The following is a 144,179-nucleotide window of genomic DNA, read 5'->3' on the forward strand; positions in this document are numbered from 1 at the left end:
CTCAACAATCGACCACATTGATACTATCAGTCAGGTAATATAGAAATACTGAGAATACAGCCAACCACTATACAAAGCCTTCATAGATTACGAGAAGGCATTTGATTCAGTGGAAATATCAGAAATCACGTGGACACCACGGAATAAGGGTGTCGACGAAGGGTATATAATTATCCTGGAAGAAATGTACAGGGGATCAACTGCCACCTTAGCACTCCATTAAAGAAAGCGACAAATTAACAATAAAGAAGGGTGTAAGGCAGGGGGATACAATCTCCCAAGATAATGACCGCGTGCATACAGAAGGTTTTCTGATGTCTAGAATGGAAAGAGTTCTAAAAAGAAGTCAATAAAGAGTACCTTAGTAACCTACACTCTTAGTCAAATCCTCGCTACACTACACGCCTGCAGGCAGGAAATCAAGTCAAATTATCACCGCTTCTACGTGACTCCATTGCTGTGTCCCAGAGAAACCGGCCCGATTTGAAGTGACCTTCAGAATAACCGGGATTCTAGGTCAAATTTTTCCTGGCAAGATAAGGCCTGCGGTCAAGTGTGACATTTCCCTAGGCAGTCCGGTCCTAACGTGGTGGCGGGAAAAAAACATTATTTTACGCTTTAGAGCGGTTTCTCACTCATAGTGCGGCGGATAATGTGACTACCCATAATTAGGAAATCATAAATTATCACAATCACCTACATTTGCGATTTTAACGTGCAAAGCACACACAGCCCTGGAATCGAAATTAGGACTACATGCACGCGAAGCAGATGTCTTACCCATTGCACTGCAGCGCCACTGCGTGAAGGCGAGTCTTTTTACGGGTATATACCTACCAAGGGGCTTTTTGTTAACCGTCAGCGGAACCTTGAACTGTTTTTGTGTCATATGCATGCATTTGATCAGCGAAGAGTTTGTAGGACTTCATGAACTCGAGACAACCACGGTGAGCGCTTTAGGCTCTAACTGCGGTTTGTGGTGCGCCGTTCCGCAAGAATGATTAACGTACGTTTGTGCGTCGTTTTAGTGCTGCCCCGTGAGCCACAGGTGTTACGCTCACCGAAATTCGCGGACGAGGCTGTGTTCGGCTGTCGCCTCTTCGCTTTTTTTTTTCTTTTGAAGCGTGAGGTACACTGGCTTTGCTGAGCCAATTTCGCGTGGCACTGGTCTGCGCATGCGCAACGATACTCCGCCACCGCGCGCGGCTCGCCGCCGGTGTGCGCGCAATTCGATGCGCTGCGCAGACTATCAGTGGTGCCACGCACCGGAGCCGGCACTTCCCTCGCACTCGGCCGCGGTCGCGTACGACTCGCCGCCGCCGGTGTGCGCTTTCCAGAGGAGTGCCGTCATAGCCTTGGTAGACATATGAACGCCGACGCGCGCGCCTTCCCTGTGCAGTCGCCATCTGACACTGCGCTGAAGCCGCTTGATAGCGCCTCTGACTGGCGTTCGCCACTGTAGTACAGCCACGGAGAAGCAGAGTGCAAATGCTGCTCAACGGTGCACTAGAGCGGATAAGCTTAACTCATCGGATCCCGAAGTAGTTGCCCGGCAAAATAAATATACATGTGCCACATAATATGTATACCGGTATACGTTACTGTCCTAACATAGTCACATAATTATATACGTATAAAATCAAATTATTGCTCTATTCTAAGAATAAATTCGTTTATGTAAATATTTGTATGCATTACATTAAGCACCACGCTTTCATAGGCTATCGGAAATCTTTCTGTTATACCTCCATTATTCCGAATTTGAACAGTAATTTCTAAAACCACTCGATTCTTGGCCAATTCCCCATAGTGGGTATGCGCCATTATCAATAGGTGAACAACAAGAACAACAACGACGACGAAACCAAGCTGCTCCAGGAGCTTACAGTTGCGATTTCATCCTTTCGAAGAAGACGGTAGCGAGAGTGCTTCAAGCAAGATGAAGCGCCGAATGACGAGTACGCGGTGACGAAGCAGACCTAAGACGCAGCGAGAGGACGACTTCGACAGGCGCAGCAAGGCTTGGCAAGCTGTGGCGACGCGGTTTCCGATACGGCGGCCCCCAAATAGGCAACCATGCGCAACAACATCCAGGGCAACATCGGAGGAGCCAATGCGATGTGGAAATCTCGCGCAAGATGCCCCTGTGAAGCAGGTTAGCCGCGTTATTGATCTTATTAACGTGAATCACTCACATATGATGCCATTGTGCCAACTTTTGAATCAGTGAGCCTGAAGAAACCAGACATGCAACGATTCGATGTTTGAGCCACGCAAAAGTAACGTTCATTCAAGCTTCGCTTCTGCTTTGGACCGCCGCGCGCAATATTGCATGTCATATCTTCTTTTCCCGAAACTTTGTCTCCATCACTTTTGCATGTATGCATTCTGGTGGCGTTGGTGATATACAAATATACCTTCTTAACACCATGCAGAAACTCGTGAAAAGGGTGTCCTACCAAGTGTTCGCTTGCGTGTACATCGAGCCTACACGATCCACAGCAGCTGCAATCACCGAAGGAAAACTTGGAAGGAGGAAGTGGTTCCAGTGAACACACTTTCACCGCTTCAGCAGGGCCGTTCTCAAGACAAGAATTCACTCGCCTGACAGGAAATCCTATGCTGCGCCGAACGGGCTATCAAATACGCCTTCTGTAGCCTGTTCGCCAGCGATCTCATGTTCCGAACCATTTCTATGGCCAGTACACAGAAATTGCCAGGCTCTAATGTTTTTGAATATTGTTAATAAAGTCCTATTGAATCGTCATTTTTGTCCTACAATATTGAAGCACCAATGAAACTTCGTTTGTGTTTTGTTGGTGCGTAGCTTTAAAGGTGAAGAGTTAGGGGCTAATTGGGGTGGACCACAGAAAGATGACACAGTGCCAGTGCTTTTACAATAAAGAATCGATATAATGATTGATTGATTGATTGCCCCTATTATCCGAGCGCAATCTGTCATGGGGGATCGGCCATGAATTGTTGTTGTTGTTGTTGTTTTCTTCTGGATATGGCACATACCCAATTAAGGAAATCCACCAAGTAGAAAGTTAATTTCCCCGATACTTTCAGCATTGTTTTCATTCCTAGGAGAGCTAGTTAATTAATGAATGATTTGAAGTACCAATTGCCAGTTTTAAAGTATGTATTACACGCACACTCTAGCAGGATAATCGTTTAGTCACAGTGATATATCGCTGAACGGCAAATAAAACATCCCCATGGCTGTACCACATTATAGAAGCCCCAAAAGAAAGAATTAAGAACAGGTTCTGATATGAAACCGACAAAGCGCAGCATGTACATGCAGATGTTGGTTTGCCACACCAACCAACCACACCAACCATGACACACCAACCCTGGGAGATTGGGCGCGGCACGGTCGGTCGGTCGGTTGGTCTGTTGCTCGACATCTTGGCGCAATCCGCTCTGGTGAATATAGGCCACGAATCGGACGTTGCTTTGCTTATTGGTTGGTTGGCCTCAATAGGAATGGCTCAACCCACCATGGGTGATTAGCCATAAATCACGCGGCAGAGGGATATTGGGGGGAAAAGGGGGGTGGCAAAAAGTATTTTTAGGTAAACGAAAAGATCAGTTGTGCTAACACTCTATTATGAATTGTTTTAAAAGAAATTATGAAAAATAAAAATAATAAATATATACTAAGATGCATGAAGTAGACTAATGACGAAAATAAGTAATAGGTATGTACTTGTGATATTAGCATAGTAGCCCTTTTGATTCTTTTGTATAGTTATATACCGCTCTATATATGTCCCTATTGCAATGACCTAGTGCCCATGTTCCTAGGGAGAGTGATACTGTTTAAGACAGCTCGTGCCTATGTTTTCGGAAAGATGGTGTCAGAAATATTTGCCTTAAATTTCGATACCTGCGGCATTCTGAGAAAACGTGCTGTATAGTTTCTGCTTGTGTACAATAGTAGCATTGAGGGGGGGGGGAACAAAGGCAAGTATCTAAAAATAAAAGTTTTGAGATGGAATTCTGCATCACAACTTGGTAAACGTCACTTCAAATTGTCTTATTGCACACTATGCGCTCTACCACTACAACTAAAGGTGCTGAAAATCTGCGCCATTTAGAACAGAATAGTTGGTGTGTTCCTGCGTACACAGTAATTTCGAAATCTCGCGTTTGTATAAAGACAGCAGGGTCTTCAAATATTCAGGATGGGGCCCTAAATCGACGCTGCCGCCAGTGTGTCCGCTGCTTCATTTAGTATTAGTCCAGTGTGACCTGGCACCCAAACCAAACGGACAACGCGAACATGATTTGGCATATATGTGTAAAATTATGATGATGATTTTGTGATGATGATGATGGTAATGACCTCATATGTATGGCACTCACCCACAAATGGGGATGGACCGAGAACCAGGTGGCAGGATACTTAAAGTGACGAATCTAAAACGTCTTTGTTCAGTTCCTTATGCACGAACGTCACCTTCGTCTTTCACATTCCTCAATCGCAATATGTGCGGCGCTCTAAAGTTTGAAAATTAGTTCCTTTCTTATTTTTGTATCAGTTTCGTTATTTCATTACCTTAATTACTCATATTATTCGACATTTCTTCATATTCATTTTTTATTGCTTTACATGCGTTTCGACCCCAATATACGTTGAATATCCTGCCCCCTATCACGACAAAAGGCAAAATAACGCAAACCCTTTATCGCTCGGTAACCCATATAGTCTTTAGGATAGGGCACTAGGCAAGATGAAACATGTATTCACCGGCTCTGTCACGACGCTCTCTTTTTTCAATCAGACTCTCGGGAAGTAGTAGTAAGTCGTACTGTCGGGCAACAGTAACACTCGGGAACCGAACAGTCAACTACTCTAAAGTATATCTTAACGCAGCACTTTATTGACAGCGTAGCTTGAGCTTAGAGATGCGGCACCTGCTCGGCCTGTGACGAAGCCGGGCCTGTGCAATGCGCAATATAAAATCGCTGTCCGTCTTTTTGAGAGCCATAAAACTTAACGGAGCTTTATGAATAACCCGTTTGTGTGTATGTGTGTGCGTGACTGTATATGTAATATGTGTGCATATGCGATCATTGTATATACCGTAATCAACACCCTACACATGATGTCGCCCCGCCGCGGTGGTCTAGTGGCTAAGGTACTCGGCTGCTGACCCGCAGGGCGCGGGTTCGAATCCCGGCTGCGGCGGCTGCATTTCCGATGGAGGCGGAAATGTTGTAGGCCCGTGTGCTCAGATTTGGGTGCACGTTAAAGAACTTCAGGTGGTCAAAATTTCCGGAGTCCTCCACTACGGCGTCTCTCATAATCATATGGTGATTTTGGGACGTTAGCCCCACAAATCAATCAATACACATGAAGTAGCAAGCCAGGCAATGAACCAGATTGCGATATGCGGGTCAATCGTTAAAAACATTTTTTATCTATCTACTATCTTGCCAAGCGAGTAATGCAGTGGGATCGTGAACTACAGGTAGAGCGCTGACATTGCTACAAGTTAGTGTTGCTTAGAACCCCCCCCCCCCCCCCCATTAAAATGAACATCTTATTGGCATTGCCAGGAGCTCGATCCTGAAGATCTTATATTATGTTGCAGAAACTACTGTATCCTCTCAAGATTACTAGTGCACTACAGCGAAAGTGACTATGCAGCGCATCTTTAGCGAATCTCTAATTATCGTATGCGGATACCCAGTGTCATGTACCAGTTACTATCCTAAGACAGAGAGAGAAAAGAAAGGTCGGGAGATTAACCAGATATTGGCATCCGGTTCGCAACCCAGCACTGGGGATGGGGAAATATGGCCAAGAAAGAGGGTGTAAAGAGAGGAAAAAAAACGCATGTGCACTCAGAAGAAAACAAAAACGCACAAGGGAAGGGCGTTCTGGCTACAAACATCCAGAAAATCCGTCACAACGTCACAAAAGAAGGCTCTGCAAGCGCTACTGCGCTTTTCGCGAACTGTCTTAAGGGAACCACAAGTAAGATACTATCTGGACTGTCCAAAAGCGTAGCCACAATTTTTTTTTTCAGGGGGCTTTAACCATACTTTGTGATTGATTGGTATGATTGATATGAAAGGTTTAACGTTCTAAAACCACCATATGATTATGAGAGGCGCCATAGTGGAGGACTCCGAAAATTTGGACCCTCTGGGGTTCTTTAACGTGCACCTAAATCTGAGCACACGGGCCTACAACATTTCCGCCTCCATCGAAAACGCAGCCGCCGCAGCCGGGATTCGATCCCGCGACCTGCGGGTCAGCAGCCGAGTACCTTAGCCACTAGATCACCGCGGCGGGGCACCATACTTGGTGTATGTTCGTGTACGTTAACAAATTTAAGGAGAGAGGGTTCAGTCCCCTCCTCCTCCAGCTACTCCAGTGGGGCTGTCCTACTGCAGCTGCAGAAGTCGTGTAAATGCATGCATAAGTAAAGGTCAGTGGACTGATTGTAACTCACTGAGATTGATTATGTAACAATAACATTACTTATTGTACTACGACAGTTAACCTATTTTATCCGTTTCTTTTTTTCAGCGTTTTTTTTTTTGAAAATTTCGAGTTGTTAAAAAGCACAATATCTGAATGAAAATAATTATAAACATGCGGCCAGATTTTATGCAGGTATTTCCAGAGTTATTTATGAAACCCGTTTGCAACTCATTATTGATAGCAATTAGGCTCTAACATCACAATTTAACGCTTTCAACAACAATTACACAGACAGTCTTCGTCAGGAAGAACGTCCGTTTAGGATTGGAATAACATTTACAACTGTCACCACTTTTGCGGTTCTTTGGTTTAACGGAGTTTAACGCAATTAACGTCCTAAAACGACTCAGGCTAGAAATATGCCATATTGGAGGACTCATGATGATTGCAATCACCTGGGGTTCTTAAACGTGCTCTGATAGCGCAGAGTACACAGTCTTCTACAGCATTCCGCTACCGTCACGGCCAAAGTATAAACTACGTCTTTCGTACCAGTATTCGGATACTTTAACCAAAAGGCCCCCGCGGTGGCTCTGCCATCATGTTTGCTTGGGATCACCCATATAACGACCGATGTCTGAAGTCACTGGTTCCTGCGTCTACAGAACGAATGACTGCAATATTGCAGAATAGCATCCAGGAATGCCGACGCGCAGCGAAGAAATGCACAAATATCCCCGCGTAGTGTTGCGTGACTTCGCATTTTCTCTCACGCACAATACAGCACGCTGTGCTTAGAAAAGTGTGAACTCCTGAACTTCCTCACCGGTCCCTGAAAAACGTATTGCTCCCCGGAAGTCTATATTCGGCATGTTGGCCAAAGAAGTAAGAAGAGACGGCAACTTGATGCGCGCTTTTTTACGAGCGGGCCGCGCGAGATGGTGAACTAACTGGAAATTGTGTCGGGGTTGCTGAGTACGCCCCTTATTCGGGGCCTGCTTGAAAAAACGAATGGCACTCGAACCCATCATTCAGACATTGCTCATCCGACAACTTGCAGAGCTTTACTGCTAAACTAGTTAGCTTCACCGAAGCAAATCGATCATGTAAACATCTCTCCTCACGCAAGGCGCACAAGAAGATGCAGATGGGCGCCATATGTGTGGAGAAAATGGGGCGCCGCCAACAAATGACGTTTTCCTAAATATTTTTTAACAGCCGTAGTGCAATCAGTGGTCAGATAATCAATTACTCTGTGTATTTGTTTTGATAGAGGGCGCGTGCACGCTATCGCACTCAATAATTACCGAAGAAGCAACAAATTACAAAACTATTTGGAATGAATGTCAGAGCCGAAATCGCGCAAGTTTCTTTAATGTTCCCTGGAAAAAGAAAGCGTGTTTGGTTCTCGGTATATAGTGGTTTTTGACAGATCGCTTTGCTGGTATTTGTGATGTATGCTGCATTTTTTTTACATTTCTCATATTGTGCAATGTTGGACTACTTATACACATATTGACTACGAAGATCAGTTTCTGGTAGCACACTGTGATCGTAAAAAGCTTCGCCTTCGCGAATGGAACGCGACAGCGTGATCGGATCCCGTGTGCATCGCCCCCTCATTAGCTCGCCCCGTTTCGCTCTTCGGCAGACGCCGTGCCGTGAGTCTGTGCACGCAAGATTGACCACTTTAAGCTCGCTTAGAAAGCATATTGCAAGTACAGTGGTGAAATGTCCTTTGCGTCCATAGCTAGTGCCGTCAGCTGGCAAGATAGCCTGCGGCCATGCGCATCTTTTTAGGGTGAACGCCTTAGACGCCTCACCAAACAAGAAAATTTACCACCGGCATCCAACAGGAGCGATGCAAAAAAGAGAGAAAAACATCATAGGAACATGGGGTGACAGATCTACAAGTTCTGTGACGCCACCATGACGTAACGTGATGACGTTATTACATGGCAGTCGTTGGGTGAATAGATGTGGGTTGACCACGGAGGCCGTGCAAAAGCCGGTGAGGTACATAAAGCTTCAAGGGGGATCAATAAATCACCTGAAAGAAAGAAAGAAAATGAAAAGGATGGCCTTCCTTCTTTAGTCGTCTATGCAAAAGAAACCGTACGAGTTTTTACACTCTCGTTCTCAAAAGAAACGCGCAGAAGAGGGTGCGCTTTTCCGCAAGCAAGGAAGCTCGACGAGAAGCAAGCTTACCGTTGTCAGGAAGCGCCAAGCCATTTGCAGCACGACACTTGGGTCATTATAACGTAAAAAACGCTTAAACTAGAGTCTGTTAATCTATTATCATAGATAGTTCGCATTCTAACGGTACTGGTGATTATGAAGGAAAGCGGCTCGGATCATTGATGAAGAGTGAAAAGTAACAGCATCAGAATAAAACCATTACACCATCACGACCTTATGTATGCATAGCGGCAGCTATTCAGGATTTAATGGCGAAAAGTGTGCCGCAACACTTTCAATATTTAAATTCTCTCATTTACAGCATCTTAAAGCGGCTAAACACAGAGATGTGCTGCGTTAAATAGACAGCAATAAGTAATAAAAGCCGTTCAAATAAAATGCAAGTTAACTAGAAGTGTTGGTTAACCGTTATCATATGTGCATGCGCACTCTTGATAGTGTCATTTAATCATATGTCAATCTTTGTGTTTGCTATGTGTTGAGTCAGAGTTCTGTCGCAAATTAGAAATGCCTTCGAAGCCAAAATCATTAAGCTCACGACGGAAGCATGGATGACGAGTCATCACCAGCACTTCAATGACACCACATTCGCGAGCAGAGATAACTTGGGGTAAATGGCGTAGGAATCTGGTTTCGAGCATGACTCTGGCATGCAGGCACACTACGATGGTCCCTGTGTGAGTGCATTCCCTTTTCCAAGAATGTCCATTTACGCGTTCATCTCCAGCTCGAAAAGCCGTCTGGAGAAAAACGAGCAAAGATCCCATAGAAAGAAAGACCAGACTGTTTTTTTTTCTAGCGCGCACGGTATCGGCTTTATTGGATGCTATATGATTCACATACCAGATCTTTTTCTTTGTACCAACAGCAATTAAATTATTGTCAGAAATACAGTTTGTAAAAATACTATAGTGAATATATATTAAAATAGAGTCGTAAAAAGAGGGAGATCACAGAAGGAACAAAGGGTTTTCGAGGGTACACGTTTCTTGTCTACTCTGATACAACGATATGGCACAGTGAGAAACAATTATTGCCCACAGCGAACCACCTTCTCCCCACAAAGAAGGGAAGGGGATCAGCTTGTCGATGCTGGCCGAGCCAATTGAGCACCGTCGCCCTATGTAGCCGATCCGCAAATTCGTGGTTCTCCATCACCTTGCGCGTGTGTGTTTTTTTTTCTTTGTGAAACAAAACGGGGGAAAATGATCAAATCTTTCGTTGCCTCAGCCCAAGTGAACATCCGGAACCGCGTTGCATTTAGCTCAGCCATGTAGCACGACGTCTCAACCAACGAATGCAGTTGTTCTTTGGCGTTATTTACTATAGTATTTTTTTTTCTGCAGGTCTCGAGTATTCGACTACTGTTACACTCCAAACACCGTCGGTGTGCGTGAACCCGCTGCTCTTTCGGCACTAACCTTTAATGCTCAACAACTAGCCGCGCGCGAAAAGAAAAGAAAATTAAATAAACGGTGACCAAAAGAGGACCCGCAAGGCGACCACAGTCCTTGGGTGCATAATTGCATCGTGCGAGCGAACTAGTGCGATCTCACACCGGAATTTAATGCTCGAGTGAATCTGTTCACGCAGCGACATGCACAGACGTGAAACGAAATACACAGTCATGCGGGCCGCCGGCAACGCGCACAGGCGGCGACACTGGTGCGCCGCTTCGTGTCGGCTTCTCCACGGCGCGCCTAGGCTTCGAATCTTGGAGGCGAAGCACGCTGAGAGACTGTCGTCTACACCGCCCTATATTTCTTCTTCGGTTGTTTCGGTGGCTCATCAGTGCGCCCGGCGCGCTGCATAGGCCGCGTGAACAAAAAAAAAAGTAAATAAAACGCTCATGCGTCTAACAAAGTGGACGCACACACACACACATATAGATAAGACTCTACAGCGGAAGCCCTGGATGTTCCGTCGGAACTGCCCGACACACACGGTCGTGGTTTCGGTGCACAGACTCGGAGACAGGAGCAGCGACGGGTCTGAGACCGCCGTGCCCTCCCCGAAACAGCAAAAATACGCGTACTCTTAATGTGTGACATCTAAAGTTACCCAAAAAGTTTACAGACACCGAGAAGGCATGCGGATACCTCTGCGAAATGGAAGACATGGTTAATCAGGAGTTTCCAGCCCTGACTTGATCACAAGAGCGAGAGGAGGGCGGCAGCCCCTCGCGCGTGGCTTGCTTGCTTGCTGAGCGACCGCGCTCGCCGCCAGCCGTGCGTCATCGCCGGGAGAACCCAGGCGGCGGCGCCCACGTCAACGGAACGCGGCTGCCGTCGCGCTGCGCTCCGTTGTTTGTTTGAGCGCGTCCATTCCAGCCGCACAGCAGTCACCGGGTTGCGCACTCCACGCACTTAAAAAAGCTACTTGCTCTCCCGGAGGTGCAACGTCGTCCCAAAAACCAGGCTCGTTGGGCCGCCGCGAATGTGGGCCAGGTTTGCAGTTAGCACTGCCGATACTCGTTCGTGCCGGAGCAACGCTTCACTAAATGCGCTGGTCAGTCGCCCGGTGACGTGAACAGTTCGTCTTTCAGGTGACACTTTTTTCGTTGTTGTCACCCAGTGAACACTTGTAAGGGAGTGTTAGAGCAGCGTTGTTATTGGCTCTACTGCTTTCATTCTATTGGGGCAGTTCGGCATGGGACGATGTTACACACTTAGGGGGCGTTAACACATCAAGCATGCGAGGAGCGGGTTAACTTTGGAGTGCATGCTTTCTCTCCTCTCGTACATTGGCGCGTGGAGAAAACAACAACTGACGAGGAACGCCTGGGGAATGACGTTCTGAGTGGAGCCGCGGCATAAGTCGACAGCTACGGTCAACAGCAAAAAAATTAAATATCTACGGATATTCGTTTAGGAAGCGTGCACACTGCACATTAAGGGAAGCAACAAGTGGTGTCTACAGAGCCCGGGGTGCTCACAACAGCTTAAGACGATATGTTGTCACATCCTAACGCAAACTGATTTGCCTGCTACTACAACGACAGGCCTGTACAAAAAAAAAAGAGTGTTGCTTGAAAGCGGTTTTGAACGCTGGAACCAAAATGCTGCGTACAACGAAACAAGCACCATATGTAGAATCTGTGCAATTCAGGCGTTCGAACCAATGACTACGGGCTCGTAGAAACTGTACACATCGTGTGCCTTGCATGTACGCAAACAAATAACGTGCGGCTCCGAAGCGTCGCTAAAAAAGCGGGGCGCAACAACACAGGATTCTAATGACAATAGTGGCGCTCCGGTGGTGGCTGAAAGGCGGCCCTACGCCTTGAGAACGGACTGCAGCAGCATCTCCCTGTGAGAAGTGCGCATGTGCCGGATCAGCGTGGCCTCCTTGGCGAATTTCTTGTGGCAGTGGCCGCACATGAGAGGCTTCACTTGCAGGTGAATGGAGCGCAGGTGCCGGTTGAGGTCCCCTGCACAGCGCCAGCCACGTCTTCAGCACGTCTCGATAATGAGCTACCGAGGACGGCAGGTGAGCGACAAATGGTTCGGAAAGAACTTCGAGCAACGCCTTCTTTGGCGTGCGAAAAAGCAGCACAAATTTATTCGCACTATGATGACGCCACGGCTACGTAGATAATGAAAGCTCTTACCCCTCCGAACTTTCACTGTGTCTTGCCAATTATAGAATACGCGAGCTATACACTGAATGTTCATTCGAAAGATTCCTTCTTAACTTCTCTTACACTGATCTATAACGGGGACAATGTGAGGCAGTAGCATATCCTCTTATTAGCCTGTCTTCTGAATGGGTCCAGTTTCTAGAGCTGTATTCTAGACATAAAGTATCAACAAGTTTACTTTGACGCCATCATTCAGAAAAACTCGAGAATCAGCTTGCTTTGTGAGGGCACTCTTGTCTGGCATGAAGGCTAGGCGAAAGATGACAAAGATGCTCGATTTGCTCATAGTCGAACTGCAAGGATAAGTTGGTCAGCCATCCCCCCTCCCCTTTTTTTCTGTCTTGTATTCAGCAACGCCAAACAGGGGAAATTACACGAGCCTCAAAAAGAACATTCATCATTCCCATCCTCACTAGCGACATCCTCTGTTTGCTATAGCCCTTTGCGTTGACCTTGACACGCTGCAGAGAACTGCCCTTCGCTACGCACCTTTTAGTGCTTTGTCCAGCCCCTTTCGCGAATATTTCTGTGACGCTGTCCCCTGTTTAACGAATGGTCATTGCACATGATTTCCTATGGCAACAGCTAGCACCTCAGTATTTGCGCTCACCAGAATTTCAAAATGACCTAGTACGTAGCTTTGTTGTCAGGTCATCTTCCTCTTTACGATGTTCACATGATCAGCGGAGTTTATCTTAATTATCCTCTAATGTGTGCTTTAAAATTTCTTAGCCTTACGTCAGTCGGTCATTTCATCCCTTTAGTCACGCTTCCAGACCCTCCCTTTTAGGGGCGAAGCTCCTTAGGGCGTGGGCTGTGCGTCCCCTGTAGCCTGTATGTAGCCACCTCTAGTTTAGTTCTTGCAGTGTTCACTAGATGGCGGTACCGTCCCCTGTATGTAGCCACCTCTAGTTTAGTTCTTGCAGTGTTCACTAGATGGCGGTACCGTCTCCTGTATGTAGACACCTCTCGTTTAGTTCTTGTAGTGTTTACTAGATGGTGGTACTTGTAGCTGATGATGAAAAGATGCAAGATGTTATAAACTAGAAAGCGGTACTTGTAGTTGATGAAAGACGCGAGATCTTATAAAATAAGAATGATGTCACATATGGCGCGTGTCATTGGTTGAAGGCAATCGTTCGATTTAGTGCGGCGACGTACGCTAGGGGGAGCGTTGCAATAAAATCTGTTCGCTGTTGGCGCGCGCTCGGAGTCGCCGGATGGATAAGGGTGCACAGCGGAGAGAGCGCAAGGCGGCAGCAGCGCGCGCTCGCAGACAGAATCCCGATGTGCGAGCGCGCGAGGCAAGGGACATCGCAAGCCATCCATCGTCTAAGAACAAATAAAAGTTGATTTGTGTATATACACACACAGCGTTTCTCACGTCTTTACATGATGATCGACTGGGCGAATTACACGGAAGATTCACAGTTTACCGATGAATCTATCCGGAGCTTCGCCCATTCATCATCATTCACCCCGTGAATATGCCGTATTTTTTTCCTTTAAATTTATAGCCTAAAACTCCTCTTCATGTACCTTCCTCTTGCCTAGTTACATAACAGTACAATCTTCGTCAGCTAAAGCACCCTGATTGATATGTGGGGTTTAACGTCCGAAAACCACCGTATGATTTGAGCGACGCCGTAGCGGAGGACTCCGGAAATTTCGACCACCTGGGGTGTTTTAACGTGCACCCAAATCTGAGCACACGGCACTTACAGCATTTTCACCTCCATCGAAAATGCAGCCGCCGCAGCCGGGAATCTATTTCGTGAACTGTGGGTCAGCAGCCGAGTACCTTAGCCACTAGACCACGGCGGCGGCCGCTAGGAGCACCCTAAATACCAGTAAGCTTTAATTCACGGCTTCTTAAAAATACGCTTTCTTAATTACCTCGGTCCGCATCACAGAAAAGCCGTACGTTAAAAACATTTGTACGAGAATATTTCAGTCACTCACGATGCATGATATATCATTAGCGAAGACGCGTGACCAATGGAAAACGCCCTTACGAAGGAGAAGTTTTGTGAATTGGGCCTCTCATCTACAAACCTGCGCCACAGAAACATCCCATCTTTATTATACTGGTGAGACAGTTTCTCCAGGTGCGTCCTATTTAAACCGCTAAGACGCTGTGTTTTTCTTAAGTTCTTGCGTAGTATAATATATTTATTGTTGTTTCAATTTGAAGCTGACTATTACGCCAGAACGTGCTGATATAACCTCACTTGTCACCTTATCTCACGTACCACACCACTCAGTTATTTTGTTGGTGAAATTTTTATGTTACTATGTACTATCAAACGTGTCCGTCAGTAAATGAAATTGTGTAAATGCGTTATAGCTACACACGAGGAATACGTCAGGAAAGAAGAATATGCATGAAATTAAACTTTCTGTCCCCTGTAGTGATTGCTGAATTACTTTAATTGTGCCCCAAACAATGCACGCGCGCGAAACACACACACGCACCGAGAGAGAGAGAGAAATGCCAAGACTTGCAATAGCCCCAGCCTCACACTTTCATGCATGAGTGCCCTCTTGCATTATTTTTTGTTAGATCAAATCATTGGTGGGTTGAATTGTGCATAGGCTGCTAAGCGAAATTGCCAGGTTGTTCCCCTGAAAGGCGTATTCTGCGAGTTGTCCGGTAGATGATAAATGTAACACGTGTACCTGAACATTTTATCACATTTTCTTCTTTGGGCTTGCTTATATTGCTGCATGCTCTTTTGAACATTTTAACTCAGCAATACAACATTTATTTGCCTGTTTCTCTCATGAATTTGTCTTCACTCGTGGGATTTACAAGTCTCTACATAAGCACACTCTACCTTAAGCCTCCTCTTACTAATGATCATCATCCTAGTATATTTTATGTCCACTGCAAGACGAGAAGCTGCCTAAACTATCTCAAGTTTACTGTATCTGGTGCGTGCTGATTGTTTTCTTTCTTCGTATTGTCGCCAACCCACCTGGCTTTGCCTGCTGCGTTTCTTTTCTCTTCATTGCCATTTTGTCGCTCTAACTACCCGCAGCTTGTCTTTAAAACGCATGATAATGTGGCCTACATAGGCCCACTTTATTTTCCTTGTGTCAATGAGGTCATATTACTTGCCTCCAGTTGCCTTTGAATGGCCCTCAAAGGTTCATAACGGCTTTCTAATTAGATTTTCTTTTTAAATTACACTGCTTTCTCGTTTATATTTCATCTTGCTTATATTTATGTGACTGTTCAGTTCTGTTGAATTAATCAAATAAATAAACAAATAAATAAATAAATAAATAAATAAATTCTTGCACAGTACCGACAAGTCTGCATATCAAATGCGTAAAGCTGTAGTTTTCCCCTGTCTACACCCCTGCATAGTCGATTGCACAGCGAAGGGGAGAAGAGGGGAGACTAAGGCGGCCACGCCACCACCCCACCTCGCCCTTTAAGTGTCGGGGTGGCACTAATCGCAAATTCCTTGTTGTAAAACTTATTACACTGCAAACGCAGATAGAATTTCACACTCTCGGTGCCCCCTTTTCTGAAAAAAAAAATCTACAATCATCATGTCTGAGTTCAAATGAAAACCAAGAGGCCTCAAAACGTTCTAACGAAAATGTCTGAATACAGCATGAATACGTGCCGTATACCGAAATGTACGAAATGGCAAAGGCGGCACGAATACGTGTTTTCGTGAGCAATATGAGCTGGAACATCAAATTTATGTTAATTTAATAATCTATAATTAACTGTAATGTACTGCTATGAATGTGACGTATTGAACTTTCCGCTCCAACATTTAGTGTCGTGAACACATTAGTGCTTGCAAACTGATTTTACGCGCTATGGCCTTTAAAAGGTAATTTGAGTATCCCCCCTCGCATTATTCACTTGTGGATGCTGCTTGCTTGTCGTGAAGCTGTTGACAGAGAACAGCTGCGTTAGATATGAGATTATGAGAGTCTTAGTGTATTACCTGTGTATAGCATCGTGATTGAAGTAAAATATGTAAGTTGAAATCTGGTTTTAGTGAAAATAAATAATGCACTTTGTGCAAGTTAGTTTCTTTGTTTCTATTACGTGTTGGGCGCCAAAGGGAAGGCAGTGTTAGGGAGATAATGAGTTCCCCCCTCCTTCATCCGGTTTTTTTATGGGAGGAGTTTCCCTATTATGAGTTACAGTAATATTAGTACTTCTTATCACAAAGCTACGAAAGCCACATTGACCTTTCCATAGCACATTAGAGTATTAGACATGTTAGCATTGCGTAGCCACACAGAACACAGCACTTTAGTTCAGAGGTCATGCTAAAGGGCTGTGTCCTAGAGAGGTGCGCCAACGCCACCCACCTCTTTGGGAGAAACCCTTGGAGCAGTGAGGACAGCCGAAGGGCTTCTCCTTGTTGTGGAATCGCTGGTGGGTGACCAGGTCACTGTGCCGGATGTAACCCTTGCCGCAGAGCGAGCACCGATGTGGTTCCGTCCCCGTGTGCACGTGGAGGTGTCGAGTCAGATCACAGCGCTGAATGAAGCTCTTTCCGCACTCCTTGCAGTGGAACCGCTCATCCTCCTGCGAAGACTGCTGGGATGTGGTGCAGCTCTGGATAACCAGCAGCATTACTCACCTTTGTGCGCACCGTGTGGATCTTCTGATGGCGGGTGTAGTTTCCCAAGCGATTGAAGGTAGCGCTGCACATTTCGCACTGGAAGGGCCTTGAGTTTTTAGGTGGGCTCTCCGGGGTTTTCTTTAGGGATCCTGGGCTTTCGCCGGCACCTGAACTGTCTTTGTTGATGGGGTTAGTACCTTCCAGCTTGCAGATGGCATTAATGCTCACTTCCTTGATGGTGGTTCCGTCTTCGTGCAAAATCTGCAAGAACCCACCCCGGAGAAGAAAACTCGGATGAGTTACCCTCTTGCATTTCATGCCATGACTTACCTGAAACTTGACCGGTGACATCGCGTCAGGCACCAAAAGAAAGTTCCCAAGGATCACCGAGTCCACTGGCAGCACATCCAGGTTGAGACTGTGAGCCAACTGGTTACTGGCGGTGATCTTCAGCTTGCCTTCAAGCACGGCCTGCGTTGCAGGCTCGGGCTTGTCGCGAGCGGGGTCCGGCTCGTTTGGCCCCGAGCAGCACTTGTCCTCCTTGGCCGGCGGCGACGGAGGCCGTCTCGTTTTCAGCTTCTTGTTCTCCTTGCCATCCGGGTGCACGACCAGGTTATTGGACGCGTTCTGGTCACCCAGAGGTGTCACAAACAAGTCGGTCATGTCGGCGGCCTCTTCGAAGGCCGTGCTGTGTTTGGTGATGTCTTCAAGCAGCATCGACGGGTCCTGGTTGATGGTGCTCAGGGCCACGTCCTTGCTGTTTTCGTGCAGCAATGGCGACTCGCTCGCGAACCCATCCAGGTTGAGGCTGTGGTCTTCGTACGCCTCCACCTTGATGAACTGCACCCCTGATGGGCAGAGCGCGGCGCTCAGCGCACGGGCGCCACGCCGAGGCGAGGGCCACTCACCGCTGTCCTCCTGCGTGCTGAGGAAGTCCAGGCCGGACACCTTGACGGCGTCGCCAGCGACCAGCAGCTGCTGCGGGTCGGCCTTGGCGTCGCGGCGGCCCTCAAGCGCCTCGTCGTCCTCCCTGGATGACCGCCGGACGTCGTCGGCCGCCAGCACGTAGTGCACGTCTTGCTTGAACTGGCTCACCAGCTCGCCCAGGCTGGGCACGAGCAGCAGCGAGGGCAGCGTGAGGCCCCCGTCGCGATGCTGCGCGCCCATCACCAGGCTGTTGATGTAGTCCATAGCTGGAGGGCTCTGCATAGCCCCGCCAGGCGCTAGGGCCCGGCTCGCTGTGGCTCGCCGCTTGCCCAGCGCCGTCGCATGGCGTCTCGGCTGCGCCCTGCAGTCGCGGCCCTGGGGCCCTCGGCCCGGCTTCGTGCCACTCCGAGCGGCTCGGGCGCGCGCCTTTGGTGACGATCGAAGGGGTCGCCAGTGCGCACGCTCGTCGCCCTGCGCACTGGGGCCGCCGCTTACGCCGCCACTGGCGCCGCATTGATCGCACAGCGCGCCTCCTGTTTACATGCCCCAATTATCCCGATGCTTTCCCGCTGATGGCTTGAGGCCACCTTCCCAGTCGCTTCTAGTCTGTCGCCTGCTCAAGGCGCGCCTTCTTTGCGGTCGGGCGCAGGCGTACAGTCGTGGCCCGGCAATCCTGCAAAGCCACGGCCGACCGTTTGGCGACGGTGCCATCTGGGCCGCCAAACCGGTTCGATAATCTTTCGGAGCGCGCACTCAGCGCGCATGTGCTGCGATCGATGTCCTGAAGATGGAGCCCACATTGCAACCCATGGCCGAGCATAGCTTGGAAGCGCTCTGCAGAAACACCAAATTCACCAGACGCCAGATTCAGCTCATGTACAGAAGCTTCAAGCAGGTGAGTACTTAACTACAATGCTTGGGCTGGCGACAGCCTCTCGTTGCTGCCGGCAACCGGAATGCGGCGGCGTGCGCTGTCAGCTTCTCTAAGCGGGCTCTGACAGTCAGTTTTCGCGACTGCCAGCTATATTAGCTTTACCGCGCCGTGAAATGACAGTTAGATAAAAAAAAGGTACGTTTGCATGAAGTGCCATTGGTTCATTGTGGGAGCATCCACATTCAGAGCAATGTTAGCATGCACCCAATGGATGCTCGATAAGAGATGACAGTCCGCATACAGGAACTAGACTGAACTTGTTCGTGGGCTAGCGACTCTCAGTAAGGCTGTTAAGCGATTGTTTTGACAAATGCAATGTTACCACAATTTAACACCTACTGCGCCTCGACTAGCCGTCTCTATCACATCCGCGCGCGCTGGTTAGCACTCCTCTGGTGCTATTCTATATCCCGAACAAGGTACAGTATCATCGCTCGTCCCAAAGTTATTCCCAGCCATTCAGTAATCTCAGTCAATACATTTTAGTGTTGGTAATACGGCTCGGTGCACACGTCGTGAAGCAGCCCGGAAGCAACCGGCTTAATGTAGCGCGCGCGCAACAAGCGCAGTACCGACAAAGCAAATATGTTAATGACTTGGTGAAAACATTTGAAAATAATTCGCTCGACTGTTGCAGGAGTGCCCCACGGGTTTTGTGGAAGAGGACAACTTCAAACACATCTTTGCACAGTTCTTTCCATATGGAAGTAAGTATATAAGTCGCATGGCACCATAACACACTCATTTAATAGGAGAAATTGCGAAGAAACTGCGTCTAAAAAGCATGATTGCATTAACATGTAACGTCGACAGCTTATCAGTTGACCGGCACGAGTTCTATTCGCTGACTTTCGAATACAGACTTCAATGAATCCAATGTCAGTTAAATATAGTTCAGTTCATTTCCTTGAATGTTGAGTGTAACTACCTTGAAACCCAGTTCATTCCCTTTAAACGAGTGTGATTATCACGTCAACATATGTATAAATCTGTATACGAAGCTCCTCGCTAGAAACTCTATACTTCTTCTCTTAATAGCACAATTGTGTGCGCGTGCGTTTCCATCAGTTTGGGTGTTCGTGTGTGTTTGCTAAGTTTATTGTACCAGGATAAAAAAAAACGAGCAGAGCTAATACGCAAATATTTTTTCACAGCCCCCCTCACGGTGCATATGAATTTCGGAAGGAACGCAGGAATACAAATTAAAATTGTGAGGGAGGCGCAGTGTTCAAAATGGAGCTGCATAAAGAAGAAATAAAGAAATCTTCTAGAAAAATCAAATAGGGTCACTGAAAATATGCGCAAGCAAAACTTAAAGTCGAGAAACACAGAAAAACGGGTCATTTTCATAAGCTATGCTGCTTCTAGGCCACAGATATGCTGTTTTTATATGTAGTTGCGAGTTTCTTCCACCACGAAATTCCCGGCAAAAATAATGTTGCAAGACTGACAAAAAAAATGAGAGGCCGCGCGATTCTGGGAGAAAAGAGAGAGATAGTGAGAAAAGGCAAGAACCAGCTTATGGTAGAACAACCAGACGAACAAGACATAACACAAGTCTAGCGTCTGAGTTTGTCCTATATTGTAGGCCTGGTTCTGAACGAAAATCTACTTCGGTTCACTTCCAGTTAACGCCATCTGTGCAGAACTTGTGGGTCACAGACACGCCTGAAGGACGTCAATAAATTTCGTGACACCTATCACGAGATGGGTATTAGGGCTGGGTCCAATCCAATCACCAACATATATCCAACACAAGGATATCTCCAGTAGTGGGAAAAAAATGAAAAAGAAAACGGGTTCCAAAGATTAGAGAGAACAAAAGCGACTGCTTTTGCGTTTTGTTGTCACTGCACATATTCTCAAACATTCTGGACGGCCTTTACACAGGGTTTGTTTATGAGCATTGGCGAATGAAGCTCGTGCTCTAACGATCACAAAGAAAGAAAAGTTATACATTTCTATGCACCGTCCGACATCATCACACACTAATGAGGCTTGTACTGGTTGAAGAAGCAATGTTATCTTGGGCCAGTTTATGCCTTATTTCAGCAGTCGGGCGCAACAATATAGACTGGCGAACGTTGGCTATAGGAATTGTATTTTTATTTTCAAAAATTAAGAGCACAGGAAATAGCCAGACGGCAAACTTTTAGCCTATAATTAATGTGTGGCGATATGATGTCTATAAGCATGAGTTTAATACTCGTGTTCCAGCAGCTTGAATTTGACGCTCACTATGCACATAATTAACTGGAGGCAAATTAATTCTGCGGTGGTCATTGTTTCTTGTACCACGGAGTCAACAAAGGATTGATACATCACTAAGAAATGAGACCTGGCAACTATAATATCTGTCATGCTAATTTTGGATGGCGGAAATGATCAGTGAGGTTGACTTTACAGATCACGACATAAAGGTTTGAAATTCATCGTAGTGAACAGCACAGCAAAAACAAAACGACGTACACAAAAAAATAATTACAAAATCACAGCCAGCTAAGCGCGTTTCTACAGTGGTTTGCTCGGCTTGGTCCTTTGCAGGGTCACTGGGTTGTCTCGTTTTACTTAACTGCCCGTATTCTGTATAAATATATCTGTCGCATAGCGCCTCAATACAGAATGTCAAAGTAGAGTAGGTGGAAACGAACTGTAAGAAGCACTGTGAAATCAGGATAATTCGGGCCCTTTTAAGAGTGCGTAATATCCTTCAGAAGCTTTAAATCAGACAGATATCAGGCTTTGATTAAGCCAATTACAGTCATCATTATTAATCACGCCAATCTTTTATCGAGCGACAAGCTTTCTTCCATGCGTTTAGTTTTTGCCGGATACATAAGGTGAAAAACTTTCCCGCCTCTACACTACCGCATGTCAGTTTACATCAGTGCTGCGCTAACTACCATCATCATAATCATCATCATCAACTCACTAAAATAAATGTACTTTCTTAGTGCGCAGAACTAAAGAAAAATTCTTAGAATACAATACCAACCAGCCCAAGCAGCCACTCTTTATCAACTTAACTCATGTCATCCACGGGACGAAGCCATTTCCCAAATATATCTAACCTGCCCTCTTTAGAGCGCGCTCATTGTATTTCATGCTGAAACTTTCTTAATTCAATCACCCCACCAAACCCACTGTCGTCCACGGCGGCGTTTCCCATCACTCGGTTTTCTTTTCTTTCCGCTGCTCTCCACCATTTGTCTGTACTGCGCGTATGCATGGCCTACCCAGGTCTGCTCTATGACCCATTCTGGTGCCTTCCTATCTCATAATGCTGCACCTTATCATTTTCAGTCCCATTACGCACCACGTAGTCAGTAACATCTCGAGTTTATTTGTCACCCTCCCATTTCTGCCACACACAGGCAAAATGCAATGATTGCACGTTCCGTCTTAGGGGCAGTCGGCATACATCGTTTGAAAAGAGGCACGCCGGCATACTGGCACAGGATGAAGTTCCGAGAGAGGCACATATATTTGCAATGATGTGTAGAGACGTCAACTAACCCGTCCAAAGTATTTGAATGCTGTACCATTCATCAGTACATTTTTATTTCTCTTGAATTGGGATTGCCCTATCGCTATAGTAACACGCATAGCCAGGTATTATTAACGGACTCATCTGTCCAGTCGCTTCGAGAGAAAGATGGGCGAATTTCTTCCGCAACCAAATAAGGGTCACATCAAAGTTATCTCAAACGACGCCGTCCAGTGCATGCAAGCGCGGTTAGGGCCTGCAGTACGGGCAACATCTCTCCGGCGCGGCCCGTAAATAAATAATTTGATCCTTGGCCCACAGCCGACATGCGGCTCCACGCGCATATTTTACTCAGCGCCGCTCGGGAACAGCGGGAGCGAAAAAGGGACCTCGCTCTGTTTGTTGTCGGCGCGCACTAAGAGCGGAGCCCGGCGGCCAGGGTCGCGTGGATCAATGGCGAGCCGGGAGCAGGCTGCCCCTTTCCACGTTCGTTTGGGGATTCCTCCTCTCTGCCCGGGATGCAGGCCGTGGCCTTGGCCGCATGCCTGGGTCAGTTAGGCTTCTCGCAGATTTGCATACGTATGGCTTCTGCCCCTTTCCGCGACTGGCGGCAACCCTAGACACGGAAACGCTGCAAAACAAGCGGCCACTAAAGGGTATAAACACCGAGCCCCTTCACAGCTCATCAACAAAACGAGCAGAAAATAAGTTTCGTGACGCATGCGATCATATACTTTGTTCTTTCATGATTTAAATGTGACATTATTATTAATAATAATAAATAACAATAATAATATTATAACTTCTTTAATTAAACAAAAAAACAAAAGATGTGTAACTAAACACAGTTTCCTTTTTCCCTTGCTTCAAATGCGTTTTAGTGTACAGCGCGCCCAGTTGTCCACATATCATGCACAAATTTAGATAAATAATTAATCTGGACGCTGGTGGAAGTTCGAGGCACAAATAATAAGATTTTTAATGACAATATGTGAGGAGAGGTTGGCCTGGAATGCGGGTTTCTAGCCTGCTACGCTCCTCGCGGGAAAACAGTGAAAAGGGAGCTAAAGACGGGGCACGATGATGACTATTGTAAGGCACACAATTTTACTTGTGAGCTGTAGTTTGGAACACGACACTCATTAGCAACTCTGTCAACACCTATCCTAACAAAATTCGCGTTTTCGCATTCAAGGGGGTCAGTTCGAGCTGGCAGTTAAAATGGCACCACGAATCTCAGCATAGCATTTTTTTATCACCGTTTTCGGAGTACTTTCTTCATTGAACCGTTTCCACGCGAGAAAATAAACCCAAATTTTGCTGTACCGAGTCTACAGCTCCTTTAAGTGACACGTATGTCCTTTTTATAGTCCTATAGCGAGATAAGCCATAACGTAATATGACAAGCTTTAATGCGGCTTCACAACTGGTCTTTACTTCCTGCCCCTTCTGTGGCCTACCAAGCGTTCTCTCGTATAAGCGGACGCTGAACCGTAGTGGATTCCATACAAGACACTGGCTTAGCCAGGGAGTGGTGTGTTGGGGGGTTCAGACCTCTTACATCCAAATTTTCTCATTTAGCAGGTGTAAATACGCATTTATTGCAACAGTGTTGTTTTAAGGTGTATTATTACAAGCACACATACAAATGCGCGCACTAATATAAAGTATGGTTCAACCCCCTTCCCCCCACACCCCGAACGAAATTTTTGGTTGTGCCCCGGAATCAAGTACAGGTTGAGCGGTTACATAACACGAGTACAGGAGCCTTTTTACGTGGTTTCGAACAGCAGTGGCTGGAGTGGAAGCTTTTCTTGAGAATTGACGTCTACCTCCTCTAAAAGGGCCCAGCAACACTTTTCCAAGTAATCGTCCAATGGTTTCATTGGACGATGGCTTCAACGAGCGGAGCTACAGAGATTAGCAGCACGTTTTAAGCCCTTTCTCCCTCCTTTCATACCAGCAAGCGCGCTGAAATATACGCAGGGAGGGGGATGACCAGGGGTCAGGGTCATGTGTTTCTTCGTCAGCGCGCGTCTCGACCTAGAGCAACTTCTCGTCTTCGAAGGCGCGGCGTATACTTTCAGTGTGATCGCGTGTACGCGCACGAACACGTGGCGACATCCCACGAATGCCACAGTAACTATGCATATCACGATGCAAAAACCAGCCAAAGGGCGCAGACTTTCGGCATATGTCAGCCACGGTGGTCTAGTCATTATCGTGCTCGACTGCTACCGCGCAGGTTCGCGGGATTGAATCTCGGCCGCGGCGACAGCACTGCTTGCGAGAGTAAGCATTACTTGTGCTCTGAAAGTTTTGTATTCAAGCACCGGTCAGTTTGGCCGATGTACAGCGGTGAGCGGGTGAACGCGGCTCAGCGTGGCAGTGCTCTGCGGAGCACCAGAGCAGCCGGCGCGGCAGCGCATCGAATCCAAGCGGCACAGGCGCAAATGAGCGTGCCGATCAGACAGGCGAGACCGGCGCTCGGCTACTACAGAAAGGCACGCTCAAGCGATGTAACCGACGACATAAAGCAGCTCCGTGTGTCCGTGTGCGCATGCATCACGGCGCGGAGAGCGGCCACGCGCTCGCGTGTTCACCCTAACAGTGCTCACCACTGTACATCTTTCTACGTGACAAGGGCAAACAACATACCACCGCATGCAGTTCTACACTCTACAAATGTAGAACCATGCTTAACGGAGCACCGAAATCTATCTTTTTTTTTTTCGATAGCTTTCGATCCAGCCTAGCAGAAGGGACTCATGGCAACTGAATGTTTCCACTTTTCTTCAAGAACCGCTTGTTAGCTTGGAGGTATCGGATACTTTCTGCGTATCAAACTCCGATGTTTTGGTTACCTTTTTGACAAGCTCAAATCCTGGTAATTGCATTTTTTTAGCATTGATGTTCATGACTTGTACATTCCACATGGTCCCTTATTGACAGTTGTAAGATGGTGCATTACTGATGATAATGATGAAATGGAATTTGTCAACAAATTTGGTATACCGGTAGGAGCTTGTGCTGTACTTTTATCAAATGGAATGAAGAGTTTACTTACAGAGATCTAGAATATACAGAGGTGGCCCCGACACTTAGTGCCATTTTTGGGGGTACGTGAACGAAATAATCGAAGCCAACTTAAATGGCCTTGCAAAAAACATATTTAGATATGCTGATGATTACTTAGTTTTCGTGGGACACAGTGTGTTTGACAGGGCTATAGTGGATATCTTGAAGTGTTCAAGGAATACAGCGGGCGCCTAGAGTTTACGTAGGAATTGCCAAGGCTCGGTGAACTTCAGTTCTTAGACTTGTCGTTATCACGTAAGCCAGACTATATTTGCTGGCTATATAGTCCGCCATCAGAGAAGCCCCTGCTTAGCTACTCTTCCGGGCATTCAAAGACCGTAAAAAACTGCATAGTGTACTCATGCCTCCGTGTTGCCTTGGCGAAATGTTGTCCCGAACAAAATTATTGCTAATTTCAATAGACAGGCTGCTTGACAAGCACTGGTTACGAAGAACATGTTCTGCGCAGATCTGCATAAAAGTTGGCCCGGCATGTGCGCAGGGGTTTATTTATGAAGCAGCCTCAAAAAGACAGAATTTTTTAAGAACAAGAAATGTGTCTCGACACCGTATGCACACAAAAGATATATATGTCACATAATCTAAAGAACGCGGCCTACACGCTGTTTTTTCTGCGCCAAACAAACTCGGAAAAGTTTGTGTCAGGCTGGATCGGAAGCTGTCGGCAGAAAAGGATAGATATCGGTAATCAATTAAGCAGGTTTCCCCGTTAATAGAGCGTAGAACTGCGGTGGATATTGTTTGCCCTTCTCATGTGGAAAGATGTACATCGGCCAAACTAGCCGGTGCGTGAATACAAGGCTTTCAGAGCACGAGTAAGCATTAGCAAGTAATGCTTACTCTCACATTTTGGCGGCATTGCTTATTAAAGTGTGACTGCGCTCCGCTGTTTTCTGAGACTAGAATACTTTCCAGTCACATGGATCAGGTGACCAGGGAAGTTATCGAGGCCTTTCACACCACAGAAAGAAAATATAACTGTATTAGCCAAGCATTAGTTTAAGCGATTGCGAATCTATCTATCTATCTATCTATCTATCTATCTATCTATCTATCTATCTATCTATCTATCTATCTATCTATCTATCTATCTATCTATCTATCTATCTATCTATCTATCTATCTATCTATCTATCTATCTATCTATCTATCTATCTATCTATCTATCTAGCCGCCTACGACTTTTAGCTCTCCTCGCAATTTGATAATGACAGCTTGGCGAAGACACGACGAGTAAGTGGCAGGCCCTAACGCGGAAATCATGACATGCATGTCATATTATGATTACAAGCCACGCTCATGGTGCGCTCGTGGTCGTTTCGCTAGCTTCACATATAACGAATTCGGTATTACGTGACGTGAATGGATGAAGAGGGAATATGAGGCTGGTAAAAACATGATAATCATTACATGCGTGTCTTGTAAAACATGACTACATGCCACGCTCACGATGCGCTCGCAACTATTTTGCTAGCTTCTCATGTTACGCGAACGGACGAAGAAGGTAAATGACACGTACAAACATGATAACCATGACATGTGTGTCACATATACCGGATTTTGTATGAAGTGACATGAATGGATGACAAAGGTACATGTCCTGGGCAAACATGATAATCATGACATGCGTGCCATGTAAGAACATGGCTACAAGCCACGCTTCTGATGCGCTCCCGGCCGTTTCGCTGGCTTCACGTATACCGAATTTGGTATTACGTAACGCGAACGGACGACGGAGGTAAATAACAAGTCCAAAGATGATAATCATGAAATGTGTATCATGTAAAACATGACTACGTGGTACGCCCGTGGTGCGCTCACGGCCGTTTCGCTCGCTTTAAATATACCAAATTTGATGTAGGTTGACGTGAACGGATGACGAAGGTATATGACTAATGCAAACATGACAATCACGACATGCGTGTAAGAACTGACTATCATACCTCGCTCATGATGCGCTCGCGGCCGTTTCGCTAGCTTCTTGTATACCAAATTTGGCATTAGGTGACGTGAATGGCTGACGAAGGTAAATAACACATTCATACATGATAATCATGACATTCATGTCTGTAAAACTTGACTACATGCTACGCTCATAGCACGCTCGCGGCGGTTTCGCTCACTTCACATATACCAAATTTGGTATTACATGACGGGAATGAATGACGAACAGAAATTCCAGGCGCAAACGTGGTAATCATGACATAGAAGCCATAGATGTACGGCATAATTTACAAGTCACACTCATGGTGCGCTCGCGGCCACTAATACAAGAACAACATATCAGTCTACCACTGCTAGTGCTACCATTGCTTGCAAACGTTAGTGGTGCCGTCAATACGCGATTATAAACAACATACTTGCATCTCATTTAGATAATTGAGTGCGCATAACATTTCTACTTGCGCTTACTGTATACTACGTCCGTCCACCTCGTATCGTTGTCCTGACCTTTAAGTGACGTATCAGCCCTTCCTCATTCGTGCTTCGCATATCATCGATTCCCACTGTACGTGGGATCTGACAATTTTCATCTCCGCCATTTCTTAGTATATATTTTTTTCAACGCCACTTCCGTGACGGAAGTACGTCAGTAGAGCCGCGGTGGACCCCTGCATAAAACGTTTTTGTGTTTTCAAAAAAAAAACAAAGAAAAAGAGAAGTTGGATATTTTTAGAGCAGCACGCTTTCGTGTAAAGAAATCGTCATCTATATACCGCCATGGGAGGTTAATATTGATTTTAAAAACTATTCTTTTTTCTTCTATTTAGTGAAATATCTCGAACATGAACCCTATATGATCAATTCACGGGTAAACGAAGAGCAACCAATAATGCCACAGCGACATGCTGGAGTTGCTCACGGCACATTAGGGCGCGTTCCGCAGGACCTTCTTTAAGTTTTTTTCGAACATTCAATCAATTGTGACACCTACGAACAGCCGCTGTGGTATCGCCATTTGTGAAACATATTGGATTTACGGAAGAAACTTACAGACTGCTCGAAATATGTGAGGCATTTTAGCGCGGGTTGACATATCGCGTCATTGATAGTTAAATAAGATATTAGAAAATAATACGAGCCATTTTTTTTTCGTTTTAAAAAGGGTGTGAAGAGAACAAACAACGAATGTTTCAAAAATGTGCTGCCGGGTAAATTAACGGATATGTGATCATCCAACCGAAATGTTGGATTACGAAGGAGAGTAGCAATGTAATTCATTATTATTTATTCATTGTCATTGCATGCACAAAAAACGGGTTACATAATACATACAGAATCAGGAGGTCCCAAAGTATACACGGGACTGTCAGGGGGACCTCCTATAATTAGTGGCGTATATAAAAGCTAACGGCGAAAAGACATGTTGCCGGAAGCTATTAGGGCCGAATCCACGCCCTCCGGTAAACAGCGTAAGCGATCATACTTGTACGACAAAACCCTCAAAGCTCTGACGGGTGACGATGACTTCCTTCCACATACTCGTCAGCTCACCCCCACCACTTCTCGCAAGGCATTCCGAGCGCCGACACCCGAGTTTCCCGATTTTCGAGCCTCGGGCAACAGTGACGCCTCACTTGACAGTCAGTCTTTAATTGTAGCTTAATGCATTATTGCCGAGACGTGAGGGTACGCTCCAAGCGCATCAAAGTTGCATATGTAAACATTGTAAACATCACTTCCCAGCACGCCCATTTATGAACTTCGTGATGGAACCAAGGACTAATGTTTGTTACAGACGCCTGCTCATACGCCCGCTACGTCTTCAAGAGCTTCGACCGGAACAGGAACGGTGCCATCAGCTTCAAGGTAAAGGGTAAACTTTTTCTTTCTTCAAAGGTCAGAAATGTGCCATGTCTGATATGTTTACCCGGAGACGGATTTCAGTCCGCCCATTGCACGCCGGTCTATTTATCTCTATGCAAACCACGCGGAGACTGTTTTGTAGTACCCGTCACCCAGCGAGCTATAGGTCACTAGCAACGAGGACCTAGCTCACTTGGTGACCGTATTCGTTTGTTTGTTTTTCGTTTTTCAGTGGTGCAAGACGTCATCGTATATCTCACCGCATTTGATTCTGCCTAGATCATAGCCACTTATTCCTCGTCGCAAGCGGTTATGAATGAGGATGCGTAAATCGGCGGGTTTGTGCAAGACAGACCTGCAGGTAACTGGCAGTTTTATGCAGCCCAGGCTCAAACTTTTCCTTTTGAAGTTTGTGCGGCAGCTGATATGCATGTAACGTCGTCAAGCTGGAAATAATCTTTAGGTGAGATCCGTGCGGGAGGGACCATGCATGTGTGTTGATACCTTTCTGGCAAATGCACGAGTTTCTTCCTTATACGAGCGATGCTTACAGGACCTGCTCTACTGCCTGTCGCTGCTGTGCTTCGGGAGCGTACAGGAGAAACTGCGTTGGGCCTTTTCGCTATACGATGTCAACGGCGATGGCTTCATCACGCGACAGGAGCTCAGGGACGTCGTCTGTTCGGTGTACGCGCTCCTGGGCCGCCGCTCGAGTACGGACGAGAGGGCATTGCGCGAACACGTGGACCGCGTTTTCCAGGTAAGCGCGCACAGCGAAAGCCGTTGCCGCAGAGACGCACGTTGTCGTTATCGGTGCTTGCAAACGAGAAACATGCAAGCAAGCTCCATGGACAAATAACTGCAAATCCCTTAAGCTAGAAAAAAAAAAAGAAAACGGCACAGGCCTCATGGTCCCACGAGACTCGTATTGCTGTAGCGCAGCGCAGCTTCAGCGACCAAATGAAAGAAGTAAATTAATTGCAGGCAACGAAATAAGAGCGTATCCGGCTGTCTTACCTTTTTCTTCTTGATTTTGACGATTTCCTTCCTTGCTTTTTGTCTTTCTCCTTCGGGCTCACACTGAACTGGGCTACGCGGTTTTGATGCGCCAACTTGCCCAATCTGCAGCCTTTCTAAAGAGACACTCATTAAATTACTCGGACGTTTACAATCGGCTGCATTGTCCATCCCCACATAACCCGCTGCTGCACTGCCCACGGCATTCTTTGACCAAGTGTCGACATCATTCCAAGTGTCGACATCATTCCATGACCAAGTGTCGACATCAAAAAACAGAAGCCCAATAAATGAAATGCTCCTTTTTGCCGGAGTTACCCAATCGTGTGCGACAGCATGCATGTTTTAGACAAGAAGGTGTCTTTTAAGCGTGCATTGCTTGGAAAAAGATGTTTCCGCCACTGCTCACTTCTAAGCGCCAGATGGATTGTAAAGCTCGTGAAGTTAATAAAGATGCAGCACAAACAAAAAAGAAGAAAAAAAGGGGGAGAAAAGAATAATAAAACTGCAATAATACAGAACAGTTGCAATACCAGTGATTATAATGTAAACAGACTTGTGGAAAACCTACCGTTAACAACATATATACATGAATTTTTTTTAGGAAAATGTTGCCCCCCCCCTCCGACTAGTCTGTGGCATCTACCACCATTTTTCAATCAGCGGTGACTACATTTTCATCAACGCGACTTTAATCTGGCCTAGGAAAAGAAAAAAGCACAGCTATTGCGCTAACGTACTCACTTGTAACCCAGTGTAATGAGGAAAAACATTCCCGTTAATCCGATCCACTTGCATATACATTCGCGCTTTAGCACTGCGAAAGTTGCGACTGAGATAAAAATATGACATCAGCAACTTTGCAAAAACATCCGAAACTTCCTGCTTCATGGCACCGTAATCAGAGCGTATGTTTCATTAAGCGCACAGGCTGAAGAGAGAATTGCGCCATTTGGCATTCTCTTGTTCAGAGCTGTGTAGTATAATGCTCATATTAGTCTATATACCTATTCCATGTTTGTAAACAAGGGTAGGGGATTTAGTACTGAGGCGTTTATAGTGAAGTCGCCGAGCGCAGACTCCGCCCAGACCAAATCTCGCTACCGCCCTCTATGATCACGTGAAACCTGGCACAGCAGCTGCAAAGCCACCTCTGAGCACAGCGCTGTGCGTAATAACCATATGTCGTGGTTTTGGCATGTAAAATCTCAGCAATTACCATTAAATTATTACTTGAAGTTGATGTCATCCGGTGGTCAATCAGGGGCCGAAGTGTCTTAGCGTAAGCCAAGCGTTACGATTGGCTAAAATTTTATTCAACGAATATATACTTGCGTCAGACATTTTTGCATATACGGGGTCAATTTATAATACATAATGTCGCGTTTTCCAGTGCTTGATAAAATTTTTGTAGTGGAAGTACATGGGAGAAAATGAAAAAGTATGATACAGAGTGCTCAGTCTCAACTATTTGTTCCCAATGTATTATGCTCTATATATGAACATCTCAGCAGCATACCAAGAAGCCCTGCTTGTCCCAACAGTTTCCTAGTATCTATCTTAGTGCATTTTCTCGGCATTTTGTTCTTTATGATATAGGACTTGTAACTACTGTCACATTTTGCTTATGCTACAGCACAAGTTGTAGGTTTTGTTGCTGATGATGACGATGGATGTAGGAAGGACATAGAGCGCATGCAAGGTCGTGAGTTAGTATAACGGCAATGCCATAAAAATAACTATAGTTGCCTAACCAGACCAAAATATTTCGTTAGGACAATGCATGGGGAAGCAGAACTCATGCAGCCACAATTTCAACATATTTTGCAGAAAATGGATCTTAATCAGGACGGTGTCGTTACCATGGACGAGTTCATGGAGATTTGCTCCCAGGTGCGTAGCCCAGGAGGTTTCATTTTTCCCATTAGAGTGGTGGGGTGGAGGTCTCTATGATAAGTGTAAAACGGAGCTCATCACATTGGACAAAAGAATTGGCACTTGTAGCTTTGTATCGTGTATCAAGGGCTTTTACATTTTACATTATCATTTTTACATTTATTGACAATTATCACATTAAGGGCTTTTACGTTTATCATTTATCACATTTCATGGAGAGTTTGACAGGAGTAATTTATGCATTCAATTGATGGTCATGTTTTGTAGAAAAATTCTCAAAAACGCTACGATTTGCTCAGTTTTGTGTACGCTCTAAAGAGTGAAAATTTTGAAGCTATCCTAAGGAACTGTCTTTTAATAAGAGTACGTTGCTCTAAACCAAAAAAAAGCAAGCATTGAAATAATGCATGAAATGGGTCATTTATAGGGAATTTTTTTCGTACCTGGTTTTCCACCACTTTGTGAATTTTTTTCACCACTTTGTGAATTTGGGCGCAAAAATTGCTTTGCTACTCAAAATATCCTGGGAAAATACTTTAGAACTAATGACTATATGTGTGTAATTTTCTCAAACTATTTGATAGAAATTGATTTTCAGCGAGCGCCCTGGTTGGGCCAGTATATCTATCTATCTATCTATCTATCTATCTATCTATCTATCTATCTATCTATCTATCTATCTATCTATCTATCTATCTATCTATCTATCTATCTATCTATCTATCTATCTATCTATCTATCTATCTATCTATCTATCTATCTATCTATCTATCTATCTATCTATCTATCTATCTATCTATCTATCTATCTATCTATCTATCTATCTATCTATCTATCTATCTATCTATCTATCTATCTATCTATCTATCTATCTATCTATCTATCTATCTATCTATCTATCTATCTATCTATCTATCTATCTATCTATCTATCTATCTATCTATCTATCTATCTATCTATCTATCTATCTATCTATCTATCTATCTATCTATCTATCTATCTATCTATATATATATATATATATATATATATATATATATATATATATATATATATATATATATATATATATATATATATATATATATATATACCTGGTTTAATACAAGGCCCCGCCGCAGGGGTCTAGCGGCTAAATAACTCGGCTGCTGACCCGCAGGTCGCGGGTTCGGATCCCGTCTGGGGCGGCGGCTGCATTTCCGGTGAAGGCGGAACTGTTGTAGACCCGTACGCTCAGATTTGGGTGCACGTTAAAGAACCCCAGGTCGTCGAAATTTCCGCAGCCCTCCACTACGGCGTCTCTCATAATCATATGGTGGTTTTGGGACGTTAAACCCCACATATCAATCAATCAATCTGGTTTTACAAGTCTATTTGCCCCGCTGCAGAGGTCTAGTGGCTAAGGTACTTGGCTGCTGACCCGCAGGTCGCGGGATCGAATCCCGGCTGCGACGACTGCATTTCCGATGGAGGCGAAAATGCTGTAGGCCCGTGTACTCAGATTTGGGATGCATGTTAAAGAATTCCAGGTGGTCAAAATTTCCGGAGCCCTCCACTACGGCGTCTCTCATATGATAATCATACGGTGGTTTTGGGACGTTGAACCCCACATATCAATCAATACAAGTCTACATAAAAAGTGCCCCACTGAATCAACAAAGGCTCGCCTTCGAAGGGTGTAAACGTAGCAAGTTTGGCCGAATTTAACTAAAGATTGTTACCAGGAGCCTGGTTATTTTTACCAAGGTACCAATCAAGATAATTATTGCGAACTGGCGGCAGAGAAATAAACCAGGCAAGCGCATAATGCAGACGTCTTCTGCGTCATTGCCGGTGCAAATTTTCGGCAGCTCCATTACTCTGAATACGTTGGTTTTAAAACGTTTGAACGAAGACTCTAGTTTGTTTGTTCTGTCCCTCAAATACCACTTCCATCATACTTTCGTTGCTGTGACCAAGTTGACATCACACACAGTGTGGTTAATCACAGGAAGCCGAGTGATCAGTTTGAGGCAATCTATAAAATAAACTTATAAGCCATGTGCGCATCTGTCAAGACTAATTTTGCATAAATTATGGAAGCATGCTAAAGAGTGCATCCAGCAAATTTCATTAAGATCCAATGACCTGAATTAACCAACTTTTTTCATTTCCTAGCAGTTGCCCTACAGCGAACTCATATCCGAAGCATCATTAAATGCCTTAAATCCCTTAACTGGTTTAGCCTTTCTCTTAGGTTAACTTAGAGGTAGCCTATACTCGTGAAATAACATTATTTAATAGTGAAGAAAATGAAGCATAAAGTTCCATTGATCAAATTAGCTTTCGAAATTGAACCCCATCTTCCCTTCACGTACTGGCTGAACATTGCAACCCCCCTGTTATTCGACAAGTTTACCAATTCAGGCTAACATTCCCATTTCTCTAAAGCCAAATTTCATCCTGCACTTCGATTTTGTGTTTGTTTGGCAGACGACTGCTGTGGGACATAACTTTTTCATGTAATAGCTTACTCATCAATTTTGTAAGAAATGACGAAGAGTACTTAATTTAGTAATAAGTATAGTAAATTACAGCAGCAATTGAATTTCATTTTTAAGTGTACCCTAAAATTTTATGACCAAGAAATTTTCGTAAATGGAACACACAAAAGCAGCTGAATGAGAGCGCATTTTGTCACATAACTTACTTCGGGGCAAAATTGACAACTATCAAATTTTGACTGACTCCTCAGCAAGATGCGGTAGCACTGCTGAAGACTTTTGCACTGGGTGAAAATAACACAAATTATGAAAAACTACTATAATCAGTTTCCTCAGCATAATATTCCTGCTGGAAATCATTGTTTGAAAGTGGAGCAGGAAGTCTATGCCTTCATCTACAGTTTCTACTTTCTCTGCACTACGTGTCTCCGAGTCTCATTGTTTATACACCTGCCAATTTAGGCTAATCTACAAAATGCTGTGTCCACCTGGTAGTGCCTGTCCTTATCCAGCTGCAATAAAAATTGAAATAGATGGCACATAACGATTTAAAAATCTATTCATGCACATTTATCTTTCCCAGGACGACACCATTGCAAGGTCATTGACTCTTCTGGACACAACACTGTAGCGCTGGGCGTCGAGGGTTTCTTGGTCCTTCTGAGAGCAGCGCCTGCAAACTACGATCAGTGAAGAGCCCCTACTCGTATACTCACTTTTTGCGTTAAACTTAGCCGTCCAGTGGCTCCATGGGCCCCTATGTTTCGAGCGTATGTCGCATGGTTTCCCTGGACAACCTATACACGTGCGACTACACGAACCAGAGTACAAGGCATTGCGCTTTCATCACAAGTATGCAAGTATAATGGGCTCAGTTGCATATTGCACACTTATGTTCTGTTATCTATTATAGTTTTACAATAGTATGCTAAGGAGTTGTGACAATGGGACTGAACAAGAAAAAAAAAGTCCAACATAAGCAGGACAAAGCTTTTTGGTTTGCTAGTTCAAACCTGCTCAAGTGCAGTCTTTTGATACAATCATTTTTCAGAGAAATACACTGAAAGCTGTTGTGCAATGTGCTGCATCGGAAAACGCACCACGTAATGTCGATACACCGCGGGTGTGCTTGTTTAGGCAGATGCTTGGCCAGAACTGCTGCCGCCGCTGCCAAATATGCAAGGTACAACATGGGCCATGCTAGCCAACTACGAATCTGCAGTGCACTTTTTCGACAAACGACATTGATGCGACCAAGTACAGCTTGAGCGCGTGAATACGAATATCGAGCGACCTGCTTTAGGAAGCCGTAGCTTTTCTTTTATTATTCTTATTCTTAGGGCAAGCTAAAGCAGAAGACCTTATATTACTAGTACATTAGCGACCCCGTTTTTTTTTTTTCTTTTATGGGAGTACCGACATAAAATGCTAAAATTGAAACCCGTCACACGCACAAAAATGGGGTATTTTAGCTAGATCTTCTTGCAGCCAGCTTCGAATTGCATGACGTAGGTGTGAAAACAATACAAAGGCAGCCCTTGAAAGTTTGTAAGACTCCAAAGAGCATGGCCACTCTGGTACATGCAGAAGCACAGGTCAGCAGACTAGCTGGCCATTATCTTCCTTCAACACTGCAACCATAGTACAAGGATTTCAGCATCCATAGCCTCAGAATTTAATAAATGTTCAACAGTGAATAATTGCAAACAAGCTCAATCCATCACACTTTGAACATGAACAGGTTAAGCCGCATCTCAACTCTGAAGTCTCTTGTCTTTCTGACACAGGCTTAAAGGCAAACCCTTGAATGGCATCACAACCAATACTTTTCGAAATTACGAGATGGTCTCCTTAAACTGTATTCGGTGTATGTAGAATGAGAACGAATTCCAAATTAGGCAAAAGGGGGAAGAAAAACTGGGCGGAATGACAATGAGTAAAATGCCCTCCACATATACAAAATTCAGAAATGCTCCTGCGTCACTCATGCCTCAGGGTTGCATATATCGCAGTGAACATACACCACATAAATCGCAGCAGTTTGCGACATTTTGTAACCGCTGCCTAAGCTACAAGCAGCTGAAAGAGAATAATTATTCCTTCCAAACTACACACTAAAGCAAATGATATTCCATCCCATGGTAAACTAATTATTACGGACCAAAACTAACCAAAAAAACTATGTCAGTACTCCTGTAATTTTGCAGTTGGCGCTCTGAGTTGTGCACTGCCCTTTCCTAGGAACCCATGAAACTAGCCTTGCTGATGTGGTCGGTCAAAAACAATGCATTGAAGAAAAAAAAACAAGATTTTGCTCATAGTGACGTCCACCCCATGCAAGGTCAAATCCTACAGCTGCCCAAGCAAAATGCCAGTCTGCTTCCAAACAAAACAACCGGGGCAGTCATTGAAGAATATAGTGCTCCAAGTAAGCAGTCAGCAATTGGCTTCCAGTTTGTACTTTCAGGCACAACCACAGTGACTCTGCAGAATGTTGTGTAGCCTTGTGCCATTGCCGATGCAGTTCATGACCCAACGGACAAATGAAAGTGAACTTTTGCCTCTTGTAGGAGCATTAAACTGACCAACTAACTCTCGGTCATAACAGCTGAACAACCGCTCTACCGCTGGGTGGATTATGAGTGAACCCACCTGTGTTGCACCTGTTCTGAGTGTTCACACAGTTCTCAAGTCGTGTAAATTTCATCCGCCCAAAGTCAAAACCCTCCCCATTAGCCAAAGCAAACATCTTCAGATCTGATGCATGCTCTACTCATTGATAAGTATACATTCATGTGGCTGTGGTCCACATTGTCCCCAAAATTATAAAGCGAATGCCGATCTGTGGCAACTGCCTGAAGCAGATTTTCACTACAAGAATGTAAGAGCAACAGTGGCACTTATGCATACATATTGTTTGTTGCAGCTACTAATGGGACTAAACCTCACCATAGCACACGGTGCATTTACAACAAAAATAGTGATCGATGCACTACACTGCTTGCGTCCTCATGTCCCGATACTCATTTTACTGGAAGAGTGGAGACAGCAAATAGGACTTGGCAGTTTGTGCCTGCACAAACCTACAGTGATCAGTGGGCGCATATCGCAAGACAAAAGCTCGAAATCAGGGGATTGTCTGAAGCATTTCCGCAATCTAGTGAAACAGAAGGCTTCCATAAAAAAAAAAAAAAAAGATGGCAAGTTATCTAGTTTTGGAAGTGTCACAATATAATAGTGAAGGCTTGGCGTAAGTAGTCTTCTCTGCACGTTGCCAGATATTCATATATGTATATTAAAGAAGAAAAAAATATACAAAGTCCTGCTATTTTTCTTTCACCCAGCCCTCTTGCTGCAAAGGGTTCCTGCTGTTAAAGTGTGTTCGTTTCACATCCCTTTTCCTTTCCTACTGAGCACATAACCAGACTGCTAACAGAACATCTCTTTGCCGCTGCATTTAATAGAGCAATGCCACCAATACAGTTTTGAAAAAGTGCAACTGGGACATTTAAAATCCATTTCAGCATGATCAGCACGAAGAATGCACAAATCCTCGAAGTGAGCTGCAAAGCGATGAGACTATTTCTGAAGTGGATATCAACTGGGTATCAAGAATCCTATTTCAAAATACAGTCAAGAGTTGTTCACCTGTTTTATAACAGTATTAGCACCCCTTGTGTCAAAGGATTCTGCACAATAGCTGGCTTTTTTGGTGGAACAGGGTTATTAATAAGACAAGAGTAACACTAATGCAAGCGATGTTCTGTCTTATAGGTGTGCTTGAAAGAAAAGAAAAGGAGATGTGAAGGCAAGGCCAATTATAAGGCCCCTCTGAATGTTTTCCAAGACATCTGTGTACAGAGTAGGGCCCTGCCAAAGTACACAAGTATTGACTGAGACTGTGTGCTGTACTAATAAAGTATAGCTTGCCATATAGCTCTAGTATTTATTAACGTTTCAGGTTGTTGTGCCTAGCCAGAAAAAAGCGTGACAAATTATGAGATAGCACGCATATTTTAGAGGTGTTGTTTGTCAAAGAAGTAATTCAATGCCAACAAATTCTACTATGTAGAGGAGACATGTGCTTTCAGAGACGACGTTCAGTTGCTGGGAAAGGAACTAAGGTGTGAGGGGCAGGAAAAAGGCAACTGAGTGCCAAGTTGAGGATTGATTTGAGCATAGTGCACATGCCCAGCATCTGCACAAGAGCAGGTAAGTTCCTGTAGGCAATCGGAGAGCTAGAGTGTCGCAGACAGAACTCGGGCACACAGCCTGCTGCAGCAGCCTGTTGCCTGCAGGAGACATGCTCCAGCAAGACCAGGCAACTGCATGCAGAGACAGTGCTTTTAATAGGAGTTTAAAGTTTCTAAAACCCTTGCACTGGAGGCAACAGCTCTACCTGGTTGCTGCCATATGCTGATACAAAGTCGCCTTACTGTGTTACAAGGGTGTGTTTGTATGCCAGTCAAGATTATGTCACCCGCTTCGTGTTTGTATAAAGATCGCTATTTTTATATGTGTACATGAGTAAGCCCCTGCAACATGCTAATGCCTATCTCTAATTCGGCAAGCCATGTGTTATTCCTTGCTGTGTTTCCAAAGAACTTGTACTTGGCCAATCTTTTACACCATTTACAATGATTTTCAGAATGGGCTCGGTTTGACCACTGTTCTCGAGTTGTGTGTCCCTTCCCAGGCCTTGTGTCTTCCATGTTAAATCAATGAGCCCTTGGGATTATTTATGTAGCCACGTAACCTGCAAGAGAAATGCGCCACTATGGGAGCTCCATTGGCCCAACTAATTTTCATGTAGGCATTTTTGGTGTACTTCAACCTGCTATTTTCCTTCTGGCATAAGTCTGCGTTTATCTTGAAGACATGTGTATAGTACTGTGTAAAAGCAGCCCCACAATTCTGCTGCAGGCCTGGTGCATAGAGAGCAAGGTGGCCCTCTTGCAACACAGAAGCATTTGTGTGCATGCCAGTTTAGGATGTGTGTTACAGATGTTTATGTCCTGGGTCACATCCCTCCATGTTTACAGTGTGTGACTGTTGTATGTGCAATGATCACGTCTTCTTCAGGTTTACTGCATGCCATCCTTGTAAAATACAAAAAACCTGGTTGGCGCTGGTGAGACGGCTCAATAAACTGGGTTTCTCAAAGTGGCTTTTGTATTGTGTAGCAAAATTCACACTGCTTCCAACTTTAGAAGACAATTGACAGATTTATTTAGCTGCTGAATGCACCCAGCGAACCAGATCACCTTCATGTTCAAAGTACCTTATGTTGGAGAGCACTTTGTCAAGCTTTGTCTGCATTTTTTCATCTGTAAGATTCCCGCCTTTGCTTTGACATTCCTCGAACACCTGCATAAATAAGAAAATCGCCATTATTTATGACTACTAAATAATATCATGCCTGCTTCCTGTGCAAAAGAAAATTAGTCAGGCACAAGGGTGAAGGTTGGATTATGTGCCTTAATTGTTCGTCTGAGTGAATGTATGATGAAACAATAATTTAAAACAACACAATAAAATCCAGGATGTGAGCCCCTGATAAATAAATAACCAATACCTTTCACTCAGTTATTACCAACTATTAAGAGAGCATTATGGAAAACTGTGAATCAGATCAAGTAGGTGCAGTATCTGGTACAGGGCCAGGCACACTGCCACTATGTAGTGAACACAAACAAGTTATGACTTTGGTTTTTATCTTTGTTACGAAAGATCTGTAAAACCGTTCCATAGTATATCTGTCTTGGACTCTTGGGGCAATTTGCTCAGACGTGAGAAACAAAACATGCGAAACTTAAAAGTGTGGAGCATTTTAGGGGCCTGGCTTGTCATCTATACATCTCATGCGGCATGATCACACTCACAGTAAAGCACTCAATACTGGCCATAACAAGGCTAGCAATGGGGCTCTTCGATTTTCCACTTCTGGCTACCTGTGGGCTGCCAGAGCCAGCCAGGGAGCCCTCGTTTTTCTCGGGCTGTTCCCCCCCCCCCCCCCCCCCCCCCCCGGCGCACTTCCGGTTGGCGTTCGTTTTTCTCGGGTTGGACGTTCTGGGGACCCGCGGGGAGCCGGCGGATCGCCAGACGCTTCCAGGACAATATAGTAGTGGTAGCTTTCTGGAAGGTTTTGGGCAGGTTTCGGGCTAGCAGACGCCGAAAAGGTACGATGCGCGCTCGGTGCCATCTTTGTGGATTGTAATGTGGGCGCTTGAGGACTGCTCCTTCGCTTGTCATTACGCGTGACGTTATCTTCTAAAGCCTGTTCTGCCTTGCGAGATGAGGCGATTACGAGTGGCGGCGAGTGTTTGAAGCTACTGTTCATCGCATTTGTTATGTTTCCCGTGAAGCTTCCTCCTGTGAACAACGCAGTAAACTGTTGCCTGTTGTCTGCGTCGTGCACATGCCTTAAAAGTTATGTACGTAGTACACGTTCGTACGCACGCATGGCGACAACTTTGAGTTAATCTTTTTTTCGTAGTAGTCGTTTGTGAAGCTGTGCCTGCTTTCTGTGCACTTAGCGAAGAGGATTGTAATCGAACTAGCTCGCTCCGTCGTATGTTTGCGTACGTGAACCTCTTAGAACCACTGTCCTGACTACTCGATTGATCTTCGATCGGGATAGAAGGCCCTAGATCGCGACTGCTGGTGATGCTCGCAGGTCGCGAACGGCGTGCTAACCCATTTCCATCTATGAGCCAGCATATGTGATATGATACTATACGATACAGCACGAGAAAAAAAAAACGGAGAATGGATTCAGAAATGTATACATCCTTTCGTCGCCCATTTCATCGTTGGTTTTGCCTTTTTGACATCGTAATAATGCCGTGCAGTACATACTATGACCTAGTAGGACATTCGTTAAGTGCCACTTAAGACTAGAAAACAAGCCAAGGCAAGTTCTAAAAATGGGTCGAGAACATGTCATGCAAATGTTTATTTTATAAATGACGCGCACTCGTGGTACCGATACCTGTGCATATCATAAACTTTAGACGAAAACGTAAGTTGGTCAACGTGTGCTTGCGACGCATGATACGGGATAGCTGAGCAGGTATATATCATCAAGCTCTTTTTGGGACACGATCACTTTCGTGTGACTTCGCGTCGTGTTGTGCAGTGACCGATACATGTACTAAAGAGACGTGAGCTTGTCAAGCCATCACCGTCGCGGCAGCTCACCTTGCATCGTTCTCAAGGCAGCATGCGCCAGCTGGCTGTTTCGTTCGCGGACGCGGCGAGTGATCGTGCGAGCGTACGAAGTCGTACCCCAAATGCGTACGCTCGAGGATATTATTTCAGCTTATTGGCGAGCTTAGCTACGTATTTCCAAGCAAACAATGCAGAAAAAACCAACATACACGCGGCGCATTGTTTTGTTCGCTGCCATGACAGTAGAGTTTGGTTACGTTTACGCTGGCTGTCCTGCATTCGATTTTGCGACCTTCGGGCTGTCGCCAGGCGTGCGCGTAGCCAGCCTACGTCATTCCCTATCAGAACCGGATGCAGCAGTAGCTTTCGGGGAGCCCGCGGGTCTCCAGAACCAACTCAGGAATCCGAAAATCGAAGAGATCAATGCTCATGTCCAGGTTATTAAAGTGAACAAACAAGGTCTAACATAATGTATTTACAGAAATAGGAAAGCAGCAATCACAGTGTAATTAACTTTAAATAGCTGAAAAGCTTTAGTAACATGGGGCTGATTCCAACAGGGCGCAAGAGAGGGCACCACCGCCTCCTTGAGCGAACGAATACTCTCGCCCCTGCGCCGCCTCTGCCTTGGCGCGTCACTACTTGGCTGTATCTGATGGGAGGGGGAAACATACTGACAGAACTTGCTGCAGGTGAGGCATTTCTCAACTGCCGCAACAAGCAGGAAGTCAATAAAACACAGCAAATAGTACCCCATAGCTCACACACCGAGTTTGTGAATCTGTCTAACAAGATTCTACTTGAACCTGGGAAACACTACATGGTAACCTCAAACATATGTGTCATTCATGCTTTGGTAAGAGAAGCAGTGGTAACTCTGTGAACAGGAATTGATGAAAGCCCATGCGACACACTTTCTCAGTTTTCACAGTACTGGAACTATCTTACGTTTATTGAATGCGCTGTAGTGAAGAGAGGGCGGGCGATGGACGAAACACACGAGCACATAAGCAAGCCACAGAGTCAATAGCAGCAGGACACACGAGCTCGCGCTTACCCGGATTCAGGCTGTTTGATGCCCGCCGCTCTTCGATGCTGTACATGTGACGTCTCTCAACTTTTGCTGAAGGCTACGCGTTAATAAATCACGACCCACGGATAGAGGTACGTGAATTTTCAGTACCAACTCAGACCTTCGCTCCCGGAAACTCCCCCTCTGGTTCTTGACTAGGTTACCAACATGGCCGAAGAGACCTTTCCAGTCTGGACCTTCGGCAGTCCATGTCAACTGAGGCGCCGTGTATCGCCGACAAGATCTGCCTATCCTCAGTGGCTCAAGTGACTCGGACATCGATGAGTCGCTGTCAAAATACGAACGTGTCAGTGCCAGCAACAAATGAGATGCCCAAACGAAGCTGTAGGTTACGTCAAGTTCTATCTTATGGACGTCGCTCAAGTGCAGTACCACAAGAGGAACATTCCCACCTGGTCGGTCTTTAAGACTGACCAGGTATCCTATGGACATCGCTCAAGTGTGGTACCATGAGATGAACATTCCCACCTCGTCAGTCTTTAAGACTTCCATCACGGATGTTTTCGGTCGGCCATTGGCTCACAAGCTTCTGGCAGAACAACGCTTGCGTCAACAGGTGCAGTACCCCGGCAAGAACTTCAAGGGGTACATTAAAGACGTGCTGAACGTTTGTTTGCAACCGTGCCAACCACACCATGACTGAAGAAGACAAAATCAAGCACATCCAGAAAGGCATCGAAGGCGATGCTTTTCAGATGTTGCTCGCAAGGAATCCCACCATAGCCGCCGCACTGGTGCCATTGTGTTAGAGCTTTGACAATCGCGTAGGCAGCGCGCAATTGTACACCAAGCCCTTATGCTGGGCGACTCACTATCGAGCTGGCATTGCACGTTGCTGCTCGTCCTGCTAATCAACAGCCTCTGCCATACACCATCACGGAATTTATTCGCAAGGAGGTAGCACGCCAAATTTTGCTACTATCTCTCACAAACAAGCTAGGACAAACTTTTGCTCCTGACCTTAAGCCCTTTATTCGAACCCAAATTACTTCCCTATTATCTATGCCTCAAAAACCACCTGTCACAGCACCGCTCATTTACGCTGCAGATCCCTCCATTGCCCCCAACCATGAATTTGTGCCTCTTCATGGCATGGGGCCTAAACCACTTTTTCCATAGCCAACATGCGTAGCGAATGCCTGACAACCAGTCCATCTACTCTGCTTATGGCATCGCAGGCCATGTGCTCGCCACTTTGGCGATGATCAACTTCTTATCTAACACCATGGTCACACCTGATTCCTCGTTGTCAGGCACACCACCCCAGGTAGCCGCTAATAACCATAGTATTATCACTGATCACCATCTTCCTTGACGACGCTCTCTGTCATGTATGCATTGCTACTCCACTACAGAAGAAAACTGATTATTGCAGTTCCGGAGGAAAGAGCTGCATGCAAGCCAACATTCCAAGGTCTCTATGTGTTGCGCCGCAAAATGTTATAGACGTCAATGTCACGGGAACCGTCCCCGTAGTGCTCATTGACACGGGGGCTGCCGTTTTCGTCATTTTTAGGACATAATGGCACAGGATCAAGAAGTTGAAGAAGTCGCTATCAGGACTAATGCACTGTACTGCGAGCTCAGAGTGATATTCCCCTTCAGCTGTTCGCACTGTACAAGTAATCATACAAGATGCACTTTACATGACTCGAGTTGTTCGTCCTGCTGTCCTGCTCTCACAACATTATTCACGGGTGGGACTTCCTATCAAGTCATAGCACCACCATAGACTGCTCTCGTGCAGAGGTAGCCCTTAAGCCGCTGCAGACCTTTCCTTCAATAGAGCTTCCACACAAACTTGTAGTCACTGAGGATACAGATATTCAGTTTAAGGTAAGGTTGGTCCTTCGAAAGGTCTAGGGGATGCAAGAGGTCAACATGTTGTACATGCCCCGAAGATTCTCTTTGAAGCAAGGTAACACCGGATGACGAGTTGGCAAAGAGTATTATCGTAGAGCCAGAAGTAATCGATAACGCGGCAAAAGGCAGTCGTAAGCTGCAACGACGAAGAAATACTTCCGACGGGACAATGAGTGCTGTTCTATCCAATGCAGTCCTACACATCAGTGCTACAAAGAATGGATCAGTAAGTTGCTGTGTTGACTATCACCATGTCAATAACATTAGTTGAAAGGATGTGTACCGTTGCCACACATTGATGATGCTGTCGATTGGTTACAAGGAGCAGAATATTTCTCGTCTCTCGATTAATGCATTGGATATTGGCAAGTACCTATGGCTGACACTGATCATGTGAAGACAGCTTTTGTCACTCCTGATGGACTCGTGAATTCAACAACATGCCGTTCAGATTGCGCAACGCCCCAGCTACTTTTGAACAAACGATGGACAACATCCTTCACGGCTACAAGTAAAACACCTGCCTTTGCTACCTTGACAACATCGCAGTTTTTTCTAGGAATTTTCATACTCACATTGTTCACCTTCGTGAGATTTTGACATGCCTCACTTCAGCTGGTCTTCAACTAAACATCAAAAAGTGTAATTTTACAACACACCACTTGACAATACTGGGGCACGTCAACTGTAAGGAAGGTGTTTTGCAGAACCTAGGTGAAACTCTGAGCCATTTACAAATACCCCAAGCCCACTTGCACGAACACACTTTGCAGTTTTATTGGGCTGTGTTTACATTTTAGCTGATTTCATCATTTCCCCTGTTACCAACCTTCTGACAGCCTCCAGCGGCCAAGCTGCTTGATCATTAGTGTGCAACACATCTTTCAACAATATTGCCTCCTATACTTCGTCACTTTGACCGTGATGGGCGAACGGAAGTCTATTAAGATGCCACTGGCACCGGCCTAGCAGTGTTGACTCAAAAAAGTCAAGAAGAGGATACGAAGAACACATAATGGAAAACATTCCCTCCAATATTTCATCACTCTTACCGTGATGGGCAAACAGAAGTCTATATTGATGCCACTGACGCTGGCCTTGCAGTGTTGAATCAAAAAAGTGAAGAAGAAGATATGAAGAATACGTCATGGCTTATGTTAGTCGAACTCCCAAAAAAGCTGAGAGTAACTATTTGCACAGTGAGAAGGAATGCCTTGCCATAATTTGGGCTTTGCTAACTTTTGTCTGTACCTTTATGGCCGCCCTTTCGTCATCGTCACGGATCACCATTGCTGTTGGATCTCATTGCTGAAAGATCAGTCGGGACACGGTCGTTGAACGCTTCAACTCCAAGAGTACATGTTCTTTTTGTGTACCGATCAGTTCGGAAGCAGTCTGATGCTGATGTGCTCTCCCACTCACCACTGGCATGCGACATGGCTTCTTCATCAACTTCCATGTCGTCGATCGACGTCACAGAAATTTCCTTAGAGCAACGAAAGTATGGGTGGGTTTGTCACTTGCTCGATTTCCTGGCTGATCCATCAACTTAACCCGCTTCAAGAACCCTGTATCACCGAGTGCCCCATTTCACTATACAAGAAGGTCTTCTGTACCGACGAAATTACGCGCCTTCGAGTCTGACGGCCGGAGTCAGCTGCTCATCATACCTGTGTGCTGCCTTCGACACCAACCCACAAAGCACTCATGCCGGCGTTCTCAAAACATACCTGTGTCAGCGCCTCCGTCTGCATCAGCGATACTATTGGCATGGCATGTATCCACTGATGTGCAAGTATATCCACACCTGTAGTGCCTCTCAGTGAAGAAACGCTCTACCTCAATGACTGGCCGGTACACTTCAGCCCCTTTCGTACTCGGCGCGTCCATTTGACTGCGTTTGGATCGATTTATTCCCAGACCACGTCTGGGAACAAATGGATCATCGTCAGTAAGACCACCTCGTGCGTTATGCAGAGACTGCAGTTTTGCCCACAGACAGCTAGAGAAGTTCGATTTTTAAATTCTTTTACGCAACTTCATCTTGCACCACGGGACTCACTCCCCACAATCTTTTGAGCAATAGAGTCAGTTTTCCTGTCCGAAGTTATTAAAGACTTCCTGGTGCAAAGCTATATCGTTCACGCTTGACAATCACATATCACCTGTAAACAATTGACCCAACCGAAAGTTTTAATCTCACTCTCAAAGATATGCTGACAATGAACACGGCATCAAACCAGGCTGGGACATGACCCTTCCTTTCAAGACATATGTATACAGCATTGCTATTCAAAGGACCATAATATTCTTCCTACTCTTTCTTTTATACAGATGCGAGCTGTCATGCTTGCTAGACACCATTCTTCCTTACACACCTGATGCAACTGAGTACAGTCCAATTTCCGACACTGTCAACAGTTGGCTCGTTCATTTACAACGGAAGGCCAAGGTCGCCAGAAGCTTAGTCGCGAAGGCAAACAACCTCTTGCTGCTTTCATGACAGGTGCCGTCGTCTGGCTTTGGGTCCCACTGAATACTTCTGGACTATCCTGCAAGTTACCAAACGGATATCACGGCCCCTACTGCTTTCTTGCTTGGACTTTCCTGCAAGTTGCGAGGTCGAGCACTTGACATAATCCGACGACTCGCACCGTCGTGGCCGAGAAATCGTGCACATGTCCCTCATCAAGCCATATTTTGACCCCTCTATATTGGCAAGGCCTCAAGTAGCCAGGATGGCTTCGCTATTGCCCGGGGCAAATATAGTGAAGAGAGAACGATGAAACATACGAGCAAGCCTCAGAGTAATACCAGCAGGGGAAATGAGCTCGCGCTTGTTTGGGCTCAGGCTGCCTGACGCGTGCCGCTCGACAACACTCTAGTCAGATGTGAATCGACTTTCATTGAAGGCTATGTGTCAATAAACCTTGTCACAATGCCTTTTATTTGCTATGAAAAACTACCAGTTATAATGAAGCTGAATCAGTGCACAGGCACAAATGCTTCAGATGCTCTTCTAACTGGATTCTTGACTTTTCATTGGCTAGAGCGCCCACATAACCAGCTTCAGAGCTTACAGTTAAGTTTTAAAGATGGCACTTTAAGCTCAATGACAGTAAGCAATTTATCTATAACACACTTCTAAAACATAACTCATAAAGAATTGATTGCATGCAAAAGCTGAATGGTGCACTCACTGATGCTGGCTGTAAGGGTACAGAACATAAACACCCTCTAGGTAGATGCATTATGATAGCATAGCCTATGCAATAATTCTTCTATGGACACCTGCCTCTTTGACTAACGAGTTAATTGCAACTGCAGATGAGTTATTTCCAGTCAGTATAGAAACCTGCCTCTCAACAATGCCTAATGTTGAGCTGCTCGCTGCAATCTCGTCGAACCGACAGGGCTATATCTATGTAGCAAGTCAGATACACAATAATTTTACCAGTTTTGTCATAGATTCAGCTTGAGCAAGAACAAAATGTAATCTGGAATTCCACCTCTGCACAGGTATTCATTACTCTGCAGTGCATTTGGCAGTTTGATCATCACTGGGCAATTAATCAGCCAAACCTAATGCTGAAGCAGTGTGTCATTTTACTAATACACCTCTCTGCTCTCATTTTTATCATCTGCTATATTGCTGTCACGCAATATTACCGTGACACTGCTCGTCATTTATGAGTGGCTCTTACAAAGGTGGCTCTTACAAAGGTAGCATGGTTATAGAGCACATGTCTGGTTTTTTCTAAAGACCCAGGGTGGGGTAAAATTTAATTTTTCATTTTTCATTTTTTTTGATGTTTGGAATGACAAGGCCTTCCTTGAACATATCCAGTACCCGAAATGTTTTTTTCTTTTTTCATGCTTTCATTGAGCGACCACATGTTTGAGACCAACTGATGAGCAGCCTAGCCCCCTTTTTTCACACTGTGCACAACCCGAAGTGTCTGACTTAAGCGAATTTTTCAAAAATCTAACCATGTAGTTTCTCTGAGCTCAACAGGCTTTAAAAAGTATTCCGGCTATTTAAAAGCACACGGTACAGTTCTCATTAACATGTGTGGAATTTACAGGGTCCACTTGTATGTGTGTGTGAGACATGGACGAAGACACGGTTCTCTGCATTTATTTTGAGTTTAGTTGCACCTTTGTTGATTTTGTTGCAGTGGCTTTCATATTGTCATGTTGAGAAACCAAAGAAATTGCTTAGTAAGCATAGTATAACTGTAAATCTACATGCTGTTGCTACTATCAGAAACGAGACCGGGAGCGCTCATGTGAGCACTTCAGCAAGTAAGCTTTTTCCTAATTTCGCATCAGGACAAGAGCAAAATGTTACCTGTAATGTCAATGCCATCACTTTGATTGATGTTGAGCTGCTACAAACCGTAATTATGAGTAACTGCGTCAGCACAGAATGCAGTGGAATCATGGTACTCGTAAAGAACACATTGAATCCTGTTCCTTGGAGTGAAAACCCTCGGAACTGCCACCTTTGCAACCGTTCCAACATTCAGAAAGGCCTCATGACCTGAGTAAATATGCTCAAGACCGTTTGGCATAACACCAATGTGGAACACTCCGATATGGTCAGGTGAGATTGACCACCATTTACAGTACACTATTTGGCCAATAAAGAGACAGAAGGTATGACAAAACGAGCCAGGAAACCAAGAAAAAAAAGAAAAGTGAAAAGTTTATTTATGGGGTGACTATATGGCAGGTAGCTATTAATTAATTTGTTCAGTACATCACCTTCTCGAACATGAAGTAAACTGGTTTTTCCTCTTTAACTCAATATTTCACAATCAATTTTTTGTTACTTTTGCTTGATTATCAAAATAACTTTAAGGTAGCAGAAGGCTCATTTTTTTATTAGAAACAATCAAACATCAGCACAAAGCTACTGACCTAACATAAAATCTCAAGCAAGCACTACCCACTCCCCTCCTGCCATTTTCACTATTTCATTCACTCTTGCCCCTCATCGGGCGAATAATGGTAGTGAATACATGTGTGTTCAGTATAACATTCAATAAACTCATGCACACCTCTTCTGCCTCCACCTTCACTTTAGACCCATGACCAAAAAGCCTCCCCCCACCCCCCCCCAAATCTTGTCACAATATCTTTCACCTCAGGGAGAAGGCTTGCTTGGGATTTTAGGTGAAATTGTGCACATATATGGAATAGTTTTTATTTTGGAGGGCAATTTTATTGAAAAAATAATGACAAAAATTAATTTGTTCAATAAAAAAATTTCAAACAAGACATGCAAAATACGATTGTAATTCTAGCTTCACTGCAAGAAGAGATGCTGAGGAATAAAAGTGTGCAAACCTAAACACATTAGATGAAGTTGTTCCAGAAAAATATAGGTCTTACAGAAGCCTCAAAATAGATGGGAGATATACAGCCTACTCGGTGCCCATAAAGCTGTGCAATTTAAACCATTCTTGCTATGGCATGCCAACACAGGCTGATGACATGCCTATACCATGCGTTACTACTGTTCAAAGGATTTAGCCACCTATCCATGGCAGAACTATCAAACAAAGAGCATTTATTTGTATGTCCAATGTCTGTAATGATTTAAGAAATAAAGATGCAAACTGAATCAAGCAATCAATCACAAGTGTAAGTAATGCTGTAGCTGTTTCTGCTTCATGCATTGATAGATTCTACTGAGACTTAAGAAAGAATCTAGAAATAAATGTAGATTTCTACTTTTCTTTTTAAAAATTTAGTTGCATAGCATTGATGAATCCAGCAATTAAACGTAGATAATACTCGATGGCTTCCTGTGCCATTTTCCAGTTTTTTTCGCTACACGCAGCAATGTGATAGGTTGAAGCAATTTCAGCGCAGCTCATAGAGTAGAATAACCTCGTTTTGGAGGAGCAAACGAGCCTTTTGGAGCACGCTACCAGGCCCACATTTGCAATCACAAATATTTGTCTCCAATATGAAGAAGTATCACATTTAACCAAGTGTACATATAAACACACGAATGCATGTTTATTGTAAAAACTCAAAAAGATTAAATTAACTTGCTGCTCTTCATTTGTTCGTGCCCAACCTTCAGTTCCTCCAGCCCTGTGACGTTGGTCACATCACATTTCCTTGCAATACAGTTTATATTTGTCATTAAATAAGGCATTCCCTGATGCATCAGTTATAGTAAAAAAGCATTTTTTTTCAGATACAAAGTCCAACTTGATGAGTTCGTGCTTTCTGTTAAACGAAGGCCTATGTTTATGGTAAAATAAGTAAATGATGTCGTGAGAGAAATGTTGCGCCGCTGTTTTGTGGGCAGTCAACAGAAAGAATTCAAAAATTAGTCGCTCTTTTGTGCACGAAATATTCACTGCGTTAAGTGAAACCAGGGGTAATGAAAGCTTCATATATCATTCGACAAGTTCTTTAACCTGAGCTTCTACCACAGCCGAGAAGCAGGACCAAGACACCCGAATACAGATGCTAGAAAAGGCTCCGTGTCCTCTCAGCAAAACTTTACAGGTCTCTTCTGCAATTGAAGTTGTAGATAAATTCTCACCACAGCGTCATATCTAGAAAATCGCTTTTCGTGTTCGCTTGTTGCAGCTAGTTAGAGCAAATAGTGCTACCAATTAGAAAAAAAAAAGACGCAGAGCTATGTTCAAGAACATAAACATACTGCTCCGTGTAATGAATGCCAGGTGTTACTTTTTCTAACTTGACAACAGCTACAACTATATTTACTCGATTTATTATTATGCCACAGAATTTACAGAAAATCTTATTAAGCAGTTGGGGTAGTTGGCAATGCTTGACAGGAGCAACTCAAGTCCCCAGACTTTTCCCTCTTCTTTCTTAAATACCAACAACCATTAAATTGCCATGGATGAATCTCATTAGCTAATGTTCCTTTTCGGTAGCCATTTTCATTCTAACGCTCTTCCAGCACCTCGTGGAATGCCTACCCAACCTACTAATGTTTGGGGGTTAGTGGAAGGAGAAAGGTGCATGGCTAATACACTTAGACAAACTTTGTTTAGTAAATCTTCCAGTTTAGGAGAAAATGGTGGCAGACACTGGCTGCACATGAGAGAGGACATGTATAGGTGGCTGCTGTCGCTACTTTTGAGTGAAAGGGAACAATCTAAGGACTTCGTGTATGACAATGCGTGTGTGCTCTACATTGACGTCGCAGGTCGGTCAGACACTGAGCCCGTCAGAAACCACTACTGACAATATGACCATAACTATTTCCTTAGGTGCGTAGTCAATTGGCTAGCATGCATAAATCAGAACGGCTGTGTCGCTCTCATTTCCTTAAGTTGTAACTGTGCGTAAACATGCAGTAGACTGCTAGAAAACATTGCGCACATACATGCAGTAGACTGCTAGAAAACATTGCGCACATAAACTAAAGATTCTGATCGATCAGATAGCTACGTCAAGTGCCTACCGCACCATTTTTCCCCCAAAGCCCATAAAAATTGCTTCTTGGTGCACGCTTGGCACAAATTATGAGAGTTTTGCTGCAGTGCAGCTGGATGTAACAGCTTTTAATTCTAGGCACAGTTTGGCACAATTGGCACAGCTATTCCATCACTGCATACGATGTATAATATAGCCTTAAAGATTTATACAATGATATTCTTACTGAAACAGTTACATGAACAGGTTTTTTTAATCCACTTTAGCATTCTTTCCCGTTAGTACTGCTAGATACATAACAGCAGGATGTGACCGATTCAAGCTAAATATATGCAAGATGATTTTAAAAAATTCTGTTAAATCAGAAGCAGCACTATTCCATGTGTCATAACACACAAGATGTGGAAAGGGCACCAAACTACAGCAGCAAGCTCAACACTTACACCGTATGGAGAAAACGCAGTTCCAATGTGAACCTCACAGATCCATTTTATTTAAAAACTGCATGAGAACAGTGACTCAGTGCACCATCTGCTATATGCAGCTACAGCACTAACTGACATCAGCATATTTTTGGAAAAAAAAACACTCACTCTTTTTTGCAACTGCTTCCGAGACAGTTGATGCTTATCAGCATTCAGTAGTGCTCTCTTGACTGCATTCTTCCACCTAAACCTCACCTTCTCCGCTGCTTCTGCAAAGGATGAGTGCATGTGTACACCTATTAAATGGAGCAAGAGTTCTCCAAGTAATACTTGGGCAAATTGACATTCATCGATAAAAAAAAGATTAAAGCACAGTTCATAAATACTATAAAAGCAATACACAACAGTTTATATAAACACAGAAAAAAATTAAATTGTAATTGCACAATAACAATTTGCAACACGAACAAACATAACTTGAAAAAGCATTAACTTTTGGCTTATGATGCTCACTCATAAGCGTGATGCTGATACGACGAAGGTTGAGTTTTGGATATGCTGCTTTTTCACGGGGTCATTACCTGGGCAGTTCAGCCTGCACATCACGCTGCATTAGCTGGTTTTCCCAGTAATAATTAGGAATGGTCTATTATTCTTTTTAACCAATCATTAATCATTTACCAGTTCAGCTACCAATGGCCACTGTTGTGAACTTTTTGTCAAGTAAGCAACACGTTTCATGGGCGCTACCGCAGACGCTAAAACGTAGTTGTCTCATCAGACACTACATGTAGTAGGAAGAACCAGAATTAGGATATCAAAGTATATACAGTTGATATTTTTGATAAAAAATAATATTGAATTCCATAAATACTAAATATTGAGTGAAACATTTTTATTCCACTTCAATGGTCCTTAGACGGTCTTGGAGCAGACATCTCCCATGAATCACCGCATGGCACCTGTACTCCGTTCAACAGACCATTGCTGCCGGGCAGCAGATAGTTCATGTATCCCACATGAAGCTTTTCCCAAGGCACCGTTCTTCACATTAAACTGCGGCCGGGATGACAGTTCTCACGTGGAGGGAAATGGGCGTTCATTAGATGCATCTATGTTCTTCATACATATTCATCACCATGGGTGTTTGTCTTTTATCGGCTGAGGGGACTCAGCTTGAATGTGATCAGTGCCTCATGTGTGGTTGCTTCACCATGCCTTCAGGGCCTAATAAAGGTCACATTAGCTGTTGCATCACAATAATATATTTGGCACTTATGACTAGCAAAAAGCTTAAGAACAGGCAATAGCGAGGCTTGAAACAACAGTAAATTGTCAAACAATAACTAGCATAATGTGGAACCTCTGAGACAGTTATTGAGACACTGCAGATCTAAAAAAAGTCACAGCTTTGCCGCAAAGATGAAGCAATGAACACGATAGCAACAAATTGGAAGGTCACGCGGAGAAAAGCAAGCAGATCGAAACGTTTCCCGTGTTTCTCACGCACAAAAGACGCTGAAACCTACACGCAGGTACAGATTAACGCGAATAAGCGTCTCAGTTATTACATCGCTGTGTCTGAAAAACGCACCCTTTTCACGAACAGAGGCTGTGCAATGATTTCAGTGATCTTTGTGCGCCCGGTAACTACAACAGAATCGTTCCGACGAAACTCAAAGGCTAGCCAAGACGTACGATTCTCCCCGCTGCAAGATAAGGGCACGCGATCGAGTATACACCCCCTTATTTATTAGGCAGGCAAAAGTACGCGTGAGAGGTGAGAGCCACCGCCTGCTCACTGCGCTATCTTGCTGATAATGCTGGAAACAGGATAGTTCCCCCGAGATGACTGCCAACAGCGGTAAGTGGTAGATATGAATAGCTTGCTGTTTAAACATTGAAGGAGGTACCCCTTGGTAGCTAAGTGGTTAACGCCTCGCATTCACGGCGTGGAGGTCCCACGTTCGTTTCTGAGCACCGGAGTCTTTTTTTATGGGATTTTTTTTTTTCTCGTGTTTTCATATATATAGATACGTATACATATATGGTGCGTGACATCGCCGGCGGCGGCGAAATCCAGCCAAGGGTGTCCATATAATTGCCATCGCAATAAAAGAAGAAAAATATAAATATGGCACAAGTGAAAGGTGAGGCTCAATTCAAATATGCAAAAAGTTGCAATATGTAAAGGCGAAAAGAAAATTACAGGTGTTTTTTATGTGTATTTTTTTTTTGTCTCCACATGTGTACACAACTAAAATTCGCTGCAGCCCCGCCGCGGTGGTCTAGTGGCTAAGGTACTCGGCTGCTGACCCGCAGGGCGCGGGTTCGAATCCCGGCTGCGGCGGCTGCATTTCCGATGGAGGCGGAGTTTTAGGCCTGTGTGCTCAGATTTGGGTGCACGTTAAAGAACCCCAGGTGGTCTAAATTTCCGGAGCCCTCCACTACGGCGTCTCTCATAATCATATAGTGGTTTTGGGACGTTAAACCCCACATATCAATCAATTAAAATTCGCTGAAAAAAAAAAAGCCTGTTTTTAAGACCAGTCATCTATATGGAAGTCGTAGGCTTAAAGGGGCACTGACACAAAAATTTGTGGCCGAGATAGCCTGTGGGGTCGATCCCCAAGAACATTCGTATATCATCTGCAAAGTATCAACAGCCAATATGGCTGGGAAAGTATTTTAAAAGAATTTTGAAGTTTGCATGAGCCCTTGACTTCATCGCGCCATTGACACCAACAAAGGGGACCCTAAGGTGACCCCCTACTTCCCCCACGTCACCGCGCTGCTGTCAACAAAACGAGTTATGATGACGCCATAGCCGCCATTTTTTTTTCTTGCCGCGTTTGTTCCCGTAGTCTATACTTTTTGGTGGCTGCTTGCGAGTGCGTGGCCATGGCGCACGCATAAAAACATGTGTTTGGCGACACTGCAGTACCATTTCCTATTCGAAAGTAATTCATGATGCGTACTGTGCAAAAGTGTGTCATAGTTCTGTGTGGTGACATGATCAAGATCTGCACACGCTAGGTGGCGACAGTTGCACCCAGTTTTTGGAGCTCTCTCAAATCAAAACTGATCGATAATGAGGGGCCTGTAGTTAATTACCTGTCACGTGCTACAGCAAACGATGTGTCGTGTCATGACTAACAGGCCCCCAGCAACACATTTCAGCAGAAAAACGCGAGGCCAATGTTTTTGTGTCAGTACCCCTTTAACCTAGTTGGTGACCCAAAGTTGAACTGTTTTGGCTGATGGCAGCAAGTAGTACAGACACAAAATTGGTGGTGATTAGCTGCAAATTCATTACCACCACCCCTTTAAAACAACAATTTCAAAGAACATGTGTACTGAAGTCATACTCCTGAGTCAGTTTTTAGTTATTTTGCATTGCCGCTTGCCTTTCTTGCCACTGTGGCGCTAAATGCACGAGACGCAAAATGTGAACGTAAGACCTTATTCGGAAACACATAACTCTTGTATGAGCCAAGGCCAGCCCGCGCAAAGCACTTTGAAAGCCCAAACTTTTGAGGTCCCTACTGAAGCACTCCCCAATTATGTGGGTTAAAAATAAAAACCACAAATGATACCGCAAGCGGGATAACGCAAATGTTTATAGCTTTTCATGGCGCTGTTTAATTGTATGTACAGCTGCATTGATACTAGCTTAGAGAAGCACTTGGATGTAGTAACAACTGGTAACACAATGTCTTATCCTGTGCCCACGCCTATGTCTCTACATGACATACATTTTTGAGCTGGGACTGGTGCAACGATCGCTCAACAACTTGGCTGTTATAGCACGCACGCCTGGCATTGCAATGGCTCTACAGCTGGGCTACTAGTGATTCATTATCAAGGCGTAACCCGAGAAGAGAGAACAATGGACGTTATGATTGAAGTAAAAAAAGTGGGCCCAACACGTGATCTCTGCATCAAATGATGCAATAGCTTTTAGCACACCTTCTCCGACACAAAGCAGCAGCCCAGCAAAACATGAGGTCATTAATTAAAATCTACCCCCCAAACCAAAAAGTTTTGGGGCTAATACCAGTTGAGCCAATACAACGCAAGAAATGTCTTTACAGAGAGTTGATTGACAGGCAGATTGACATAATACATGTATAGTGCAGAAGAAAAAGAGAGGAAATGCTAAACTTCGCAAGAGCATCACGTAGAACTTGAGAAAATATTGGATGCATGAGAATCTCTCTCCCTAACCTACAATTCCATTGGCAGACTCATAGTCGTTTCTCTGGCTAAACATTTTACAATGATTTTATGTCAACTCTGACATTATTTAAAAGATTTTAATATAAATAATGAATGAATGATGCACATCAGCAATGATAATCACTTTGGGTGACACTGTTTCCCAATACCATCTGTCGGTGTGGCTCTCACTTGTACTTTGCAAGTCACCAACTTTAACTGAACTGCAAAGCTCTGTTGTGTGTTCACTAGACAGCAGACAACTGAATAGTCCTATGCAATTCATGATGAATTATGGAAACTTTTCTCACTCAGTACAGCATAAAAACTATGTGACTTGTTCTATCTCGTAAGGACAGTGTGCCAGGTGGCAACAACTTATGGGGTCCTGGACAGAACTCCACTCATGTTGAGGGCCTGCTGAAGAATCCTACTACGGTTTCCTCTCTATGTCTAATAATGTTTTTTGTTGAAAGTAGTAGAGCACTATACTCACTATCAACTTTTTCAGTGTGATTGTCGCCCTCTTGGTCCTGCCGCTTGGATTTCTTTGTCGGCTTCTCCTCATCCTGCAAGTCGCTTTCAATGACATCTTCCTGATTCCGATTCTTTCGCTTTTTCTTTTTTGAATTCTCTGAAGCAACTTCATCACTCACAGTTTTGTCCAGCGGCTCTTTCTTTGGCTTCTTGGTCTTCTCACCTCTTACCTGAGCGTAGCCATTTTCTTGTTTCTTTTTGCCTAGTGCATTGTCCTTACTTGAAACGTCCTGCTTGTTTTCTTTGTTGTCCTGCAAGCCACCTTCAATGACATTTTCCTGTTGCGGCTGCTTTCGCTTTCTTTTCTTTTTCGGCTTATCTGAAATAACTTCAACACTCATGCTGTTTTTGAGCAGCTCTTCTTTTGACTTCTTGGTCTTCTCAACTTTTACCTGAGCGGAGCCGTTTTGCTGTTTCTTGTTGCCCAGTGCATTATCCTTACTTGAAATGTCCTGCCTATCTTCCTTGTCGTCCTGCAAGCCACCTTCAATGACATTTTCCTGTTGTGGCTGCTTTCGCTTTCTTTTCTTTTTCGGCTTATCTGAACTAACTTCAACACTCATGCTGTTTTTGAGCAGCTCTTCTTTTGACTTCTTGGTCTTCTCAACTTTTACCTGAGCGGAGCCATTTTCCTGTTTCTTGTTGCCTAGTGCATTATCCTTACTTGAAGTGTCCTGCCTGTCTTCCTTGTCGTCCTGCAAGCCACCTTCAATGACATTTTCCTGTTGCCGCTTCTTTCGCTTTTTCTTTTTCGACTTATCTGAGTTAACTTCATCACTCATGCTGTTCTTGAGCAGCTCTTCTTTTGACTTCTTGGTCTTCTCAACTTTTACCTGAGCGGAGCCATTTTCCTGTTTCTTCTTTCCTGGTGCATTATTCTCATTTGAAGTATCCTGCGTTTCTTCTTCTTCTTGTTGCTGGCCCCTTGCTTTGTCCTCTGAATGGTGCAATTTTTCGCCCTTCGAACCATTCTCGTCAGTGACATGTGGCTTTTGCAAGTGTTTGTTTCCTGGCTGAGTTTTCTGCAGAGTCTCCTGGGCTTTCTTCATCGTCTGCCAGACATCTTGAGCTAGAGTTTGGTTTCGCACTCCCATGCTGGAATGGAGGAAGTTCTGAAAAATTTTGATAAATTAGTTCAATCAGTAGCTTATCTGTAAAGAAAATAAAATATATAAAAATTATGAACAGCTTCTTCATATAATACACAGACACTTAGGGACATAAAATGTTTACTGATAAGCTAATCTGTGCACAACATGAATAGTGAACTCAATGGCGATAAAAAGCAGCATTGTCTGTTTTAGTAGCATGCAGGGTATAATGAATAAAACATACGCACTTCATCTGCTGAAGATGGCTACATTGAAATTTCTACAGAAGATTTGTGACAAAAAAATGCAGCTCAGAATAAATTATTAGTGTTTAACAGACTCTAATGAGCTCCTTGCGCTCAGAGAAAATTAGTTCAAGATTTTTGGCTAAATCATTTCATACACAACTAACATCAAAACTGTGTTCACAACAATATCATGGAGCCAGTAATTGCCATTGGCATCACAAGATCATGACCAGTTTGAGAAAGAATGAGTTCACTTACTGCACAATCATGACGCACAGCTTTTCGTGCAAGTATAAGCAATGAACAAAAGAAGAGCAATGCATTGGCGGTGTGGTCTCATAATGGCTGACAAACAAATCTCAATAATATGTGCAAATGTCACAAGGGATCGCAAATATTTTTATTGTCCCCCAAAACATTGTATAATAAAACAAAACTGGCAAAATCAGTTTCCAAACTACGATATACACAAAAAAAAACATTTTTTTCCCGTCACACAAACTCTCGTACATTTTTCTGGGACACACGTGAACGGACCAATGAGGGATGGAGTAGATAGCTGCTGCGAAAGCAAGCATCAAAGCTTCGCATGAGGCCACCTGAAAGCTAAGTGCTAAAGACTGCTCCATCGTAGTCATAAGCGAAGATTGACAAGACGACTGAATTGCCTCGTGCTTCTTTTTTATGCTTTTATCGCACTTATTCCACCACTCCATTAGCCGCGTACCTTCGTAGCTCGTAGTTGTTATCCATGATCACGTCACAGCGTCTGCAGTTTATGGCAGTTGCGGCAAACAGTAGTTCCGTTTTTATTCGGCTTGCAATGGCTGGGCATATGCCCGCACGCTTGTGGAAATAAGCGTCAATTTGGCTGAGTGAGCTTTGCACGCGCGTGCACAACAGTATGTTTTATCATCGAGTTCTGTCAGTTTATCGTAATAATAACCATTGATGGGGTTGAACGTCTCAAAACCGCCTTACGATTATGGGAGACTCCAACACCATAATGGAGGACTCTGAAAATTTGAACCACTTTCCTCATGACTATTAGGGTTCTTGTCACTGTCACCAGGCGCACTTTAAAATGCACCCAAATGTAACACAGGACTTGAGCATTTTCACCTCCATCGAAAATGTGGCCATCATAGCCGGGATGCGGCCCCATAACCTGCGGATCAGTACAGTCGAGTATCATAACCACTAGACCACTGCCGTGGCGGGTGCTATACACGATCGTGTCACCAGCAACCGTGGTTTCGTTGGCCACATGCATTCTTGCATGTTGTTTTCAGCCACTGCTCAATGATTTGGTAGTGAAATTTGTATCACCCGGAGCGACGCACCAGAGTGAAAGAACATCCTAATTTTGGCACATTGGATTCAGTGGAATTCGGCTGCAGAATTTCGCAAATTTGTATCACCGATTCTGCTGTATGTTTACATCAGCACATCCTAACTTTTTTAAATTTAATGCGATAGTAAGACATTTCCGCGAAAAGTCCAGATCGGAATGGGTTGGATTTTTGTCAATACGGCCAGATCTCACAGAGAAATTTTGATTTCCGGGAGATTCTCCAACAAACTGTATAAATGTAAGAAATGATCGAAATCCGAGAGTCTCCCAGAAAATTTGGGAGACTCTCGAAATTTTGATCACTTCTTACGTTTATACAGTTGGCTGGAAAATTTCCAGAAATCAAAATTTCTCTCAGAGATCTGGCTGTATTGACAAAAATCTAACCCAATCTGGTCCGAACTTTTCGACTAACTGTCTTACTATTACATTAAATTCAAACAAATTAGGAGGCACTGATGGGCAGGTATGGAGTGGCCCATTTCTTTGTTAGACCAGCCTTACCACGAACAGATCCTGAAGCCAATAAAAGATATAGGGGCACTATTTCCAGTTCATATTACAGTACACTCCCCTTAAGACGAACTCGAAGGGACCACAATCATTCTTTCGTCTTGTCAGCAGTATCCCCAAAAACGAAATGCAAACATGCTAAGTGTGCCCAAATGTGTAGCTTGAAAACACTGAGCTTATAATGGGGAGGACAGGAACAAGAAAAGCATTTATTCGGCTCACCTTGATAAAAACTATGCTTCCAAGTAGAGTATTCTATGCTTCCAAGTAGAGTATTTACACTAATCTAACAAGTACTTGATTTCCCGAATTCCCAATAAATATTCTTATGAATTAAATTGCTACCACATTTTAACAATAAAACTCTAGCATGAGCATATTTTGATGATTAGAAACAGATAAAAATGAAGAGACAAGCCCAATTTTCCTTCTAAAAATGGAAAATTTATTTTTCTGGCTGTTCCCCTTCTCAGACGCTCTTACTGGCTCTGCTATCACTTTTGGATATGCCTCCACTTCATACCGTTACCCTGACAAAGCCAGTACAGTTAAACCTGCTTATAGTAACCTTCTATATAACAAATTTCTCGATATAATGAAGTTTTTCTATGCCCCGCTGTTACTTCGTAGAAGCACATATATTTGCGACCTCTATGTGACAAAGTAATAGCGGGAGACAACCTTGACAAAACGAATTTTTGCCACGGACAGTGTAGGAATTTCGCCCTGGATTTTGTCATTTTGGAACGAGCATGCATCTCCCACGGTTGCCCCGCCACCGCTGAAGCGCGAGGCGGTGGTGGCGCGCTCGTGGCCTCGATAGCTTTGGGTGTGCTCAAGGTGGCGGGCAGGCGAGCCTGCACCCCACAAGCCGGCGTTGCCACCGATCTTGCTGCCGCAGGCGCATGCGAGGATGTTTCCTCCCTCTCCAAACTAAAAAAAAAAGGAGAAAGAAAACTACTTTGGCACTGGCAGTGCCACGCTTTTAGTCAACGTCACATAAGTGGGACTGCACTGAATATGAAGGGTGCTTTACCGAATAGTTTTCCGCGATATCCATGTCGTTTTCAACGCCATGCACGCATGCACGGTTTTACTGCGCGCGTATGGTGTGGCCCCCGGCGAAGTTCAGGCATACTTTTTTTCGTCTTTTAGAATGCAGACAACCGTTTCGTCACTACGGAGAAGATGTCAGATTGAGCGCTGATGGAAATTCTCAGAGACCGCGGCGCCAACGACGAATCTTCGGACGCATTTCCGTTAGCTCCGCGAGTTCGAGACACCGTAGCCTTCACGATTTGCCGATTGGCTCTGATAGCAATATGACGGCACGTTGAATGCAATGCAATGAGAGCAATAGCAACAAATTGTAATGTTATACAATGTAAGGCTAGCAGCCAACTCTATTGGATCCAATAGCGCGGAACTCCGACAAAACACCAGTGAAAGCCAATATGGCCACTCCAGGAAGAAGTGCTCTTTTCATACAGCAGTGATGCCACCGAGGTGTTCCAATTTTGAGCAATTTTCGGAGCAGCAAAATTTTCATTTTGAAGCACTTTGAAGCAGCAAAAATTTTCATTTGAAGCACTTTGGAGCAGCAAAACTTTCTAATTTGGAGCACTTTGGAGCAGCAATATTTCCATTCTGGAGCAACCTGGAGCAGCTAACTTCAAATCCTGGAGGAGAAGCAAGTTGCATTTACCTTCAAGGACACTAAAAATCACTCTGAGGTTTTCTAATGAAAAGCTGACAATATTTAGATGCATAGCAAATTTTATGAAGCCAATCATAATAGAAGCACTCCCTATTTCAGCTGATGATGCAAAAATAATGGCGTCATGCTGTTAAGCATTCTGGGGAAACTTGTTCAGTGATTATTTCTGAAGCAAACAAACAGAATACTGGATGAATAGACGTGTACTTCATGAAATAACAATATATATACACCTATGAGGTTATCAGCAGATATGGTAGACAAATGCTGTGTTGTACAAAGCTAGAGACTTACACAGTACCAAGTGCATTTCCTTAAGATGACTTCAATAATAAAAAAGGTTCTTTTTCTTCACAACTGATCGACTACTGGGCGTGATATGACGTCATTCAGCTAGTCTCAGAAAGCCAACCTCCTCCGGCACTCATCTCTGTGTTGAAACTAAACAATTTAGGAACTTCATTTTCCTTTTGCAGCAATATTTTATATCGCCAGGGCATTCTGTCTACACTCCAAAAACCCCTTGCCGTGTCCTCTATAAAGCAGTGCTTAAAAAAAATTCTCAGAGTTTATGCATACGCCTAAGATAACTTGAAGGCAAGATCTATTTTATTTTTAATGGGATAGCAATTATTTGGGCGTTATCGACAGTTTTTTTGCCATTGCCAAGAGTGTAGCCAGAAATTTAAAAAAAAAGAAAGGTGCACCTTGATCTGAAGGGGGGGGGGGGGGGGGGGCAGGCAAAAGGTCATTTTGCGCTATATATGCCATGGCGAAAAAAATTTTTGAGGTGAGGAGAGGGAGGCATGTTACCGATGTGCCCTCCGCCCGGCTACGCCACTGGCCGTCATGTTTTGTGTAATGTCCCAATCGATAGCATCCCCCGGCGCATCGTGTTTTACACGCGGCTAAAAGCGCGCGAGCGGGGCTTAAGCAGAGCTAAGAAGAGCTGACCTATCTCCTTTACACCAAGGGCGGATGCGACATCACTCCGCATGCCAGGCCTCCCATTGATTGTTACTCAAGCAGAGAGGAACGCGCCACCCGTGTCAAAGGGACAGGAAGGATTGAGCTAAGAATGCGAGGGGGGGAGGGGGGCGTTGTTATGAACTTTGACTTGAAGGGTGTGAATGTTGCCGCACGCGCTATATACGACTGGTATACCCTTCTACCTTGTACTCTCAATGTGAACAGACTGTGCAAAAAGTTCTTCGCTTTTTTGAGCAGCCATATAAGGGTATGCACTGAGCCTTGATTGCAAGGCGGCCACACCATCGCTGCGCCATTTCGAAGGTCCATTTGTACATGCCATTCGTGCTTTACAGATGGAATCACACTGATCTAGAGCAGCAGAGCGGGTGCCTGTCGAGACTGTTAGCCGCGGCTTCTATCTCACGTTAGCTACAATCTTCCGTTGATGTTTGCATTACAGCACAAGAGCCTAACAATCAGTACGACCATATTTGGTAGCATTACAGCGTCTTTACATATTTCTGAAGAAAACGCCAGCTGAGGCAGCCAGCTGGGCACTCTACACAAGTCTGATTCCATCTGTACGTGCATCGACGTGCAAGAGATGTTTTGAAGGTCTCTGGTCACCCAAGTCACGGATATTGAACACCACGTGTGCAGCAAGTATTTGCGAGCGCGCAGACCTTGGAAATGACAACCCCACTGCTACTGCTTTTCATGGATGACCTCACGCCTTATTATTTGGTATAACAATACAATTTGTTGGTATCGCATTCACTCCTAAGAGCACAAGTGAAACTTACAATTATTTTAGATCCAATATTGCATAACTAAAAGAACGCTGGCTAAAGGGACAATGGTCACTCTAGTTGCCGAAGCTTTCGTGCTTTCAGTTATCTAAACGTGAAGCAGATGTTAGTAGCACAAAAAGTTAACGAGCAGTCTCATTATGCCTCGAAATAGAGCGCGCCAGCTACTTCAAGCGACGCAGCAGTCTCCCCTCCTCCCCTTCCTTCAAAACAAAGCAACAAATGCGATGTCGTGATGTTAGTTTTTTTTTTATCATCAGCTACTGACCTCGGAAAGCGAGAGGTGGATGATCACGATATTGCATAACTCAAAAGAACGCTGGCTAAAGGGACAATGGTCACTCTAGTTGCCAAAGCTTTCGTGCTTTCAGTTATCTAAACGCGAAGCAGATGTTAGTAGCACAGAAAGTTAACGAGCAGTCGCATTATGCCTCGAAATAGAGCGCGCCAGCTACTTCAAGCAACGCAGCAGTCTCCTTTCCTCCCCTTCCTTCAAAACAAAGCAATAAATGTGATGCCGTGATGTTAGTTTTCTTTGTTTTTTATCATCAGCTACTGACCTTGGAAAGCGAGAGGTGGACGTGTAACAAGGCGTAGCCGCTTCACAGGCCTTCTGACAGCAGAGCCGCTAGTGATGGCCTCACTGTAGCTGCGCGTATTAAAACCGAATTGCGGCTGCTCCAATCAAGAAGCACGCTTTTATAAATGAGATCACATTTAAAAAGAAAGCACCCGATAATTTTCAATTCGGACCCTAGCAACCTCAAGTTCGAAAGGGCAGGGTCTTTTCGGGGCTTTTACCGCCACAGCGATTATAAGCGCGGACCTGCTTGTGGGAGGAATTGCGAACAAGCTCTTCTGTATGAGGATCTATGCATAAAGTATGTTAGAGAAAAGGTGTCAACGCATTCCCACCAATTACACGTTTTTCTGCTGACAGGAAGCACGGAAAATTAGATCGCGATCTTTAGACATAGACGTGACAGACATTCTGGCGGCACGCATGCACTTTATTACATGTCCTGCAACTCTTCAAACTAAGTATCAACAGCGTTCCTGGAACAGACGACGCCTGCCGATGAATCACCACCACAGTTTCACGCCACAGATTGAACTAGATGTCACGAGCCCCTGTGGAGAGCGCGTTTCACCGTTAAGCGGACTTGCACAAGAGAGTTGCGACAGCACCAAACAAAGCATCGTGGATTTTAGAATGCACGTGTGACTGCTGTTTATTCAGCGAAATTAAGTAGGTACGTAATTGTGACATTGGTGGCCCCAAAAACAAAGTGCACATGTATTGACGTCGTTATTGCCGGTGAAAGACGATACCAAATCCGACTTCGACACAGTTTGGCGAAATTTCCATTGATATTATCTGGATGGCACACTAAATATCATTTGGCTCACTTTGGCACAGTTGGCGCAGGAGTGGTATCACTGATACAGTCTTTGCGTTGAAAGCGCACTGATGCTTGCCGAGGAAGCATGCACAGCAGCGATCGTGACCGTGCCCTTAAAGTCAAAGTTCACCTATGCTACTCGAGCGACCCCCCCACCCCTCACGTTTTTATGCTCGTTCAATAAGGGTGGTTTCCTTTCTGTTTGAGAATTCAATGGCAGTTCTAACATGCAGGGGGATGCTCTTGTATGCACCCTCCAGGGGATAGAGATGGGCCAGCTCATTTGATCTCTGCTTCAGCAGCGCTCATGCGCTTTTACCTGCTCGTAAAAGTTACAATGCGCAGGGGCATGTTAGCAATTTGGACTTGTTGCGGAACATGGCGGCCACAGAAAAAACCCGCTGAGAGTGTCCATCTATCGCAATAATAACGCAGTTTTTTTACCGCTATATAAGTGTTCAGGGTTAGCTCTGCCTTCAGATTTCCCTTTCTTTTATTTGTGCATTTATATTTTGAATTTTCATACTTAACCTGAATATAGCGAAATCTTCTTTACAATGAATTTTTCTGTGAATTTGTCAATTTCATTATATCCAGATTTAACTGTATAAGCCAACTTTCTTATAAAAATCTGCAAGCTTTTTTGAGGTTTGGATATTTTCTTATTTTCAGCCTTCAGTAACTAGGTGCAACTGAAGAAATCTTACGATCACAAGCTACGGGCACACAAAAAAGACAAGTTGCGATTTGCTTTAGTCATTGCGCCAAAAATTTTTTGTTTCTTTTTTTTTGTCTTCTCTTCTTCGTCTGAATACCCAATACCTGCCAAGTTCAAGGATTATGAATTCGGGAGATATCCGCAGGGGGAGGGAAAAGGTGCTGAAGTATTTGCTCCAATTTTTTATCGGCACCAAAAAAAACCCATGGACAAGCAAACAAAAATCATCGCAAAAAACAAGAGGGGGTGGGGAGTCACAATCGCAAGCGCAAACAACGGCATTGCGGTCGGCTTGGAGTGGCCGAACACACGAAGGTAGGGTTTCCCGCTAAGGTGAGTCTCAAAGGTTCAACACAACTAGCAGAATTTATTTCCTTCAAAACAGCTCGTGTATGTCTTACTGAGACACACGTGAGTGGACAGGACGGCGCAGCTGGCTGCTGCAAAAGCGCGAGTCAAAGCTTTGCTCCCTACTAGACTATTTTGACAGGAGCGCCAACTGCGTCTGGCCCCTTTGTTATTGACAGTCTAGACTGGTGTTTGCCGTCGCCACCACCGCCGTCATTCACCGTATATGTACACTATCTATATATATATTAATACTCTAAAAAGGAAAAAAAAGCCGCAACGCTCGATGCCCAGTTCATCGCGATGCGCTGACGCGTACTTTGCCCCGCGGATGGGGGGGGGGGGGTGATGATTGTGCACGCCCGCTTATCTTTCGGTGGGTAGAATCGTGTGCCTTCGGCTTTCACTGGAACGACTGCGTTAGTTACCGGGCCCACAAAGATATCTTTGGTCTATGCACAGGTCCCGTTTGTGAAAAGAGCGCGCTTTTTATACACAGCAAGGTATAACTGGGACACTTGTAAGTTTGTACTCATCCATCCCTTTCATTATGTATCGAGCATGGTTTTTTTTGTTTGTTTGTTTAAACAGCGCGTTACGTGTCGAGCGGTAAACGTTGTTAGCTCGCTCTTGTCTTGTGTGTATTGTTTCCGTGCTTCATTTATGCGTGAGCAGCGCGCTGCGCGTTCCAATTCGCTTGCCGTTCTCAGTGTGACATTCCAAGTTGTTGCTGTCGCATTCATTCCTTCGCCCTTCCGGCGTAACTGTGACTTTTTTTTATGCATTTACTGCCTTTAGTCTACCGACACGTGCCCTCGAAGCTCGTAGATCGCTATCGCGCCACCACGACCGCGATGTTGTGCGCGGCAGTTGCGGCAAATGGTATAGTTCTTTTTTCAATCCCCGTGCGCCTAACTGCGCACGCGCCTTCAAAACAAAGTCGTTTTATGCCGTATACGATCGCATCTGCCGCGGCTTTGTCCGCAGGGTTTGCAGAAAGCAGCGTTGCTTTGACTGGTTGAGTGTTGGACGGACGCACACTTTCGGGACTCTGTAAGTTATACATGATCGCGTGAAAAGCGACCATGGTTTTGTCGACAGGGGTTGTGGCAACGACAACCACGCACACTGTAGAAGGCAGTGCGCGTGCCGGTCGCACGCGTACTTTCGAAGCTTCGAGTACGCTGCTCTCGGCCTTCGTTCGACGATTTCCGTACTAAAGTTCGTATCACCCACCGCGATTAGGAAATGTGTTTGGAACATTTGAATTTAGGCCTAATAGACATTGTAAAATTTTGCTGAGGAATTTTATGAATTCGTATCTGCCGCGGTTTCGCATCATTGAGATTCTACTGTACGTTTAGATGAACGCCTCTTAAACTTATTCATAATAAATTGGGGTAAGTTCCAAAGCCTAGAGCGGATCGAGCTGCTTTTTAGTCAAGGCGGCTGGATCACGCTCAAAAATATCGATTTTCGGGAGATTTTCATGACACCCATTTAAACGGAAGAAACGGTCCAAATACGGGAATCTCCCGGCCAATCCGGGAGACTTGGCAGGTATGACACTCCCACCAAGACTATAATGTTTGTTGTGCACAATCGACGTCGTTGTCGATCGCTGCGAGAGTTCATCTTAACAGAAGAGGCCTGTTAAGTGGTTCATCTTCAGCAGTTTTTTTTTTTTTGCATTGAATCTATGGGAAACGAAACAAACATTTCCTTGTTGTTCATCTTAAGCAAGAATTCATCTTAACAGAGTTCGTCTTATAGGGAGTTTACTGTAGTTTGATTAAATGAGTCCAAAAACTACCCCCGCATAAGAATAGCCGAAAGCAGAAACAATGTTCACGACACTAGCTAGAGCCTCCCATCAGAGGGGTCAATTACAGTACCATCCCCTTCACAAAATGGTGACAGAGCGCATTTTGTGGCAAGTTCATGTCGGTCAGCTTCACTTTATATTGCATGTGACTGGGACATGCATGTGTCGTAGCTGTTCCCCATGAAGTGCAAATGGTGACTCGCTGCTTTCATCATGAAATCTCACGTCAAAGCAAAGTTCATTAGCACAGTGAAAAAGCCTAAATTATGTCTTCTTTGAGTGCCCGAGGCTTGCAACTATAAAAGAAAACGAAAATGTAAAAGGCAGCAAACTTATTTAGAAAAATGCCCGGTTGGCTATGCTATATTGAGGTGCAAGGAAAGAAAAATTGAAAGATGAGAAAGAAAGAAAGGAAGGGAAGAAACAAGCACTAAATGTGGTGACACATACATGTGAATAGCACAAACAAAAAGAGATGTCCAACTGCTTGTCAACCAGAAAAAGTTTGATATGGGAAAAACACAATAAAATATGGTAACCTCAAACACCAACTCATAGACTTGCTTTCTTTCTATTAGTGCCCTTCTATTAATGGCCCTTCTATTAGCATATGACCAATGCGTATCCACAAGTGACCTTAAAAGGCACCTAAAGCACATCCAATGTCGTCGACAGCTGCAGAACTCGCCGCCATACGTGCAGCTCTGGAGTTTATAGTGAAAGAACCTTCGGGAATTTGGTCTATCTTCTCGGACTCGAAGGCATCTCTTCAATGTCTTATGTCACCCTTTCGCCATGGACCTAATGAACAGTTAGTCACTGAAATAAGGCTTCTTCATCACCAAGCAATCGAAAAACAGCACAGCATAGTGTATCAGTGGATACCAGGTCATTGCGGTATATATGGCAATGACCGCGCAGATGAGGCCACTAGATCTGCGCACGATGGTACCCAATATACAGCCATCCCTTTCTCAAGAACCGATGCAGCTACAAGACTTCGTTCGCTTGCTCGTGACCTCACACTGGTACAGTGGAACTCAACAGACTTCACAAACGCGCGCCTGCATAACTTGGATCCCGATCTGCAGCTTCGTCTGCCCCCAAGGATATCTCGAGCTGAGGAGACTCTTCTATGCCGCCTGTGGCTTGGAGTGCCCTTCACGAACGCATACTTTTATCTCATTGGGATGGCCAGCTCTCCTACATGCACTTACTGCAGTTACGAAGAAACCATCGCGCACCTTCTGTGTGAGTGCACCATTTTCAACGCGCAAAGACAAGAACTCACTGCAGCTCTGGATAGACTAGACGATCGGCCTTTGTCGGAACAAAGGATTCTGGGTCATTGGCCGAGACCATCCTCACCCCAGAAGGCTTTGAAAGCTTTGCTGCGCTATTTGCGGACAACTGGCCTCAGAGACAGACTCTAGTGTCTTATACTCTTTGGTGTTGCCTTTCCTCTGTCACAATTTTTTTTTTGTAATTTCTCTCTCTCTTCGCAACATTTCTTTTTAACATCTTTCATTCCCCTCACCCCTTTCCCCAGCACAGGGTAGCCAGCCGGTCTAAGAACTGGCTAACCTCCCTGGCTTTCCGCTTAAACTTTTTTCCTCCTTTTTATGATGTTTGATGTTTTGTGGCGCAAGGGCCATTTCACGGCCAAAGAGCGCCAGTTCATGTTACTAAAAATATGGACAATGATTGTGATAAGCGGCTGTATAAGGGCCATAAAATTCCTCGCGGTAAGGCGGGTAAAAACATAAAAGTAATAAAATCATGACCATGCCGTGAAAGGTGTGTGTGGTGAGATTAGATGACAAGAGTTGGTGATTATCAAAAACGATGCTGGATATGAATGGCATTAGCACAAGTGCCTCACTCGTTCATACCCTTGCGTCCAAGGGCCGTGAGGCAAGTGCTTTTTTGTGTAGCCACCGCAGCAATAATCTCTCTGGAGAGGTTATGCTACGGAATGCCCGTGTATATGATATGAAAACTATGAATTTCTTTTAAAAACGCTAACAATGATTTATGACTAAAAAGCGGTTCCCTACCGACGAACATTGCAGGGTGTAAAGGTATATGTTGTCGGTAGGGTAATGGAAAATGTTGTTTTCTTAGAGTTTCTAAGTGTTTGCATTGGATTAACATGTGAAGGACTGTTAATGCTTCACCACATCTGTCACACAATGGTGGATCGCCACCGGACAAAAGATATGTGTGTGTTTTTAAGAGTGTGCAGAGCCATTACCACACTGAGGGAGTCCGTATAAATTACTGCTTTTTGTATTTGTAATTTTTTTATGTGTTTAGCCGCCACAAGTATCGCATAAGCTTCCGCTGTGAAGATACTTGTCCCTGGATGTAGAGGGCCAGCATCCGAAAAGGATGGGCCGACAGCAGCGTATGACACAGAGGAGTTAGACTTGGAGGCATCTGTAAAGAACTCAGGACGTGTGTATTTGTGTTGAAGTTCCAGGAAGTGTGTTCGGATATGGGCAATAGGTGCACATTTCATAACTTCTAGAAAAGACATACCGCAGTCTATAGTCTGCCATTGCCACGGTGGCGGGTATGTTACAGGAGCCATTAAACTGTGTTCAAGTGAGACTCCAGTTTCCTCAGCTAGACTCTTCAGGCGAACTGAGAAGGGCTGCCTCATTGAAGACCTGTTTTGAAACAGAATTGAGCTCGACAAATCATTAATAGTAGAGTATAAGGGGTGCTTCTTGTCTGCTTTCACCTTAAGGAGTGGGCACGGCGGACCCGGAGCGAACATGTGGCCTAAAACGCCATTCTTCCGCATTGTGCAGGTTTTCCTGTTCGGTCTGGCCGGAACGCACTGCGCAACCGACGTATCAACAGCCTACACGTGCCGTATGGATTCACCCAAGATGGGCCCTTGCATCGCCAGTAATTGCTACCCTGTCATCGAGCTTGCTCCGCCCCCTTCGCATCATGTGATCTCGTCTGCGTCCCCTATAAAAGTTGGCATCCAGAACTTCAGCTTCAGTGGGCACGGCGGACCCGGAGCGAACATGTGGCCTAAAACGCCATTCTTCCGCATTGTGCAGGTGGGTACTCACTACTGTACAATAAGGAGCGATTGCCCTGGTCTTCTGGTCTTGCCGTGCCCCATCAGCGCCTTTGTATTGCGTATGACGTTTACTGCGTATGCTCATTACTTCTGTGTGGGGATGTTGAGGTGAACCCTGGGCCTGTCGAGAAAATGCTGAAGGAGCTACTGGATGGTCATAACAAAATTCCTTCGGACATAGCTGCGATAAAGGCGCAACAAGAAAACATGGAAAAAATTATTTCCGATTGGAACTCGCGTTTCGCTGTACTGGAACAACGTACTGCCTGTATTGATGCTCTGAAGGTGACAGTGGCCACGCTTGAAGCTAAAATTACTGATCTTAAAGACAGGAGCAGGCGGTCCAACCTAGTTGTTTTCGGCATACCTGAGCCACCGGAAGAAACCGAGGACATGCTGAAAGAAGCTGTACTCACTGAGGTTTTTGAACATAAACTTGAGGTCAAATGCAAATCAGTAGGTAGAATTCACAGATTAGGCAAGCCCGGTGGCAGTCGCCCAGTTATCGTATATTTTCAGGATTACAACGAAAAGCAGCAAACTATATCGAATGCCCGTAAGCTAAAGGGTACAGATATTTCTGTTCAAAATGACTATTCTAAGGAAACACTCCGTAAACGTAAACTGCTCTGGAACAGCGCCAAAGAAGAAAAGAGACAAGGCAAGAAGGTTAATCTTGTACATGACAAACTTATGGTTGATCGGGATAGGTATGTAAGGGATGACTGCAAAAACTCGAGGATTAAAATTGCCAGTTCCCAGTCCAGTAAACATAAAACATGACCTGAACGCCCCGATTCTAAACAACTGCGCCTCCTAAATATTAACGCACGCAGCATCGTTAATAAATCCGAGCAACTGGAGTCCATTCTTCTTGGCAATAGTCCGCACATTGTTGTTATCACGGAAACCTGGTTGTGTGACGATATCAGCGATGATGTCGTTTTCCCCTCCTCCTATCGGGTGTATCGTCGAGATAGAAATCGTAGCGGAGGCGGTGTTGCTGTGCTCGTAAAATGTGCTCTTGATGCGACGCTTCTTAATCAGATCGACGACCACGAAAGCCTTTCTTTGAAGGTATCCTTCTGTGGGCGTTCATTTCTTATCTTTGCTGTGTATCGTGCACCTGACTCGCCTCCTCGGTTTCTGCATGACTTACACGAACACATGGCGTCATACAAGCATGACAGAATATTTCTTGTGGGCGATTTCAACATGCCTAACGTAAATTGGGACTCCGCTTTTGCCAGTGTCGGACAATCCCCGCAAACCTCGTATCTACTAGATATAATGATGTGCCATGATTTGCGCCAGGTGGTGAAGCAACCAACACGTGTCGGCATGACCTGTGCTTCTGTACTTGACCTTGTTTTTGTAAGTCAATCAATACAAAATTATTATGTCTGCATTGAAAATGGTCTTTCTGACCACCATATGGTGTCTTTTTCAAGCTCTGTGGAAAAAGTGTGTACTGTGCTTCGAGCTAAATGTATTCGCGTTAAAAAATTTTCCCGTGCCCATGATGAATCTGTGTTAGATTATTTAGAACTCCGCCTAAGCAACTTCCACGGTTCTAACACTGCCCAAATGTGGGATACTTTCAAGAACATGTGTCTTCACTGTATCGAACATTTTGTTCCAGACAAGGTAAAAAAGACGCGTAAGCTAACCCCTTGGATTTCACGGGATATTTTACACTTGAAAAGAAAATTAAAACGCCTGAAGCGAGGAGTGTCCTCTCGTGACATCATTCAAACCACTCAATTAGCCCTTAATCAAGCCGTAGCAAGCACTAAACGAAGTTATTTTGAGCACGAGTTGCCAAATTTCATTCGATCTGCTCCGCAGAAATTTTGGAACTTCTTGTCGAACAAAAGAAAACCTATTGAAAAATTACGTCACGATAATGCGCTCCTCGTTGATAAGGCAGACATTGCTGAGCATTTCAACGCTTATTTCCACGGTGTATTTTCGACAGTACATGAGCCTATGCCCCAAACTGTTTCCAATTGCAGAATCAATGCTGATATTGTGTCTATATCTGGTGTGATTTCTATGATGCTTAACCTAAACACTAAGTCTTCACCTGGTCCTGACGGGATACCGAACGTTTTTCTTTCCCGTTACGCTGAAGCATTATCACCCTTTCTTGTGGCAATTTTCAACACATCATTATCTTCTGGTGTCCTACCCTTTGATTGGAAAGTCGGATGCATTGTTCCCGTGTTTAAAAAAGGCGATGTCATGGTTCCTGGTAATTATCGTCCCATTTCATTAACATCATCTTGCTGTAAAATTTTAGAACATATTATAGCTAACTACATTTCCAAGTTTCTCAACGATAACGGTTTACTATCCTGCTTCCAACATGGTTTTAGAAAAGGATTTTCTACTGTCACTCAATTAACCTCTATTGTTCACAGTTTTGCCGGCGTCCTTGATAAGACTGGCCAGGTCGACGTAATTTTCCTGGATTTTCGAAATGCCTTTGACCTTGTTCCACATTTGCAACTCGTGCTCAAACTACAGGCAATTGGACTTCCGGCCCTTATAACAAACTGGATTTCTTCTTATCTACCTGACCGCACGCAATATGTTAGTATTGATGATAAATGTTCCAAATCTTTACCCGTCACATCTGGCGTTCCGCAAGGTAGTGTACTAGGCCCTCTTTTGTTTCTTATATATATTAATGATATTGTTGATGTGATTACCAGCCCAGTACAAATTAAACTATTTGCGGATGATTGTATTCTTTTTAACGAAATAACTTCCCACGAGGATCAAATTCAATTAAATTCTAACCTTCTTAGCATACAGGCATGGTGCACAAAGTGGAATATGAAGTTAAATGCCGAAAAATCGGTCTTCATGAAAATTACTAAAAAGAAAAACAGCTTGTCGTTTTCCTATGAGCTTCCTGAACGGCCGCTTTGTGAAGTCAGTTGTTACAAGTACCTTGGTGTCACCATTACAAACAACCTAAGTTGGAATCAGCACGTTTCCAACGTCTGTGCGTCCTCTTTTCGCAAGCTCTGCCTTCTCAGACACAAACTTAAATTAGCTCCTCCAAGTGTTAAACTTCTTGCATACACATCGATTATTAGACCGAAACTCGAATACGCATGCTCAGTTTGGGACCCGCACAAGCAAAAAAATATTCAGGCTCTTGAAATGATACAGCGCAAAGCGGTTCGCTTTATCTACTCAAAATATCATTTATCAGACTCGCCCACTACTCTCATGAATGAGCACGGGATCCAAACGTTGCAGGCACGACGTAAAATAGAAAGGCTTAAATTTCTTTACCAGCTTAAGAGCAACAAACTCGGCATTAGCCCTGAGCAGTTTACTCAGCCATTGACTTCTCGGCGTACTCGACATCGACACGCTGCATCCCTGACCCCCTACAGCGCCAGAACAAACGTCTTCAAATTTTCCTTCTATCCACGCACCATATCTGACTGGAATGATCTGCCCATATCTGTTGTCCGTAGTATTGATGGGATTGAACATATAGAAAATTGAGACAGTATGTTTCTTTTTCTTTGTAGAAGTTGCTGTATTTTACCTTGTATTGTCGGTTTGTTTATACTTGAGTGATTATGCCCCTCCTGCTTGGGCCCCTTGTGGGGCCTGCAGTATGTCATAAATAAATAAAATAAAATAAATAAACAAAGGACATGTAAGTTCTCTGCAGATGAAGCGACCACTTATTTCACTCAACATAAAGGCTTTCTATGGGGCTGGTGCGAAAAGCACCCGTAGAAAGGCAGATGCCCAAATGGTGCACGGGCTCCAGCATCTTCAAAGCACTTTGAGTCGCAGACTGATAAACAACGGCCCCATAATCCAAGCGGGTGCGAATGAGGCTTCTATACAGGTTCATGAGACATTGCCTGTCACTACCCTACGTAGTACGTGACAACACTTTTAAAACATTCATGGCTTTTAAATATTTTGTTTTTAGATACTTGAAGTGCGGTACGAAGGTCAACTTGTTGTCCAAGATTAATCTTAAGAATTTATGATCCGCATTAACAGACAGACGTTGACCGTTCAGTTCAATGTCTGGTTCTGAGTGCATGCCTCTCTTTCGGGAGAACAAGACACACGTGCTCTTTTGTGGGTTCAGTCGGAATCCGTTTTCCTCTGCCCATTTGGAGACCTTGTTTAAACCTAACTGAACCTGCTGCTCACACATTACCAGATTGCAAGATCTAAAGCCAAGCTGGATGTCATCGACATATGTACAATAAAACATATTGCGAGGGATGGACAAGCGCAAGGAATTCATTTTGATGAAAAAAAGTGTGCAGCTAAGTACACCACCTTGTGGCACGCCTGTTTCCTGGACATATGTTTGGGAAAGAACCGTGCCCACTCGGACACGGAATGTCCGGTTTGACAGGTAACTTTCGATTATGTGAAACATTCTTCCGTGCACGCCAAGGTGGGACAGGTCTCTTAGAGTTCCAAAACGCCATGTTGTATCATAAGCCTTTTCGATATCGAGGAATACAGAGAGAAAATATTGTTTATGGGCGAAGGCGTCCCTGATCTGTGCCTCGATACGAACAAGGTGGTCTGTGGTGGATCTACTTTCTCGAAACCCGCACTGAAATGGTTCGAGCAAATTGTTTGTTTCAAGGAAATGTACAAGTCTGCAGTTTATCATTTTTTCGAAGATTTTGCACAAGCAGCTTGTAAGTGCAATAGGCCTATAACTCGAAGGTAAAGAAGGGTCCTTGCACTCTGTCAAAATGGGAATAATAATAGCCTCTTTCCAGGAGTTAGGGATAGTGCCAGAAAAGCAGATAGCATTGTACAAACAAAGTAAAGTTTTTCGTGTTTTGATTGGTAGGTTTTTTAACATTTCATACACCACACGGTAAGAACCTGGGGAAGAAGTACTGCAGGAGTTTAGAGACGTTCGCAGCTCAGCTAGACTGAAAGCTTGGTTATATGCCTCGTATCTAGTGCATTTGTGTTCGAGTTTCTGCTTTTCTATTCTTGTTCTGTATTTTTGGAAAGTGTCAGTATAGTGGGATGAGCTGGACACTTCTTCGAAGTGTGCACCGAGGAAGTTTGCCTGACCTTCCAAGTTATCACCCTGAGTGATTACGAGTGGAAGTGTGTGTACTTGTTTTCCTGCTATCCTACCGACCATGTTCCAGACTTTAGCCTTCTGTGTGTATGAATTGGAACCTGAACTTGAACCCTTGGAACCTGAACTTGGCAACGTTTAACGCTAGAACCTTATCTAGTGAGGGAAGTCTAGCTGTACTATTCGAGGAGCTAGAGGGTGTTAAATGGGATATAATAGGGCTCAGTGAGGTTAGGAGGACAGATGAGGCCTATACGGTGCTACAGAATGGGCACGTCCTTTGCAATCGGGGCTTGGCTGACAGAAGAGAACTGGGAGTGGGGTTCCTAATTCACAGAAACATAGCTGGCAACATAGAGGAATACTATAGCATTAATGAAAGGGTGGCAGGTATCGTAATTAAACTGAATAAAAGATACAAGATGAAGGTAGTACAGGCTTACGCGCCTACATCCAGCCATGATGACGCCTTTGTGGAAAGCTTTTATGAAGACGTGGAATCGGCAATGAGTATGGTAAAAACACAGTATACTATAGTGATGGGCGACTTTATTGCAAAGGTAGGGAAGAAGCAGGCTGGAGACCAGGCAGTAGGAGATTATGGCATCGGTACTAGAAACGCCAGAGGAGAGCTACTAGTAGAATTCGCAGAACGCAATAATTTACGGATTTTGAATACCTTCTACCGAAAACGAGAAAACCGCAAGTGGACATGGAGGAGCCCTAATGGCGAAAATAAGAATGAAATAGACTTTATAATGAGTGCACACCCAGGAATCGTGCAGGATGTGGAAGCGGTTGGCACGATACGATGCAGTGACCATAGAATGGTACGGTCTCGAATTCGCCTAGACTTGAAGAAGGAACGACAGAAACTGATACGCAAGAAGCCAATCAATGAGCTAGCACTGAGAGGGAAAGTACAGGAATTCAGAGTGTCGCTGCAGAACAGGTACTCGGGTCTTAGTGAGGAAACCAACCTTAGTGTAGATACAATGAATGATAATCTAACGAGTATCATTACGGAGTGTGCAGTGGAAGTTGGAGGCAGGGTAGCTAGACAGGACACTGGCAAGCTTTCCCAGGAAACGAAGAACCTAATTAAGAAGCGTCAAATCATGAAAGTGTCAAGCACAACAGACAAAATAGAACTGGGAGAGCTTTCGAAGTTGATTAATAGATGTAAGGTATGCGATGTAAGAAGGTATAACATGGAGAGAATTGAACACGTTCTGAAAAACGGAGGAAGCGTCAAAGCAGTGAAGAGGAAACTTGGGATAGGCAAAAGTCTGATGTATGCACTAAGGGACAAAAGAAGGCAAAATAACTACCAATATGGATAGGATAGATAAAATAGCGGAGGACTTTTACAGAGATCTGTACAGTAGCCGAGACAACCACGACCTTAATACTATAAGAATTAGCAGTAACCCAGATGACACCCCACCAGTAATGATAGAAGAAGTCAGAAAAGCTTTGGAGAGCATGCAAAGAGGCAAAGCTGCTGGTGAGGATCAGGTAACATCAGATCTGCTGAAAGATGGAGGACAGATTGTGTTAGAAAAACTAGCCACCCTGCTTACGACGTGTCTCCTGATGGGAAGAGTACCAGAGTCTTGGAAGAACGCTAACATAATCTTAATAAATAACAAAGGAGATGACAAGGACTTGAAGAATTACAGGACGATCAGCTTGCTCTCTGTAGTATACAAGCTATTTACAAAGGTAATTGCTAACAGAGTAAAGAAAACATTAGAATTCAATCAACCAAAAGAACAAACAGGATTTCGAACAGGCTACTCAACAATTGACCACATTCATACTATCAATCAGGTAATAGAGAAATGCTCAGAGTATAACCAACCACTATACATAGCCTTCATAGATTACGAGAAGGCGTTCGATTCAATAGAAATATCAGCCGTCATGCAGGCACTGCGGAATCAGGGCGTCGATGAAGTATATATAAACATTCTGGAAGAAATCTACAGGGTATCAACTGCTATCATAGTGCTTCATAAAGAAAGCAACAGAATACCAATCAAGAAGGGTGTAAGGCAGGGGGACACAATCTCCCCAACGCTATTTACCACGTGCTTACAGGAGGTTTTCACAAGCCTAGAATGGGAACAGTTAGGGATAAGAGTTAATGGAGAATACCTTAGTAACCTGCGCTTGGCTGATGACATTGCATTGCTGAGTAACTCAGGGGACGAATTGCAGCTCATAATTACGGAGTTAGACAAGGAGAGCAGAAAGGTGGGTCTTAAAATTAATCTGCAGAAAACGAAAGTAATGTACAACAACCTCGGAAAGGAGCAGCGCTTGGAGATCGGTAATAGTGCACTTGAAGTTGTAAAAGACTATGTCTACTTATGGCAGGTAATAACCGCAGAGCCGAACCACGAGATTGAAGTAACTAGAAGAATAAGAATGGGGTGGAGCACATTCGGCAAGCACTCTCAAATTCTGACAGGTAGATTGCCACTATCCCTCAAGAGGAAGGTATATAACAGCTGTATCTTGCCGGTACTTAGGCACGGAGCATAAACCTGGAGACTCACAAAGAGGGTTCAGCTTAAATTGAGGACGACGCAGCGAGCAATGGAAAGAAAAATGGTAGGCGTAACCTTAAGAGACAAGAAGAGAGCAGAGTGGATTAGGGGACAAATGCGGGTTAAGGATATCATAGTTGAAATAAAGAAGAGAAAATGGACCTGGGCCGGGCATGTAGCGCGTAGACAGGATAACCGCTGGTCATTAAGGGTAACTAACTGGATTCCCAGAGAAGGGAAGCGGGTTAGTGGGAGACAGAAGGTTAGGTGGGCAGATGAGATTAAGAAGTTTGCGGGTATAAATTGGCAGCAGCAAGCACAGGACCGGGTTAACTGGCGGAACGTGGGAGAGGCCTTTGTCCTGCAGTGGACGTAGTCAGGCTGATGATGATGATGATGGTGTATGAATTGATCCCTGACAAAAACTTCTGCTAGCTTTGTCTTCTGGCCTGCCGGCGCGTTCTCCTGCCTTGAGACTTTATTTTCTTGAAGGTGTCAAGATTTTCGGCTCTTGGTGAGTTCCGAAGCAGCCTCCAAGCTCTGTTTTGCTGTTTGCGCGCGTTTCGGCATTCAGAGTTCCACTATGGCACACGCCGTTTTCCAGGGTGTCCATTTGTTTGTGGGATGCATTTTGTTGCAGCATCAATCAAAAACGCTGTGAAGTAGTTGACAGCAACATCAATGTTCAGAGTACATATGTCATTCCAACCTAGACGAGCGATGGTATAAAAGTGTTCCCAGTCAGCTCTGTTTATGAGCCACTTGGGAACACGTGGTGGACACTCAGTTACTGTATTTGTGCTCAAAACCATGGGGAAGTGGTCACTTCCGTACAAATTACTGACAACTTTCCACTGGAGTAGAGGCAGAAGAGATGGAGATACTATGCTTAGGTCTATGAAGGAGTAGGTGTTATTGGCGAGATTATAATAGGTTGGTTCTTTTCGATTTAGGAGACACGCGCTCGAGGAGAGAAGGAATTGTTCAATCAGTCGACCTCGCGCGTCGCAACGAGAGTCTCCCCATAGCCTGCTATGCGCATTGAAGTCTCCAAGGAGAACATAAGGCTCCGGAAGTTCATCAATTAAGGAGTTTAAATCACGTTTTTGCAGCTGATAGCTAGGAGGAATGTAGATAGTGCAGATTGTGATCAGTTTATCAAAAAGAACCGCTCGAACAGCCACTGCCTCAATGTTTGGAGTTGTAAGTGTGTGCATGCAATTCCTTGATTCACTATGATGTCAACACCTCCGGATGATGTCATGGCATCAACACGGTCCTTTGGGAAAATAACGTATTTACGAAGAAAATTTGTGTGTTTTGAATTAAGGTGTGTTTCTTGTACACACAGCACTTTTGGTGAGTGTTCGTGTAAGAGTTCTTGGATGTCGTCAAGGTTTCTGAGAAGGCCCCTGACGTTCCATTGTATAATTTGAGTGTTCATGGTGAATGTAAAATAGTGCTGTGTGTACGAAAAGCGAGTGGCTGTTTAGACAAGGAGTTTGAGTTCACTTAACAGGGCCGTCACCAGGCCCTGTTATCTGCTTTTTGTTTTCTTGGCGCGCTCCAAGGAGCCACGCCGCTCTTTCGGCACCAAGAGTACCGACGTATCCATTGCCTCCTCGGAGGCACGGGATGCCCGCACGTGCGGGCTGCTAGTTCGAATTTCGGCCCTCACCTGGTGAGGTGAGACCTTGAGACCCGAGGACTCTGGAGTCTCCGGTCTCTGTTTGGGAGTAGGCGGTGTAGCCTGGGCTACAACCGCCTTGGGGGCAGGTGCCACAACCACCGGCTCGGTATGCGCGGGCCGAAAGGAGTGGCGAGGGCTGGTGCGGCGGTGCCCCCTGACGCGCCGCATCAGCGTATGTAGGTCCATAGAATGGAGCGACTCTTCGCCGTGCTTCCTTAAATGTAATGTTCTCCTTCACCTTCAACGTAATTATTTCTTTTTCTTTTTTCCAGTATGTGCAGGAGCGTGAATATGCGGCATGGTTTCCTTCGCAGTTTACACAGTGTGGCGGTTGTTTGCAGTTCTCAGACCTGTGGCCTAGGACTCCACATTGTGCACAAGTCTGGCGACCACGACAGGTTTTAGAGCCATGGCCATACCTCTGGCATTGGCAGCAACGACGAGGGTTTGGTATGTACGGCCTGATAGATGTCTTTGTGTACCCTGTTTGAATAGATTCCAGTAGTTTACTGGATGCAAACGTGAGTATTAAGTGTTTTGTCGGTGTTTCCTTATTATCTCTTCTGATAATGATTCTCTGTACATTAGTGACATTTTGGCTCTTCCACCCTTCCAAAAGTTCAGTCTCAGTCAAGTCAAGTAAGTCCATGTCAGATACCACTCCGCGAGTTGTGTTCATTGATCTATGTAGTGTTATGGTTATTGGTATGCCACCGAAATCTGAAAGACGGTCTAGCTTTTTAAATTGTTCTTTGTCACGGATTTCGAGGAGAAGGTCTCCACTAGCCATTTTGGTTACCTTGTATCCTGTGCCAAGAGTTTCGGTAAGACATCTAGAAACTAGGAATGGAGAGACGGTCCTGGCTTGCTTTTCAGTTTTTTCACAGTGAATGACGTGGAAGTGGGGAAAAGTTTCTATTGGCTGGTTGAAGAAATTTATGTCGGCGGTGCGTACACACTTTAGGCCGGTACGATCAGACAGAAGAGGGAATGCTCCATGCATGCCGGTCTTATTTTTGTTCAGCAGCGTTGGCGGCCACCCACCACGGAGCCCAACAAAAACACACTGCAAGTTTGCAGGTGCTAAAAGCTTGCAGACGTCAGCCGTACAACACTGCCATAACCCAATGCGCCTAGACCAAGGTAGGCTATTTGCACAGGATTAACCCTTGCCGCCAGGAAAAATGGAAGTAAACAGAAGAGAGTAGAAGACAGGACAGATAGATAGTGAGAGATAAAGACAAAGATGTAGGCAGAGAGAGAGATAGGAAAAGGCGACTGCCGATTTCCCCTGGGTGGGTCAGCCCAGGGGTGCCGCCTACGTGAGGCCGGGGCCAAAGGAGTGTGTTGCCTCTGCCGGGGAACCTTAAAGGTCCAATCACCCAGCGTCGGCTCAACCCCCAGGATCCCCTTTTCCCCGGACACGGCAAAGCCACGCACGGCTAGGCGTGGGAGGGAGCCGAAACCCCCCGTTAGCTCGGGTCCGTGGTGTCGCTACACACCAAACGCCTACTTGCGCAGGCGCCCCTGCGGGGTCTTCCTCCTTTTTAAGATTTCAAGTAAATGGGCGCATTGATTTCAGAATGCTGTCACAATAAGCAATACAAATGCGGCAGCGCTAAAAGAGTGCCCAAATTCCAAGAAACAATTCCTTCTCCTTTCTGTGCCTTGAAACATTCCCCATCCGTTCAACGTTCGTCGTCACATCAACATGTCAACTGATCATCATCTTTAAAGCCTGTTTCTTCACTCGCAGATACGTGGACTTGCTGTTATTCTTGCTCGTGCAGTGAGGAGGAACACTTGGCCAGAAGGAGGGACAAGCCAACGAGCGAAGAAAAGAGTGAAAAAAGCGAGGGTGTCTTTTGTATCTTCAAATGCACATAACTGCTTTTACGGCACTATTTTGAAAAATTTTCACAGCTATACATGTTCATTGTACATTTGTGCATAACTGCAACACCACAGCTAAATTTGGACCTCAGGTGGTTTAGGGGCCCTTAGCAACACTTTTTGGGCATGGTCAGACAACGCTGCCAATTGGTAGTTTAGGCTCCTAAGAACACTCGAGCCAAGTATTCTAGCCCTGCACGCGGCCTGGGATTTACAATGAATTATAGAAAAGCTTGGAATTTATCTCTCTTCTTTCTACAAATAATGCCATGTGGGAAGCCAGCGCTGGGTAGAAGGTGGACTGTAAAAGGGTACTTGGCGGCGTGTCACGACACAAGTCAGCCGCTAGGGCCAAGGCAAACCGATCACAGTGTACCGCGGCAAGAGCATGCGCGAGCGCCACCCATGCTTGATTGTAGTGTGAATAGCTCGAGCAGCCATTGTGTCAGTAATACAGCACTGTGGTTTAGAAAGGTTACTCTCACAAAAAAATCACAGGAAAACAGAGAGAAGTCTCTCAAAGAGGACTGCACCCATATATGCTTCTGGCGTTGAAGAGACAGTGCTGTGACGGGATGGCAATTCCCTTCTCAACATTTTCTGGCTGCTTGCAGGGATTTGTACTGCATCGAAGCCATGCTGCCCACTGCTGCAGTAAGAAAGATACAGGCAAGGGGTACCTGCCTGTATCTTTCCTGGCAAGCAGCTACCTGCCTGTAGCTGCTTCAATTCTTTTCTGGCGTGGTATGGATTCCTATGTGCGGTATGTATAAGCATGGATGTTGATCAAACAACCGCGATGTTTCACGTATTGTGTCTCGCTGCTCGACACCCTCTGCTTGCAAGTGGCAGGTGTCCCGGCATGTGGCATGTGCGGTGCGGCTGTGAGGATAGCACGTGTACAGGCCCTAAGAAGGACGTGCCAACGGGGTCAACTGTAGCCATCTAGCATGTGAAACAGGACACGAGAACTACGACATACTTCCGCGCTGCCTGCACCATCTGCTCGCATCCTTTAGCCTGCTGCATGTGCTGTCAATGTCGTTTCCATCCTTGAACTGGTATAGCGCATTACAGGAAAAAAATGGCTGAGCAGACCAACACAAGAGGACAGAACAACAATTTCCAACCCAGCTTTATAGGCAAATCGCATCAAATATATAGACTTGCACAAGCATACAAAAAAAAAAAGAAAACCACTAACGTAATGCCAATGTTATGCAACACTTCGCGATTTTATGTGTCGAAGCCACAATATGACTATGATTACACAGTGAAAAATTGAGGAGCAATTTTGTTCGCCTCAGTGGAACAGTGGCTACGGTGCTCAGCTGCTGACCTGAAGGTCGCGGGTTCAACCTCGACCGCGGTGGTCGCATTTTGATGGAGGCGAAATGGTAGACGCCCGTGTAGCTTGCAAAGTCAGAGTACATTAAAACCACCAGGCGGTCAAAATCTCCAGAGCCTTCCACTACGACGTCTGTCATATTCATCTCGTGGTTTTGAGATGGAAAACACCAGATATTATTATTGTGGAGCAATTTCGACCACCTTATGTTCTTTAGCATGCACCTGAGCCTAAGTGCTTTAAGTACCCATTAACAACACATTGTCGACATAGGAAGGTGCCTATTATCTTTCACATACTCTTTCAAAGCACAACTTCTAAGATAAAAAGGGGATGAAACCTCCTGTTTTTTAATTTCAAACACTTTCAGGGCATGCGAGTGTTCTATAATTTGCAGATATGATTGACAACAAGAAGTGTATATGCTCTGCTTGTTTGTTTATTGATTGATATGTGGGGTTTAACGTCCCAAAACCACCATATGTTTATGAGAGACGCCGTAGTGGAGGGCTCCGGAGATTTCGACCACCTGGGGTTCTTTAACGTGCACCCAAATCTGAGCACACGGGCCTACAACATTTCCGCTTCCATCAGAAATGCAGCCACCGCAGCCGGGATTCAAACCCGCGACCTGCGGGTCAGCAGCCGAGTACCTTAGCCACTAGACCACCGCGGCAGGGCTGTGCTTGTTTGTTAGCAATACTTAAACCTGCAAGGGGCCTTTTAAGTCACTGGCTCCCATAGAACTCAAAGCATTTTTACTGCAAGCATTACACAAGCCCCAGTAAACGCTGTGAAAATTAATTACTAATACAAGGAAAATATAACTTCGCTCCAGCGTTCCATCAGCAGAACATGTGAAAACACACATCAGTGTTTGGTGAAGCATAACATTGAACACTCGGTTACCTTGAGAGGCTTTTCTTTTCTGGGTACATTGTTGAAGTTTTGCATCCTTTTGAAGACGTCTTTCACAGGTGGACTCAGTTCTTGTGTTTCAATAATCTTTGACAAGAGCTGGAATGAGTAAAAGAAACAGAATTTATTTTATAGAAAGAAGGTAATTGTTAGTCTGCCTATACCACATACAAGAACAAAAAAAGCTCAAACACCGTGACAGAATATATAGAATTTTTAGAATGCAACTCTTGGGCACCTGTTCCTGCGTTGAGCGTTGTACCTGGGATGATGATGATGATATATGGTGTTTTTTGGCGCAAGGGCTATTTGATGGCCAAAGAGCGCCAGTTCATGGGATAAGGAATGTGAACAATGATTGCGATTAGCGGCTGTATAAGGGCCATAGAATTCCTCGCGGTAAGGCAGGTAAAAACATACAAGTAATAAAATCATGACCATGCCGTGAAAGGTGTGTGTGTGGTGCGAATAGATGACAAAAGTTGGTGATAATAAAAACGATGGCGGACATGTATGGCATTAGCACAAGTGCCTCACTCGTTCGTACCCTTGCGTCCAAGGGCCGTGAGGCAAGTGCTTTGTTGTGTAGCCACCGCAGCAAAAACCTCTCTGGAGAGGTCGTGCTACGGAATGCCTGGGTATATGATATGAAAATTATGAATTTCTTTTAAAAACGCTAATAATGATTTATAACTAAAAAGTGGTTCCCTACCAACGAACATTGCAGGGTGTAAAGGTATATGTTGTCGGTAGGGTAACGGAAAATGCTGTTTTCTTAGAGATTCTAAGTGTTTGCACTGAATTAACATGTGAAGGATTGTCAATGCTTCACCACATCTGTCACACAATGGTGGATCGCCACCGGACAAAAGATATGTGTGTGTCGTGTATGTGTGTCCTATCCTGAGTCTCGTTAGTATTACCTCTGTATGACGCGATTTTGATACTGGCAGCCAATGACCAAGGTGTGGCTTAATCATGTGTAGTTTGTTTTGTGTGTGTGTATCTACTTGCTCTGCCAGTACACCCTGAGGTTTCGTTTGAGAGACGGCTTAAGATCAAGGGCTGGGATTGATATGGGTGTAGGGGCACTGCTTTTGTGGACGGATGCAGCGAGCTGATCCGCCCTCACAATGCCTTGAATCTCTCGGTGCCCTGGCACCCAGCACACTACAACATGTTGGCTGAGTGTGTAGAGTGTGCATAAAATGGAGTAAAGTGAGACGAGGACCGGGTTTTTTTGTTTTTTAAGACTGTGCAGAGCCGTTACCACACTGAGGGAGTCTGCATAAATTACTGCTTTTTGTATTTGTAGTTGTTTGATGTGTTTAGCTGCCACAAGCATCGCGTAAGCTTCCGCTGTGAAGATACTTGTGCCTGGATGTAGAGGGCCAGCATCCAAAAAGGATGGGCCGACAACAGCGTAGGACACAAAGGAGTTGGACTTGGAGGCATCTGTAAAGAACTCAGGACGTGTGTATTTGTGTTGAAGTTCCAGGAAGTATGTTCGGAAATGGGCAATAGGCGCATTTTTTGTAACTTCAAGAAAGGACACATCGCAGTCTATAGTCTGCCATTGCCACGGTGGCGGATATGCTACAGGAGCCATTAAACTGTGTTCAAGTGAGACTCCAGTTTCCTCAGCTAGACTTTTCAGGCGAACTGAGAAGGGCTGCCTCATCGAAGGCCTGTTTTGAAACAGAATGGAGCTCGACAAATCATTAATAGTAGAGTATGAGGGGTGCTTCTTGTCTGCTTTCACCTTAAGGAAATAAACAAAGGACATGTAAGTTCTCTGCAGATGAAGCGACCACTCATTTGACTCAACATAAAGGCTTTCTACGGGGCTGGTGCGAAAAGCACCCGTAGAAAGGCGGATGCCCAAATGGTGCACGGGGTCCAGCATTTTCAAAGCACTGTGAGTTGCAGACTGATAAACAACGGCGCCATAATCTAAGCGGGTGCGAATGAGGCTTCGATACAGATTCATGAGGCATTGCCTATCCCTACCCCAAGTAGTACGTGACAACACTTTTATAACATTGATGGCTTTTAAACATTTTGTTTTTAAATACTTCATGTGCGGTACGAAGGTCAACTTGTTGTCCAAGATTAAGCCTAAGAATTTATGCTCGGCTTTGACAGACAGACGTTGCCCGTTCAGTCGAATGTCAGGTTCCGAGTGCATGCCTCTCTTTCGAGAGAACAAGACACACGTGCTTTTTTTGTGGGTTAAGTCGAAATTCGTTTTCATCTGCCCATTTGGAGACCTTGTTTAAACCCAGCTGAACCTGCCGCTCACACATTGCCAAGTTGCATGACTTGAAGCCAAGCTGAACGTCGTCGACATATGTACAATAGAACATATTGCGGGGGATGGACAAGTGCAAAGAATTCATTTTAATAATAAAAAGTGTGCAACTAAGTATACCACCTTGTGGCACGCGTGTTTCCTGGACAAATGTTTGGGAGAGAACACTGTCCACACGGACACGTAATGTCCGGTTTGACAGGTAACTTTCGATTATGTGAAACATTCTTCCGTGCACGCCAAGGTGGGACAGGTCTCTCAGAATTCCGAAACGCCATATTGTATCATAAGCCTTTTCAATATCGAGGAACACAGAGAGAAAATATTGTTTATGGACGAAGGCGTCTCTGATCTGTGCCTCGATACGAACAAGGTGGTCTGTGGTGGATCTACTTTCTCGAAACTCGCACTGAAATGGGTCGAGCAAATTATTTATTTCAAGAAAATGTACAAGTCGGCAGTTTATCATTTTTTCGAAGACTTTGCACAAGCAGCTTGTAAGTGCTATAGGCCTGCAACTCGAGGGTAAAGAAGGGTCCTTGCCCTCTTTCATAATGGGAATAATAATAGCCTCTTTCCAGGAGGTAGGAATAGTGCCAGAAAACCAGATAGCATTCTACAAACAAAGTAAGGTTTTTCGTGTTTCGATTGGTAGGTTTTTTAACATTTCATACACCACACGGTCAGAACCTGGGGCAGAAGTTTTGCAGGAGTTTAGAGACATTCGCAGCTCAGCTAGACTGAAAGCTTGGTTATATGCCTCGGATCTAGTGCATTTTTGTTCCGAGTTTCTGCTTTTCTATTCTTGTTCTGTATTTTTGGAAAGTGTCAGTATAGTGGGATGAGCTGGACACCTGTTCGAAGTGTGCACCGAGGAAGTTTGCCTGATCTTCCAAAGTATCACCCTGAGTGTCCACGAGTGGAAGTGTGTGTACTTGTTTTCCTGCTATCCTACTGACCATGTTCCAGACTTTAGCCTCCTGTGTGTATGAATTGATCCCTGACAAAAACTTCTGCCAGCTTTCTCTTCTGGCCTGCCGACGCGTTCTCCTGCCTTGAGACTTTATTTTCTTGAAGGTGTCAAGATTTTCAGCTGTCGGCGAGTTCCGAAGCAGCCTCCAAGCTGTTTTGCTGTTTGCGCGCGTTTCGGCATTCAGAGTTCCACCATGGCACACGCCGTTTTCCTGGGTGTCCATTTGTTTGTGGGATGCATTTTGTTGCAGCATCAATCAAAAAAGCTGTGAAGAAGTCGACAGCAACATCAATGCTTAAAGTACATATGTCACTCCAATCTATAGGAGCGATGGTATAAAACCGTTCCCAGTCGGCTCTGTTTATGAGCCATTTGGGAACACGGGGTGGACACTCAGTTGCTGTAGTTGTGCTCAAAACTACGGGAAAGTGGTCACTTCCGTACAAATTACTGACGACTTTCCACTGGAGTAGAGGCACAAGAGATGGAGATACTATGCTTAAGTCTATGGAGGAGTAGGTGTTATGTGCGAGATTATAATAGGTTGGTTCTTTTCTATTTAGGAGACATGCGTTCGACGAGAGAAGGAATTGTTCAATCAGTCGACCTCGCGCGTCGCAACGAGAGTCTCCCCATAGCCTGCTATGTGCATTGAAGTCTCCAAGGAGAACATAAGGCTCCGGAAGTTCATCAATTAAGAAGTTTAAATCACGTTTTTGCAGCTGATAGCTAGGAGGAATGTAAATAGTGCAGATTGTGATTAGTTTATCAAAAAGAACCGCTCGAACAGCCAATGCCTCAAGGGATGTTTGGAGTTGTAAGGGTGTGCATGCAATTCCTTGATTCACTATGATGGCAACACCTCCGGATGATGTCATGGCATCATCACAGTCCTTTCGAAAAATAACGTATTTACGAAGAAAATTTGTGTGTTTTGAATTAAGGTGTGTTTCTTGTACACACAGCACTCTTGGTGAGTGTTCGTGTAAGAGTTCTTGGATGTCGTCAACGTTTCTGAGAAGGCCCCTGACGTTCCATTGTATAATTTGAGTGTTCATGATGAATGTAAAATAGTGCTGTGCGTACGAAAAGCGAGTGGCTGTTTAGACAGGGAATTTGAGTTCACTTAACAGGGCCGTAACCAGGCCCTGTTATTTGCTTTTTTGTTTTCTTGGCGCGCTCCAAGGAGCCACGCCGCTCTTTCGGCACCAAGGGTACCGACGTATCCATTGCCTCCTCGGAGGCACTGGATGCCCGCACAAGCGGGCTGTTAGTTCGGATTTCGGGCCTCGCCTGGTGAGGTGAGACCTTGAGACCCGAGGACTCTGGAGTTTCCGGTCTCTGTTTGGGAGTAGGCGGTGTAGCCTGGGCTACAACCGCCTTGGGGGCAGGTGCCACAACCGCCTTGGGGGCAGGTGCCACAATCGCCGGCTCCGTATGCGCGGGCCGAAGGAGTGGCGAAGGCTGATGCGGCGGTGCCCCCTAACGTGCCGCATCAGCGTATGTAGGTCCATAGAATGGAGTGACTCTTCGCCGTGCTTCCTTAAATGATATGTTCTCCTTCCCCTTTAATGTAATTATTTCTTTTTCTTTTTTCCAGCATGTGCAGGAGCGTGAATATGCGGCATGGTTTCCTTCGCAGTTTACACAGTGTGGCGGTTGTTTGCAGTTCTCAGACACGTGGCCTAGGACTACACATTGTGCACAAGTCTGGCGACCACGACAGGTTTTAGAGCCATGGCCATACCTCTGGCATTGGAAGCAACGACGAGGGTTTGGTATATACGGCCCGATACATGTTTTCATGTACCCTGTTTGAATGGAATCTGGTAGTTTACTGGATGCAAACGTGAGTATTAAGTGTTTCGTTGGTATTTCCTTATTATCTCTTCTGATAATAATTCTCTATACATTACTGACATTTTGGCTCTTCCACCCTTCCAAAAGTTCAGTTTCGGTCAAGTCAAGTAAGTCTGCGTCAGATACCACTCCGCGAGTGATGTTCATAGATCTGTATGGTGTTACGGTGATCGGTACGTCACCCAACGTTGGGAGGCTGTCTAGCTTTACAAATTGTGTTTTGTCCCGAATTTCTAGAAGAAGGTCTCCGCTAGCCATTTTGGTTACTTTGTATCCAGCCCCGAGAGTTTCAGTAAGACACCTGGCAACTACGAAAGGAGATACGGTCCTGGCTTGCTTTCCGTTTTTTTCACAGTGAATGACGTGGAAGTGGGGAAAAGTTTCTATTGGCTGGTTGAAGAAATTTATGTCGTCGGTGCGTACCCGCTTTAGGCCGGTACGATCAGACAGTAGAGGGAATGCGCCATGCATGCCGGTCTTATTTTTGTTCAGCAGCGTTGGCGGCCACCCACCACGGATCCCAACAAGGGGACGCTGCAAGTTTGCAGGTGCTGAAAGCTTGCAGATGTCAGCCGTACAACACTGCCATAACCCAATGCGCCTAGACCAAGGTAGGCTATTTGCGCAGGGTTAACCCTTGCCGCCAGGAAAATTGGAAGTAAACAGAAGAGAGTAGAAGACAGGACAGATAGATAGTGAGAGATAAAGACGAAGATGCAGGCAGAGAGAGATAGGAAAAGGCGACTGCCGATTTCCCCTGGGTGGGTCAGCCCAGGGGTGCCGTCTACGTGAAGCCGGGGCCAAAGGGGTGCGTTGCCTCTGCCGGGGGGCCTTAACGGTCCAATCACCCAGCATTGGCTCAACCCCGAGGATCCCCTTTTCCCCGGACACGGCAAAGCCACGCACGGCTAGGCGTGGGAGGGGGTCAAAACTCCCCCGTTAGCTCGGGTCCGATTGTAACTGGGAGTAATAAAGTGAAAAAGCACAGTGACAGATGAAAGCAAACATGAAGCATATGACATAAGAGTGAAAAGGAAGGCAGGGTGCTACAAGACACAATGAGATGTCAGCATAGCATTTAAAATCTGCGCCACCGAAGCAGACGCTTATCGGCACTGCTTTCAGGAGGTCCCTAAGATTTGTGCCACTGGAACAGAAGCCATGCATTGTGGCTGAGAAGATCCTCCCACTCACACCGTTGAGGCCGAAGCTGATCACTACTGCTGCCAAGGGACCCCCAAAATGAAAACATGCATACAAATGTGGTCAGATTTTGCATTACGAAGAATCGTAATATATTCAATATTCTTTTTTAAAGGAGCACTGACATCAAATTCACTCATGCCAAGATTTTTGCGTCAGCGAGTAGCTATAGACCCCGTAGCAGCGAATCACAACCTGAAACGTAACTGAGGGATGAATAACCATCACTTTTATTGATTTATAGCACTGGTATCTAGACTATTCAAAACGGCCGGCAATCCCGCCATTTTTAGTGCAGGGAGCACCAGCAGCGGCACTATCTCGCGGTCACCTCCAGATCACGCTATAGCTGACCACTTCTGCACAGAGAAGAGTGACGTCACGCTCAGCTGCTCCGTAAGCATTTCGTCTGCTAGGCGGACACATTCAGTCATGCCTTGTCACCTGAACTGCTGTCGTCACCGTAGAAAGAGTCAACTCGGGTTCAATACGATAGTCTGGAGCTTGGAATCCCGGGGCTTCGCGACGTCGCGAATTATTTTTGCTTCGATCAACCTTTTGCAGAACAGTGATTCCATAATGGGCGCCGTTCCAAGCAGCACTGCAGAGTAGCCCACGAATGCATGCTTCAGCCATGTTCGCTCGTGTGTCTCAGTTAGCTATATTGGTGTGTTTAGGCGTGCAAAGCATTCAGGTATACGCAGAGGGGTCAATGCAATATAGCTATCGCAAATGAGCATCAGCTTAGAAATAAAATCTATTTCCTGCTTGTCAGGTTCTTTTTTGCGCCTCCAGATGGCCCCATCTATCCAGCCTCTCGCAGTTAACACGGTATTACCACTTTTACGTGGATGCAAAGTCCACAGATGAACTAAAATTCAACGATACCTGCGTGTTACTTGTTAGCGATATCTGACTATACACTGTTCCACTTTTGATAGCTTGTGGTGGTGCTGATGTGTAACACATGCGTGATATGAAAAGGCGCCCTCATTGCGCTTTTTCCATGCTTCGAACGAGACGACTGCAACTCACCTGCAACTCGCAACAATTTCTCGACATGCTGGCCGACAAGCCCACGTTTAATCATGCTCTTTTCTTTCGCCGTTCTTCTGAAGGTGGTTTTGATCTTGATAATTTCACGAAATCATTCAAACCAGTGCGACAAATATCAGACTCGATCAGCGAGTGCATTTCTGCATTTCAGCGCCACAATGAGAACACTAGGATCATACACGTCATCGCTACTAGGGCACAGTCACTCAGGATGGTATTTGTGGAATGTATCACACTGAACACGTAGGACTAGTGTCGATATTGCAGGGCAGTCTATTTTCTGTTTTTTTTTTTTTCTTCTCAGCTTTTCTACGCTGTTTGACATCGAGTTAAAATAACTTCCACGTGACAACAGCTGTTCAAGTTTGGCCAAGAAGACCTATGCATACCAAGCGATCGAATAATGGGTACATCTTGATCTTGAAATTTAATGTCAGTGCTCCTTTACATGCTTCCACTCCCTTACCAAAGAACAAGAAAATTTTTCATTAATGTGAATAAATTAAAGAAAGAATGCCTTGGTAACTTGCTTTCATTCTGTTTCACATCTCTAATCAAAGAAAATGAAACTTTAGGAATAATTTGGCAGTTTTCAGACATAAGTGACAGTTTAAACTTATAGAATGAAAATACAACTGTCAGTACTTCGAGATCAAATACAGTTAAAGAGGCCTGTAATGTCTTTTTTTCTGCATTGTGCAGCGCCAGAGTGTGCATTGCCAATTACTGAGGTGCACACAAATTATCAAAATCGGTGCACAATAGTGAAAGTTATTAGTCTTCAAACTTCAACTTCAAAATCCTGGTAGACGAGATAAAATGTTTGCTTGACATTTCACTTTCCCACCAATATTAAAGGCTGTTTCCAATCATTCTGTGCCTTTTAAAGAAACATACTGGATGATTTGCGTTCTGGTGGTTGTTGTGTGGCACACCTAGCATTGAGTTACAATCATTTTCATATTTAAAGGAAGGCAAGAGTGTCTTTTGTAGCAGACTTGGTGCATGCAGAAAGATGTCCAGCAGGCTTGGAGCAGCCAGAAAGGCCTTATCAAACAAGTTTGAAGCAGTCATCAGAAAGAACGTAGCCCTGTTTCACAGTACTTGTGAAGCAACATCAGCCCAACGCTGCATTTTTCAAACACCAAGCTAAATTGTGCAGTAGCCGTATTATTGCGCAAGCAATAATGTGGACACTATCACCGTCATGTCCCGTATTAAGTCCAAATTAATAACATACCCTGGCGCATCATGTTTTCAACCCACAGGTAAAAGCGCGCGAGCAGGGGCATGAAAGTGGCTGCTGAAGTAGGAATCTTAACAAGCTCGCCCACCGCCGTTGCTAAGAGGGCACATGCGAAAACATCAACCCTCTCGGGACGCCTCCTGTCGAAGTGGAGAGCAAACGCTATACTTGTCATGAATGAGCATGAAAAGACGCGATGGAGGAGGGGTGTCACTTGAGTAGCAACTGTAAATTTGGCTTCTAAGGGCACAATCTCAATCGCTGGCACGTGCACTAATTTAACAGCCATTAGCGTGCCGCTCTTATAGACTTCGACATGCTGTGCTTTCATCGCAAAGAGAATGCGTGACAAATGTGATCCCTGGCGTGGCTACCAGCGTTTTGTAGAGTTAGATGAAACTGGATCCAAAAAAGTCAGTTGTCAGCCTCACTTCATATGAAATTGCAATTGGTTACTATTGCTTCCTTACCGAACCCTTGCGATGCAACTGAGACTTCTTTAGCTCTGTACTGCTACCCATTTTTTAAAAGTGAACGCACAAGCGTGATAACTGCTGAGTATAATTCAGTACAGCGGTGAAATAAACGAGAATATTGACATGCACTTTATGAGCAGTCCTGTGCACTTAGTCTTTTAGGATGCTCTAGGAGCCTGACAGTCCTCCCACTTTTTCTGAATGCCATTACCGTCATCCCCCCTCCCTTTTTTTCTTTTCTGAATGCTGCTATCAAGTTCTATGCTATTCGAATTTCCCTGCAAGGCGAAGCAATGAATGCATAGCAACAAGTTATAATGTTATGCAAAGTAAGGCTCACAGCTAACTCTTTTACAATAGGGTTAAAGAGCTCATTTTGCAGAAATTCTGACGTTGGCATCATTGGTTGTGAGTGAAAAAAATTCCCTTGTCCGTGACCACAAAATCGAGAACGATACAAATAAAACAAATAATAAAAATGTATCAGTCCGAGTGGAGATCGAACACATGTCGTCTGCGTGGCAAGAAGGTGTTCAACCACACAGCTTTGCATCTGCTTAGAAATACGGTGAAACGCAGTGAAAATAACTTTCATGCTTTAAAAACATACCCGTACTGTATACAGGCTTTACAATAAAGCACTGCATGAGCCACGACTTCGAGTGCCGGGCCCAGCCTGAGCCCGGCACTCGAAGTTTTCACCTACCTGGCTCAGCACGACAACAAATCACGTTTGACAGACATAGACTTTATTAAAGTGAACTAGAAGGGACTCAGGCGCCGCAATCGTTCAGCGATTATGGGGATTATGGATAGTACACGGATTTGCCTAGCCTTTGTACTCGCGGGCGGTGAACGCACTTGTGGCTTTTTTTATTTCTGTGTTTTGGTTTGGTTTCGAATGAAAGAGTGAACGGTTGCGAACTTAATGAGCCGATTTGAAGTGGTGAGCCTAAAAGGTTAAGGTAGTGAAGTGCAACTGCTGAACACTGGCTGACGATTTTTGTTTTATGACAAAGCTGCTTTAGCAACGCGAAGCCAAATGGAGTTGAAAGTACAAAGATCAGACAATTTCGTGTGCCACCCATTATTCCCATGCTCACTGAAGCACCGTTCATTGCAGCTCCTATAGATACTACAGCCAGAGTTCCCTCTAGGAAACTTCATGCAGACAGAGGCCCGAGAAAATAACTTGGGTGAATTTCCCCAAATATTGTATCGATAGAAGGCATTTTAATCAGTCTTTACAGCCACATGCTACGCTACCAAGTATTCTGTTTATCTACGGGAATTCCTTATAGTGAAACCGAGCTTTGCTGTAGGACATACAGGGTTCAATAAATGGCTATTTGGCAGCAGTATACCCTATACATTTTTTCTACAGAAACAATAGGAATCATCAAGAGTGTTGGGTAGGAGATATTGTAGCAAGAAAAGTGTTTCGGAGCATGAATTCAGTTTCAACAGAGAGGGCAATAAGAATAGAAGGGACAGAGAGCAGAACAATCTTTTCAATTTGTTTTTATAGCACTCTTTATTAAAATTTAAAGCATGCTCTATTATCAAACCCAAACGTGCACCCTTCTAGATATATTGCCCCTGTTTTCAGCACAGTAGCACCTTTACACAGAAAGAAAAATAGAGGAAGAAAGCCAAGTTTATTTCCTTGGCTATAAATATGTTAACCTAAATAAAAATAATAATGAGCTCCATGAACCACATGTGCTTTTCCAAATACGTAGTGTAATCAGCTAAAAAGAACGAGAAAAAGACTTTGTTACGCCACTCTGGGGTACTTTCGGGAGTGCCCCAAGACTCTGTGTTGGGATCCCTATTGTTTCTTCTGTACATCAATGATATCAGTAGTGTGGCAGAAGAGGGTGTTCATGTTAAACTTTTCGCAGATGACTGCTTAATCTATGCCGCAATTACCAAACTAGACGACCAAATCAAAATTCAGAACTCTTTGTAAAACTTCAATAACTGGTGTAGGAAATGGAAAATGGCAATAAATTATTCTAAATCTACATTTACACAGATCAGCAAAAAGAAAACAATCCATTCCTTTGTGTAGAGCATTGGTGAACACTTGTTGGTAAATACAACCCAGTTCAAGTGCCTCGGGGTAACAATTACGCAAATATTAACATGGAATGAGCATACAGATAATATTCGCACGAAAGCCTATCAAAAGTTATATTTATTAAGGAAGAAGCTGCAGGATGCATCGCGCGACATAAATATTCCATGCACCACCTTCATTAGGACAGTACTAGAATATACACCCGTTGTTTGGAGTCCCCATCAAGCTATTCTTAAGAAGAAGCTAGCAAAAATATAGAGACTAACGGCGTGCTTTATTTGTTCAACGTACCGAAGGAAGGAATCAGTCACACTGTCTGATGTTACGAAAATGCAACCTAGATCCTCTAGAACTACGTAGAAATAAATATAGGCTGAAAGTATTGTTGCAAATAATGCACGATCAACTGAAGATAGATAAGCTCAAATATTTACGTTCTCCAGGCAAAAAAAAATCCCCGAACAAACCACGATTGCATCATAAAACCATGCAAATACTGACACATATTGATATTCTTTTTTCCCAGATGTCATAGAAATGTGGAACAAATCGCCGAACAAAATTGTTGTTTTAAAAGATGTCAATGACTTCGAAAATGCAGTAGAAGTGCATCTACGTGATTGCTAAGTTATTTTTTTTTCAGTGCTAAGTGATGTAAGCGACTTCATGTTCATAGCAAATATTTTATTTTATTTATTTTATTTGTAGATACTGCAATCCCAAATGAGGGATTATAGCAGGGTGGGAAGTACAATCATAAATATTCCTAGGTGAACAAGAACAAAAATACGGAAGCAAAGTACAGTTCTCGGAATTACAAAAAAAAGGGAAAAACTGATATACAAAATTCACGAATACATGATCAACCATGGCGACAAAATACAATTCAAAATGTACAGGATAATAAATATTCCAGAAACAGAGTCACATACGCAAGGATTGGAAAAAACACGGGTGATAATTCTACACAATTTCAAATATATACACATATATACATACATATACATACACACATATGCACATATATATATTATGCAGTTAAACACAAGGCAAACTTTTCAAGTGATGGCTGTAAAACAACGTCATTAGTTAGGTTGTTCCATTCCCCGACTGTTCTCGGGAAAAATGAATACGTGAAGCAGCTATTGCGTGTTTGAAAGGGCGTAATGGAGAGGTTATGGCGATGCCTTGTCGGATACCCAGAGGAGAAAGACAATAATTTGCTAGTGTCTATCTTATAGTGCTTCTTAATTAGTTGATATAAAAATTTGAGACGAGAAATTCGGTTTCTTTCAGTTATTGGTGGAAGATTAGCTCTCGCTAGCAGTGCACTAACAGATGTGCGACCATAACTGTTGTATATAAAACGGGCTGCCTTTCTTTGTATTTTTTCAATCTTCTTTTTATTAGTCAACGTAAAAGGATCCCATATAACGACTGCATAATCTAGAATGGGTAGAACTGTTGATTTGTACGCCAGCAAGCGCACAGTGGGAGTGGAGTGCTTGAGAACTCTCCTAAGAAATGAAAGACGCGAAATGAAAGAAATGAAAGAAATGAAAGACATTTTGAAATATGACTGAGAATTTCGAATTGTTCTTGAATTGTTATTTGAATGTTGAGTTGTTAATTAAGAGAATTCAAGTTTTCATTGTGAGTTGTCAAGGTATTAAGAAACTTTATGCGCATTGTACATTCTTTATGTATGTCCTCTCTGTACTGACCCTCTATGAGGGTTGACAGTATTACCAAATAAATAAATAAATATATCATATCACTGTTGTACAGTCTGCAGGGCCGAAAAACTTGTGTCTTTATGTATTGTTTGCTGTGTTTCTTGTTTCATGTTGACTTCTGTGTCTTTACTCACTCCCTTCTGTAGTACCTTTGGCCTTGATGGCATGAAAATGAAATAAGTCTTTGTGCCACACATTAGAGTTCCTTTATGCACATTTTACAGTGCAAAAAGTCAAATTATCAAAGCATTCCGGCATTGACCATGCCATACTTTGTTGCATCAGACATCCTGCTGTGCTACAGATTCTTGAACTACTTGCTCTAGCCGCATGGGCGGACAAAATCTACCTTGCGAATTGTTGAAAGCGTCGGCAGTCATAGTTCTTAGACCTCAACCACTGAAGTGAATTTTAGACGAACCTGCAGACTTTTGCAGTATGAACGTCGCCTTATAATTCATCACTGCATTTGAACCTGTTCCCGAATGTCGTGCCACTCTTGATTGAAGTCTACAAATCTCCTCTTTGAATGCTCCACTTTGCAGGTTCGTGTATGTTATGTGCGGTTTGTACTATGCTCTCATTTTGTAGCTTTCTTCTTTTTTTCATATTATAATGGTGTATGCCTTGCTAATAATGTTGTAGTAGATGAAGAGGGCAATTAAACAACACAGGTAGAATTGCCAGAAGGTGGAGCAAAAGATTTTGATCCGTTTTTGTGGTTCGTTCCAGTTTGCTTATGAAGGCACGAATGAGCGTCTCAACACTCACCTCATTGTATGCATATGGTTTGGGGTAACAGGGCATCAACCGGTATGGAATTCGTAACTGTCTTTTCTTTAAGACAGATATATCGTCAAATAAGTATAGTTTGTCGCACACCTTTTTAATTGACAAATACTTCCCCTGTGCATTCCACACTTTGTCAGCCGTATCATGTAGCTTTCACACCAGATAGCGGAACACGATGAATGCTCAGAAGCAATGGCGTAGCCAGGGGGTGGCACTTTGGGCCCGTGTCCCCCTTCCCATCTGAAATTTTTTTTTGCCAAGGCCTATAGACGGCTTCGGTGTTTGTAAACAAACTGGCTCGCGCCAAATGGCCTACCCCAGCAGACTTCCAGTACGCCACTTCTGGTAATGCTTCTTCAATGGTCCTGGCGGTGTTTTCATGGTGTGTTTGAGTTTGCTGCTCTATTATTTCTGGCACATTCCTTAGAATGTATTTGGTGCCACGTCTAGTGGCCACATGAAGGCGCTCGATGTAGTGCACGGCAGTTGCAGGTGTGGCCACTGCTGCAGGTAACACGGCTCGCGTGGCTGACGGGATCCCCACAAAATATTTGCCGTGGCATTCCGATGAGCACAGCCCCCTTCACCGTGTTACCTCTGGGAGTGGTCGTGCCTGTAGGAGAAGTTTGTCAGCGAACTTAATTGGGCCAGTTGGTTCTGCATGTCGATGTGAAAGCGCTTTGAAGACGCGAACAGAGAATTGACAGCGCACACCTGTGTTTTCCCTTTCCGCGTCTTCAAAGCAAACCCACATCGACATGCAGAAGAAGAGCTGCCCAATCCATAGTGAAGTTGTTCAATTCAGCTTTTCAGCTAGAACTGAAAACCTTCCACCTGTCAAACCCCGAACATATTTGTGTTTTCGTCTAAGCGCACAACCGCAAGATGAAACGCTTATTTTTGCGCCTGTGTCACGCCGGGCACTCTTTATAGAGATCATTAGCGTTCGGGATTGTTCGCTATCCGAAGTCTTCGTGTGACCGAGAAAATATAAAATGTACTGGTTATGTGATGACATCAACTGAGGCTTGGTCACGCGAACTATTATGGTTTACTCACGAGTAAGCTATTCACGAATCAAACTTTCAAGTTGAACCCACCTAAGCCATGTTCACACAGAAAGATAAATGAGCTAGAATGCAGCGATATTAATTAGCGTCCGAAAGACAGGCGATGAGTCATTTGCTTGCACAGATGAGTCGCCGGCGTCGCTTTCAGAAAAAAAAAATGCAACGGCAACGAAACGTGGACACCATGACGTACACATTGCGGCGATTCATGTAGAGCATGGCTACTTAGTGCCCCATGCTGTTTCAAACAGTACGCATTATTATTATCGTTCAAACTATACGAGAAACACCTTTGCGACACATTTTCAGTGTTCGCTTTCAAGTTTTGTTACCCATTTCACGCGTCAGTACATGTATCTGCCATGAGTGGAAGACGATTGCGACTGATGTGTTCCCAGTAACCGGCACCTGAGTAAGTCTGAGTATCGTCTCTGTGCCATTAGTGTGCGCTGAGCTTTACATTGCCTTTAATGAAGTGGGAAGAACAAGCCTACGCGCTCTTAACAGGAATCCAGTTTTCTCCCGTGATCAAAGCAGAACCTTTTGACTAGCATATAAAATTAGTTCAGGCTTGCAGACTGCATCCTGGCTTGACAAAGCTGTGTCTGAGTTGCGAGTGCTTCATCAGAATAATTTTATCCGCATAAAATATCGGAACACAAGCAGCCGCGACCAACAACAAAGGCTAAAACCACGCAAGAACAAGCTAAACCGGATGTTTCCTGGGGTGGCTTTCTGGTGAATGCACAATGTTGCCAGAGACTGGCAGGCTCTTGTAAAACCGTCTATAGAGACCAAAATGGCACTCTACCACACCTGTCTGCCTCGCCCCCACTTCAGATGAACCACCCGCAAAAAAATTGTTTATACCCTTGATTCGATGTTAACAATCTGGGCACACAAAGCAGGCTGTGCAGGTCCAAGTCATGTCACATGACCACTAGGAGCTGTGAGAGCCACAAAAAAAGAACATATCATTCTGATTGCATGTAAAGAGACTCCACATAGACCTTTCATTTTAGTGTACTGCGGTAACTTTCAAGAATGTTGCCCTGGTTTCAAGCTCTCGTTAGCTCTTTTGGTGAGAAGTTATAGATGAATAATTTAATACATAAATTAATTATAATGAATTTATTAGTGTGATACTATTGCGAACTAACAGACAATGATGCCAAGAGGAGTATTGGGGGTGTTATTAGACGTAATTGTAATGTGAAGAAAGAAAAGTGGATGAAGCGATAACTTGCCATTGGCAGGATCCGAACCTGCGATCGAACCTGGCATTACGTGCTATGCGACGCCAACAGGCAAAATGAGCGTTCCACACCTGCCGCAATAGCAACAGGCAGCGCTGACTGACGCTCCCATGTTTAAATGCACATATACTATACCCTATAAAGTGCATGGAGGGATGACCGCCACCGTAGCTCAGTAGTAGGGCAGCGCATGCGTTACTCTCAAAGTCGCAGGTTCGGATCATGCTGGTGGCGAGTTATCATTTCTGTCCACTTTTGCTTCTTGCTATTACAATTATTTCTGATAACATCCCCTATAACTTTCTTGGCATCACAGTCCGTTAGTTCTCATTATTATTTTGTCTAACAAGGATAACAAGGCTTAAATTTGCACTTTTTTGCTTCATTTATTAATGCAATTACACAATAACATCCCGCATTTAAAATAATGATGACTGCACTTCATGATGCAAGGAATAGTCAAATGCTAACTATATAAGAGCCTAGGCTATCAAGTTGTCCCATATGCAAGGAGCTAGAGAGGTCCAGTACTTGTCCCACACAAAAATTCTTCAAATAGCTTGTCCCACATTAAAAAAATATAATTTTTTTTGTCGAGATACAATATGTGGAACATATACCTATGTACAACGTAGGTGGAACAATCTCAAGAACCAAGCAATATCAAAGCCTGGCTCGACCCAAGCCTGCCACCTCAAACCCAGCCTTTAGGAACGGGCCCGGGCCCGCGGTCAGATTTTTGTGTAGGCCCGAACCCATGCAGTCCTGTACTTCACAATACAAAATGTATTATCGCTGCAATATTGCGTGGTACAAGTGCACATAGCCATCAGGAGTCAGAACATGCGATCATCATAACGACTTCGTGGTTTAAAGCCGGCTACCCATTACAAAAGGCACACACCTTACTGCGCGTATTCCCTTAAGACCACATAGTGGGCGCATAGCAAGTAAGAAAACATTTCACCACATAATTGCCAAGAGAGCCAAGGTTTTTCTTGTCAGCACAAGCCACTTTCAACTTTATCGATTATAATGTTATCATCATCAGCCTGACTACGTCCACTGCAGTACAAAGGCCTCTCCCATGTTCCACCAGTCAACTCGGTCCTATGCTTGCTGCTGCCACTTCATACCCGCAAACTTCTTAATCTAGTCTGCCCATCTAACTTTCTGTCTCCCCCTAACCCACTTGCCTTCTCTGGGAATCCAGTCAGTTATTCTTAATGACAATGTAGCAATCCACAATTTTAATTTCTAGAGTAACATCACACACTACAAAATATGCACTAAGTGGTTGAAGTACCCACTAAGTGGTTGAAATACGCACTAAGGACAGGATCTCACTGTTGCGTTCCACTCCTAAACATGTAGCTGAAGGGTCCCCCAGTTATTTTAGATCCGATATCATGTAGCTCTACAAATCACTGGAGACATGCACTTTTAGCACAGCCTCTTTGTGTTCAGAGTGCAGCATGAAGAAGGGTTAAGATATTCGCGCTGATGCTTGTCGAGATAGCGCGCGCGCCCGAAATTGTGACTTCACAAATTAAGTTCACAGCTGCTGCTTCAGATATCACAGCCTTTAGGAAACTGCAACTATAACTATTTAAATGAAACTGAAAATGCAATATATCAGCCACGTTTTCAGCCACGGGCACATTGCAGCCGAGTTCAGGTGCAGCGGTGCAGTACGGCACTGATAAGTGAGTTAGGCACAACAGGGGTGGTTCAGCTAGTGATGGCACAAGTAAATAAGTTTGGCACACAATCGCGCAGCTGTTCCACTGCTGATATTACATGCAACTTTTCATGTCAAGCAAATCAGAATGCCCAGCTAATGTGGCCCCTCCAACATAATGAAGCATCCCTTTTTGATCACAAAAAAGCTCTTGTGTGTCGCTTTGTGTCCGAAACCAATTCGGTTTCTCTGTTCAAGCGAAATAGAAGTTTTGTTTTTGGCAAAGCCAATTGCGCAATGATATCGCTGCATTCCAGAGCTCGAGAAGAAGCTATGAAAACTATATGCTTAATTTGTGTCACAGGGCACTTTGAAATCACAGGACAGGGGTTCTTTGCTATGAACACTGCTTCTGCCAACCACTTTCATTTCGATGAGCTCAGCTTAGGCACAAGCATACACTGTGGAGTGCACATTATGTTCCTCATGTCCTGTTATCACTAACAGGACATGTTCCTCATGTCCTGTTATCACTGCCAAGGACATGCACAGGTGGTGCTGTGCATGTGGCTTGAAGATTAATTGCATACATAAGGTTTATAATAATTACTTTATGTTGCCCAATGCAAGGTGAATTAAATTAACTTTACAAAAAGGCTTACCTCAATCCATTGTTGCTGCTTGGCTTCTCCTTTGAATGGCTGTGGTTTGAAGTTTTTCCCTCCATACCGTTCTGCTTCAGTAACACATTTGATGTGTTCCTTGTAGGCATCTCCCCTGTTTTCATAAGGCAGACAAAACCCATGATCTCAAATTATGTAATTGAAACAATACGGAATGAACATGGCCTGCACACCAAAAGTGAGGCCTGGACGCAACAGCTAGCAATAAAAGATGTCAGATGTTATAAAAAAAATTTGCATGAGACAATTAGCTACAATTTTTCAATTATACTAAACCCGAATGCCATGTGGAGCTTGACAGTGCCAAAACATAGCGACAGCATCACAAAAGCTCCCTGCATAAAAGCGCGCCAACCCTGCTCTTCTGGCTTCTGCAATGCTTAAAACTAGATTTGTTGTTGCTATTGTATGTGTGAGGAAGATGTTTTACAGTTGCTTAGCCACAATGCTCACGCCATGTACATAGTGTGTTAAGATCACCAAGAGCACTTGCAAAGATGGCTTTCAACATTAACACAAGCACAAAATATGAATACTTTAAAGACAGTGTAATAAACATATCTGACTCCCTCAGCATTAGACAACTCCCTTTCACAAAGATAAGAAGGTGCACACTCCAACAAAAAGTTGCACCATATTCATCTTAATATCACCACTATCGCAGGTTAATAATATGGCAGTGACCGAGGAGGAATAAGGTGGGCATGTGAACAGAAAGAAGGAACTGCAACAAATTGAACATAACTCATTGATTAATTTTGTACCCATAACTGACTGATGCGCTTCAGCATCAAGAGTGGAGTCAGAATTATTTCACTAGAGAGGCATCCATGAAATGAGTTCCTTCAGCCGGGGAATGAAGCAGAAAAGTTACGCAGTGTTTTCACTATGTTTCCCTTACAGGGGAGCAAAAAATTTTTGACAGCACTTGTTATGGTGCTATTTTGTTAAGAGCTCGTGTTGTGTAGGTGTAGCGCTACCAGACATCAGGCTGTCTTATGCTGGATTGCTGACAGACCACGGCAATGGCGCCGCACTCGTTGGCATCGCCTGGCAGTAACAGCCCAGTGAGTACCTCCTATTGAATAAAAAGTGACAAGTCCCAAAGCCTGATGGATGCCGAAATGGAGGGTTCCTTGGACCCTTCGCCAGATCTACAATATAGGCACATGGGTATTTTTGCATTGCTCTCTCTCCTCCCAATACGCAACAGCTTTGGACAGGTTCATAAAGTAGTAATATTTACTGTTCATACTGGTGGAAGCAGGACTGGTAAATAAGCTCAGAAATTTAACAGTGTCATCGTCCTGTCTATGCTTAAAATTGCCAAGCACAAACACTGTGACTGAGAATACACACTGATACTAAATGTGAAGCTAAAATACACCTTTTAGTTGAAGAATATACATAATGGCTATCAGTTATGTTCACCCATGTTGCATGAAGTAAACAAGAACGATTGACATGTCGCTAGTGATCAGTCAATTGAACAAACAGACGAAGAATAAAACAGCGCGAAAAACGGGACGAGAAGAGGACACATGCACCCGTCGCGTCTTTCACGCTGTTTTATTCTTAGTCTGCCATGCAGCACCAACCAGCCCAATAAAACACACTGTTGAACACAAATATTACTCGCAACACGGTAACTTTCTATCCCTAGTGAAATTGATCGCGATCGGAAGTGCCCCTCTGACAGGGATAAGAGCGATACGTGTCCGATTAGCACAGCACACTGCAGAGATAACATTATACTACGATGCCTGCATACAAATCGGCACGTCACTGTATCAATCTACTCGAACGCAAATGCTACGTTGTACTTCAAAGAATGATATTGCATGAAACCTACCAAAAGTCCTTGTTGCAATCGATGCAGGTAAGCATTTTGCAGCTGCGACATTTCGTGTAAATGTGCTTCTCCACCTGGCTTTTCTTGAGCGAATCACCGCACGTGCTACACGTGAACACTACCATGCTTAACGACAGTGGCCTGTCACGGCACTCTTGAAGAAGCTGCCACGGGCAAAAATACGTTCAAAAAAGGGCCGATGATCACTATTGCAGCGCAGCGCATGCACGTGCTGCGAAGCGCACTCGACGGTACTTGAGAGTAAAGGAGCGCTGCTCGGCTACAAATTGGCGGTAAATACCTGTACTGCAGCCGATCGAAAACTAGTTTCTGTTAACAACGCAGCACATGAGGGTCCCGTTAATTTCGAGACCATCAACGAGACACACCAGCAGGGTCAGCAGAGTTCGACCAGCGAAGGTTGTTCGACAGCGTGCCGCATGCCACCCGAGAACGTACCGCAATGTAGGGCTAGAGTGTACTAGAAGTGTTGAGTGGCGTGACCGCGCCTCGCCGCCTGATCCCTTTCGCGTTGCCGGCAACGGCGGCGCCGCAGTCGAATAGTACTAAAAGAGCCGCGCGCCGCGTGCAGGAACTGCTATATATGTGCTTCGGCTCCTCCGTCGCGATTTCTTGATGCAGATTTCTTCGCACCTGCCCATTATTCATGTCTTGCACAGGATGCCTTAGCCTTTGAAGTATGACAAGCCCATCTACGGAATTGGAGCTTCATAAAAGCCCTTGTGAGATGTCGAAAATAATTCAGAAAGGTGGGTCTTATACTGATTTCTTCCCTCTTAACTCTTTCTTTGTTGGTTAGGCGTCAACAATATTCAGAAAAACTGAGCTGATTTATTGGAAGCTAGCTGTGCTCAGAAAGCTGTCAGATTAAAAAACAAATACTGTGTCACACGCACGCAGAACCAGAAAGCGACAAGGAGAAGGGAGAGGAAGGGAATCTGAACCACCTACACCATGAAATGTTTTGGTAATTTAACTTTTCAGGGTATGCTAAAATAGTTACAGGCATTCACAGTGACCACCAATTGCAAAATTAGGCGTTCTGCTGCACACCACAACCCCCTCAAAAAAAAAAAAGAAATCCTGGGTAGCCTTGCGCCAATAGTTTACAGTTGGTGAAGTGGAACATAGCGTGTCTCTGCAAATGCGCACTGTAGATTTTACCTTTTCGAGTATTAGGTCTCAAAACAAACTCAAATGTATATATATATATATATATATATATATATATATATATATATATATATATATATATATATATATATATATATATATATATATATATATATATATATATATATATATATATATATATATATATATATATATATATATATATGTGTGTGTGTGTGTGTGTGTGTGTGTGTGTGTGTGTGTGTGTGTGTGTGTGTGTTTACTGTGTACATATACAAGAAAGGTAAATTTCTCAAGACAAGATGCACCACTGTCTGCATACACTTTTGACGCTTATTGATAGAACTACGCTTATAATACAAAACATCGTCATAAACTTCCTCGCTTGCAATGGTGTTACGCCATTAGAATATTTGTAAAGCAACCCAATATAAGCTGTCCATACAAAATGAGAACTGGTTACAACGAACTTACGCAGATTAACAGACGGGCCATATATACAGTTGGCATTTTTTAATATTTTTGAGTGATGTTTTTAATAAGTTTATTATGTATTAAGCCTATAGGAAAGCAATAAGTATTATCTTCCACAAAACTGGCATCATAAAAAAGAGTCGTTGCTGAATAATGTTGTGACAACGTTACTTACACTCGGGTTTCTCGTGAAACAATCGAGCGCATGTAGGCTCATATGAGGAACACTGCTCTGCATATCGTAGAGACTGCTGACAAAGCGAGCGCATGATTTAATCATAGTTTTGATAATACTCCTCTCTTTGTAGTTCGCCAGTAGCCACCTATGATGTAACGCAACTCAAAGCGCTGACTGAGTAAGGATCTAGGCGGATCCGTGCAAATTTCGATTGACAATTTTTTTCTGGGTCGGCAGGCCTTTGAAACAGTGAATGTATCGACGAAATTTCTGTGTGCCTGCATGGCACACCGAACTGGCGCGTAGCAGGTGCGTCCACTGATAAAGGCCCCGAGACGCATTAAACGCGCTGAAAACGAGCAAAACACGCTTTCGCAGGCCCGGGCGCGCGCGCTCAAAATGCAGACGCTCCCGCGATCTTCAGTACCATAAAACTACAGCGCCGCCGCTACTGTCACCCGCCGGAGAATCAGTCGAAATGCGGCGCGGCCACCTCGTTCACTCTACTGCCCCTTCTAGTACACTGTAGTAGGGCCATGCTGCCTGATGCTGATGCTGATGCGGCGCAACTGGCGTGGTAGGTGTATGTATCCATATTTTATGTGTTACGTACAATTAGGACGAGTTTAAAAAAAGTGTGAAAGAAGCCTACAGAGTACCGCCAGTTATGACGTTAGTTTGAGAACACGTCTTGGCAAGAGAAAAGTGTGTGTATGTGTGTGTGTGTTTTTAATGTACACTGCGCAACATTTTGTCTAGTTATTTTATTTATTGACGTTTTCAAAGTAACGAGTACATTCTTGAGAACAGCTGTTAGTTTTATTCCAAAGATACTAATATTTTTCTCCAAAAGTTACATAACTGCTTAACTGAGCTCAGAACTCTGCATTCAGCCACACCATCACCATCAACAGCAAGAAAGTGTGAAAAGCGCCATTTTTAAAGAAAGTGCAAAGCAGTACTGGGCGCTGTCAGGAACCAACTGAACTACTGCGGCCTTTTCTCTAATACGTTGTGGTCAATTGCAACCCAAGAAGGCGACGACGTCGAAGATGTGGTGCCGAGTGTGAGTGGGTATGAAACTCTAATGAAATTGTAGTTTTTTTTAATTACCATCCATTTATTCTTTTCAGATATTAGTTATGTACGTATACTTCATTCTTAAGTCACCTTATGACTATCCACTCATATATTCCCGAGATGACAAAATGATTTTTTTTCTTCATCAAAATTTAGAAATTTGTTTTTCCCATTACAATAACCGCCAATTTAATGGCCAATCCCCCATGGTAGGCACGAGCCAAGGCATATAGGAACAAGCAAGCAAGCAAGTATGAGCCACGAGAGAACGTTCTCCTTCAAATTCAATTTTATCAGCAGGTTATTTTAACTCCCATCACACTTCTTTGAGGTTTAAAAGGGATGGGTGTGGCAAACTATTGGGGAATTGGCTGCAGGATAATAATTTTCGTTCTCATAACTCTGGTCAAGTTACCTTTCAGCGGCGTAGCCAAGGGGGAGGGGGGTCAACCCCCCCCCCGAAATTTGTCGTCCAATTCACCTCTCCCCCCCCTGCCACTTACTCAACTAATTTTTTTAATCGCATCGCGGTAACATGATTTAAAAGCTAAGCGCTGGTAGTATTACAATATCATTGCTGGGCGCTTTTAAAATAAATAATGTCTGCAAACGGAAAAAAACTTGTCACGGTATTTCTCAAGGCTTAGCATTCTGTGACATTTTGGGCAGGAATCTCGGCCGCGAGTGTTTTAAGTTGGCTCGGCGACGAGATTAATGCTCAGGCGGTGCTAATGCTTGTATCCACTGGAACAGATCTCGCCAGAGTCGACCATTGCGATAATTTTCAATAGGAAGAGGCTCATCTTAATTTAAATAGCTAGACACAGTTTCATGATCTGATAGATAACATTTGAACACATTACAGTGTGACTCTTCGTACGTGTGCCAAGATGTACTCAAGCCAAAAATAACATTTCTAATTAACTTTCGAACGTTCTGCTAACATCTGAACACACACGCACACACGCGTACGCGCGTGACAGAATATCCGGTTTATACGCCTAACTCGGCTTGTATGCGAGTGTACAATATGTTTATACATATCTTTATTATGCCCTAACGTCTAAGGCCCTCCGAAGTGTTGTCAAGCGATGAAAGCGCGACACAGGCAAACGTGCAGGCTAATCGCACCCTTAGAAAGGTCTACTAAAATACTCATCATGTAATTTAGGCTCATAAATAAAAATATGGTGGTCATAAACCTAAAGCAGCGTAATGAGAAATGCAGTGTGGGAAGCTGTAGAGAGCACAAGTTTTATTGTTCAGCACTGTGGCAAACAGCGCAAGAATAATTAACATAAAGCTGAAAAATATACGACAAATTATACATATTGATTCGCTTCATGTGTTCGTTTCTTTAAAGGGGCCCGGAAGCACTTTTTTGAGTAACCATAGAACTAATTCGTTTGAAAAGCGTACTGTCTCACAAATTCAACGCCGAAAATGTTTAGGAATCCATCCAGTACGAGCGGAGTTACATAGATTTGTCACACGCTGCAATCGCATTCTCTCTTCTCTCGTTCCGACGGAAGCACTGGAAGCTAACTAGGTAGGGATGGGAGGGGTAAACAAAAAATGTCACATGTGCCTCGTGACCTTGACAACCTTTATTTCTTTTTTTTTTCTTCGAATACGTGGCTTTCTCAGTGCGATCACGCGCGCACGAGTGGACAAGGGACGGCCTCCCGTGGCGATCTCTGTAAAGACTGAGCGCGCCATGTTCAAATCAGCCAATGACTGAGAGATGGGATTACTACGAGTGATTTGTGGACTTATTGCGTGCTTTTTCGAAAGAAGAGAAAGCAACTTTTGGCTGATTTTGATAATTTATTGTGAATTTGCTGCGCTATATTATTTGGCTCACGTGTTGTCGGGAGCCTTAACTACCGATCTGCAGCATATTCTGACCATGCTGAAAAAGTGTTGAAGGGCCCCTTTAAGTTGACATGACTAGAAGAGCACACAGAGCAATTGCTGCAACTAGCGACATGACGCATGACAAGAAATTCACAGAATGGAAAAAGATGGGTGGGCGTGTCATCACGTAAAATTACGAGCAATATACATAGTAACCATAGATTTGTGCAAGCAATGTCACACGCCGCAAACAGACACATACATAGTGAAATACTGTTGATTATCTATTTCAATTGACGCAAATATTATCCTGCGCATAGCATGTCACATTTTATGCCCCATATGTTACCCAAAATTTGCTAGAATTGCCACATGCAGATTTGGGTTGTTGCATTGTCGTTCACACCTTTCGTATCCGCTAACCACGTCTGCAAGTGAAAGGTGCAACTGAAAAGCAAAAAGTAGGCAACGGGAGAGAACGGAATCGCTCTACCATGTTGTCAAAGTGATTTTCAGCAATATGTCTCATACAGTTGAACTTGCTTCCTTACTTACAGCTAGACTACACCGTGAGCTGGACGAAATGCAGCGCATACTGATTTTACCAAAACTATCTTTTTTACTACTCTCTAGGTGGTCCAGTGGTTATGATGCTCTATTGCAGACCCGCAAGTAGCGGTATCGAATCCCTGTCGTATTTTCGATGTAGGCTAAAATGCTTGAGGCCCATGCCCTTTCATTTAAGTACATGTTAAAGAACCAAAGTGGTAAAATTTACGGAGCACCCCAATACAGCGTCTCTCGTAGTCATATTGTGGTTATTGAATGTTCATTATCATCATCATTATCATCATCCTGACTACGTCGACAGCAGGACAAAGGCCTCTACCATGTTCCACTAGCCAACCCAGTCCTGTGCTTGCTGCTGCCAATTTATACCCGCAAACTTCTTAATCTCATCTGCCCACCTAACTTTCTGTCTCCCCCTAACCCGCTTGCCTTCTCTGGGAATCCAGTTAGTGACCCTTAACGACCAGCGGTTATCCTGTCTACGCGCTACATGCCCGGCCCATGTCCATTTCTTCTTCTTGATTTCAGCTATGATATCCTTAACCCCCGTTTGTTCCCTAATCCACTCTGCTCTCTTCTTGTCTCTTGAGGTTACACCTACCATTTTTCCAACAAATGACAGTGGTTGTAAATTTTCCTGCCTTTTATCTAGCACGTGCAAAGCGCTCAAGTCACTTTCGCCGCAGTACTCTAGTATCATGCGAAAAAGCGTATGAAGATTAGCCAGGGGCTTCTAGCTCTCACGGTGCACACGCCGGATTCATTATATATTGCCACGCTCCTTTCTCAAGTTTCCCCATCACACCATTACGCGTGTAAGTGCTGCCTTGCGCAACCACACTCATCGATTAAAGAACAATCAAGATAATTGTAGATCCTTCCACTGCAATTACGCGCACAACGGGAACATTACAGATTCTTCTAGAACTTACGTGGACGCTAGCGATAGCGCTGGAATATTTGACACAACATGTATAAATGACGACGCGTGTCATCGCTTGTCAGTTGATCGACGACCAATGCTCTGTTCGCTGTGTATTGTTGTAATCTGATTTTTCATATAGCGGCCACAAGTAAGGCACTATAAATAGTTTCGTCTTGGACGTACTGACCACTGTCTTCGTCAACGTCCCGACTCCGTGAGTATATACTCACGAGCGCATTGGACTGCATATTTAGAGTGCAAATATGATCCCTGATGTCTAAAAGCTTGATTGATATGTGGGGTTTAACGTCCCAAAACCACCATATGATTATGACAGACGCCGTGTTGGAGGGCTCCGGAAATTTCGACCACCTGGGGTTCTTTAACGTGCACCCAATCTGAGCACACGGGCCTACAACATCTCCGCCTCCATCGGGAATGCAGCCGCCGCAGCCGGGATTCGAACCCGCGACCTGCGGGTCAGCAACCGAGTACCTTGGCCCCTAGACCACCACGGCGGGGCATGTCTAAAAGCTTCACTGGCAATCATTCAGAGGGAGGTATAGGGAGTTTCCAGGGGGCGGAAACTCCCTATACCTCCCATGTATTCGCTCTCGGCATTAGCAGTGCCGCTTTTACCACTGGCGGTTGCCGGGCATCCTACTAGAAATAAATCACGAAAAGAATGTTTCTTTCATGTCGTCACTGGTGACGTCCCGAAATAGAAGGAAAGGATGAAAAATCGAGAGGAGGAGGTTTGCGCGGAAGCCCTCCTTTCCCACTTCGCATGCAAGCGGAATGCGCTCGTGCATTCCTTCAGATCCCCTGGCCGCTTGGGTGATGCGGTCATTCATAAAATTTGTGTTAATCATTTTTTAATTTTTCATTTTTGTTCGTCTCTTTTGAAGTGGCGAAAACTAAGCTGACCGAATTATCAGCAAGACAAATCTCGATCGACACAAATAAATCAACTTTTTATTTCACGTTTTGTATACAAAAAAAAAACAGATACATACACGTAGTGTGTAAGTGTTGATCTATAAAGCAGCTTTAATCTACAACTGAAATATGGACATAATGAACAAACCTTGAACCCAGAATATTCGAACCAATGCGAAAATATCAACAATCACGAGGAGGGCACGTGGTATTTGACTCAATCATCTTCGTTATGATAGCACACAGTCTTCTTACTGAACCCGAGTACCAAACGAGACTGAAGTGAAGAAACATAGAGAGGCTTGAAGCGATCACAAATTTTTTGCAAGAAAGAACGTCGCTGGAAACAATGTTTGGGCAAGTTGACTACTCGAAGGAAAGTTCACTCGTGAAAACGTTGGCTCCACCGACATTCTCTGTAATAATTTTCAGAAGCATTTAGTCCATCACGTGCATTTGAGTGACAATATTAGAAGTAATGGCTTCTCACACACTGTCAAACCGCGCCTACAGCAATTTCATGAGCAGAAAGCAGCTTTTGATTACTTGACATCTTTTGAACAACACGTCGAAAGTAAAATAAACTAAAGCTACGTAGCCGAGCCAACTCGAATTCAGGTATTTCCATGAACGTTTTTTCCCGATAGGAGCGCTTTGCTGTCATCTTCACCAATTAGCCAAGCGACACTGCACATCTGTCAGTCCAGTCAGGTTTGCAGAGAACTGGGTTTAATTATATGTACTCATGCAAAAGCAATACTTGCTCAAATATTGAGTCCCAATTCTTGTGCTCACCCGTTGCCTTTGGGAAACGCTGAGAAACATTCGCGAAACCAGAAATCTCCGGGTTAGCACACCTCAGAGCCGCGGAAAGTCTGTGTTGCCCGATTAAGCCATCTTCGACGAATGCATGGTTGACTTGTTCGGCGCAACTCACTGCGGCCATATGGAGTAACATGCTGCGGCTTCCATTCTCTGCCCGCCACAACTTGCTGTCTTCATCTTTTCCATAGTCGACAACCCAGCGAGATAACTGAGTGCAATCAAAACTTCAATCAATCAAAAATATCGCTGAGCGAGGGTCGAGAAGGAGCAGAGGCAAGCGATACGAACCCAAGTCAATCACTTCCTGTGCTTCGCCTAATTTAAAATATACGAAATAAGGAATAGGAAAAAATATATAAACAAAAGAGAAGTTATTCACTATAATATTGATTTTTTTATTTGTAAAAACTTGTGGAAGCCAACATTCCCATGAAAACGCCAACATTCACATCACGATTTGGGTGCACGTTAAAGAACCCCAGGTGGTCTAAATTCCCGGAGCCCTCCACTACGGCGTCTCTCACAATCATATAGTGGTTTTGGGACGTTAAACCCCACATATCAATCAATCAACATTCACATCTCCGTTCAACCAGATCTTCGGATGTTCGGCAACCGCTACGGGGGTGCATGTTCCTTGAAACCGAAACTAGCGATGAGTTTCCGGGGCACGGCTGAACTCGCAACTGAAATTTATTGGAAAAAACACGCCCATATATTGAGCAGGGGACCCAGTCACGTGATACATCATGGCATCCGCGCAGAAGAGCAAACAGGGTACAAAAACACCTAATCATGCTCAAAAGTGACACGTTTGTAAACTCCCAAAAAAGAAAAAAACTACAGGCAAAAACATGCATAGTAGTCCATAAAAAACTAATGATCTCTTTAATATGGCAGCGCTGATCCCAGGTATCGAACCTACTTTTCATTAAGGGCCACAGTGGTCTTGGGTGGAAAGCCTCAGAAGGATGATGCCGCATTTTGCATGTGCTCTGAGTGGTGGAGGCATGTTCATTTTTACCAAGACTGCTTGGTGGTGCACTGAGCCAGCAACAACGCCGCCTGAAAGAAAGGACGAAGCTTCCCGCCACCCGAAAGAACGGAAGAACGCTTCCTACCAATAAAAATAGGACTGACTCTAGGTGAAAAGCGCCTTCTTGGGGATTGTTCAATTCAGAATGTCAACAAGGTTTTCAAACTGGGACCAAGTTCGCATATGTTCCACCGGTGGAAAAGGTTGCTTTTTCAAGGGGCATTTATACGTGTCTGTAGGTGAGCCGATAAGATGCGTGTCTGATTGCATCGATGTGTGCCCTCAGACGTCGTTGGCTAGGCGAAGGCTCTCGCCTGAAAAGTCCATCGTCAAATTTTTGGAGAAGAATAGTGTTCGGGTTAGTATTAGCTTAGTATATGCCCACCTTGGGTCTTATATAGGCAATATTGAGGTGGTATTATGCAAAGTAGACATAACATACTCTTTGTAGTAGTCCTACGCTAAGTTACCTCTAGCACATAATATAATCGTACACTATCTAACCAAACAGGCAAACTTAAAATATTTATCTTAACGCATAGCCGCCCACTGGCACCAGTTGCGTTCACCAAACGTACGACTTTGAGGGCTCCTTGAAGCACTTACAAGCTGAACATGTCGCGTGGAGTTATTATTGTGTATGTATGTGGTCCCGGGAGTTGTCGGGGCCTATCCATTCAAGCTGATGCTATGCGGTGAGTGGCGCAAACACGTCATTGCTTTCGTACGAACTTTCTTGCCTTTCACCACTCTCTAGAATTTGAAGTAATTATCTTCTTAATTTTTCATCCACTAACCTACTTTATTAGGATGACATTAGATGTAATTACTACTCCGAGACTCCCCTGTTGCCATGATTGCGGCGGGCAGCGTCTTGAGCAACGTTCTTTGCAACTTGAACATTTATTCGACGCTGTGGAGCTGTGAGGGCATAAACAGCAGGTGCTACCAATCCTTACAGCGGTACATCGCGCCATCTGCTCCTACGTATATCTGACTCCCGACCAAGTACCTCTGTTTACTACTGCGCATCCTTACAAGAGTTTTAATTACTACTCCGAAACGCCAAAAAAATGTGACACAGCCTTAAAGCCAGCGCCAGGCTATACTTTAGCAGCTTCAGCGAAGTTAAGAGGACACGTGAGGATTATACAGTGCTGAAGAACAGACACAACCTAGGCTACCGTGAATTACTTGAGAGAAAAGAACTAGGGGTGGGGATCCTTATACACAAGAGTATTTCTGGCAATATATGGAGGAATACTATAGCATTAGTGAGAGGGTGGCAAGTTTCATAATTAAGTTTAACAAAAGGTACAAGAGGATTGTGGTACAGCATTACGCGCCTACATTGAGCCCTGATGATCACTAAGTTGAACGCTTCAATAAAGACGTAGAGTCTGCCAACAATAAAGTAAAGGCACAGTATACACTATTCTGATGGGCGACTAGCTTTAATGCCAAAGTAGGCAAGAAACAGGCTGGGGACTATGCAGTGGGGGAATATGACATCGGCTCTGCAAACGCCAGAGGCGAGTTATTTATAGCAGAGTTTACAGAACGTAATAATTCACGAATCTTGAATACCTTCTTCAGTAAACAGGCTAACCGCAAGTGGCGTGGCGAAGTCCTGATGGCGAAAATAAAAATGAAATAGACTTCATTCTGTGTGCACACCCAGGCATTGTACAGGATGTAGAAGTAGTTGGAAGGATCCGATGCAGTGACCATAGAATGGTAAGAGTTCGTATTCGCCTAGATTTAAAAAAAAGCAAAAGCATAAACTGATAAGCAAGAAGCATATTCATGAGCTAGCGGTGAGAGGGAAAGTACAGAAATTAAGTTGCACTTGCGATTAGATTCCAGACTCTAAACGACGGTAACCGACGTTATCGTTGACACAATGAACAATAATCTTACTAGTATGATCAAAAAATGTGCAGTAGAAGTTGCAGGCACAGCCACTAGACATATGACACTGGCAAACTATCTCAGGAGACAAAACATTTCATTAAGAGACGACAAACCATGAAAAACTCAAATGGAACCGACAATATAGAGCCAGAACAGCTTTCGAAGTTAATCAATATGCGCAAGATAGCCGACATCAGAAGGTATAACATGTAGAGAATTGAGCATGCTGTAAAAAACGGCAGAAGCTTAAAAGCGGAGAAAGACACTTTTGCATAGGCAAAAAATTGAATGTATGCATCAAGGGACAAGGAAGCCAATGTCATAACCAATATGAATCGGATAGTTGAGGTGGCGGAAGAACTACACAGAGAGCTGCACAGAAGCAGAAACAACCAGGATGATATCGTAAGAAGCAATAATAGCCCAGAGGAATTCTACATCGTACCAGTAACGACACATGTAGGAAGTAAAGAAAGCCCTAGAAGGAATGCAAAGAGGTAAAGCCACTGGTGAGGATAAGGTAACAACGGACCTACTGAAAGATGGCGGAGAAATTGTGTTAGAAAACTTGGCCACCTTATGTGCGAAGTATTTCTTGATGGGAAGGGTAACAGGATGTTGGAAGAACGCCAACATTATTTTAATTCATACGAAAGGAGACGTCAAGGACTTGAAAAATTGCAGGCCGATCATCTTACTGTCAGTTCTCTACAAACGACTGACAAAAATAATAGCTAATAGAAATAAAGCGACACTAGAGTTTTATCTTCCAAATGATTGATTTTTGATTGATTGATTGTTTGATAGATTGATGTTCGAAGTTTAACGTCTCAGCACCAACATATGATAATGAGAGACGCCGTAGTAAAGGGCTCCGGAAATTTAGGCCACCTGGGGTTCTTTGACGTGCACCCAAATGTGAGGACACGGGCGTATACAACCAAGTGAGTATGCAGGAATTCCTACAGGCTACTCCACGATAGGCCATATTCATACTATCAATCAGGCAATATAGAAATACTAGGAATACAACCAACCCCTAAACACAGCCTTCATAGATCACGAGGAGGTGTCTGACTCGGTCGAGACATAAGAAGTAATGCCGGTACTACGGAATCAGTACATCGACGAACACTACATAAACATACTGGGAGAAATCTACCGTGGATTCACAGCCACCATAGCTCTCCATGAAGAAAGCGACAGAATTCTAATGAAGAAGGGTGTAATGCAGGGAGACACGATCTCTCAAATGCTATTCACCACGTGTTTACAGGTTTTCAGGGCCTTAAACTGGGAAGAGTTAGGGATAAGAGTTAATGAAGAGTATCTTAGTAACCTGCGATTCGCTGATGAAATTGCCTTGATGAGTAACTTGGGGGACGACTCATGGCTCATTATTACTGAACTGGAGATGGAAAGTAGAAGAGTGGGTCTCAAAATTAATATGCACGAAACTAAAGTAATGCGCAACAGTCTCGACAGAAAACAGCACTTTTTGATAGGTTGAGAGACGCTACAAGTTGTGAAAGAATATGTCTACTTAAGACAGGTAGTAACCACGGAGTGGAACCATGAGTGTGAAATAACTAGAAGAATAAGGACGGGGTGTATCACACTCGGCAAGCATTCTCAAAGTATGAATGGTAATCTGCCACTAACCCTCAAGAGGAAGGTATATAACAGCTTCATGACTTCGGTACTTACCTACGGAGCAGAAACCTGGAAGCTTACAAAGATGGTCCAGCTTTAATGGAGGCCAACGCAGCGAGAGATGGAAAGGAAAATGATAGGTGTAACCTTAAGGGTTAAGAAGAGAGCATAGTGGGTCAGAGAACAAACGGGGTTAAGGATATCATAGTTGAAATAAAGAAGAAGAAATGGACGTGGACCAGGCATGTATAGCGCATAGGCAAAATAACCGCTAATCATTAAGGGTAGCTGACTGGATTCCCAGAGGAGGCAAACACACGAAGGAGAGACAAAAAAGTTAGGTGGGCCGATGACATTAACCCAGGTATAACGTGGCGACAGAAAGCACAAGACTAGGTTGATTGGTGGATCATGGAAAGGGCATTTTCCCTGCAGCAGGCGTAGTCAGGCTAATCATGATGAGTTTTCAGGTTTCCTTGTTAGATGAGGAGGAAATGTTTGTGGTCATGAAAGAAGGTGTTTTTAATGAAAAATATGAGACAGTTGTATTGAAGGAATACAAAAGAGTGGATGTTAAAACAGGCAAAATGAAACAGCAGGCCATTTCTATGCTGCAAGACAGGAATATGTCCAGTTTCAACAGTGTGATAAAAAAGGCAAAAAAATAATTCAAACGTTTTTTTTTCTCTATAAAAACCCATAAACAGAATTCTCCGTTCAGAGCCATTATATCAGTAGAAGGGACTTGACTATTTATCTAAGATATCGAATTTGCAGGTGCACCTGGAAATTCTCAATGTGGTCGATCCTTTCACAGTTAAAAATTCTTAAGGTGTAGGAGATTTGCTCAGAACTATAGTAATCCGGGTTCATGTTCAGCATTCATCATCAACATCGAGGACATGTTTTGCCTCTTACCACATGGTGAACTTCTGCAGATGGTTAGATCTTGTGTCGTTGAGGACAATGATGAAGTCGAGGTCGTTAACAGTTGTAGCGTTTCCTTGGAAAGCTTTCTAGAATTGCTGACGTTTTACTTATGGTGTATGTTTGTGGAATGGAAGCGGGGCATTTATGTGCGAAAGTCCGGGGTTTGCATTGGATCTATTGGGTGACACCGATTTTAGCTTCATTAAATGTGAAGCATATCTTTACGTATTGCTATCTATCTCTCTAGCCGCCTATGTCTGGGTGCTCTCATGATCACACCCTTAACTTGGTGTACACCAAAATTAGTTTGGGGAGGTAAGATGGTTTGAATATGACGCGCTGGTCATGCCTTATATAATTTCACAATATCATCGCGTACGTCATTAAACACTTTCCAGTAAACAGTGGCACATACCCGAGGGTGGGTTTGTTGGCAACAGTGGGCGGGTATGTGCCACAGGTGCTTGACAATTCACATTACTACCCAGGAACGGCGAGAACACACACAGGCCATTTTAACGCTTAATCGTAAAGAGAAAGCGGACATCGGCAGCGTTGACCGGACGAATGGAAAGAATGAATGTCATTGCCCCAGCAGGAATCGAACCCCAGCATTCTGCGTGGAAATCGGGTATTCTACTACAGAGGCACGCCAGGTCTTGGAACTGTTTTCAAATAGACCCTAATATTCGTGAAACACCAAGTGTGGTTGCAGTACTGGCTATCTGCGGTTATTATAAAAATTATAAATGTACTCCTATGATACAGCCGCCATGTCGGGTTAACGTGTATTGTAGCTAGGCGCCATCATCTGAAGTTGATTTGTGTGGCAGTGTTGAGGGCTTCATATCACGAGTGCTTCATGTCAGCTTACCGCTTCTGGTGTTGCTACTATCCATGTCAACTGCTTTTGGCATCGTTACAACACCGTAAACAACTGCTAATCTAAAACATACGTGGCTGTTTAACATATGTGTGTGCGTGGATTTTCACATATATTTAGCGCCGCTTCATAATGTCTCGCTCAATAAAAAAAATTAAACACATTCACCTACCATACGCATCCTTCGCATAACATCGATTCCAAGGTACGTGGGATCTGCCGAACTTTTTTTTTCTGGATCTAATCTACAGGTATGTTGCTGATAAGTTCCACAACTTGTCCTGCCACATTTTCGGTATGTCGATGATTTTTTTTTATTTAAATGAAAACGGCCGGTCAGCATAGCACGAAAACTGATGTATTAAACATCTTTAGGTATTCTGGCCACGGGCTAAAGTTCATCCACAAGCTGCCTGAAAAAGGATAGCTTCAGTTAATAGATATCAGACTGCGCTTTCACCAGGAACATTTGCGTTGGCGTTGGCTGTACAAGCCACGATCCGTGAAGGGTATCTTGCCATTTACCTCAGGCTATTCTAAGATAGTCAAGTCCGGCATTATTTATGCCACGCACTGCGAGCTTCTTTCCAGAAGATGTGCACGCATGCGATAGAATAAATTTCCTGAGCCAAGTTGAAAGGCTGAAGTCGGCGGGCTATTCTGATACGGAAATCTTTAGGAGTTGCCAAAAACTAATCAAGTGGGTCAAAGGTGCAAATGGTACGCGTTGGAGAACAGAGTGCGTGTGCGATGAAAAGAGACCGGTGTGGTACCGTATACATGCGTAAACTTTTCAATTGCTTGAAGAATGAGTCCAATAGGAATGGGGTAAGTGTTGTGATGTTAGCTCCCAAAAATATGTCCTCTATTTGCACCCGCTTGCATAGAAGTTCGGATTCTCGCAAGGCCTGTTCGTTTTGTCCGGAGAAGAGAAAGGATAGATATGTTGGATGCAAATCATTTGTTGTTTATAAGCTGCTATTATTATGCGGGGTGGGTGGGATGTCAACGTGAGACTATATAAAGGAACACTTTGCGTTATTAACGACTTCTGGTGGTTTGCACTTGCCACCTGATTGCAGGGAGTGTGGCTACCAACCGATGGCAGAGGGAACCACTTGTTTGTTTGGCTATCGGGGCAGATGCACTGGAGAAGTGATGGAGGCTTTTTACATTGAAATGCAGGGGAAAGGTGCACGAGTAAACCGTATATATGTGGCCCTTGGTGAAAAGAAGACTTGATACCTAGGTTAAGCGCTTCCATGTTAAAGCGAATATGAGTTCTTTTATGGACTGCTGCGCATGTTTTTGCCAGTAGAAGGTTTGTTTTCTGTTTCATTTCTCTCGGGTATTTATTTACACTGTCACACCTGTCCCGTTATTAGGGAGGCAATCGCCGGGCTAATTCCAAGAGCCGAAGTATCGGCCCCCCGAACCGCACCACGAAAGCGTGGACAATTTAGAAGTGGTCCTTATTGGTGCGCCAGCGGACGCCGGCTGTGGTCCAAAGAACAAGACAGAGCCGAGAGTTGATAAACAAACAAAATTATATTCTCATTAACGGCAGATCAAAAACAATACACACGTATGCACACTCCACAATAGTTACATACAATACGTCACCAAACAGACAATGTACTACACAGTACAATCAACCACACTTGAAACAACGGACACAGACAACAATACGCACTACAATGCAGTCGCATGCACTGAACAACCAAGACACTTAAAGACTAAGGAGATATAAAACCTATTCAGTCCAAAGCCCTTGGAACAAAAGCCTGAATGATACTCTTCCGAGAATCACTCACTCAAAGTCCAGCGTTGTTGTCGTTCCGTGGTTCTCGAAGTTTCTCTTCCAGGAAACCTCGTGTCCTCAAATGGCCACTCTCCAAGCTTCAAGCTTCTTCGCCGGAAATCCGTCGGCTTCACACACGCAGCTGTTGCCCGCGTCTTCGCTCGATAGCGGTAAACCCACGCTCTTGCCTGTAGCTCGAGCCGTCCCTACGGACCAAAAACTTCGCCGACTACACGGCGGAATCTCTACGCACTCTGGCGCTCACTTCCGTCTCCTCCTGTCCTGTCACTACGGGCAGAACCTTCGCCGACTCCACGGCGGAATCCCTACGCGCTCTGGCGTTAACTTCCGTCTCCTCCTGCTTTCTCGTCTCGGCCGCTCGATTAAATACCTTCCGCGCCACTTTCCAGAATTTTCTCGTCCTTTCGTCGGCGCGATACGCAGCGAAGGCTGGAGAGAGGCGAGACGGTTTGTCAGCCCTCCGCGTCGGGTGACTCAGCTCGGCGTAGCCACGCCTCCCTCGTTCTGGAAATTTCTAGCGCTTGCCCGGCCGCCGCTGTGGGGTGAGGAGGTTCGTCTGCGAAGCCGTGCTTCTGCGGGGAGAGCGCGCGCCCGGGAGCCTTGGATGTTTGCTTTCTTTTTTTTTCTTTTTACCTCGCGCGTTTCTACCGCCCGTTGTCGCAAGGATTTGGCGGCGCGCTCTCTTTTTTAGCGCTCGTTCTGTGACACTGCCCCCCACTTTAAGAATATTATCTCATAATATTCAAAACCACACAAACGAGCGCGAACAGTCACCACACATTCTCACAGACTGTAACACAATCCGTCGCTCATGACACTTCACATTCACAATATATCACTCAATACAATCGTACATTGTAGTTCAATTCCACAACACATGAAATATAGCCACAGGTACATGCCTACAACACTTCATCACACATTCTAAACAATACAACCGTACAAAGTTCTGTCTATCCAACAATTATACAACACTATACATCACACCATCGCACAGAACACTGACTCACTCGACATACACTTGAGACACAGGATAACAAGAATATTAACACAACATATGTCACTCAGCCCTGCCGAACACATTCTGATTCCACCTCAGCACCTATCTTGAGTACTTCGAACAGCGCTTGCGCCCCTTTTTGCGGTGCTCGCTCGATCTCTTCTTGTGCTTCCACGTTCTTTTTCGGCGAGCCCTTTCCAAAGACGATATCTGAGGCGTCGTCTCAGCCATCGTTGTCTCTTCCGACACCGTTAACGCGTCATTACATTCGACGGGTCCTGTCTGTTTATTTACCCGCTTGATAATGCCTCTACTTTTTGCCCGGCTGGCCAACTCCGTCTCCTTTACACTGTCAGTCGGTCGAGGTCGTGCCGACGTACGTCCGGTTGCTCGGCCCGTGAACTGATTCGACACGATCGTCTTCTCCTTCGCTGTCTCTTGCGCCGCAGCTTCACCTTGGGCTCTAGTGAGACCCGTCACGGGATGTTCCTCCACTGTATCTCGCGGCCGCTGTGTTGGCGAGGGCTCTATCTTCGGGTCTTCTCCCAAACATTCTGGATCACTTGGCCCTCGCGCCCCGCCGATGTTTCCGATGACAAGGTCATACAGGGGGGTCGCCATGCATAAAGCAGTAACCTTCCCGCTGAAGTACGGGGTTTCAACCTCAATTTCTGCTTCGGGAAGCATCCGAACCGTACGGTCAATTAGGCAAACCGGTTTCGTTCTGCCTGTCAACTCTCTTTCCCGTACCAAATTTCTCCTCACAATAACCGTGGAGCTACCGGTGTCTCTTAGAACCGTAATCTTCTTGCCTGCAATCTTTCCAGGAAGCGTTGGCATTCCCTTCGTAACACCGGTTGGCTGTTTTGACATTACAGCCCCCACAATAGGAATTTTCTCCCCATTCTTCAACTCTACGAATCCATCGGTGACGGCATTATTATCAGATTTCGGTGCCGCTTGCACACAAGATACCTGGTGAGTTTGACTCACTCCGTTCCGACAAGCGTCTGCTTTGTGCCCAGTCTGACCACACTTAAAACATTTTACAACCGTAGGGCTCGTAAAGATCGTTCGACAGTTTTTCGCGCGATGACCCCCTCGGTTACACAGAAAACATCGCTGCATGCTCTCTGGTGCTCGCTTCTTTTCTTCAGGAGCCAATTTCTTCGAATCATCGGGACAATCTTTCTTGACCTTGGCCAAATTAGTGCCACCTTGCGCTTCCAAGAATTGATCAGCCAATTCAAGCATTCCTTCAAATGACTCCGCCTTCCTCTCTTTCAAATACAGCGACAGGCTTGGGTGGCAACTAGTAAGAAATTGTTCTTTAATTAACAGCTCTCTAAGCTCATCGTACTCCTGTGCTGTCCCTGAAAGTTCAATCCATCTGTCAAAATAATGGCAAAGTCGGGCGGCATACTGCGTAGCCGTTTCACCATCAGCTGGCTTTCCTGTCCGAAATCTGTCCCGGAATCCTTCCACAGTGAATCTAAATCGCTTCAACAAAGCAGCTTTCACCTTTGCATAGTTGGCCGCATCGGTCGGCGTCAGCCTACCGTACACACTGAGCGCTTCACCACTCAAGCAGGTACTCAAAGCTGTTGCCCATTGCTGTTCCGGCCAATTCTGGCTCCTCGCAATCGTCTCAAATCTGTGGAGAAACGCGTCTAGGTCGTCCTTCCTTTCATCAAACGCTACGAGCAGCTTGCTTGGGTTCAAGCGGAAGCCGTGATCTTCCCGTTCGCTGCTTTCAACTCTAGCTTGGACGGGAGTTTCGTTTCGCTGTTGCAAACGGAGCCGCTCGAGTTCAATTTCGTGCTGCCGCTGCCGTTCCCTTTCAGCCATCTCCGCTTCTCTTTCTTCTTTCAGCTGGCGCTCCCTCGCTTCTCTTTCTTCTCTCGCCCTTTCGGCTGCCAACTTCTCTCTCTCCAGCTCCAACTTCAATTGCTGCTCTCTTTCTTCCTTCAGCTGTCGCTCCTTTGCTTCTCTTTCTTCTCTCGCCCTTTCAGCGGCCAGCCTTTCTCTCTCCAACTCAGCTGCCTTTTCCGCTTTGGCTCTTTCGACCGCCAACCTCTCTCGTTCCAACTCAGCTGTTTTTTCTTCCTTGGCTTTCTCAGCTGCCAACCTTTCTCTCTCCACCGCCTCTTTCTCCTTCTGGCTTACCCATTTCCGTAGTTCGGCGCCGGAAAGACCCATCTTCTCACCAAGCGCAACTAACTTTTCGAGATCCATTGTGTCTCGCAACTCGTAAATAAAACCTTGCCGCGTGCAAAAAGTATCTGCCTAAATCTGTCTATCGGAACACTCCCCTGCACTCGTTAACGAGAACACTGAACAACACACAAAATCGTTCCGATAGCACTATCAACAACTCGAGGCTCTTTCTCACTACTCTGGACACACTGTGCACCAAAAGGTCCTGTTTCGCGGACGCCAGATTAATTGTCACACCTGTCCCGTTATTAGGGAGGCAATCGCCGGGCTAATTCCAAGAGCCGAAGTATCGGCCCCCCGAACCGCACCACGAAAGCGTGGACAATTTAGAAGTGGTCCTTATTGGTGCGCCAGCGGACGCCGGCTGTGGTCCAAAGAACAAGACAGAGCCGAGAGTTGATAAACAAACAAAATTATATTCTCATTAACGGCAGATCAAAAACAATACACACGTATGCACACTCCACAATAGTTACATACAATACGTCACCAAACAGACAATGTACTACACAGTACAATCAACCACACTTGAAACAACGGACACAGACAACAATACGCACTACAATGCAGTCGCATGCACTGAACAACCAAGACACTTAAAGACTAAGGAGATATAAAACCTATTCAGTCCAAAGCCCTTGGAACAAAAGCCTGAATGATACTCTTCCGAGAATCACTCACTCAAAGTCCAGCGTTGTTGTCGTTCCGTGGTTCTCGAAGTTTCTCTTCCAGGAAACCTCGTGTCCTCAAATGGCCACTCTCCAAGCTTCAAGCTTCTTCGCCGGAAATCCGTCGGCTTCACACACGCAGCTGTTGCCCGCGTCTTCGCTCGATAGCGGTAAACCCACGCTCTTGCCTGTAGCTCGAGCCGTCCCTACGGACCAAAAACTTCGCCGACTACACGGCGGAATCTCTACGCACTCTGGCGCTCACTTCCGTCTCCTCCTGTCCTGTCACTACGGGCAGAACCTTCGCCGACTCCACGGCGGAATCCCTACGCGCTCTGGCGTTAACTTCCGTCTCCTCCTGCTTTCTCGTCTCGGCCGCTCGATTAAATACCTTCCGCGCCACTTTCCAGAATTTTCTCGTCCTTTCGTCGGCGCGATACGCAGCGAAGGCTGGAGAGAGGCGAGACGGTTTGTCAGCCCTCCGCGTCGGGTGACTCAGCTCGGCGTAGCCACGCCTCCCTCGTTCTGGAAATTTCTAGCGCTTGCCCGGCCGCCGCTGTGGGGTGAGGAGGTTCGTCTGCGAAGCCGTGCTTCTGCGGGGAGAGCGCGCGCCCGGGAGCCTTGGATGTTTGCTTTCTTTTTTTTTCTTTTTACCTCGCGCGTTTCTACCGCCCGTTGTCGCAAGGATTTGGCGGCGCGCTCTCTTTTTTAGCGCTCGTTCTGTGACATACACACGTGTCGCTTTTCACCATGATTAGGTCTTCTTTGTACCCTGCTTGCTCAGCTGCGCAGGCGCCATGGTGGGTCACGTGACTTGGTCCTCTGCTTTGTATATGTGCGCGTTCCTCCCAATAAAAGTGTGCGTGTGTGCGTTAAATCAATCATTCATTAGTGAAAGAATGCACGAACTAGCCTCTAAACATGTGCTACCAGACAATTAATTGCCATTTAAACAGGTAGTTGGCCGTCTAAAAGATAGCTCCTACACGCACTAAAAATAAATGCACCCTTGTGATGGGGGGGGGGGGGGGTCTTTTAACACGGGATTATTTTTAACCGACCCACGGATAAAATTCATACTTCCATTTCATTCCATTTCGTTTCTTTTATTGATACTGTGAGCCCTTTCAGTAGGGCTATTACGGGAGTAGAAAGAAATGATATATAAACAGAAATGTGCATTAGGTAAACACGAAAAATTTATTTGGTACTGAAACACATATCCCATCACGGCACGAATCGAAATTACGATAATAAAAGCTCCTCAGTAAAACAAGGATGCCAGTCAGTCATTCCGTAGGTCCGTGACGCGTATAACACAATACACTCCATTAACAAGTAAATCAGGTGTATGTGAATGTGATTCTTTTTCTAATACGGACCAAATACGGATAAAGCAAGAAAAAAAAACGGTCGTGGAATATTGAATCAAAAAACGAATTATTATCATAGTAAGCCTATCTATGGCCCCTGCACGATGAAGGTCTTTCCCAGTGATCTCAATGTCCCCCTGTTATGCGTGAGCCGATCTGCCTCTCAATTTCTTGATTCCGTCGCTCCACCTAACCCTTTTCCACGCTCGGCCTTGTGTGCCTCGTTAATAAACGAAAATTAACAATAACCGGTCATTACTGTTATGACTTAATCAAAGTGCATGTCATTATGATGCATGCTTTCGGAAGATACCGTTGGTAATTCCCTAATTACAAATTATCAGGCGGTAAAATATTAATGCCACTTCACACTAGAGTGTTGACAAGCGCGAAGGAAGCGTGGAGCTGGGAGGCCTCCCTTGCTTCTCTTCTCTCATTTCACTGCTTTCTGTGTCTTCTTTGCTTATATTTCTTTTAAATGCGAAGCATTTCTTAGCAAACCTCGGTGAGTTTAATCGTATCTGTCTATCTATCTTTCACAGTATCTATCTATCTATCTATCTATCTATCTATCTATCTATCTATCTATCTATCTATCTATCTATCTATCTATCTATCTATCTATCTATCTATCTATCTATCTATCTATCTATCTATCTATCTATCTATCTATCTATCTATCTATCTATCTATCTATCTATCTATCTATCTATCTATCTATCTATCTATCTATCTATCTATCTATCTATCTATCTATCTATCTATCTATCTATCTATCTATCTATCTATCTATCTATCTATCTATCTATCTGCTTTGAACTCGGTGCTACTTTAAATATTTTGCTATATTTATTCACAGGTATTGATATGGACCCAACGCAAGTGTACTGTGAGCGTAAGTGTTACTGAGGTACTCTCCATTAACTCTTATCCCTAACTGTTCCCATTCTAGGCCTCAGAAAACCTCCTGTAAGCACGCGGTAAATAGAATTGGTGAGATTGTATCCCCTTGCCTTACACCCTTCTTAATTGGTGTTCTGTTGTTTTCTTTATGAAGTACTATGTTAGCAGTTGATCCCCTGTAGATTTATTCCAGGATGTTTATATATGCTTCATTGACGCCCTGATTTCACAGTGTTTGCATGACTGCTGATATTTCTACTGAATCAAATGCCTTCTTGTAATCCATGAAAGTTATGTATAGTGGTTGGCTGTATTCTGAGCATTTCTCTATTACCTTAATTATAGTGTGAATGTGGTCGATTGTTGAGTATAGCATGTCCGCAATCCTGCTTGTTCCTTTGGTTGATTGAATTATAATGTGTTCTTAATTGTGTTAGCAATTACCTTTGTAAATAGCTTGTATGCGATGGAGAGCAAGCTGATCGGCTTGTAATTCTTCAAGTCCTTGCCATCTCATTTCTTGTGTATTAAGATGATGTTAGCATTCTTCCAAGATTCTGGTACTCTTCCCATCAGGAGACACTTCGTAAACAAGCTTGTTTTTCTAACACAATCTGTCCTCCATCTTTTAGCAGATCTGATCCTCAACAGCAGCCTTGCCTCTTTCTATTCCATCTAAGGCTTCTCTTACTTCTTCTATCATTACTGGTGGGACGCCATCTAGGTTACTGCTAGTTTTATGGTTGTGGTTATCCCGGCTACTGCTAGTTTTTAAGGTTGTGGTTATCCCGGCTACTGTACAGATCCCTGTAAAACTCCTCCGCTATTTTAACTATTCTATCCATATTGGTAGTTACTTTGACTTCCTTGTTCCTTGGGCATACATCTGGTTTTTACCTATCCTAATTTTCCTCTTCACCACTTTGAGGCTTCCTCTATTCTTCAGAGTGCATTCCATTTTCTCCGTGTTATACCTTCTTACATTGGATACATTACGCTTAATAATCAAATTTGAAAGTTCTGCCAATTCTATTTGGTCTGTTGTATTTGAGGCTTTCATGCTTTGACGCTTTTTAATGAGGTTCTTCGTCTCCTGGGACAGCTTGCCAGTGTCCTGTCTAAGTACCGTACCTCCAACTTACATTGCACACTCCGAAATTATACTCGTCAGATTATAATTCATTGCGTCAACGCTAATGCTGAATTCCTCAATAATATCCGAGTACCTGTTCAGAAGCGAGTCTCTGAATTCCAGTACTTTCCTTCTTAGTTCTAGCTCCTTTATTGGCTTCTTGCGTATTAGTTTCTGTCGTTCCTTCTTCAAGTCTAGGCGAATTCGAGACCGTACCATTCTATGGTCACTGCATCGTACCTTGCCAAGCACCTCCACATCTTGCAGGAGGCCTGTGCGTGCACTCAGTTTAAAGTCTGTTTCGTTCTTACTTTCGCCATTAGGGCTCCTCCATGTCCACTTACGATTCCCTCGTTTCCAGTAGAAGGTATTAAAGATGTGTAAATCATTGCGTTCTGCGAATTCTACTAATATCGACCCTCTGGCATTTCTAGTACCGTTGCCATAATCTCCTACTGCTTGGTGTCCAGATTGCTTCTTCCGTACCTTGCATTGAAATCGCCCATCAGATGGTGAACGCCATCAATTGATCATTAACAACTTTGTTTTTACTGTTGTTGAGAACATTTCAGTCGAAGAATAACTTCATTTAACTTTCATTCTTGCTTAAAAGCTGGCGCCTATGGTTGATATTACACACACATTCAGCTGAAGCCGACTACGTTCCCATTGAAGAACAGAGAGAATGTCTTCCGGACGGACTTCTATTTCGTTGTGGATATTTAGAGAGCAAGCCAAACAATCTTTCATGTGCTGTTGTAGCTTTCAGGTACAAATTTAAGCGTCTCAGCAGTGAAAAAAAGCGTTCCACTTCAGCTGTGCTCACCGGCAGAGTTGCCGGAATCTTTAGAAGATGGTGCACATTTGGAAAGAATACCTCTGGGCAATTGGCAACCGCTTGCATCGCAGACATTAACAGCATTTCTCGCTTCTCTTGCTCCCATTTCGCAGCCTATACTGCTAACCCCTCTTTGCAATGTTGAAGTTGAGATGTTTGAGTATACACGCCAGTAAACATCTCGGCAGTGAGAAGAGTGGCAGATTCGGGAATGTTCTGTGGCAGAAGCGAGAAAAGCATTTTCAAAGTGCGCCGATGTCTTTTTAAAAAATAATTGAAGTGGTCTATTAAATAGTCCAGAAAAAGGCCAGAAATGTTTTATTTATTTATCTATTTGGCGTTTTTGTTATTGTTGTTGACTTCACATTGCTGATTGTTTGCCACTGCTGTCGTGCTAAAAGGTAGCTGTGGGCCTTTGTCAAGCTGCCTCTTCTGGAGAGCAGCTTTTACTTGCAGCTGTCCTTCATCAAAATATTGATGAAAAATAAACATCATCATCATCATCATCATATTATTATTATTATTATTATTATTATTATTATTATTATTATTATTATTATTATTATTATTATTATTATTATTATTATTATTATTATTATTATTATTATTATTATTATTATTATTATTCAAAGCCTAAAGGCTCTTCCACGCCAGCCACTGCACGTTACTTCGATGAAGCTGCCTGCCTGTGGCAAGCGGCATTCTCATTTTCGCCAATTGTCAAGTGTACACTAGGAGCAGCGTCGCTTTTCGGGAAATACTCATCAAGCGTTATACCGTACGGGGTTTCGGTGCGACCATCGAGTCTCATAGAAGGACGTTGATTGACCCAAGACACGAACTACCAAGCAATACGTGTAGGCAGCGCATTTCAAGGGGGTGACTTCGCATTGCTAGGAAGCAACGAGCTCAGCAATGTTCGGAGAGTGATCCTGAATGCTAGAAACAAGAACTTTAGCGACCATACATGTCCGCTGGTAGAGTTTCGCTTTAAACACTAGCGCCCGTTTCTCGCCTGGTGGAAAGATTCGCGGGTATACATTTCTTCCGCTTCCCTTCAGGTGCCATGACCTCCCTTACGTTCACCACAGAGTCTCGCCTGATAAAGGGAATCAGTATGTGTGCCTTACTGTGAAGAAGGATAAAGTTGCTTTCACGATTATCGGAGCTTACTTATCTCCATCAAGCCGCCTTGACTGCGAGCGCTTACGCGGTATTCTGACATCGACTCCAAGGCCATGTGTGATCACTGGCGACTTCAATGCCCACCATTTCCTATGGGGAAGCTCCAGGGACAACTCTAGAGGAAGAAAATTGGTGTCCTTAGCCTCGTGTTACGAACTCTGCGTTTGTAACGATGGAAGCCCTACATATTTACGCGGATCAGCCTATAGCAGATGCCTGGACCTTACAATGGTTTCTCGCTCACTTACCAGGAAAGTGCACTGGTTTTCGGATCTGGAAACGCGGGGCAGCGACCATATACCAAATTACCTGTGTATTGAAGGTTTCACCAGCTCCAAGTCCTCAAGAGGCCTCAAGTACACCGATTGGCGGAAATTCAAAATGTTAATGGAAGACTGCTGTACCGACGGCTCATCATATAACCTAGAGGACTCGATAAAGGATGTCCTGCAGAATACCACGCATACACATTTGACTAGCCACAAACGCACTGGTTTCGACATCGAGCTTGAGAAACTTCGCGCAGTATGCCGTCGTGCAGAACGAAGGTACCGACGGACAAAGTGCATGAATGATTTGAGGCTGGCTAGACGCATTCAAAAGAAAACGCAGCAGCACATGGATAAACTGGCTAGGCGACGTTGGACATCCTTTTGCGAATCATTGGATCCACGAAAGCCCCTATCACTGATATGGCGAACTGTCCGGGGCCTCAGCACAACCTTGGGTCAGCGACACCCGTTTACATCTCTGGCACTTCACCTTCGATGCAGAGAGATTGACGTCACAGAATCTTTCTGTAGAAGAATTGCCGGTGATTCCAATTTCACAGTATCAAGAACGGGAACATTTGACAACCCACCGCCCTCACGTGATCCCAGTATGGAATGCCAGTTTTCTATGGATGAGCTAGAGGCGGCACTGGCTCTGTGCAGACGTTCTTCAGCACCCGGACCTGACGGCATTACCTATCGTGCCCTTTGTAATCTTGGAGACGAAGCTCGAAAGGCACTCTTACGCCTATACAGCGACTCCTGGCAGACTGGTACGGTTCCCCAGGCATGGGAGTCAAGTCGCCTCATTCCACTTCTAAAGGCTGGTAAATCTCCTTTGGATATTGCCTCATACCGTCCTATCGCACTTGCCAGTTGTGTGGGAAAAACGATGGAACGAATGGTTCTAACACGAATGGAGTGGTATTTAGAGCACTACAAAATCTATCCAGTATCCATGACTGGATTCAGGCGCGGCCATTTGTCAATCGACAACGTTGTTGATCTGGTGACATATGTTCAACACCAGAAAGCCTGTAAGAGACTGTGCGCCGCCCTGTTTCTAGACGTTAAGAGGGCTTACGACAATGTCACCCATGAAGCCATCCTTAGTGCTTTGGAAACAGTAGGTCTTGGTGGCAAGATATATATGTGAGTGTACAGCTACTTACAGCTGAGATCATTTTACGTGATGACAGCGAATGGCCCAACACCTGATTATTACAGCCGCCGAGGAGTTCCTCAGGGAGGAGTGCTAAGCCCTACCCTTTTCAACCTAACTCTCATTGGTCTAGTCGAGCTGCTACCTAGCACTGTAGAACTTTCTGTCTATGCTGATGACATCTGCATTTGGACATCAGGTGTGACAAGGCCTCAGCTTCGCGCCCGCCTTCAGAAGGCTGCTACAACGATGTCATGCTATCTTCGCAAACAAGGCCTCGAGGTGTCCTGCGGAAAATGTGCAGTGGTAGCGTTCACGCGGAAACCAATGTCTGCTTACAGTATATCGATTAATGAAGAATACATATCGTTCAGCAGAAGCCACAGGTTCTTGGGAGTCATAATAGATAGAAACCTGTCGTGGACTCCACACGTGAACTATGTGAAGAAGCGGCTGATCGCAACATGCCACATGTTAAAATTTCTTGCAGGAAAGAATTGGAGAGTGCCCATACCATCCATGCTACAACTGTACAGAGTGCTGTTTATCGGATTCTTACGGTACAGCTTACCTGCAATATCTAACACCGGCAAGACCAACCTGCGCGCAATTCAGAGCATTCAAGCCCAAGCACTAAAGATATGCCTTGGATTACCCCGCAGTGCTTCGACGGCTGAAACCATTACCATCGCTCAAGATCACTCGATAAATACGCATATTATTACCGAGACAATGCGCATGCACCTCAGGCATTATGCCAGGACCCCTTCTCACCACCTGGCGAGCCTAGCTGCTGAAAGGCCCCGCACGACATGCGGCACTATTGTCTACAAGCATCGTTCATCGTTTGCTGAGACATACGCACCTGTATCAAAGCCACTGCTTCCTCCTTGGAGCTTGAGCCGGCCGCGAGTTCACTTAATGATTCCAGGAATTAGGAGAAAATCGGACTTACCGACACATGCCCTGAAACAACTGAGTCTATTCCTACTGGAACAAAACTACAGTAACCATGTGCACATTTACACGGATGGCTCTACTACGCCGTCTAGTTCAGGTGGAGCAGTGGTTATACCATCACAAGGGGTAACTCGGTGTTTTAAGACTTCACATGTGACAACTTCAACGACGGCAGAACTCGAGGCTCTGCGCAATGCACTGGAACACATAAATTCAGAAGAAAGACCAGGTAAATGGGGTGTGTTTTCTGACTCAAAACCAGCGTTACAGTGCCTGATATCAGTTCTCCGACGCGGATGCCACAACCAGTTGACCTACCAAACCGTGAAACTTTACCACCTTTTAATACTAAAAGGCCATGACATCGTCTTTCAGTGGTTACCTGGGCATTGTGGTATAGGCGGCAATGATTCTGCAGATCATGCTGCTCGCACGTCACATAAAGAAGCGAACAGCGTTCCGATTCCGCTTTCAAGAGCGGATGCGGCGAGGCAGATTCGTCAACTGGCCCGCAGTCTCACACTGACTGAGTGGAACACACCAAGCATACGACGTACAAGACTGCACGAGCTCGACCCTTCACTATAACTCCGGCCTCCACCCGGCCTACATCGACGTGCAGCTTCGCTTCTCTATCGCCTTTGGCTGGGAGTTGCTTTCACGAAAGCTTATACCACGTTAATCGGAATTACTGACAGTGCGGTGTGCGATGTTTGCGGCACCGACGAAAATATCGAACACCTGCTGTGCCATTGTCCTCGATTTGCCTCAGATAGACAAATACTTGCCAACGCAATGCGGCGACTGGATGATCGGCCTCTTTCTGTGCAGGTGCTATTACAGCAACGTCCACATGCCTCGACAGCCCACAAGGCAGTGAAAGCCCTGCTGTGTTTCCTGAGAAAGACAGGCTTGTGTGAACGCCTCTGACATGCGGTAGAGTTCTACACGCTGCAGTGAAATTACTGTCAGTCTCTCCCCCACCCTTTTTTTCTTTTCCCTCTCTTCTCTCTTTCTCGTCTTTCTTGTCCCCTTCCCTAATCCCCCAGTGTAGGGTAGCCAACCGGATGTCTTTTTGGTTAACCTCCCTGCCTTCTCCCTTTTTGTTGCTTCCTTCCTTCCTTCCTCCCTTCAGATGTCGGTAAGGTCGCGCTCGCTCAGTATCTTGCTCTGCGCGTGAGGTGTCTCACGTTTGTGATTGCACCGATACGGAAGGCTGGTAGATTCTATATCGCGTATATAGTGATGAAATACCACAAACGTGAATGATCGTGAAGAAGGTGATGGCAGTTGTGAAATTCCAGCGACTCGCATCATAATGCCCGAAACAGACAACCAACAGGCATGGACGGTGGCAGAGCGGAGCACAGTAGAGCGTAAGTAAACTCGTGTTGCATGCACTCGCAGTTCTCGTCGGAGTTCACGCGTTCTGAGAAATGGATTAACGTGCACTGTGCTCTGACCAGCTCCAGAGTTCATTACTTCATCACTGGTGAACCGATCACTGGAGATTTTCTGTGGTTTGAGGCTGCTTCTGTTCACGCTGGTGTAAGCGCTGGAAACATGAATGCACGTATGCTGCGTGGTTAAATATTCTGTACAGTTCTAAATCTGTTCACGTAAAGAGAAAAGACGGCTGCACGCTTGCAAACAACCGAAGACACCTTGTGGCAACGCTATCATTTCAGGTAGCCGAGTGAACAGAGCTAAGAAAAAAAAACGAGAACATACAGGGTTTTTTGCGCGTATTTAAGTTTTCTTGCGCATATGCGCAGCGACCGAGTTTTATGTGAGTAGGTATAGTGTGGTCGCACGTGCACTTTTGATTGAGACCAAGTGAACATTTCTCATCAATGATTACCTTGCCCTCCAAGATTGCACGATAAGACCTCTACGATTGTAGTACTTCGTTGCTATATATAGTCACAGTCCACTTGAAAGTCTGCCCAAAAAAACAACGTGTGCAGAATGGTGTTGCAAACATGCAGCATATGTTACAAAAAGAAATTACTTATTTCGTATCGCAAGCACGCTTGGATGCACGCAGTAAAGTAAAAAAAATGTTTACTAAAAGCTATCACTGCCTCAGGGCAGCTTGACATATAGCGATTACTATGAAAATAATATAAAAAATAATGCGTTTTCGAACCCTAGTTCATTCAATGGTGCGGCTAGGAGGCCGTTGCTCCAAACGGTCACTGTACCTGTCATTTACTGTATTTAGAGTACCTTTTACAGTACTGCCCCGCCGCGGTGGTCTAGTGGCTAAGGTACTCGGCTGCTAACCCGCAGGTCTCGAGATTGAATTCCGGCTGCAGCGGCTGCATTTTCGATGGAGGCGAATATGCTGTAGGCCCATGTGCTCAGATTTGGTTGCACGTTAATGAACCCCAGATGGTCTAAATTTGTGGATACCTCCACTGCGGCGTCTCTCATAATCATATGGTGGTTTTGGGACGTTAAACCCTACTAATTAGTCAATCAATCATTATTACAGTACCTTTCCTTACTCTCTTCACCACCATACGCATGGGGAGAGGGGGAATCTCATGACTTGATATACATGTGCACCATTTGCTTAAACTACCTCCGATAGTGACGTCACAGAGAAAAGCTGATGCCTGTGCCCCCCCCCCCCTTCCGTTGGGTCTGTGACACTCCCCACCCCCCCACCCCCTCCACCCTGAAAAAATTACTGGCTACGCCCTTGATCGCGATTATTTCTTACGTTGCAAGCATGTTCATGGAGCCGGTCAATAATACGCCAGCCAGTTTGTCCTATGCAGTGCTTGCCGCATGATAGAGGTATCTGATAAGTTACATATTATGCGCACGTGAGAAACAGCGTTATGTGCCTTTTAGAACATCCTGGTTTTGCGTGTGAAACAACCTTCATAAACAAGTACGTTTGTAACAAGTAAGTTTTTCTGGCACTGCATTGCAGCATGTGTGGCTACAAACCACTTCTTAAAGGTACGGTGAATATAGGTAAAAACAGAAATGAAGTGACAAGGGAGATTATTGCAGCAGAGAGGATTTGTAGGTTAGGGCTGAACTGCGTTACAACGCCTTCTCTCGGTCATTGCGAGAAATAATTGTGCTTCCTGAGATTGTAAGTTTTTCGCGCATGGCAATTGATCGAGGGTTTCTCATCTGTTTTGTATGTTTTTTTTTCGCATTTCATGAGCATATATATGTACGCTGCTCGAACTAAACGTTTGTTGGAAGTAAGCGCTCCCCTTTGTCCCTTCCCTTGTCCCGTGTCTCACATATTTTACGTGCTACGTAATTATTTATGTCTTACCATTACGTCCAACTTTATACTCTAGTCAACCCCAGGTGGTCAAACTTTCAGGAACCCTTCACTACGGCATCTCTCATAACCATGTGGTGGTTTTGGGACGTTAAACCCCACATATCAATCAATCAATAAATCAGGTTTATGGTCACAATATTTTTATTATCAGCTTAAGTTACACGATGAGTATGTTAGTGGGCCTTTCTAAGGTTATGATTGGCCTGCACGTTTGACTCTGTTGCATCTTTGTCATAGACACTTCAGAGTGCCTTTAGCCGTTGTGTCATGGTAAAAATGTCTATCAATATGCTGTACACTCGCATACAAGTGAAGTTAAGTGAATGGGCCAAATATTTTGTCCCCACCCCCCACCCCCACGCGCGTGCGTGTTTGAGTGTGTTTCAGGGGCGTAGCCAGAAACTTTTTCGGGAGGGGTTCACACCGACCCGACTGGAGGGGGACACGGGCGTCAGCTTTTTTTTTATGTGACGTGACTATCAGTGGTAGTTTGAGCAGATTGCGTACATGTACTCGTATATCAATGTCCTGACACTCCACCCCTTTCCCCATAGGTATACTTGTGAAGAGAGTAAGTAAAAGTAAAGTCATCACAGTAAAATACAGTAAACTATCGGTAACGGATTGATTGATATGCTCTCGGGGTTTTTTTCAAAGTACACCCAAACCCATGGGCCCACAATTTTTTCGCCTCCATCGAAAATGCAGCCGCCGCAGCCGGGATTCAATCCCGCGACCTGCGGGTCAGCAGCCGAGTACCTTAGCAACTAGACCACCACGGCAGTTGTAAGCGACAGGTAAAGTGACCGTTCGGAGCAACGGCCTTTCATCGCACCATTGAAGGGACAAGTGTTCGAAAATGCACCATTGCGATGACCCGCCCGACCGGAGAAGCCACCGTTAGTCGCTAATCTCTGTTAAGCGTAGATGACGTACAGTCCTCGTCGTGGCGAAGTGTGTTTCACAAATAAAGGACGACTCCGCTTACAATGAGGAAGGAGAGGTATATGCAGCATGTTTTTGTGCATTCAAAATTACGTTTCGGTTTTGCTTACTTTGCTGAGCGAACCATTTCCTACTGTCGATGTTTGTTACTGCGTGCCTATGGGAATGATTTTTATGTTAAGCTCAATATGTCAAGAAGCCCTGACACAGTGATAGATTTCAATGAACATTTTTTTTACTTTACTGCGCGCATCCAAGCGGGCTTGATATACGCAATAGAAAAATTTTTTTCTCGTAAGTTATGCTGCACGTTGGCAACAAGATTTCGCACGCGTTAATTTTCGGGCAGACATTCTCGCAACCTTGGATGACCTTACAGCTGCAGTGTGACTTTTGATAGCAACGAAGTACTCCAATCATAGAGGTCTTATCGTGCAATCTGGAAGGGCAAGGCAATCATTGTTGAGAAATGTTCAATTAGTCTCAATCGAAAACGCACGTGTGACCAAACTATATCTACTGACATAGGAATAGCTGGTTCGCTTCGTATATGCGCTGAAAACTTAAATACGCGCAAAAAACATGTAATGTTCTCTTTTTTTTCGTATGTTTCGTTGCTCTGCTCTCTGAAATGATAGCGTGGCAGCAAGGTGTCTTCCATTGCTTTCAAGCGTGCAGCCGTCGTTTCCTTTTACGTCAACAGATCCAGAACTGTACAGAATGTTTCACCGCACAGCATAGATACGCCATGTATACATTGCTCTAACTATATATATAGTACGTGCATTCATGTTTGCAGCCCTTACGCCGGCGCGAAGAGGAGCAGCCTCGTACCGCACAAAATCTCGGGTGATCGGTTCACTAGTGATGAAGGAATGAACTCCGGTCTTCTTCAGAGCATAGTGCACAATAATCAATTTCTCAGAATGCTTGTACTCCGACGATAACTACCAGCGCGTGCAACACGAGTTTACTACTGTGCACTATCCATGCCTGTCGGTTGTTTGTTTCAGGCATTCTGATGCGAGTACCTGGAACTTCACTGCTGGCATCAGCTCCTTCGCGTTCATTCCCGTTCATGGTATGGCGTCACAACGCAACACAGCCTACCAGCCTTCCGTATGGGCGCAGAGTGAGATGCTGGGCAAGCGCGACCTTATACTTGCACGCGAAGGGAAGTGGAGAAAATGTATACCCACGAATATTTCAGCCAGGGGAGAAATGAGCGCTAATGTTGAAAGCGGAACATTACCAGCCGACATGTATCGTCGCTAAAGTTCAAGTTTCTCGGATTTAGTGTTCCTGCCCGAACTTCGCTGAGCGCGTTGCTTGCTAGCAATGCGGAGTCACCCCCTTGAAGTACACTGCCTACACGTATACATTGGTGGGTAGTTCGTGTTCCTTCCCTGTCCTTCCTCATTTATTCCTCCTCCTCCCCCTCGTGTTCCTTGTCAATCGGCGCCTTTTCATAAGACTCGATGGCTGCGCCGAAGCACCGTAAGGTTACGATTGATGATTACTTCTCGAAAAAAGACGCTGCTCTTAGTGCACACTCAAGCGGCGAAAAAGATACAGAAGCCGAAAAAAAAAAAGTAGTTCTGCACTGCCTAAATATGACTACTGTGCCGAAAGAACTCCCGAAAACTGATGTGAGCATGATGCATGCATGAAAACTACGATTCCTGACAAAGACGTTGGTCTTTACTTGCTTAACGGGTCAATACGCCAGGAGTTTCAGGAAGACTATAGACTAGACGGCGTTTGCTAATGGCGCCATAAAAACTAAGCGCTACACCTTTCCCTTAGTTAGTAAGCGCTAACTGAAGTTCCAACCTCTCTGGCTAAAAATGTTTGCCTGGCTGGTGTATTCCGAGTATCAGGAGGGAACTCTCTGCAAGACATGTGCGCTTTTTGGAAAAAAAAAAGTTCAGGCAAGGGGACTCATGAAATTTTTGGTGCCTTGGTCCTCTTTCCGTTGACGCGCTGGAAGAACGGGCTCAAACAGATAAGAAGCCACAACGACAGTGACTATCACAGCACGGCTGCTATATACACGTGTGAATGTTCGTGTCAATTGAAAAATATAATCAACACTATACCTGCATGTAATGTGTCTCTTAGATGAGTGAAGCGTTGCTTGCACAGAGTTTATTTCATTTCTTGTAAAAGATTGTGGTTACTATGTATATTGTTCCTAATTTTACATGATAACATGGCCACTCATGTTTCTTCAGTCCGCGTTTTTTTTTTTGTTGTTGTGCGATATGTCGCTAAGTGCAGACGTCACTCGGTGTGCCCATCTATAGTCATGTCAATGTATGAGTAACAGATGAGGCCTATATATATATATATATATATATATATATATATATATATATATATATATATATATATATATATATATATATATATATATATATATATATATATATATATATATATATATGTATATATATAAGTTGTCGTTTCCTTTATCAGGATTATGTTATTCTAGCGCTGCTTGCAATGCCGCACTACTCAACAATAAAACTTGTGCTCACTACATCCACACTGCATTTCTTTTTACACTGCTTTAGGTTTATGTTTACGAGGTCGCGGGATTCAATCGCGCCTGCGGCGTCTACATTTTCGATGCAGGCGTAAATGCTGTAGGCCCCTGTGTTGACATTTGGGTTGGTAAAAAACCCCAGGTGGTCGAAATTTCCTGACCCCTTCACTACGGCTTCTCTAATAATCATATTGTGCTTTTCAGACGTTCAATTCCACATATCAGTTAATCCATCACGTTTATGGCCACCATCAGCTTAAGTTGCATGATAAGTATGCCAGTAGGCCTTTCTAAGGTTATGCTTGGCCTGCAAGTTTGCCTGTGTTGCACCTTCGTCATTACACACTTCGGAGTGCCTTCAGCCGTTAAGGCATAGTAAAGATATATATCAATATATTATTCAAGTGAAGTTCAGTGAATAAGCCAAGTATTCTGTCGCGCGCGCGTGTTTGTGTGTCTGTGTTTATGCGTGTGTGTACCTGTGTTTAAATGTTACCAGAATGTGCGAAGGTTCAATAGAAATGTCATTCTCTGGTTTGAGTATATCTTAGCATACGTTTGAAGATTTCACACTGTAACATGCTTGAACGTGGCCAATCAGACCTTGGAACTGTGTCTTGCTTTTACCATTAAAACGAATCTATGCCTCGTGAAAATTATCGTAGTGCTCGGCTCCGGCGAGATCTGTTGTGGTGAGTACGTATACGACCACCCCTGAAAATACACTCTAACCACTGCACGAATCATTCCCGTCGGCGAGCCAACTTACAGCGCTCGCGGCCGAGATTCCTGCGCAAAATCTCACAGAGTGTCAAAGCCTTGCCAAAGACCGCGACACGTTTTCCCGCGTGCCGACACACATTATTCACCGTAAAAGCGCCCAGGAACGATATTGTAATAGTAGCACCGCTTAGTTTCTAATTCGTGTCAGCGCGAAGCGACGAAATAGTGAAAAAAGAAGGTGCGTAAGTGGCTGGGGGGAGGGGGGGGGTTCGCGCGAGAAATTTCTTGGAGGAGAGTTGAACCTCCCCAACACTCTCCCCCCCCCCCCCCCTCTGGCTACGCCACTGACAGTTGGATCCCGCTCGTCCATTGTGCTATTGTCCCCTTAGGCTGCGGGAAATGAAGCTTGGTCAAGGCCTTGTTGTCGGTGAACAATTTAAAACATCTACATTCCAAGTATTGCATAAGCGAGAGGATGTTATTTACTTTCCGTTGTTTTGTTGCAGCCTACAAAGAGTGCTCACCTTGCGAACATGTCAACTAGTTTAGCTTGGCGTTGCACCGTTAAGCGTATGCACAGAAATATATCATCAATATGGGCAGGCAGGCCCTCTCTTCCTCCTCTTCTGTTTCATTTCCGGAACACGGCGTGCAATGCGGTAACACTGGTGGGTGAGAGAAAGAGTACAGAGAGAGAGAGAGAGAGAGAGAGAAAAGAAAGAAACAACGAAATAGTAAGAGATAAACAGAAAGAAAGGGAAAGACAGGAACTCTTGGTGAAAGAAGTTTCTTGGCAAGGCGGGTTCGAACTCGCGATCTGGAGGGCAGCGTCGCAACCCCTCGTTCATCCAGGCATGCCAGCAGCGCATAACAAAGCCTTGTATATAGTAAGCAGAAGATGTCGGTGGGAAAGGGAAGTCACGACGAGGAGAAGAGATGTGGTGGTGATTGATTGATTGATTGATATAAGGGGTTTAACGTCCCAAAACCACTATATGATTATGAGAGACGCCGTAGTGGAGGGCTCCGGAAATTTAGACCACCTGGGGTTCTTTAACGTGCACCCAAATCTCAGCACACGGGCCTACAACATTTCCGCCTCCATCGGAAATGCAGCCGCCGTAGCCGGGATTCGAACCCGCGACCTGCGGGTCAGCAGCCGAGTACCTTAGCCACTAGACCACCGCGGCGGGGTAGATGTGGTGGTGAGGAGGAGGGAAAGAGTAAAGCAGATTACACATAGAAATAGAGAGAAATAGAGCGAAAGCAAAGACAGGAACAGGAAGAGAAGAAATTCGCATACACAGAGAAAGAATAAGTGAGACATGTAGAGAGAAAGGCAAGAAGGAAAAAGTGTGCACATAAGGAAACAAAAAAAAAAAAAGGCAGATCCCACGTACAGTGGGAATCGATTATACCCGAAGCACGAATCGGGTAGGTTGATATGTCACTTTAAAATCAGCACAACGTTACGAGGTGGACGTAAATTATGCCGTACATCACTTCCACGCTATGATTATCATGTTTGCGCCTGGCATTTGTGTTCGTTGTCCATTCACGTCACGTAACGCCAAATTTAGTATATATACGTGAAGCTAGCGAAACGGCCGTGAGCACGCTATTAGCGTAGCATGTAGTCATGTTTTACATGACACGCATGCCATGATTATCATGTTTGGACGCGTCATTTACCTTCGTCGCCCATTCACGTCACGTAATACCAAATTTGGTATACGTGGCGCTAGTGAAACGGCTGCGAGCGCATCATGAGCGTGGTATGTTTTCATGTTTTACACGACACGCATATCATGATTATCATGTTTGCATAATTCATATACCTTCGTCATTGATTCACGTCACGTAACACCAAATTTCGTGCATGTGAAGCTAGCGAAACAGCAACGAGCGCACTATGAGCGTGACATGTAGTTATCTTCTTACGTGACACATACATTTTATGATTTCCACGTTAAAGTCTGTCATTTATGTTCACCATGCAGTCATGTCATGCCATACCAGTTTTGCAATATGTCACGTGAACCAAACCACCGCAAGAGAAGCAAGACCATGAAATGTTAATCATGACATTCATAAAAATTTGTCACGATTGTCATGTTATGAATAGTCAGTTATGCTCGTCATACGCTCATGGTCTGGCATACCAGCTTTGGTATATACACCATTATCGACATGGCCAGGAGAGCTTGAAGTCGTAGATAGATAGATAGATAGATAGATAGATAGATAGATAGATAGATAGATAGATAGATAGATAGATAGATACGATCAAACTCGCCGAGGTTCGCTGATTTGATTTGATTTGATTTGTGGGGTTTAACGTACCAAAACCACCATATGATTATGAGAGATGCCGTAGTGGAGGGCTCCGGAAATTTCGACCACCTGGGGTTCTTTAACGTGCACCCAAATCTGAGCACACGGGCCTACAACATTTCCGCCTCCATCGGAAATGCAGCCACCGCAGCCGCGATTTGAACCCGCGACCTGCGGGTCAGCAGCCGAGTACATTAGCCACTAGACCACCACAACGGGGCACGCCGAGGTTCGCTAAGAAATGCTTCGCATTTAAAAGAAATATAAGTAAAGAAGACACAGAAAGCAGTGAAATGAGAGAAGAGAAACAAGGGAGGCCTCCCAGCTCCACGCTTCCTTCGCGCTTGTCAACACTATAGTGTGAAGTGGCATTAATATTTTACCGCCTGATAATTTCTAATTAGGGAATTACCAACGGTATCTTCCCAAAGCATGCATCATAATGACATGCAGTTTGATTAAGTCATATTAAAACAGTCATGACAGGTTATTGTTAATTTTTGTTTATTAACGAGGTACACATGGCCGAGCGGGGAAAAGGGTTAGGTGGAGCGACGGAATCAAGAAATTGAGAGGCAGATCGGCTCACGCAGAACAGGGGGACATTGAGATCACTGGGAAAGACCTTCATCGTGCAGGGGCCATAGATAGGCTTACTATGATAATAATTCGTTTTTTGATTCAATATTCCACGACAGTTTTTTTTTCTTGCTTTATCCGTATTTGGTCCGTATTAGAAAAAAGAATCATATTCACATACGCCTGCTTTACTTGTTAATGGAGTGTATTGTGTTATACGCGTCACGGACCTACGGAATGACTGACTGGCATCCTTGTTTTACTGAGGAGCTTTTATTATCGTAATTTCGATTCGTGCCGTGATGGGATATGTGTTTCGGTACCAAATATTTTTTTCGTGTTTCCCTTATGCACATTTCTGTTTATATATCATTTCTTTCTACTCCCGTAATAGCCCCACTGAAAGGGCTCACAGTATCAATAAAAGAAACGAAATGAAATGAAATGGAAGTATGAATTTTATCCGTGGGTCGGTTAAGATAATCCCGCGTTAAAAAGACCCCTCCGCCCCGCCGCGGTGGTCTAGTGGCTAAGGTACTCGGCTGCTGACCCGCAGGTCGCGGGTTCGAATCCCGGCTGCGGCGGCAGCATTTCCGATGGAGGCGGAAATGTTGTAGGCCC

The 144,179-nt window shown here is 44.5% G+C and overlaps 3 protein-coding genes across 6 annotated transcripts; 1 reads left to right on the plus strand and 2 right to left on the minus strand.

The window, feature by feature from the left end:
* Positions 1 to 9,430: 9,430 nt before the first annotated feature.
* Positions 9,431 to 18,304, minus strand: LOC142775610 (uncharacterized). Its single transcript, XM_075877122.1, has 5 exons — positions 17,794 to 18,304; positions 17,216 to 17,733; positions 16,904 to 17,146; positions 16,629 to 16,857; positions 9,431 to 12,074 (listed from the first exon to the last, which is right to left on the minus strand). Exons 1-5 carry the CDS (start codon positions 18,092 to 18,094, stop codon positions 11,920 to 11,922), a joined length of 1,446 nt encoding a protein of 481 aa, XP_075733237.1. The 5' UTR covers positions 18,095 to 18,304; the 3' UTR covers positions 9,431 to 11,919.
* Positions 18,304 to 39,701, plus strand: LOC119185723 (A-type potassium channel modulatory protein KCNIP1). Its single transcript, XM_075877123.1, has 6 exons — positions 18,304 to 18,707; positions 19,384 to 19,453; positions 29,072 to 29,142; positions 29,693 to 29,899; positions 31,987 to 32,049; positions 35,119 to 39,701. Exons 1-6 carry the CDS (start codon positions 18,600 to 18,602, stop codon positions 35,164 to 35,166), a joined length of 567 nt encoding a protein of 188 aa, XP_075733238.1. The 5' UTR covers positions 18,304 to 18,599; the 3' UTR covers positions 35,167 to 39,701.
* Positions 39,702 to 39,740: 39 nt separating this feature from the next.
* LOC119185722 (uncharacterized) lies at positions 39,741 to 105,647 on the minus strand. Of its 4 annotated transcripts, none has more exons than XM_037434616.2 (6): positions 105,552 to 105,647; positions 103,290 to 103,404; positions 84,876 to 84,983; positions 57,235 to 58,387; positions 52,689 to 52,816; positions 39,741 to 39,902 (listed from the first exon to the last, which is right to left on the minus strand). In XM_037434616.2, the coding sequence occupies exons 3-6, from the start codon at positions 84,918 to 84,920 to the stop codon at positions 39,762 to 39,764; spliced, it is 1,467 nt and encodes a 488-aa protein (XP_037290513.2). In that variant the 5' UTR covers positions 84,921 to 84,983; positions 103,290 to 103,404; positions 105,552 to 105,647; the 3' UTR covers positions 39,741 to 39,761. The 4 variants fall into 4 exon arrangements, with proteins under 4 accessions (XP_037290513.2, XP_037290512.2, XP_037290509.2 ...); XM_037434615.2 differs by having other exon boundaries at positions 105,464 to 105,638; XM_037434612.2 differs by having other exon boundaries at positions 105,163 to 105,638.
* Positions 105,648 to 144,179: the final 38,532 nt, after the last annotated feature.

Source organism: Rhipicephalus microplus, chromosome X (genome assembly GCF_043290135.1).
Source record: "Rhipicephalus microplus isolate Deutch F79 chromosome X, USDA_Rmic, whole genome shotgun sequence".
In the NCBI taxonomy this organism is placed as follows: Eukaryota; Metazoa; Arthropoda; class Arachnida; order Ixodida; family Ixodidae; genus Rhipicephalus; species Rhipicephalus microplus.

Coding starts and splice junctions, on each gene's coding strand:
- LOC142775610 (XM_075877122.1), bottom strand. CDS start 18,094: ATGCAGAGCCCTCCAGCTATGGACTACATCAACAGCCTGGTGATGGGC. Junction 17,147..17,215: donor TGTCACCGGTCAAGTTTCAG/GTAAGTCATGGC, acceptor GGGTTCTTGCAG/ATTTTGCACGAAGACGGAAC. Junction 12,075..16,628: donor CAAGGGTTTCTCCCAAAGAG/GTGGGTGGCGTT, acceptor GGCGCTGTGCAG/GGGACCTCAACCGGCACCTG.
- LOC119185723 (XM_075877123.1), top strand. CDS start 18,600: ATGGAGCCCACATTGCAACCCATGGCCGAGCATAGCTTGGAAGCGCTC. Junction 18,708..19,383: donor TGTACAGAAGCTTCAAGCAG/GTGAGTACTTAA, acceptor CGACTGTTGCAG/GAGTGCCCCACGGGTTTTGT. Junction 29,900..31,986: donor ACGTGGACCGCGTTTTCCAG/GTAAGCGCGCAC, acceptor CATATTTTGCAG/AAAATGGATCTTAATCAGGA.
- LOC119185722 (XM_037434612.2), bottom strand. CDS start 105,287: ATGGTAGTGTTCACGTGTAGCACGTGCGGTGATTCGCTCAAGAAAAGC. Junction 84,984..103,289: donor AGCAGCAACAATGGATTGAG/GTAAGCCTTTTT, acceptor TACTCATTCCAG/CTCTTGTCAAAGATTATTGA. Junction 39,903..52,688: donor GGAAGCAGTTGCAAAAAAGA/GTGAGTGTTTTT, acceptor TTATTTATGCAG/GTGTTCGAGGAATGTCAAAG.